Source organism: Pristiophorus japonicus, chromosome 21, assembly GCF_044704955.1.
Source record: "Pristiophorus japonicus isolate sPriJap1 chromosome 21, sPriJap1.hap1, whole genome shotgun sequence".
In the NCBI taxonomy this organism is placed as follows: Eukaryota; Metazoa; Chordata; class Chondrichthyes; family Pristiophoridae; genus Pristiophorus; species Pristiophorus japonicus.
In genome coordinates this window covers 35,953,804-36,097,982 of record NC_091997.1, presented here as the reverse complement: position 1 = coordinate 36,097,982, position 144,179 = coordinate 35,953,804, and the positions used below count along the sequence as shown (strand labels likewise).

Here is a 144,179-nt window from a genome sequence, read left to right as displayed (position 1 = left end):
CCCATCACTCCTGTGCTCGCTGACCTAGTCCGGCAGTACCTCAAATTTAAAACTCTCGTCCTTGTGTTCAAATTCCTCCATGGCCTCGCCCCTCTCTACCTCTGTAACCCCCTCTAGCCTAACAACCCTCCACTCCTCCAATTCTGGCCTCTTGTGCATCCCCCCATTCCCCTTGCTCCACCATTGGCGGCCGTATCTTCGGCTGCCTGGGCCCTAAGCTCTGGAATTTCCTCCCTGAACCTGTTAACCTCATTCTCCTGCTTTTAAATCGCCCCATAAAACCTACCCAAGCATTTGATCATCTGTGTTACTATCTTTATGTAGCACAGTGTCAAATTTTGTTTGATAGCACTCCTGTGAAGTATTTTGCGATGTTTTACTATGTTAAAGGTGCTATATAAATGTATGCTACTGTTGTACTTGTGAACTACAAGAATTTGTTCTTGCGGAAATGTGGGCACAAATATAAAGCTAAACTGCGAAGGCTGCCGTCACTGACAGTAACGCCTTTCTGTCGGGCTTGCCTTGTAGGCTTCTCAAGCTGTGCTGCTTGCTCCCTCTCTTACAGATCATGGATGCAATCCAGAAAGCCTCTGCGGGGGAGGAAGTGCAAAAGGTTGACAAAAGCCGCCCGCCTTGTGCTGTTCTGTAGTCCTGCCTCGAAGGTGCCTTCTCTTCACCAGCTGCAAACCTGGCACACTTACAGCGCTTGAAAATCTGCCTCCAAGTGTGTTCTTGTCCAGGTCCTGGAAACACACAAAGCCCAAGACAGTGTGATGTATTTATTTTCAGTGTAGTATTGTGATTTCAGACACTAGCTGCTGCTAGCACATTCTTTATTCTTTAAGGCTGCGGTTTAGATTTCTCTGCTCGCACATTGTGCTTCAGATATAACGTGTGATTCCTGCCTCTCTGAGCACGTCCAATTTCTTTGCCCATCCAAAGTAGCTTGCAAATCCCCGGTTTGCTGATCCTCCATTATGCCACATTTGTTTTCTCCCTGTAACAACCTCTGGGGCGGACACGGAGGCTGCCGTGCTCCCACTCGCTGTCCAGCCCTCGCAGCCAGCCACTGTTGCTGTAACCAGAGGACAATGCTGGCTACTCGTCCCACGCACCCGCTCACCAAACATTTGATCTCGCGTGGCATCTCCCTGCATAATGTGGCTGAGATTGAGAGGGGCACAGGGCAGTGGACCTATAGCCCTCTGCTCTGTTCCTGCAATGAGTTCCTGTTGATTGGAAGAACAGGAAATGCTAGATTAGACCCTGCTTTGCTCAGAGGGGCAGGCTTCTCCCCACTCCTGCCCTTCCATCTCTATTATTCTAAGTTTCAATTAGTGGAGTAAGAGGGATAAAGATTGCTGTGGAATGCGTGTGTTGTGGATCCATTGCCATCGTAGCTGTGTGGGGCAGCAAGGTAGTGTGACTCCTTCCCTCGCACGGTCTGTGACCATCCCCTGTCTGCCCCTTCGCCCCCTGTCTGCCCCTTTGCCCCCACCGCCTGCCCATTCTTCTCCCTTCCCTCCTCCCCCCGCCCCCGCCGTCTGCCCATTCCCCGCTGTCCATCACAGTGCATTGGGCTTTTCTCGAACAGCAGCTGCCGATTTACTGAAGTTGTTGACTTGCTGCAGGTTTAGAATCTGACTCTGTAAATGACTGTTTTAACTGACAATTAATGGTTAAAATATGAAGGGAAAGAGATGCCTTTTCTAACAGGACAGCAGGTTCACAATTTCAGTTTATTTTTAAATAAAGAATTATATAGTTTGCACTTGGCTGTGATAGAATCTAATATAATTAAACATTCTCACTATCCAAAGCATTGTTGTCAATTGTTTGTAAGAACAGAGATTAGTTCATGCTGATAATTGAAACCAGCTCTTGTCAGCCGTGGCTCAGTGGGCAGCGCTCTCACTTGAATCAGAAGGTTGTGAGATCAAGTCCCACTCCAGAGATATGAGCACCAAATCCAGGCTGACATTCCAGTGCAATACTGAGGGAGTGCTGCACTGTCGGAGGGGCGGTACTGAGGGAGCGCCGCACTGTCGGGGGAGCAGCACTGAGGGAGTGCCACGCTGTCGGAGGGGCATTACTGAGGGAGTGCCGCGCTGTCGAAGGGGCAGTACTAAGGGAGTGCCGCGCTGTCGGAGAGGCAGTACTGAGGGAGTGCCGCGCTGTCAGAGGGGTAGTATTGAGGGAGCGCAGCACTGTCGGAGGGGCAGTACTGAGGGAGCGCTGCACTGTCGTGGGGGCAGTACTGAGGGAGCTCCGCTGCATATGGCTCTCGGTCCCCGCCACAAACTCCGTTCTCTAGCTACTGACTCCATCCCTCTCCCTAACTCCTGCCTGAAGCGGAACCAGACTGTTTGCAACTTTGGTGTTGTATTTGATCCTGAAATGAGCTTTCAACCATATATCTGCAGCATAATTAAGACCACCTATTTCCACCTCCGTAACATCGCCCGTCTCCACTCTTGCCTTAGCTCATCCGCTGCTGAAGCCCTCATCCATGCCTTTGTTACCTCCAGACTTGACTATTCCAATGCACTCCTGGCTGGCCTCCCACATTCTACCCTATGTAAACTAGAGGTGATCCTAAACTTGGCTGCCGTTTCCTAACTTGCACCAAGTTCCACTCGCCCATCATCATTATCAATATACAGTCCCTCGAAATCAAGGAAGATTTGCTTCCACTCTAAAAGTGAGTTATCAGGTGGCTGTATAGTCCAATACGTGAATTACAGACTCTTAACAGATGGGACAGACAGTCGTTGAAGGAAAGGGTGGGTGGGGAACCTGGTTTGCCGCACGCTCCTTCTGCTGCCCACGCTTGGTTTCTGCATGCTCTTGGCAACGAGACTTGAGGTGCTCGGCGTCCTCCTGGATACTATTCCTCCACTTTGGGTGGTCATGGGCCAGGGACTCCCAGGTGCCGGCTTTATCAAGGAGGCTTTGAGGGTGTCCTTGAAGCATTTCCTCTGCCCACCTGGGGCTTGCTTGCCGTGTAGGAGTTCAGAGCAGAGCACTTGCTTAGGGAGTCTTATGTCGGGCATGCATACGATGTGGACCGCCCAACGGAGCGTACCCATCACCCCCTGTGCTCGCTGACCTACATTGGCTTCCAGTTAAGCAATGCCTTGTTTTCAAAATTCTCATCCATGTTTACAAATCCCTCCATGGCCTCGCCCCTCCCTATCTCTGTAATCTCCTCCAGCCCCACAACCCCCGAGATGTCTGCGCTCCTCTAATTCTGCCCTCTTGAGCATCCCTGATTATAATTACTCAACCATCAGTGGCCGTGCCTTCTGTTGCCTTGGCCCCAAGCTCTGGAACTCCCTGCCTAAACATCTCCGCCTCTCTACCTCTCTTTCCTCCTTCAAGGTGCTCCTTAAAGCCTACCTCTTTGACCAAGCTTTTGGTCATCTGCGCTAATTTCTACTTATGCGACTCGGTGTCAAATATCGCATAATACTCAAACGGCTTGGAACATTTCACTACGTTAAAGGCACTATATAAATACAAGTTGTTATACAGTGACAGACCTGTCCCCACCAGTACTGTACCCCTGTTATACAGTGACTGACCTGTACCCACCAGTACTGTACCCCTGTTATACAGTGACAGACCTGTCCCCACCAGTACTGTATCCCAGTGTTATACAGTGACCGACCTGTACCCACCAGTACTGTACCCCTGTTATAGTGACAGACCTGTACCCACCAGTACTGTACCCCTGTTATACAGCGACAGACCTATTAACCCGACCATCCTCTCCCCAGACAGACCCTGCCTTACCTGCTGAGTGTTTGCTGCATTCTCTGTTTCTATGAAAAGTACGAATCCTGCTTCTGATGAAGGCCTTTTCCTGGAGTGAAAAATGTTCCTATGCCCCCCAGCCCCAAATAAAACCTCTCCAGTTCAATATCTCACCGATTTCCCACTTTCCCCAGCAGCCCCCAATTTCCGTTGACGTGTTGTAAAATGGGGCAGTGTATTGATCACCTCCGCATGATGTCACTCACGCCAGATTCTCAGCGGGTACTCGGGGTCCTGAGCATCAGCGGGAACCCTGGCTATTCCCCCGGCCCCCAGCCTCTGCCGTTGCAGTGGTCAATGAGAAACACTGATGGCTGCAGTGTGCACCATCTGCAAGATGCATTGCAGCAACTCCCAAACCCGCGACCTCCACCACCTAGAAGGACAAGGGCAACAGGCGCATGGGAACACCACCACCTCCACGTTCCCCTCCGAGTCACACATCATCCCGACTTGGAAATATATCGGCCGTTCCTTCACCGTCACTGGGTCACAATCCTGGAACTCCCTCCCTAACAGTACTGTGGGAGCACCTTCACCACACGGACTGCAGCGGTTCAAGGCGGCGGCTCACCACCACCTTCCCGAGGGCAATTAGGGATGGGCAATAAATGCAGGCCTTGCCAGCGACGCACACATCCCGGAGCACTTTTTTTAAAGTCGCAATTACCGGCGATCAGCTCACAGAGCGGGCAGTAGGGAAAGGAAAACACTGCAAGTGCTGGAAATCGAATACAAGACCGAAGATGTTGCACACAGCAGGTCATTCAATATGTCTGAAGAGAACAGACAGGTTATTGCTTCAAGTCTAAGCTCCTTCCTCAGGATACATTCCCGCGAGCTCTGTTTCTGTTTCCAGAATCAAACCTTCTGTGTTGCCTGCCGAATCTCACTGTGGCCACCAGGGAGTGCTGAATGCCAGCGTTACTGAATATCAGTGGGTCCTGGGAAATTGGATTTTGTCTCACTAGTTTGCTGCCTGTTTACCCCATGGTCTCTGCGATCTGCGAGGTCTGCAGATACATCGTTCTCCGGCCATATATCCGCAACACCGCCTGTTTCTGCCTCCGTAACATCGTCCACCCTTTGCCTCAGCTCATCCACTGCTGAAGCCTAATCTATACCTTTGTTACCTCAAGACTTGATTTCCAATGCACTCCTGGCTGGCCTCCCACATTCTACCCTATGTAAACTAGAGGTGATCTAAAACTCGGCTGGCCTTGTCCTAACACGCACCAAGTCCCACTCACGCATCACCCCCTGTGCTCGCTGACCTACATTGGCTCCCGGTTAAGCAACGCCTCGATTTCAAAATTCTTATCCTTGTTTTCAAATCCCTCCATGGCCTCGCCCCTCCCTATCTCTGTAATCTCCTCCAGCTCCACAACCCCCCGAGATGTCTGCGCTCCTCTAAATCTGCTCTCCTGAGCATCCCTGATTATAATCGCTCCACCATCGGTGGCTGTGCCTTCTGTTGCCTGGGCCCCAAGCTCTGGAACTCCCTGCCTAAACCTCTCCAACTCTCTACCTCTCTTTCCTCCTTCAACACATTCCTTAAAACCTACCTCTTTGACTTAGCTTTTGGTCACTTGCACTAATTTCTACTTATGTGGCTCAGTGTCAAATTGTTTTATCTCCTAATACTCCTGTTAAGTGCCTTGGGACGTTTCACTATGTTAAAGGCGCTATATAAATAAGTTGTTGTTGGTCTGTGCTGATTTGACTGATCGCAGCCAGGGTGCTGGCGGAGAGGGCTCGAAGGGCCATATGGCCTACTCCTGCTCTTAATTCCTACGTGATGCCGGGGGTTTCACCACTGAGCTCGGAGCCCCTGGGTCAGTCAGGATTCCCTCTGCAGCTGATGACTCCGCTCTAGGGCCCCCACCGTCACTTAGGCTGAGAACTCTCACTGTCACGGCTTAAAGCTGGAGAGTGAGGCACTTGTCGGCCACTCCAGAGGAGCCAGAGCCTGAGTCTGGTGCCAGCTTGGGTCCGCTGCAAATGCTCCTGTCGCTGGGTCAAAGGTTATTGGTTCAAGCCCTGTACCAGGACACGGCCAATAACCACAGCTGGTACTAAAGGCCAGTCATGGGGGAGACTTTGTAAAACCAGATCTCGGTGTTTCACAGAATGACACAGCACAGAAGGAGGCCATTCGGCCCATCTTACCTGTGCCAGCTCTTTGAAAGAGCTGTCCGATTAGTCCCTCTCTCCTGCTCATTCCTTAGAGTTCTGTTGTAATCTATTTGCTTCATGGGCTCTTTGCTTAAGAATTCATAGCAACACATTGCTAGTAAGAACGAGTTGGTTTATTAACAAAGGTTTAACAATCACACTACACATTACCAGTTCATCCACCAGGCTCACAACTGTATACCTCATCGTGGATGACCCAGACCCAACTGGCTGGGGTTTTATTGAGTCTTGTGAACATCATCGTCATAGGCAGTCCCTCGAAATTGACTTGCTTCCACTCTAAAAGTGAGTTCTCAGGTGACTGAACAGTCCAATACGGGAATTACAGTCTTTGTCACAGGTGGGACAGACAGTGGTTGAGGGAAAGGGTGGGTGGGGAGTCTGGTTTGCCGCACGCTCCTTCCGCTGCCTGCGCTTGATTTCTGCATGCTCTCAGCGATGAGACTCGAGGTGCTCAGCGCCCTCCTATATGCTCTTCCTCCACTTAGGGTGGTCTTTGGCCAGGGACTCCCAGGTGTCAGTGGGGATGTTGCACTTTATCAGGGAGGCTTTGAGGGTGTCCTTGTAACGTTTCCTCTGCCCACTTGGGGCTCGCTTGCCGTGTAGGAGTTCCAAATAGAGCGCTTGCTTTGGGAGTCTTGTGTCAGGCATGCGAACAGTGTGGCCCGCCCAACGGAGCTGGTCGAGTGTAGTCAGTGCTTCAATGCTGGGGATGTTGGCCTGATTGAGGACACTAACGTTGGTGCGTCTGTCCTCCCAGGGGATTTGCAGGATCTTGCGGAGACATCGTTGGTGGTATTTCTCCAGCGATTTGAGGTGTCTACTGTACATGGTCCACGTCTCTGAGCTATACAGGAGGGCGGGTATCACTGCAGCCCTGTAGATCATAAGCTTGGGGCCAGATTTGAGGGCCAAATCCCGAGGGCCTCTCTTGTGAACATCACGTGATTGGCTAAGCCACTCACAATGAATGCAACATCACTACAACTATTTTGTTTTGAGCATACTCACAGGTGCATACATTGGAGCTATAAATGTTTCCTTTTTAATATACATGTAATTCCCTTCGAAAGGGATTCCGCTAGAGGTTGAAGAGCCTGTGATTTTATTCAAAGAGCAGGGAGCTGTCGCTGGGCCCTGCTCAAATTATCTCCCTCGGCCTACACGGATCGGCCATTCATCTCACTGCTTTTGGTGAAGAGAGCCTTGGGCTCCGTGTTAGCCAATCCCACAGCTCGAATCCCACTCCAGACAGTCCCGGGGAGACGGGAGCACAAGACTGTCCCGGGGAGACTGTCCCGGGAAGACGGGAGCCCCAGACAGTCCCGGGGAGGGGAAACGGGAGCCCCAGACAGTCCCGGGGAGATGGGAGCACCAGCTTTGAATTCTGGGTTGACATCCAGCCCCCCGCCACCAGTTACTCGGAGAAAGATGGCGATGGCGTGTTCTAGTCACGGCCTGCCAGGCCGTTAATCTCTCCGTTACTGTTGGAATGTTGCTGTGCAAATCATGATGGCCATGTTTGTTTAACAATGTCAGAGTGTTTCACTGTATGGGAAGCGAGCTGTTTCTGAGCTGTGACAAGCTGCTACGTAAATGCAACTCTTTCACATCAGTGACTTGTGAATAGGAAGAGCAGAGTGTGAGGTGGGGTTCAGCTGTGGCTGACCTGTGGGTGAGAGTGTCGGGGCGGATCGATGAGCAAATCGCTCCCCTTTGCCAGGTGCCGTGACAGGAAGGGGTGACGATACAGTGACATGTTTCTTCGTGTTCATTCCAAACAAGCGCAGTCACGTCTGCTTCTGAGCAACCGCTTAACTGGGAGCAGCGGCGGGGAGAGGAGTTCCTTTCCATTTCATTTGTGCTGGAGAGGACAGCTTTTTAAAAAATAATCGCAATATTTTCAGTGTCTCCTCCATGAGAGAAGGTATCCGTGTCTGGCTTCAGTAAACGTGACACTCCGGCTATTGCAGAGACAAAAACCCACCTGAACGATGTTTGTAGTGGTGTTTGTCACCGTCGGGTCCTGCTGACGCTCTCCCCCTCACTCCCCGTACCCTTTAATACCCCACCCAGTCTAATCCCACTCTCCCCTCACTCCCCATACCCTTTAATACCCCACCCAGTCTAATCCCATTCTCCCCTCACTCCCCGTACCCTTTAATACCCCACCCAGTCTAATCCCACTCTCCCCTCACTCCCCGTACCCTTTAATACGCCACCCAGTCTAATCCCACTCTCCCCTCACTCCCCGTACCCTTTAATACCCCACCCAGTCTAATCCCATTCTCCCCTCACTTCCCGTACCCTTTAATACCCCACCCAGTCTAATCCCACTCTCCCCTCACTCCCCGTACCCTTTAATACGCCACCCAGTCTAATCCCACTCTCCCCTCACTCCCCGTACCCTTTAATACCCCACCCAGTCTAATCCCACTCTCCCCTCACTCCCCGTACCCTTTAATACCCCACCCAGTCTAATCCCACTCTCCCCTCACTCCCCGTACCCTTTAATACGCCACCCAGTCTAATCCCACTTTCCCCCTCACTCCCCGTACTCTTTAATACCCCACCCAGTCTAATCCCACACTCCCCCTCGCTCCCCGTACCCATTAATACCCCACCCAGTCTAATCCCACTCTCCCCTCACTCTCCGTACCCTTTAATATACCACCCAGTCTAATCCCACTCTCCCCTCACTCCCCGTATGCTTTAATACCCCACCCAGTCTAATCCCACTCTCCCCTCACTCCCCGTACCCTTTAATACCCCACCCAGTCTAATCCCACTCTCCCCCTCACTCCCTGTACCCTTTAATACCCCACCCAGTCTAATCCCACTCTCCCCTCACTCCCCATATCCTTTAATACCCCACCCAGTCTAATCCCACTCTCTCCTCACTCCCCGTACCCTTTAATATCCCACCCAATCTAATCCCACTCTCCCCTCACTCCTACACACTTTAATACCCCACCCAGTCTAATCCCACTCTTCCCTCACTCCTACACACTTTAATATCCCACCCAGTCTAATCCTACTCTCCCCTCACTCCCTGCATGCTTTAATATCCCACCCAGTCTAATCCCACTCTCCCCCTCACTCCCCGCACACTTTAATACCCCACCCAGTCTAATCCGACTCTCCCCTCACTCCTGTACCTTTTAATATCCCACCTTTATATCCTCGCCTTTAATTCCATTCCATTATCGTTAATTTGTGCCCCCCTTGTTACCATCTCACCGCCCAACAAAAGCAATCTCTCATTATTCTCCTTACCGTAACCTTGGAGACCTTGATCCATTTGCCCCTTCGCCAGCTTGACTCTGGTGAACAAAGCCCTAACCTCTTGTCTCTGTTCATAGCTATTTTCATATACATCTTTCGGATGAGATGTTAAACCGAGGCCCCGCCTGCCCCCTCAGGTGGACGTAAAAGATCTCACGGCCACTATTTTGAAGAAAAGCAGGGGAGTTCTCCCTGGTGTCCTGGAGAAAATATTTATCCCTTGACCAACATCACTAAAGCAGATTATCTGGTCATTATCACATTGCTGTTTGTGGGAGCTTGCTGTGCACAAATTGCCTGCATTACAACAGTGACTACACTCCAAAGTCCTATGGTTGTGAAAGGCGTTGTATAACCTTACGGTCTACATGGTTGTAGTGATACCCACCCTCCTGTATGGCTCAGAGATGTGGACCATATACAGTAGACACCTCAAATCGCTGGAGAAATACCCCCAACGATGTCTTAGCAAGATCCTGCAAATCCCCTGGGAGGACAGATGCACCAACGTTCGCGTCCTCGACCAGGCCAACATCCCCAGCATTGAAGCACTGACCACAATCGACCAGCTCTGTTAGGCGGGCCACATTGTTCGCATGCCTGACACAAGACTCCCAAAGCAAACACTCCTACACAGCAAGCGAGCCCCAGGTGGGCAGAGGAAATGTTTCAAGGACACCCTCAAAGCCTCCTTGATAAAGTGCTACATCCCCACCGACACCTGGGAGTCCCTGGCCAAAGACCGCCCTAAGTGGAGGAAGAGCATCCGGGAGGGCGCTGAGCACCTCGAGTCTCGTCGCCGAGAGCATGCAGAAATCAAGCGCAGGCAGCGGAAGGAGCGTGCGGCAAACCAGTCCCACCCACCCTTACCCTCAACCACTGTCTGTCCCACCTGTGACAGAGACTGTAATTCCCATATTGGACTGTTCAGTCACCTGGGAACTCACTTTTAGAGTGGAAGCAAGTCTTCCTCGATTCCGAGGGACTGCCTATGATGATGATGATAAATACAAGTCGTTTTTTTTCTTTAACCTTTCATCCCTGGTACCACCTCAGTGCATCTACTCTTTTCCTTTTCCTATCCTTCCTACAATGCGGTGATTAAAACCGTCCCCAATCCTCTGACTGCCGTTAGACACGCACGTTCCACATTACCTTCTTGCTTTTGAATTCTATGCCTCCAGGTACAAAACCAAGGATTCGTTGTGCCCTGACACCTGTCGTGACCTTCTGCCTTATGTTTGATTAATAGATAAGTTTCATGGAAGCAAGTCTTCCTCGATTTCGAGGGACTGCCGATGATGATGAGATGAGTTTAGATGGAGGTGGCCTTTCAGCTCAGTCCCGAATCCCAACCCTAGCGTCTCCTCCTTACAGCTTCAGCTGAAGGATGGCCCTCCGACAATGCAGCACTCCCGCAGTACCACACTGGGTTGTCAGCCACGATCTCACTGAATGGCGGAACAGACTCGAGGGGCTGAACGGCCTCCTCCTGTTCCTAAATTTTCTGCCCACAACTTCCTGTCTCAGAGAGGAGAGTGAGACCCACGGAACCATGAGTAGGAGAAAATGATTTACAAGGTTCAGCGGAGGCAAACGAGACCAGAAATGTGAACGTTTAATTAGATTAATACTGCTATGTTTAGAATAACTCCACAAGACTGAGTACTGTGAGCTTAAACTGATGTGACCTTAGTCTCTTTAATAAAACTCCAGAGTGCCTAAGCAGCATGGCAGACAACCTTTTATAATCCCTTGCACGAGGTGTGCAGGTGACCCTTGGGCCTCCAACAGGTGCGCCCTCTGGTGGCAAGACTTACACCATTATAATGTTTACATACACAACAAATACAATCTACTTTGTTTAAAAAAATGGTTAGAAGTACGATCCTAGGAATTCAAAGTATGTTCCTTCAAAACAGGCAAGTCCTGGAGTCGGGTATAAAGTATGGGACTCAGGAGCATGGAGTGTGTGCAAAGGCAAGAAACACAAAGCATCATAGCTTCAAGAAAGTTGGTGGTCCCAAGCAGATTCATGGAAGCATGGGTTGCTGGACGTTAGATAACCAGGTAACTGAAGAGAAAGTTAACTGGGATTAGGGTGGTTACCAACTGGATTATTACATTTAATATTAGGGTCATCAACGGTCCGACTTCAAATTGGAGATTGCAAAGAGGCAGAACAGTCAGCAATATCGGCCCTAAACCCTCTGAGGGAGATTGCCAACCAGTCAGATAGGCAGCAAAGAGACATATAGACTGAAACTTATCGAAATATGTAAGATTCTGAGGGGGCTTGACAGGGTAGATGCAGAGAGCTTTTTTTCCCCATGTGGAGGAATCTAGAATTAGAGGGCATAGTTTCAGAATAAGGGACCGCCCATTTAAGACTGAGATGAGGAGGAATTTCTTCTCTCAGAGGGTCGTGAATCTTTGAAATTCTCTGCCCCAGAGAGCTGTGGAGGCTGGGTCATTGAATATATTTAAGGTGGAGATAGACAGATTCTTGACGTATAGGGGAGTCGAGGGTTATGGGGAGCGGGCAGGGAAGTGGAGTTGAGGCCAAGATCAGATCAGCCATGATATTGAATGGTGGAGCAGGCTCGAGGGGCCAAATGGCCGATTCCTGCTCCTAATTCTCATGTTCTTGTGTAAACTGTTGAGCCATTGAGCAAAGTAGAGCTACAAATGGTCAGGCAGCGTCCTCCACAGGGATAGGCAGTCTGGGATCCGAATATCATTGCTGATTGGTGGGTACCCATTGTTCCTCCCTAACCCTCGCCGCCTCTCCACCTCTCTCCCTTCCTTTATGACTTTCCTTACAACCGACCTCATTGACCACTGTCCTAATATCTCCTTATGTGGCTCGGTGTCAAATGTTGTCTGATAACGCTCCTGTGAGGCACCCTGGGATGTTTTGCTGCCTAAAGCCGCTATATAAATGCAGGTTGTTGTTGCTGCCCCATTCATAGAATTCATGTTCTTATTCAGCAGAGACTTGAAAAATGGTTAAGTTTCGAGGGGCTGCATAAGGAGAGCTACACTCGTCCACCATTCCCTGGGGCAGTGAGGGGCCCTATGAGCAGTACCTGAGATGTGATGCACTTACCACCTGACCTTGCTCATCAGCTGTTAGATTTTACACACCCTGAGGTACTGATCGTGTACAGGCACGTTAAGCACACAGCGCTGGCGTGTGTCCGTTTGCCCACGCACGCACGCACAGTAATGCTTGCTCTGGGCTGAGGCGGAGGTCACAGAGCTGGCAGTGATTGAATGACAGCTACACACAATGCACGTCAAAATCAAACCAGGGCTCTGAAAGGATTGATGGAAATTCAAATTAAAAATACCACAGCAGTGATTAATCTTTCCAAACCTGGCTTTATGAGATATGAGGATTATGTCAGAGGCACAAGGAAGAGGCTGAATATTTCTCTGGATCGAGGTGAAGGTGGGTGGGGCGGAACCTGGATCCGGTGATAAAGCCCGCACTGATAAACTCAATGCACAGCCACAGATTCCTCACACTATCAGGGAGTCCCGGACTTCTGCTGGAGCGAGGCATTTGAATCCTGCTTCGATGCAGATTCCAACCTCAATGTTATCTTCAGTCATCTGCCCTCCACACATAGACACACACACACATAGACACATGCACACACACAGACACATGCAGTCACAGGCATACTCAACACAGACATACACACACAGGCACACACAGACATACGCACACTCAAAGCAGTCATTGGATAGCAATCAGGCAGGAACCTAAACTGAGATTTCCCCTCCCCAGCTCAGGGACTCAACGGCTAATTACGATGCCATGGAACTATTCAAAGAGCGAAAGCAGCATGCTATAGACAGAGCTAAGTGATCCCACAATCAATGGATCAGATCAAAGCTCTGCAGTCCTGCCACGTCCAGTTGTGAATGGTGGTGGACAATTGAAAAACTAACGGGAGGAGGCGGCTCCATGAATATCCCCATCCTCAATGATGGCGGAGCCCAGCACGCGAGTGCAAAAGACAAGGTTGAAGCATTTGCAACCATCTTCAGCCAGAAGTGCCAAGTGGATGATCCATAGCGGCCTCCTCCTGAGGTCACCACTATCACAGAAGCCAGACTTCAGCCAATTCGATTCACTCCACGTGATATCAAGAAACGGCTGAGCACACTGGATACAGCAAAGGCTATGGGCCCCGACAACATCTCGGCTGTCGAGCTGAAGACTTGTGCTCCAGAACTAGCCACACCTCTAGCCAAGCTGTTCCAGTACAGCTACAACACTGGCATCTATCCGACAATGTGTAAAACTGCCCAGGTATGTCCTGTCCTCAAAAAGCAGGACAAATCCAATACGGCCGATGACTGCCCCATCAGTCTATTCTCAATCAGCATAGTCATTGAAGGTGTCATCGACAATGCTATCACATGGCACTTACCAATAACCTGCTCACTGATGGCCAGTTTAGGTTCTGCCAGGACCACTCAGCTCCAGACAGCATTACAGCCTTGGTCCAAACATGGACAAAAGAGCTGAATTCCAGAGATGAGGTGAGAGTGACTGCCCTCGACATCAAGGCAGCATTTGACCGAGTGTGGCATCAAGGAGCCCGAGTAAAACTGAAGTCAATGGGAATCAGGGGGAAAACTTCACTGGCTGGAGTCATACCTAGCACAAAGGAAGATGGTTGTGATGATTGGAGGTCAATCATCTCAGCCCCAGGACATTGCTGCAGCAGCTCCTCAGGGCAGTGTCCTCGGCCCAACCATCTTCAGCTGCTTCAGCAATGACCTTCCCTCCATCATAAGGTCAGAAGTGGGGATGATCGCTGATAATTGAACAGTGTTCAGTTCCATTCACAGCTCCTCAGATAATGAAGCAGTCCATACCGCATGCAGCAAGACCTGGACAACATTCAGGTTCAGCTGATAAGTGGCAAGTAACATTCGTGCCACAGAAGTGCCAGGCAATGACTATCTTCAACAAGTGAATCTAACTACCGCCCCTTGACATTCAACGGCATTACATCGCCGAATCCCCCACCATCAACATCCTGGGGGCCACCATTGACCAGAAACTTAACTGGACCAGCCACATAAATACTGTGGCAACAAGATCAGGTCAGAGGCTGGGTATTCTGCGGCGAGAGTCTCAACTCCTGAATCCCAAAGCCTTTCCACCATCTAAAAGGCACAAGTCAGGAGTGTGATGGAATATTCTCCACTTGCCTGGATGAGTGCAACTCCAACAACACTCAAGAAGCTCGACACCATCCAGGACAAAGCAGCCTTAATCCACCACCTTAAACATTCACTCCCTCCACCACTGGCACACCGTGGCTGCAGTGTGTACCATCTACAAGATGCACTGCAGCAACTCGCCAAGGCTTCTTCAGCAGCACCTCCCAAACCCGCGACCTCTACCATCTAGAAGGACAAGGGCAGCAGGTGCATGGGAACACCACCACCTCCACGTTCCCCTCCAAGTCACACACCATCCTGACTTAGAAATATATCGGCCGTTCCTTTATCGTCGCTGGATCAAAATCCAGGAACTCCCTCCCTAACAGCACTGTGGGAGCACCTTCACCACACGGACTGCAGCGATTCAAGAAGGCGGCTCACCGTCACCTTCTCAAGGGGCAATTAGGGATGGTCAATAAATGCCGGCCTTGCCAGGAACGGATAAAACAAACGGAGAATTATCCTGGTCAATAGACTCCCACCCTGCGCCCCCAGCCCCCCCACCCCCCTGCCTTCCCCCCAGCCAATACCAGCAAAAACAGCTTAACGGATCATTCACCTCACTGCTGCTTGTGGGATCTTGCTGTGTGCAAACACGCTGCAAAACTACAGTCACTAAGAACAGGAGTGGGGCTGTTTGTTGACAGTGTTACAGTAAGACCCAAAACAAATTGCAGGCTTGAACTGGCAAGTGGCAGGTACCATTAGCACCACATGAGTGCTGGGCACTGACTATCAAATCACAGAGAGTCCAGCCTTCCCCTGATCTTCAGTAGCACCAATAATGCCAAACTCTCACCAATGTCCTGGGATCACCACTGACCCACCTAACCGGACCAGCCAACACTGTGACTCCAGGAGTAGGGCAGAAGCTCGCTACTCTCCAATCAATGGCCAACCTCTGCAGTTTCTTCCTTTTCTTTTAACCTCCTCAGTGTGCAGCGCTCTCACCTCGGAGTCAGGAGGTTATGGGTTCAAGTCCCACTCCAGAGAATGGGCACAAAAATCCAGGCTGACACTCCAGTGTCAGTACTGAGGGAGTGCCGCACTGTCGGAGGGGCAGTACTGAGGGAGTGCTGCACTGTCGGAGGGGCAGTACTGAGGGAGTGCTGCACTGTCGGAGGGGCAGTATTGAGGGAGCACTGCACTGTCGGAGGAGCAGCACTGAGAGAGCGTCGCACAGTCGGAGGGGCAGTACTGAGGGAGTGCAGCCTCAATACTGCAAAAGCTTCTATAGATATGTGAAGAGAAAAAGATTAGTGAAGACAAATGTAGGTCTCTTGCAGTTGGATTCAGGTGAATTTATAATGGGGAACAAAGAAATGGCAGACCAATTGAACAAATATTTTGGTTCTGTTTTCATGAAGGAAGACACAAATAACCTTCCGGAAGTACTAGGAGACCGAGGGTCTAGTAAGAAGGAGGAACTGAAGGATATCTTTATTAGGCGGGAAATTGTGTTAGGGAAATTGATGGGATAGAAGGCCGATAAATCCCCGGGGCCTGATGGTCTGCATCCCAGAGTACTTAAGGAAGTGGCCCTAGAAATAGTGGATGCATTGGTGATCATTTTCCAACAGTCTATCGACTCTGGATCCGTTCCTATGGACTGGAGGGTAGCTAATGTAACACCACTTTTTAAAAAGTGAGGGAGAGAGAAAACGAGTAATTATGGACCGGTTAGCCTGACATCAGTAGTGGGGAAAATGTTGGAATCAATTATTAAGGCAGAAATAGCAGCGCATTTGGAAAGCAGTGACAGGATCAGTCCAAGTCAGCATGGATTTATGAAAGGGAAATCATGCTTGACAAATCTTCTGGAATTTTTGGAGGATGTAATTAGTAGAGTGGATAAGGAAGAACCAGTGGATGTGGTGTATTTGAATTTTCAAAAGGTTTTTGACAAGGTCCCATACAAGAGATTGGTGTGCAAGATCAAAGCACATGGTATTGGGGGTAATGTACTGACATGGATAGAGAACTGGTTGGCAGACAGGAAGCATAAAGTCAGGATAAACAAGTCCTTTTCAGAATGGCGGGCAGTGACTAGTGGAGTGCCGCAGGGCTCAGTGCTGGGACCCCAGCTCTTTACAATATACATCAATGATTTAGATGAAGGAATTGAGTATAATATCTCCAAGTTTGCAGATGACACTAAACTGGGTGGTGGCGTGAGCTGTGAGGGGGACGCTAAGAGGCTGCAGGGTGACTTGGACAGGTTAGGTGAGTGGGCAAATGCATGGCAGATGCAGTATAATGTGGATAAATGTGAGGTTATCCACTTTGGGGGCAAAAACACGAAGGCAGAATATTATTTGAATTGCGGCAGATTAGGAAAAGGGGAGGTGCAACGAGACCTGGGTGTCATGGTTCATCAGTCATTGAAAGTTGGCATGCAGGTACAGCAGGCGGTGAAGAAAGCAAATGGTATGTTGGCCTTCATAGCTAGGGGATTTGAGTATAGGAGCAGGGAGGTCTTACTACAGTTGTACGGGGCCTTGGTGAGGCCTCACCTGGAATATTGTGTTCAGTTTTGGTCTCCTAATCTGAGGAAGGAGTTCTTGCTATTGAGGGAGTGCAGCGAAGGTTCACCAGACTGATTCCCGGGATGGCTGAACTGACATTAAAGGAGAGACTGGATCAACTGGGCCTTTATACACTGGAGTTTAGAAGGATGAGAGGGGATCTCATAGAAACATGTAAGATTCTGACGGGACTGGACAGGTTAGATGCAGGAAGAATGTTCCCGATGCTGGGGAAGTCCAGAACCAGGGGACACAGTTTTAGGATAAGGGGTAGGCCATTTAGGACTTAGATCAGGAGAAACTTCTTCACTCAGAGAGTTGTTAACCTGTGGAATTCCCTACCACAGAGAGTTGTTGATGCCAGTCCATATATTCAAGAGGGAGTTAGATATGGCCCTTACGACGAAAGGGATCAAGGGGTATGGAGAGAAAGCAGGAAAGGGGTACTGAGGGAATGATCAGCCTTGATCTTATTGAATGGTGGTTGTGATATCTTCGCAGAGCACAGCACACGCAGCTTCCTAAGATGGCAGGCTGCTCTCTCGGAACTCTCCGGAAAGCTGCCTGTTGTTTAATGATTAACTCTGCAGCTGCAGTACACAACATGTCCACATCCACAGTGTGGAGCTACAAACATTACAAGCTTACAGACATTACACTTCTCCCTCCTTAATGAAAAAGCCATCATAACAAACATCATAAATAACTTTCATTTTTATATTTACAAATTTAACTTTACCACTTGTTTTCTGTTTCGAAGAGGATACCTTCGCTCTCGAACAGAACCTTCCGAACATGGTGTTGATTTCACACTCATTTGAGGCTCATCCTGAGGAACATTTTCCTCCCTATCGGGTGTAACCTGTGATGGGGAAGGCAATCTAGACATTGCATCAGCATTACTGTGATCAGCTGATTATCTGTATTCAATATCATATGTATATGCTGACAAAATCAAAGCCCATCTCTGCATTCGGTCTGCAGCTAATGTTAGAACTGGGGACTTTGGATGAAGGATTGCTGTTAGGGGCTTATGGTCCGTAACGATGGTAAATTTACGACCATACAAGTACTTGTGAAACATCTTGACCCCAAAAATTAATGCCAAAGCTTCCCTTTCAATTTGCGCATAATTTTTCTCACTGGCACTGAAAGTGCGTGAAGCAAAAGCAATTGGTCTCTCCTCCCCACTACTTAATACATGAGAGATTACTGCCCCAACTCCATATGGAGAGGCATTACATGCTAGCTTAATCTCCTTAGATATGTCATAGTGAACTAACATGGTGCTATCTACCAATTTGCTTTTACACACCTTGAATGCTGTATCGCATTCTTTTGACCACTTCCACTGGACCTGTTTTTTCAAAAGTTCTTTCAGTGGATGTAATACTGTAGCCAAATTTTGTAGAAACTTCCCATAATAGTTCAAAAGACCCAAGAATGGATGAAGTTCAGTCACATTCCTGGGAGTGGGTGCATTTCTAATTACATCCAATTTTTCCTTGATTGGATGTAAACCATCTTTGTCTACTCTGTACCATAAGTACTCCACTGAGTTTTTAAATAAATCACACTTACGAGCAGATACTCGTACTCTGTGCTTCTCTAGCCGTTTGAGGACTTAATTCAAAATTTTATTATGAATTTGCCTATTTGCTGCTGAAATTAGTATGTCATCCAAATAACATACTACCCCTTCAATACCTTTCAAAATTTGGTTCATCACCCCTTGGAATATGGCAGGGGCGGAAGACACTCCAAACGGTAGCCTATTAAATTGATATAGGCCTAGATGAGTATTTATAGTCAAACATGACTTGGACTCCTCATCTAGTTCAAGCTGTAAATAGGCATTCATAAGATCCAGTTTTGAGAAGATCTGACCACCTGTCAGTGTTGTGAACAAATCTTCTATATTCGGCAATGTATTGGGGACATTACCCTCTAGAACCTGGTTTACGATTACCTTATAATCACAACACAATCTTACCTTACCATCAGACTTACGTACAACAACAATGGGTGTAGCCCAATTACATCGATCTATCTTACAAATAATGTTCTCAGTCTCTAGTCTTTTGAGTTCTTGCTCAACTTTCTCCTTGAGTGCATATGGTACAGAACGTGGCTTGTCGTAAACCGATCTAGCGTCCTTCTGTACCCTGACACTCGCCTTGAAACCTTGGATCAAACTGCCCATTTCGCAGAACACCTTCAGATACTGCTTGATAACCTCTTCCGTTGATGAAAATCTCGCTTCCACACAGAAAATCTTACTCCAATCCAACTTCAGTGAGCTCAACCAATTTCTTCCTAGTAAGGCAGACTTGTCTCTTTTCACTACTATTAGAGGCAAGTTCTGAAATTGATCTTTATATTTCACCGGTACGGTGATACGGCCTACTACAGGAATTTTCTCTCCCGAGTAGCCTCACAGCTCTATATTGGATTTCTCCAGTTGGAAATCACGCAATTTGTCGCGGTACAGTGACTCCGGTACTACAGTCACGGAGGCACCCGTGTCAATTTCCATTGGTATCTTGAATCCCGCAACATCTATGTGGATTTTGATGCTTTCCGAATTGCTGTCCGTTAACCTCGTGCTCCTGATGACGTGTAACTCTAACATCTCCTCGTTCTGTTGTTCTTCCAAGCTATGTAGTCACTTTGGATTACTACCCATAGCTTTGAATGCTGGACTCATAGCTTTAAAAACTGGTTTACTCTTCAGTTGGCATGCCTTCGCAAGATACCCAGTCTTTCTGCAGAAGAAACACTCTGCCTTCACGTATGGACAACTTTGAGCAATGTATTGTCCCAGGCACCTATAGCACGAATTCGACACTCTGTTAGAATTTCCAGTTTCTGAGACTTTTGGCCCCCACCGTCTTTTACTTTGAACCTGCAGGTGATTTACCTTGGTTGACTGACGACCGTAATCATTATTTAATATTTAATATGGGAATATTGTTCAGCTATGCTCATTGACCTCACTGTCTGACAAGCAATCTCAAAAGTTAAGTCATCTGTCGTCAATAACTTCCTTCTGATCACATCATTTTTCACCCCACAAACAAAACGATCCTGTAATGCTCGGTTTTGAAAGTTTCCAAAATTACAGTGCATCGCTAGCTTTTTTAATGCTATGATGTAATCAGCGCTACTTTCATCCGCCTTTTGATTCCGAATTCCGAAACGATAGCTTTCAGCAATTTCTAATGGTTTGGGGTTATAGTGCTGCTCCAGCTTCGTTAAAATCTCTTTAAGCGTTGTGTCCTTTGGCTCGTCAGGCACAAGCAGATTTACAAGGGTTTTGTATAATGCCGGACCTGCCACTGATAAGAAGATCGCTTTCTTACGTTCTAACACAGCCTGGTTCTGGACTGCATTGTCTGGAACTTTGATTATGTTATTTGCAGTGAAAAACATTTCTAGCCGATCCACATACACTAAAACATTCCTGATCATGTCTATATTCACCCAAATATCCGATTACACCTGCCATTTTTAATCTCTAGCTGTTCACACCGTGTGCTATTTTTTTTTACCTCGGATTTTGTAGCTTTTTTTTCAAAGACAGAAACTTTTAAAGTCTTCTGTCGGCTGGCTGAATCCTTCACCAACAAAATTTAAGCTTTAAACATCCGAAAAATCTCCCATCTCACCGCCAACTGTGATATCTTCACAAAGCACAGCACACACAGCTTCCTAAGATGGCAGGCTGCTCTCTCAGAACTCTCCGGAAAGCTGCCTGTTGTTTAATGATTAACTCTGCAGCTGCAGTATACAATACGTCCACATCCACAGTGTGGAGCTACAAGCATTACAAGCTTACAGACATTACAGTGGTGCAGGCTCGAAGGGACGAATGGCCTACTCCTGCACCTATTTTTCTATGTTACTATGTTTTTATGTTTCTATGTCAGAGGGGCAGTACTGAGGGAGTGTCGCACTGTCGGAGGGGCAGTACTGAGGGAGCGCTGCACTGTCGGAGAGGCAGTACTGAGGGAGCCCGCACTGTTGGAGGGGCAGTACTGAGGGAGTGGTGCACTGTCAGAGGGGCAGTACTGAGGGAGTGGTGCACTATTGGAGGGTAAGTACTGAGGGAGTACCGCACTGTCAGAGGGTAAGTACTGAGGGAGCACCGCACTTTTGGGAGGGGCAGTACTGAAGGAGGACCGCAATGTCGGAGGGGCAGTACTGAAGGAGTGATGCACTGTCGGAGGGGCAGTACTGAGGGAACGCTGCACTGTCGGAGGCACTGTCTTTCAGATGAGATATTAAACCGAGGCCCCGTCTGCTCTCCCATGTGGATGTAAAAGATCCCATGCCACTATTTCAAGGAAGAGCAGGGTGAGTTCTTCTCTGTGTTCTAGCCAATATTTATCCCTCAACCAATATCACTAAAATAGATTATCTGGGTCATTATCGCATTGCTGTTTATGGGAGCTTGCTGTGCGCAAATTGGCTGCCGCGTTTCCCACATTACAACGGTAACCACACTTCAAAAGTACTTCATTGGCTGTAAAGCGTTTTGGGACATCCGGTGGTCGTGAAAGGCGCTACATAAATGCAAGTCTATTTTTTCTCATTACCCTCACTGCCTCGCCAGCATCTACAAGCCTCAAGTCTGCAGTTTGATGACATTCACTCCACGCCCCTGGATGGTGAAACCGCAACAACATTCAAGAAGCTCACCAACATTCAGTGACAGAGCAGTTTGCTTGATCAGTGCCCCTGAATTAGTATCCAACCACTCCAACATCGGCTCACCGTGACTGCAGTGTGTGGGATCTATAGGATGCACTGCATCAACCCCCAAGGCCAGTTCAACAGAACCTCCCTCCCTCGTGGCCTCTACCATTGATGGAGCCAAAAGCACCACGTCAGGGAACATCACCACCTCCACGTTCCCCTCCAAGTCACACACCATCCTGACTTGGAAATATATCGGCCGTTCCTTCATCGTCGCTGGGTCAAAATCCTGGAACTCCCTCCCTAACAGCACTGTGAGAGCACCTTCACCACACGGACTGCAGTGGTTCAAGAAGGCGGCTCACCAACTCCTTCTCAAGGGGCAATTAGGGATGGGCAATAAATGTCAGCCATGCCAGCGATGCGCACATTCCAAGAACCAAAATAAAATTGCTTGGTTAGCCTTCAGAGCAGGAAGATGCCAAACTCCATACCTGGTCGAGGTGGAGGCAGCAAAATTAATGAAAAGGGCCTCGGTTTAACCTCTCATCCGAAAGTCGGCACCTCCGACAGTGCGCCACTCCCTCAGTACTGCCCCTCCGACAGTGTAGCGCTCCCTCAGTACTACCCCTCCAACAGTGCGCCACTCCCTCAGTACTGCCCCTCCGACAGTGCGCCACTCCCTCAGTACTGCCCCTCCGACAATGCGGCGCTCCCTCAGTACTGCCCCTCCGACAGTGCAGTGCTCCCTCAGTACTGCCCCTCCGACATTACGGCATCCCTCAGTACTGCCCCTCCGACAGTGTAGCGCTCCCTCAGTACTGCCCTTCCGACAGTGCGGCGCTCCCTCACTACTGCCCCTCCAACAGTGCGCCACTCCCTCAGTACTGCGCCTCCGACAGTGCAGTGCTCCCTCAGTACTGCCCCTCCAACAGTGCGGCATCCCTCAGTACTGCCCCTCCGACAGTGCAGTGCTCCCTCCGTACTGCCCCTCCGACAGTGCGGCGCTCCCTCAGTACTGCCCCTCCGACAGTGCAGCGCTCCTTCAGTACTGCCCCTCCGATAGTGCGGCGCTCCCTCAGTACTGCCTCTCCGACAGTGCAGTGCTCCCTCAGTACTGCCCCTCCGACAGTGCGGCGCTCCCTCAGTACTGCACTGATGTGTCAGCCTAGATTATGCTCAAGCCTTGCAGTAGGATTTGAACTCCCGACCTTCTAACAGACACTTGGATCGTAAATGGCCTGTGTGTGAGGTTGCAGAGTCGGCCTGGCCAGTGGAAGGTACCCCAGCGATGTCCAGACAGGGCGGCAAGCAACCACACACACCTGCACCCATCACCATTGCAGCAAGTGAAGAGCAGACGAACGGGCTGCTGTGTAACCGGCAGGGACAGTAAACTTGCTGTGCTGGCAAACTGCTTAGAGCCATTCTGAAGAATGAAGTTGGCTTTCTCCAACGGATGCTCCAGCATTCACCCCGCGATCGAATCACTGTTTAGTTGCATAATTTTAAATCGCGAATTATTACAATAAGCAACAAATCCCAGGATGTTGAGAGCAGCAGATCACACATTCTCTGCAGCAACACACAAAGATGTGATGTGTAAAACAATCAGAAGGTGGTGAGTATATTCAAGACTGAGATCGATGGAGAGGAACCACTAACTGCCCTATGTGATTGTACGCAGAGGGGCAGTGACGGGCACCAGCGGGACTATACCCAGTGGGGCTGTACCCAGTGGGACTATACCCAGTGGAACTGTACCCAGTGGAACTAGACCCAGTGGAACTGTATCCAGTGGAACTATACCTAGTGGGGCTGTAACTGGCTTCACAAGAGCCGAGCATTGTAAGAAGAAAGGTTTAAAACGAGTGCAATGCATGAAGTGCAGCTGCTTCTTATTAAATCTAACGGATCACCTTCACGGTGCCAAATATGTGGGTGGGAACTAATTGGTTTTGGCCCTCCTTCATCGGTCCTGGTAGCAGCTACCTTTGGTGTCAGCGGTAACTCCAAGCTCCAGGTCTCCACTGTATCTGAGAGAAAAACACAAGATCATTTCCACTCTTCAAATCGCAGCACAGGGCTTCAGGTGCAACGTGACACCTGTACCTTACTCACATCCTGTGCAGTAATGAGGCAGCAAGGGTGGGGTATGAAGGGCGAGCCTGACCCCGGGGTGACCCGCCAGTGCAGCACAGCTCAGTTCTTCACAGCAAATGTTTAAACTGAGGCCCCGTCCCTGACTGTTGCGGTGGTCTGAGTGGCTGTTAAAGATCCAGATGCATTATTGGAAAAGCAGGTTGTCCTGACCAACATTCCTGCTTCAACCAACACAATCAGAGCAGATTAACAGTTGGTGCTTCTCATTGCTGTGTGTGGGATCTTGCTGTAAATAACATGGCTGCTGCATTTGCCTACATAATAACAGTCACTGCTTCTCAACGTGCACCAAAACTTTGAGCAGTTTCTGAGATATGGATAAGTCTTTGTATAAACACAAGTCCTTCTATTCAACAGCAAATGCCATTCAATTCGTCCATGGTCTCACCAGGAGTTGACCTTCCCAAATGTCATGTGGTGCAGTATCGGGTACACTGTATGAAAAACTATTTTAAAACATACCTGAGGTTGTACAGGTGAGTTTGTTTTTTTAAATGAGTCATAAATGGTTATCTACAACTCAACAATAACCTGTATTTCTATCGTGCCTTTAACGTGGTAAAACGTCCCAGGGTGCTACACAGTATTATCAGACTAAATTTGACACCGATCCATGTAAGCAAATGTTAGGGCAGGTGAGCAAAAGTTTCCCGTTCAGCATCGCCGTCCCCTTTGCCAGCAGTCGAAGCGATGCAGAGGGCCTGCCGATTTAGTCAATGCAACTGATAACTGAGCAGGAGGGCCTGCAGACCGATCCTTGCTCCAGCAGGCTGCAATGGGCCTCCTGCTGGGCTATCATAGAATCACAGAATGGTGACAGCACAGAGGGAGGCCAGTCGGCCCGTCGAGCCCGTGCCGGCTCTCTGCAAGAGCACCTCAGCCAGTCCCACTCCCCCGCCCTTTCCCCGTAGCCCTGCACATTTTTTCCTTCAAGTAATGATCCAATTCCCTTTTGAAAGCCACGATTGAGTCTGCTTCCACCACCCTCTCAGGCAGCGCATTCCAGATCCTAACCACTCGCTGCGTAAAAATGTTTTTCCTCATGTTGCCTTTGGTTCTTCTGCCAATCGCCTTAAATCTGTGTCCTCTGGTTCTCGACCCTTCCACCAATGGGAACAGTTTCTCTCTATCTACTCTGTCCAGACCCCTCATGATTTTGAACACCTCGATCAAATCTCCTCTCAACCTTCTCTGCTCCAAGGAGAACAACCCCAGCTTCTCCAGTCTAGCCACGTAACTGAAGTCCCTCATCCCTGGAACCATTCTGGTAAATCTATTCTGCACCCTCTCCAAGGCCTTCACATCCTTCCTAAAGTGCGGTGCCCAGAATTGAACACAATACTCCAGTTGTGGCCGAACCAGTTTTTTATACAGGCTCATCATAACTTCCTTGTTTTTGTACTCTATGGCTGAGAAATTCGGGTGGTTTTCGCCTCTCGTTAGAGCCCCCAGTGTTGGGGAGACTAGGACTCGGGGGACATAGTCTAAAAATTAGAGCCAGACCTTTCAGGAGTGAAATTAGGAAACACTTCTACACACAAAGGGTGGTAGAGGTTTGGAAATCTCTTCCACAAACGGCAATTGATGCTAGATCGATAGTTAATTTTAAATCGGAGATTGATAGCTAACCAAAGGCGTTAAGAGATATAGGCCAAAGGCGGGCGTATGGAGTTAGGTCACAGATCAGCCATGATCTCATTGAATGGCGGAACAGGCTCGAGGGGCTGAATGGCCTATTCCTGTTCTTATGCTCCTATGCCGAGAGGTTGTTTCCCCGGGCTGGAGAGTCTAGAACCAGGGGTCACAGTCTCAGGATAAGGGATCGGCCATTGAGGACTGAGATGAGGAGGAATTTCTTCACTCAGAGGGTGGAATTCTTTGGAATTCTCTGCCCCAGAGGGCTGTGGATGCTCAGCCGTTGAGTGTATTCAAGGCTGAGATTGATAGATTTTTGGACTTTCAGGGAATCAAGGGCTGGAAAGTGGAGTTGAGGTAGATCAGCCATGATCTTATTGATGCGGAGCAGGCTCGAGGGGCCGTATGGCCTACTCCTGTTTCTAATTCTTATGTTCTTATCCACGCTTACAATGTAAACTTCCTATGTCAACTTGTCACATTGTAATTACACCTGATGGCCACTAGCAGCACCACAGTGCCTCCACTGGCAGGAGAGTGTCATTACAGCAGTTTACACAGAAAGCTTCTTTTCCAAGTCCGGATGTAGACATTAATAATCGGAAAAGTGGATGGGAAGCTTTCACGGATGCAGGATTTTGAATATATACACGGATATTCTGCAGCTGTTAAGGGTCATTACCTCTTCTCCAAAAAGGTTTTTCCATCGATGTAAATGTTGCCCATGGCAGTTGCTTTCTATGGAGAGTGAGCATCCTGCGGGGAGAGGAGGGGCACGAGGAACACAACGGGTAACAGTTACCAGCAAGGCCGCGAATACCCAGCGAATGCAACCTACGGACTGTCTACAACAATTCACCTACTTTTTGTGTGTCAGCCGTGTCTCAGTGAGTAGCACCCCCACCTCTGAGTCAGAAGGTTGTGGGTTCAGGTCCCACTCCAAAAAAAAGTGCAGTGCTGAGGGAGTGCCGCACTGTCGGAGGGGCAGTACTGAGCGAGTGCCGCACTGTCGGAGGGGCAGTGCTGAGGGAGTGCTACACTGTTGGAGGGGCAATACTGAGGGAGTGCCGTGCTGTCGGAGGGGCAGTACTGAGGGAGTTGCAGTCTTTTGAATGTGACTTTAAACCGAGGCCCCATCTGCCCTCTCAGGTGGATGTAAAAGATCCCATGGCGTTATTTCAAAGAAGAGTAGGGGAGTTATCCCCGGTGTCCTGATTGAATATTTATCCCTCAATCAACATGACAAAAAAGAACAGATTGTCTGGTCATTATCACATTGCTGTGTGTGGGAGCTTGCTGTGCGCAAATCGGCTGCCACATTTCCCACATTACAACAGTGACTACACTCCAAAGTACTTCATTGGCTGTAAAGCGCCTTGAAACGTTCGGTGGTCGTGAAAGGTGCTATATAAATCCAAGTCTTTCTTTCTTTTGCATTCCAATGAAGATGGATGAGAAACCCATATTGGACTGACTGCTCTGTCCTGGTTTGGAGATTGTGGAGAGGGGGGAAAAGAGGGAAACTTTATACTGATTTTAAAGCCAGTTGACCCCACATTGCTGTGACAGGTCTGTGCACACACAGGTGTGTAAACACCGTGCTCACTCCGCACCCTGCCCTTGTTACAAATAATCCTCACTGGCTCACAAACTTCTCAAATAAAAGATTGCAAACAATGGAAAAGTTCCCTGGGTATTTTGGCAGCTGCTGAACATTAACCCCTTGCGGTGAGGATCACAGCCATTGGAGCGACACAGCTGGAGGGGTGTGTGACTGACCTACCTCCGCGGCAGGGCAGGGAAACTCAGCACAGGCTTTAAACATTATTTCATTTTGTTCAGAAATGATCAAAAGATTATGTGTGTATATTAAAACCTTTCAAAGGTTAATTGGATATATATCTGAAAAGGAAAACTGTGCTGGGCTGTGGGGAAAGAGTGGGGGGAGTGGGACTGATTGGATCCCTCTGTCACAGAGGCAGCACAGGCACGATGGGCCAAACTTTATTTATTTATTCGTTCCTGGGATGTGACCATCGCTGGCAAGGCCAGCATTTATTGCCCATCCCTAATTGCCCCTTGAGAAGGTGGTGAGCCACGTGCTTGAACCGCTGCAGTCTGTGTGGTGAAGGGGCTCTCACAGTGCTGACTTTGTCATAGAGGTTTGGTACAACTGAGTGTCTCGCTGGGCCATTTCAGAGTCAACCACATTGCTGTGGGTCTGGAGTCACATATCGGCCAGACCGGGTAAGGGCGGCAGATTTCCCTCCCGAAAGGGCATTAGTGAAACCGTTGAGTTTTTACAAAAATTTGGTAGTTCCATGATCACCATTACTGATACTAGCGTTTTTAATTCCAGATTTATTTAATTAACAGAATTTAAATTCCCCAGTTGGTGTGATGGGATTTGAAACATAGAAACATAGAAACATAGAAAATAGGTGCAGGAGTAGGCCATTCGACCCTTCTAGCCTGCACGCCATTCAATGAGTTCATGGCTGAACATGCAACTTCAGTACCCCATTCCTGCTTTCTCGCCATACCCCTTGATCCCCCTAGTAGTAAGGACTACATCTAACTCCTTTTTGAATATATTTAGTGAATTGGCCTCAACAACTTTCTATGGTAGAGAATTCCACAGGTTCACCACTCTCTGGGTGAAGAAGTTTCTCCTCATCTCGGTCCTACATGGCTTACCCCTTATCCTTAGACTTTGACCTCTGGTTCTGGACTTCTCCAACATTGGGAACATTCTTCCTGCATCTATCCTGTCTAAACCCATCAGAATTTTAAACGTTTCTATGAGGTCCCCTCTCATTCTTCTGAACTCCAGTGAATACAAGCCCAGTTGATCCAGTCTTTCTTGATAGGTCAGTCCCGCCATCCCAGGAATCAGTCTGGTGAACCTTCGCTGCACTCCCTCAATAGCAAGAATGTCCTTCCTCAGGTTAGGAGACCAAAACTGTACACAATACTCCAGGTGTGGCCTCAACAAGGCCCTGTACAACTGTAGCAACACCTCCCTGCCCCTGTACTCAAATCCCCTCACTATGAAGGCCAACATGCCATTTGCTTTCTTAACCGCCTGCTGTACCTGCATGCCAACCTTCAATGACTGATGTACCATGACACCCAGGTCTCGTTGCACCTCCCCTTTTCCTAATCTGTCACCATTCAGATAATAGTCTGTCTCTCTGTTTTTACCACCAAAGTGAATAACCTCACATTTTCCACATTATACTTCATCTGCCATGCATTTGCCCACTCACCTAACCTATCCAAGTCGCTCTGCAGCCTCATAGCTTCCTCCTCACAGCTCACACTGCCACCAAACTTAGTGTCATCCGCAAATTTGGAGATACTACATTTAATCCCCTCGTCCAAATCATTAATGTGCAATGTAAACAGCTGGGGCCCCAGCACAGAATCTTGCGGTACCCCACTAGTCACCGCCTGCCATTCTGAAAAGTACCCATTTACTCCTACTCTTTGCTTCCTGTCTGACAACCAGTTCTCAATCCATGTCAGCACACTACCCCCAATCCCATGTGCTTTAACTTTGCACATTAATCTCTTGTGTGGGACCTTGTCGAAAGCCTTCTGAAAATCCAAATATACCACATCAACTGGTTCTCCCTTGTCCATTCTACTGGAAACATCCTCAAAAAATTCCAGAAGATTTGTCAAGCATGATTTCCCTTTCACAAATCCATGCTGACTTGGACCTATCATGTCACCTCTTTCCAAATGCGCTGCTATGACATCCTTAATAATTGATTCCATCATTTTACCCACTACCGATGTCAGGCTGACCGGTCTATAATTCCCTGTTTTCTCTCTCCCTCCTTTTCTAAAAAGTGGGGTTACATTGGCTACCCTCCACTCGATAGGAACTGATCCAGAGTCAATGGAACGTTGGAAAATGATAGTCAATGCATCCACTATTTCCAAGGCCACCTCCTTCAGTACTCTGGGATGCAGTCCATCAGGCCCTGGGGATTTATCGGCCTTCAATCCCATCAATTTTCCCAACACAATTTCCCGACTAATAAGGATTTCCCTCAGTTCCTCCCCCTTACTAGACCCTCTGACCCCTTTTATATCCGGAAGGTTGTTCGTGTCCTCCTTAGTGAATACCGAACCAAAGTACTTATTCAATTGGTCTGCCATTTCTTTGTTCCCCGTTATGACTTCCCCTGATTCTGACTGCAGAGGACCTACATTTGTATTTACTAACCTTTTTCTCTTTACATATCTATAGAAACATTTGCAATCCGTCTTAATGTTCCCTGCAAGCTTCTTCTCGTACTCCATTTTCCCTGCCCTAATCAAACCCTTTGTCCTCCTCTGCTGAGTTCTAAATTTCTCCCAGTCTCCGGGTTCGCTGCTATTTCTGGCCAATTTGTATGCCACTTCCTTGGCTTTAATACTATCCCTGATTTCCCTTGATAGCCACGGTTGAGCCACCTTCCCTTTTTTATTTTTATGCCAGACAGAAATGTACAATTGTTGTAGTTCATCCATGCGGTCTCTAAATGTCTGCCATTGCCCATCCACAGTCAACCCCCCCCTTAAGTATCATTCGCCAATCTATCCTAGCCAATTCACGCCTCATACCTTCAAAGTTACCCTTCTTTAAGTTCTGGACCATGGTCTCTGAATTAACTGTTTCATTCTCCATCCTAATGCAGAATTCCACCATATTATGGTCACTCTTCCCCAAAGGGCCTCGCACAATGAGATTGCTAATTAATCCTCTCTCGTTACACAACACCCAGTCTAAGATGGCCTCCCCCCTAGTTGGTTCCTCGACATATTGGTCCAGAAAACCATCCCTTATGCACTCCAGGAAATCCTCCTCCACCGTATTGCTTCCAGTTTGGTTAGCCCAATCTATGTGCATATTAAAGTCACCTATTATAACTGCTGCACCCTTATTGCATTCACCCTTAATTTCCTGTTTGATACCCTCCCCAACATCACTACTACTGTTTGGAGGTCTGTACACAACTCCCACTAACGTTTTTTGCCCTTTGGTGTTCTGCAGCTCTACCCATATAGATTCCACATCATCCAAGCTAATGTCCTTCCTAACTATTGCATTAATCTCCTCTTTAACCAGCAATGCTACCCCACCTCCTTTTCCTTTTATTCTATCCTTCCTGAATGTTAAATACCCCTGGATGTTGAGTTCCCAGCCCTAATCATCCTGGAGCCACGTCTTCGTAATCCCAATCACATCATATTTGTTAACATCTATTTGCACAGTTAATTCATCCACCTTATTACGGATACTCCTTGCATTAAGACACAAAGCCTTCAGGCTTGTTTTTTTAACACCCTTTGTCCTTTTAGAATTTTGCTGTACAGTGGCCCTTTTTGTTCTTCTCCTTGGGTTTCTCTGCCCTCCACTTTTCTTCATCTCCTTTCTGTCTTTTGCTTTTGTCTCCTTTTTGTTTCCCTCTGTCTCCCTGCATTGGTTCCCATCCCCCTGCCATATTAGTTTAACTCCTCCCCAACAGCACTAGCAAACACTCCCCCTCGGACATTGGTTCCGGTCCTGCCCAGGTGCAGACCGTCCGGCTGAGCTCGTGTCTGTAGATCATTAGCCCAGTAACATAACCACTATGCTACCGTTCCCATGGCCTCATTCTATGCAGTTACTGTTCCACACGATGATAACCCCAGCGAGAATCTCTCCTCCTTTTGTGATCGTGTTTGAGGGGAGTCAGGCGTGGGGACTGAACCTGCGCTGAACAGACCCTATTTTTTCCCTTCTGTGACCTGTGCTCACAGCCAGCCCAGACTGATGGACTGACTTCCCCTCCGCCACCTGCTCGGTCTGGTCCTCGGGGGCTCCGGCCCACAGCACAAAACTGTCCTCATCCATCGCAAGATTGGCTCATGTAGGGACCAGTGTCATTGATGCAGTCAGTGAGTGGCCCTCTGTAGTCTGGGCTCAAGCACATTGTTGGGGCAGAGTGGAGAGATTTACTCTAACACCCTGCTGCACATCGACACTGAATGTGTTTCACTGTGCTGCACCAACACCCCTTAGCTCAGAACAGTAACACACACACACACACACACATACAAGTCCTTCAAAAAGGCAAGACTGCCCATTCCACATTCACACACAGATAGAGGAAGCAGTGCTGGCCCTCTGTCACTGCCACAGCCCTGCAATACTCACTCAGCGATCTGCTGTGAAGAGGTGGGTTTGCTCTTGTCCCAGCCTGCAGTCAGTAACCACTGAGAAACAAGCAAACGCATTAAGCACAGAGCTCAAAGAAACAGCAATGCAGCAGGAAAGCTCCTTCGGATACTCCAAGCCATCGTGCAAGCGCACGCCACACATACTCGTGGGAAGGTGCGCTCAGGACAGGCTCCGCCATCTCTCATTCATGTTGCTGCCGTCAAAATAAATAAATAAAAAGACTTGCATTTCTATAGCGCATTTCACGACAGGACGTCCCAAAGCGCTTTACAGCCAATGAAGTACTTTTTGAAGTGTGGTCACTGTTGTAACGTGGGAAACGCAGCAGCCAATTTGCGCACAGCAAACTCCCACAATTGGCAATGAAATAGTTGGCCAGATAATCTGTTTTAGGTGCTGGTTGTGGGATAAATGTTGGCCATGACGCCGGGGAGAACTCCCTGCTCTGGCTGAGAATGCGTGAATGCCCCCCCGAACCCCACCCTCACTCCAGTGAGCCAAACCTGTGGCAAGCCACTCCCCGGTTCCCCACCGCTCGCCTGAGCCTCCCAGTCAAACACATCTGCTGGGAAACTCCCCTTCTCCACAGTCCATGTCGCCGCCTCTCCCGATCGCTCCATAAAGCGCAGACTGACCAGCAATGCAGCACCGTCGGGGGGAAAGAAAATGAAAGCTGGACTATTGGGAGCACCGTGACACCTGACTGCTGGACTTCGGCGTCGTTATGTTTGAATACAATTGCGGTTTGGATGGCTGGGAGACGGTGAAGCTCACAGGAACATACGAATCAGGAGCAGGAGTCGGCCATTCTCCTACTCAATAAGATCATGGCTGATCTTCAACCTCAACTCCATTTTCCCGCCCGATCACCATATCCCTCGATTCCCCTAGAGTCCATAAATCTATCGATCTCAGCCTTGAATATACTCAACGACTGAGCCTCCAGTGGGATTGAGATATAGGCCACAGTCTAACAGTAAAAGCATCGCTGCCTGCAGCCTGCCATGTGCACAGGAAGCGACAGGAAGAACTGAGAGCCTGGGCCGTGTGAATAAGGTTACAGCACGGGGGTGTAAATCTGGGAAAGGAGACTCCCAGACAGGCAGCTTCACTGGGTTTCCTGTGACCTCAGATATGCTCGTTCATTTTGATTCCTGTGAAATTATGTAAACTGTGAATGAGCAGAATATCCTGCTTCCTGACTGGTTACGCCCTTAGTTCCACTTCTGGCTGCTCAGCGTGGCCGATGTGACACTTGCAGGTGATGTTCCCTCGCTCCCCGCCAGTTATTCCATCTTCAGCATCGGAACCAACGTAAAGAACATGACTCAGGCTTTGATATCCAAAGCCAAGGAACCGACCGTGTGTTCTCAGTATCAGAGAGGCATTAAAGTCCAGCCTGTTCGCCGTGCCCTGCTGGCCCGTTATTTGATCCATTACAGACTTTCCTTTTGCACAATGCTTTCAGGTTTGGCCTTTCGCCGTCTCTGTTTCTCTGGAAAAGTTTCACCGCCCCCAACCCCTCCTCCCCTCTCCCTGTGGGATCGATCCCCTCCCCTCTACCCAATCACAACTCATTTATCTCAGTCACCTCCAGCCCAATAAACGATATTTGAGAGCGTGCAAAAGAGTGCAGGCTGGAATATAAAATACCGAATGCTAGAAATACTCAGCGGGTCAGCCAGCCTCTGTGGGGAGAGTAACAGCTAACGGTTCAGGTCGGTGACCCCTCGTCACAACTGTAAGTCAGAGATGTAACAGTTTATGCCAGCCCAGAGGCAGGGAAAATGATGAGGTAAGAGGGGGTAGGGGTGAGGAGAGTAAAGAGGAAGATCTGTGATAAGGTGCATCATCATCATAGGCGATCCCTCGAACGAGGATGACTTGCTTCCACTAGTGTTCACTGATGTTTCAATGAAGGACCCGATGTTCCAGTCCTGAACTCCAATTGAGGGGGTGGAAGATGCCTGTGCGTGGATTTTTTTAACGTGTGGTGACCGTTGCACATCAGCCACTGCACGGGCTTGACAGAGCTAGGCCTTGGTCCAGTGGCGAGGGTTGAACCAGGACGACTGGAGACCTGCTCTGCTGCACGGACCTAGTGCGCACACATATCGCAGTGTGAGCTGGCCCCTGCTGCCCCTGGGCCTTCGCCTCGTCTGTGCCCCGTACCCTCATTCGCCGCACCTTCGCCCACGATGTTCCAGGGCCCGGCGCCCGGGGGCAGGAGCGATTACATGACAAAAGGGAAGATGGTGTTTGTATAATCTCCCAGTGCACAAAATGCACAAGATACAGAAGTGAGAAATCATCCCCTGTCCCCTCACCTCATGAACTCTCCGGGGACCACAAGCCTGCCTCTGGTGGCAACTCAAAGCAAGAACATTTATATTGTTAGTTTAATGTAAAGTTAGTTTTAAGCATCAAGCGCAGCTTATATAGCAACAATCTAAGTGGAAAAGACATTTCCTCCCTGTCCATGCACCCAGCGCCTGTGTTAGTCATACTGCTGCCCCTGAGGTAGAAAGAAAGACTTGCACTATGTCCCAAAGCACTTTACAGCCAATGAAGTACTTTTTGGAGTGTAGTCACTGTTTTGATGTAGGAAACGCAGCAGCCAATTTGCGCACAGCAAGCTCCCACAAACAGCAGTGTAATAATGACCAGATAATCTGTTCTAGTGATGTTGATCGAGGGATAAATACTGGCCCCAGGACACCGGAGAGAACCCCCCTGCTCTTCTTCAAAACAGTGGCCATCACATCTTTTGCGTCCACCTGAGCGAGCAGACGGGCCTCGGTTTAACGTCTCATCCGAAAGACGGCGGGGCAGAAATTCCGCCCCATCTTGGGTGCCAGGCTGCTGACCCAGCCGAAACCCTCCCTGGTTGCCTCATGGCTGATCCTAAATATTCACCAATTCTCTCCACTTTAAAGCAGAGGAGATACGCGGTGAGGTAGACATGCAATGTCGTCACCACCGCTCCACCGTTGAACGACAGCGGCGGAGAATCCATCCCGACACTCACCAGCACTTACCGCCGCACGTCCGCCCCCATTATGACCAACTTCCAGTCCGCTCTGAGAAAAAACACAAACAGATGAAAATTGATCGGGAGCCCATCTCATCGGACCTGATGGTAAAAACTTCTTAAAAATAGAATGTGCGCCATCTTTCTGGTGGGCATGAATTTCGGCCCCAGCATCTCTACTACCCCTCGAACAGTGTGGCGCTCCCTCAGTACTGCCCCTCCGACAGTGCAGCGCTTCCTCAGTACTGCCCCTCCAACAGTGCGGCGCTCCCTCAGTACTGCCCCTCCGACAGTGCGGCGCTCCCTCAGTACTGCCCCTCTGACAGTGCAGCACTCGCTCAGTACTGCCCCTCCGACAGTGCAGCGCTCCCTCAGTACTGCCCCTCCAACAGTGCAGCACTCGCTCAGTACTGCCCCTCCGACAGTGCGGTGCTCCCTCAGTACTGTCCCTCTGACAGTGCAGCTCTCCCTCAGTACTGCCCCTCTGACAGTGCAGCACCCCCTCAGTACTGCCCCTCCGACAGTGCAGCGCTCCCTCAGTACTGCCCCTCTGACAGTGCAACGCTCCCTCAGTACTGCCCCTCTGACAGTGCAGCACTCCCTCAGTACTGCCCCTCTGACAGTGCAACGCTCCCTCAGTACTGTCCCTCTGACAGTGCAGCTCTCCCTCAGTACTGCCCCTCTGACAGTGCAGCTCTCCCTCAGTACTGCCCCTCCGACAGTGCAGCGCTCCCTCAGTACTGCCCCTCTGACAGTGCAGCACTCCCTCAGTACTGCCCCTCTGACAGTGCAATGCTCCCTCAGTACTGCCCCTCTGACATTGCGGTGCTCCCTCAGTACTGCCCCTCTGACAGTGCGGCGCTCCCTCAGTACTGCCCCTCCGACAGTGCAGCGCTCCCTCAGTACTGCCCCTTCGACAATGTGGCGCTCCCTCTGTACTGCCTCTCTGACAGTGTGGTGCTCCCTCAATACTGCCCCTCTGACAGTGCTCACTCAGCACTGCACTGAAGGGTCAGCCTGGATTCTGTGTTCAAGTCTCTCGAATGGGACTTGAACCCACAACTTTGTGTCTCAGAGGCGAGGATGCTACCAACTGAGTCAAAGCTGACACACTTCTAAGTAGCTACCAAGTGGGTTTATAATACGAAGAGCAAGCAGTGAAGAAGACACCCACCAGCTTACTGCCGAAGTTTGTTGGAAAACAATGGCAACACTCGGCGCTCCTGCTGCCAGGGCTTCCCAGAGGGACTGCATGGAAGCACACAGATCCGTCCATTCTATCGGCCATGTACTCCATAGCTGCATGCTCTGGTTACCATCCCCCGCCCAGGACACAGTAATGCTCTGATACCAGCTGCTGCAGGGGATTCAAGAGAGACATCTCCCTCCCTCCAAACTGCCAGCCCCTTTCACAGTAGGACATAAGAACCTGAGAAATAGGAGCAGGAGTCGGCCATTTGGCCCCCCGAGCCTGCTCCGCCATTCAATACCATGTCTGATCTGATCCTGGCCTCAGCTCCACTTCCCTGCCCGCTCCCCATAACCCTTTGACCCTGGCATAAACCACAATGGTGTGTCTTTCTCGAAGATCTCCTCACATGGGTGAATTTATCAGTCGGGAAGCGATCAGTGAGCAAAAATTGAAGGCACGGATTAAGAAAATAGGTTGAAACAAAAGCAGATGTTGAAGGAAGAGGGTAGGGTAACAGGGCAGCGTGGATTTGTGAGGGGCAGTGAATGAAAGCTTGTCCTGCAAAGGACGGAGCGGGGAGGTGGGCGGTGATCCGGGCCCAGGCTGGGACTGGAGACGATTCGGGAGATGAGGATGTTGAAAGTGATGCGCTACTCCCAGCCACCCTCCGCTCAGCACCGCTCCCAGCCCCCCACAGGACCATTCCCAGACCCCCTGCCTCAGTACCATTCCCAGCACCCTCCCCTCAGCACCATTCTCAGTCCCCCCTCAGCACCATTCCCAGCCCCCTCCCCTCAGCACCATTCCCAGCGCCCCCCTCAGCACCATTCCCAGCCCCCCCCCTCAGCACCGCCCCCAGCACCCCCCCTTCAGCACCGCTCCCAGCCCCCCCAGCACCGCTTCCAGCCCCCCCTCCCCTCAGCACCGCTCCCAGCCCCCCCCCCCTCAGCACCACTCCCAGAACCTCACCCCCTCAGCACTGCTCCCAGCCCCCCCTCCCCTCAGCACCACTCCCAGCCCCCCCCAGCACCGCTCCCAGCCCCCCCTCCCCTCAGCACCGCTCCCAGACCCCCCTCAGCACCATCCCCAGCCCCCCCCCCCTCAGCACCACTCCCAGAACCTCACCCCCTCAGCACTGCTCCCAGCCCCCCCCTCCCCTCAGCACCGTTCCCAGCCCCCCCCTCAGCACCATCCCCAGCCCCCCCCCCTCAGCACCACTCCCAGAACCTCACCCCCTCAGCACTGCTCCCAGCCCCCCCTCCCCTCAGCACTGCTCCCAGCCCCCCCCTCCCCTCAGCACCACTCCCAGCCCCCCCCAGCACCGCTCCCAGCACCCTCCCCAAGCAACGCTCCCAGCCACTCCCTCCCGTCAGCACCGGTCCCAGCCCCCCACAGCACCGCTCCCAGCCCCCCCCCCCGCAGCACCGCTCCAAGCCCCTCCCCCCCCTCCCCCCCAGCAGCACTCCCACTAGTTTCTGCTCCCAGGATTCAATACCACTGCACACTGTGGGAGCGAGTTCTCTGAATTGATTTGCAAGACCAGGAATTCTTGCCCACAGCGCGAAGCATTCAATCCCCCGGAGTATCTGCGGGAAATACGATCCCAGAGCAGTGCAGGGGGGGAGCCAGGAACAGTGAGAAACACGGGAACCAGAACATTATTCCTCTTCACAGCTGCAATTGTTTCTTCACCAATATTGAGACCCCCTCCTTTTTATCCCTCTCGCTATCTCATCTGAAAAACCCTGTAACCAGCAATGTTGAGCTGCCATTCCTGCCCTTCTTTCAGCCATGTTTCAGTAATAGCTATATCATACTTCCACATGCCTATCTGTGCCCTCAGCTCATCTGCCTTATTCCCTGGACTCCTTGCATTGAAATATATACCATTTAGCACGGCCAAATCCCTTTGTTGTCTATTTTCTAACCTTTGCTTCCTCTGCCTTACAAACTCACTTAGTATTTACTGCCTTCCATTTCCAGCGTGGCTTCTCTCCCTTTGAATCTGTTCTCAGGTTTCCATCCCCCAGGGTGACTCAAGGACACGGGAGGAAAAAAAAGACTGGGGTTTATATTGCACCTTCAACGATCACCGGACGTCCCAAAGCTTTACAGCCAATGAAGTACTTTTTGGAGTGTAGTCACTGTTGTAATGTGGGAAACGCGACAGCCAATTTGCGCACAGCAAGCTCCCACAAACAGCAATGTGATAATGACCCAGATAATCTGTTTTTGTTATGTTGATTGAGGGATAAATATTGGCCCCAGGATAATTCCCTGCTCTTCTTCGAAATAGTGGCCATGGGATCTGTTTCGTCCACCTGAGAGAGCAGACGGGGCCTCGGTTTAACACCTCATCCAAAAGATGGCACCTCTGACAGTGCAGTGCTCCCTCAGCACTGCACTGGAGTGTCAGCCTAGATTTATGTGCTCAAGCCTCTGGAGTGGGACTTGAACCCACAACCTGCTGATTCAGAAGCAGGAGTGCTGCCCACTGAGCCACGGATGACACATGTGGAAGTAGATCAATTGCTAGTACCATGGACATCTAGGCAGACAGTCCGTGATTTGGGCCACAAGCACCTAGTCGAAAGTCACCTGAGATCGAAGAAGACTGGAGCGGCTGTTGAGATGATTCCTCTGGCCAGGGGAGTATGAAGACATCAGTCTGTACCTCCTGTCCAGTGCCAGCTGAGTGGACTCAGGCCTCACTATCCAATAGTCCCTCTCCCAATAATTGAGGTTCCCTTCAAAAGGATTGCTCTATGGGACTGCTGGAGAGGTTAGCACGAGGACACCAATATATTTTAGTAGTCGTTGGCGATTCCATGAAGGAACACAACCTCTGAGATCTTAGCGGGTGAATTGGTGATGATGTTCTCCAGGGTGGGGATCTCAACGGACCAAGGGAGTTGCTTTGTGTGTAAACTGATGAAAGAACTTTGTACCCTGCTCCATGTACCATCCTCAAACCATAAAGTGCAACATCCCCACTGACACCTGGGAGTCCCTGGCCAAAGACCGCCCTAAGTGGAGGAAGAGCATCCGGGAGGACGCTGAGCAACTCGAGTCTCGTCCCTGAGAGCATGCAGAAAACAAGCGCAGGCAGCAGAAGGAACGTGTGGCAAACCAGACGCCCCATCCACCCTTTCCCTCAACCACTGTCTGTCCCACCTGTGACAGAGACTGTAATTCCCGTATTGGACTGTACAGTCAGCCGTGAACTCACTTAGAATGGAAGCAAGTCCTCCGCGATTTCAAGGGACTGCTTATGATGATGATGATGACAGCATGTTAGGGGGAGGAGTCACACCCTCTGCTCAGCTGGGAAGATTTTGTGGCTTTGGGGAGACCGACAAATGGGAGAAAATGTTTGTTTTTTCAAAGCTGGGAAGAGAAGTAACGGAGCGGTCCCACCGAAGCTGTGCTGTGATCCTGAGCCGGCTGTTTTGGTCACACCTGGCCTTAATGGGCACTGCCCAGTCGGCAGAGGAGTGTCCGGCCCTGACCACCACTTGTATTCACTCCTCCCTCTGGCTGTGTCCAGGGAAAGGTGGACAGTGGAAGCTGGGCTCAGACACCACAGGCGGGTTTAAACACAGTGAGCCGAATCCTCTGCTTGACCTTCCGATTTGGGGGCTGGCCACCAATGAATGTCCAGCGTGTCGGACCCTTCCAGGGGGGTTGCTGACTAACTGAACCCTCTCATTGCCTCCAGCTGCTGCTCAGTTCCAGCTACCCCAACATTCCACAAAGGTAACCCAAAACCAACATGTGGGACCAGTGGGCCATGGAGCAGAATGATCAGCCACTCAATCTAGTAAAATAACACAACCAGCGTTCCTCATCCATATTCCCCGTTAATTACACCTACCGGTAACATACGCTGCGTGATATTGACCCCGATGGGGGAGGTAAGGGCGGCAGGGGTGGGGGGGGGGGGGGGAGGGGCGTGGGAGAGGTGGGGTGGGGTGAGAGGGTAGGGGTCGGTGGGGGCGGGGGGGAGAAGGGAGGCAGGGTGGGGGGAGGGCGGAAGAGTGAGGTGTGACGTGACTTGACAGGGTAGATGCAGGGAGGATGTTTTCCTCTGGCTGGGGAGTCTAGAACCAGAGGTCACAGTCTCAAGATAAGGGGTCGGCCATTTAGGACTGAGATGAGGAGAAACGTCTTCACTCAGAGGGTGGTGAATCTTTGGAATTCTCGGCCCCAGAGGGCTGTGGAGGCTCAGTCGTTGAGTATAGTCAAGACCGAGATTGATAGATATTTCAATACTAAGGGATTGAGGGATATGGAGACATGGCAAGAAAGTGATGTTCAGGCAGAAGATCAGCCATGATCGTATTGAATGGCGGAGCGGGCTCGAGGGGCTGAATGGTCGACTCTTGCTCCTAATTCTTATGTTCTTGACCTTCTCTGCTCTAAGCAGAAAAATCCCAGCTTCTCCAGTCTTTGCACATAACTGAAGTCCCTCATCCCTGGGACCATTCTAGTAAATGAGGCCCAAGCAGTGTTTATAAAGGTTCAGCATAACATCCTTGCTTTTGTACACCCTTCCTTCATTAATAAAGCTAAGGATCCTATATCCTTTTTAGCAGACTTTGATCAATACTGCCACCTCCCTCCTTTTCTCTTTCTTTACCAGTCCTTTGTGCACCTTGTTTCTCCTCCCCAATGCTTCATCCTGGTGCCCACCCCCTAATAAATTAGTTATAACCCACCTCCCGGTGAGGACTTTGATTCAAGATTTACTGAGGTGCCTGTCCATCTTGTACAGGTCCCTCCTGCCCCAGAACTGGTCCCAATACCCAAGGATTCTGAAGCCCTCCCTTCTGCACCATTTCACCAGCCACGTGTTAACCTGTTTTACAATACTATTCCTATAGTCACTGGTGTGTAGCACTGGGAGCAATCCAGAGATTACCACCATTTGAGGTCCAGCCTTTTAACTTCCTCCATAGCTCCTAAAACTCTGACTGCATGACCTCAACCTTTTCCTTCCTATGTCATTGGTCCCACATGGACCACGACTTCTGACTGTTACCCTTCACACCCCCACCCCCACCCTCAAAATGTTCTGCATCCTCTCAGTGATGTCGTTGATCCTGGCACCATGTGGGACTCCCATCGGCAGTGACAGAAATTCCTGACCTCCCCACCAACTATCCATTCCCCTATGACCACTGCATTTCTACACGTTTCAGTGCCCCCCCCCCACTCTCCTCCTGCAGTCCTTTGCCCCACCATGCTGTGGATGTGCTCCAGACTGCACTCCCCCGAGGTGTCGACACCCTCACTGTTATTCAGAGCTGAAACCCGGTTTGCGAGTGCCCCACTCACGGATCATTGCTCCTCCTCCCCTGCCAGATGGCCACCCACTTACCATCCTCCTCAACTCTCCGTAACCGCGGAGTGACCACCTCCTGGAACGGGCAGTCCAGGAAATTCTCAGAGAAATATATGTCTGCCTGCTCTATTTGATAAGAATCCTGTCAAGGAACATATTTATCTATTCGTTCATATACTCAATTATAGCATTGTCAACTCTATGTGAATATAATGCTAAATTAATTTGAAAACCTGACTTCAAAAGAATTGAGAAGTTAAGAGTCTTAAGAAGCTTAGTAGTTCTTCCAAAATTCTGATGATTGATTGATTGAAATTAAAAATCTTTTTGCATTTCCTTCCTGAGGTTTTGGCATGAGACATTGCACTAAAACATTTCGTGAGAAAGTGAGACTAACTAAATTCATCGTTTTATCTCTCCAAATCAGAGACATTTATTTTCAAACTGAACAAGTTCTTACAAAGGGTAATCCACCCATTCCAAGCATTTCTTGCATGTTGCTCACATGATGGTAATTGTTCTGATTTGGTGCCTGTGGGATGTGTGTATTGGCGATCTCATACTGGCAACCAATGATGACCCATCCACTCATTTTAATGGTGGGTCGCAATTTCTTCTAATGTAAGCTTTACACTAGGAGTGTGCAGTTGGAAAATGTATCCAGCATCATATTTTGGTTTTGAGATATTTAGGAGTAAATAAACACAATTAGTTGCCTTAGCCTGTAGGTGTGAGGTGTTCGGGAGGTAAATTCGGTGCCCCTGCACTCGCACACTGGAAGGAGTGAAGCTGCCTGTTACAAACCCGCCAGACTTCCCTTTCTAATGACATCGATGGAAAGATAAATCGGCAAGGGTAGATATTCACGATCGCCTGTTTTGTGCTCCCACCATGGGTTGATCCTCTTATTGGAACACAAGGGACACAGGGCACGTGTGCTGGACAGGGACACTGGAAGCTCAGGATGGAGAGGAGGGGAAATTCAGAGGAACGATACCCACAAGCAGTGCAGATAAACCAGAGATTGGGAGGAGAGGGAGGGAGAGCGAGACTGGAGGCTGCAGCTCAGAGTGGGACAGTCTAAATAGGCGGTTATTGCATCCTGTCCAGGGCTGGGCGGGTCTCCCCAGGGGCTCACAGAGATGGAGAGCCCTGCCCCGGGCGTCATTGAATACTGGTGAAGGTGTAGGTGTCACCCCTACCCCCGGGTCTGGGAACTCCCAAACGCTTCACTGGGGTTTTCTGTGGTCCCCGCGGGCTAGTTGGTTGTGCCCGCCCCCCCAGGGGTAAATGTGCCCCCTCAAGGGTTAATCTACCCCCTCCTGGGTTAATGCCCCCCCCCCGGGTTAATACCCCCCCCCAGGGTTAATGCCCCCCCCCGGGGTTAATGCACCCCCGGGTCCGTGCCCCCTCCGGGGTTAATGCCCCCCCGGGTTAATGCCCCCCCCGGGTTAATGCCCCCCTGGGTTAATGCCCTCCCTCCGGGTCAGTGCCCCCCCCCCCCGGGTTAATGCTCCCCCCGGTTAATGCCCACCCCGGGTTAATGCCCCCCCCAGGTTAATGCCCCCCCCTAGGGTTAATGACCCCCCCCCGGGTCAGTGCCCCCCCACCTGATTAATGACCCCCCCCGGGTCAGTGCCCCCCCCGGGTTAATGCCCCCCCCAAGTCAGTGCCCCCCCCCCGGGTTTATGCCGCCCCCCCCCCCGAGTTTATGCCCCCCCTGGGGTTAATGCCCCCCCCCCCCGGGTTAATGCCCCCCTCGGGTCAGTGTCCACCCACCCCCCCCAGGGTTAATGCCCCCCTCCCCCCGGGTCAGTGCCTCCCTCCCGAGTTAGTGCTCCCCCCCCCACCCCGGGGTCAGTGCCTCCCCCCGGGGTTAATGCACCCCCCGGGTCAGTACCCCCCCCCCCCCCTGCCTGCGCCCAGTGCCGGGGGGAGGAGAGTCCCCGCCCCGCTATAAAACTCGGGCTCCGGCCCCGGGGCCGCTCACTCGGCTCCTGCCGCCGCTGCGCTGCGCTCTCCGCCCGCCCGCTCTCCGCCGCTCTCCGCTCCGCCGATGCCGCCGGGGCTTGCGCTGTCGGTGCTGGCCGCCCTCTGGGCGCTGCTGGCCGCCGCCGCCGGGCTATCGCTGCCCGGGGAGCCGCTGCGCTGCCCGCCCTGCTCGGAGGAGAAGCGTGCCCGCTGCCCGGTGCCGCGGGGCTGCGAGGAGCTGGTGCGGGAGCCGGGCTGCGGCTGCTGCGGGACCTGCGCCCTGCCCAAGGGCCGTCTGTGCGGCGTCTACACCGCCCGCTGCGGCTCCGGGCTCCGCTGCTTCCCCCGCCGCGGAGCCCCCCGCCCGCTGCACTCGCTCATGCACGGCCAGGGGTTGTGCATGGAACCCGCCGAGATCGAGCTGCTGCAGGGCACCCTGCCCGGGACAGGTAGGCTTTGGAGGGGGAGATCTGGCGGGGTGGGGGGGAGAGGGGAGATCTGAGGGGGAGGGGTGGGGGGAGCTCTCGGGGGGGGGAGGGAGATATTGGCGGGGGGGAGATCTGAGGGGGAGGGGTGGGGGGGAGCTCTAGGGGGGGCGGGGGGAGAGGGGAAGATCTGGGGGGAGAGAGGGGGGAAAGGGTGAGATCTGGGGTGGGTGGGCGAGAGGGAGATTTGGGGGGGACGAGGGGGAGATTTGGGGGGAGAGGGGGAGTTTTGGGGGGGAGAGGGAGAGATCTGGGGCTGGGAGAGGGGAGATGGGGGGGAACTGCGGGGGGGGAGATGGGGGAGTGGGAGATCTGGGGGTGGGGAAGATCTGGGTTTGGGGAGATCTGGGGTATGGGAAGAGGGGGACCGGGGGGGTGGAGAGGGGAGATGGGGGAGATCTTGGGGGGGGGGTGGAGAGGGGAAGATCTGGGGGGAGAGAGGGGGGAAAGGGTGAGATCTGGGGTGGGGAGGTGAGAGGGGGAGATTTGGGGGGGACGAGGGGGAGATTTGGGGGGGACGAGGGGGAGATTTGGAGGGGAGAGTTGGAGGGGAGAGGGACATTTGGAGGGGAGAGGGGGAGATCTGGGGGGAGAGGGGAGAGATGGGGGAGAGGGGAGAGATGGGGGAGAGGGGGAGATCTGGGGGGGGGAGAGGGCGAGATCGTGGTGGGAGAGGGGGGAGATCTGGGGTGGGGGAGAGGCGAGATGGGGGAGATCTGGTGGGGGAGAGGAATCTGGGTTTGCGGGGGGGAGATGGATCTCTGGGTGGGGGGAGATATTTCTGGGGGTAGGAGAGGTTGCAGGGTGTGGGGGAGTTTCGTTTGGATGTGTGTGTGGAGATGGATCGATGTGGGGGGGGGGGCGGTGTGGGAGTTGTTTCTGGGGGGAGAGATGGATTTGCGGGGGGGAAGGTAGATGGTGGGGGGACAGGAGATGGATGAGGTGGGGGGGGGATGGATGGATGGGGGGGTGATGGATCTGAGGGTGGGAGAGGTTGCAGGGTCTGGGGGAGTTGGGTTTGGGGGTGTGGGAGAGGAAGGTGGGGAGATGGGGATAGTGCATTGTAAAATAGAAGTGAAACAAATCTCCTTAAAATGAGAGAAATTGAGTGAACGAGTTTTGTTTGATAGTGAGGCGTGATTGTGAATCGTGTTCCGTGTATTGTTTGCCGCCAGGAATTTTCATTTTCACAGTTTGCTAATCGCTTGAAGCGGTAGGATGAGTAGAGGAAGGAGACGGGGGTAGGATTTACACCGGGGAAGGTCCATCGGTGGGGGTTTTAGCAGTGAGTTGGAGAGCTGTGTTTAATGTCTGTCATTCGGAGCGAGGCTGGGCCCCAGGGTCCCAGTCATGACATTAATGGAACTCATTAGTATCCAATTCCTCTGATAATAATTAACTGAATGCTTAATCCATTGAAACCGGTTTACAGCTTTGTTAAACTAGTGGCAAAATAAATCTTAATCATCGAAATTGCAGTGCAGGAGGCCATTCAGCCCATCGCTGTTGTGCTGGTGGTGCCTCCAAACCACAGCTGACCACTCCAATCCTTTCATGCCCCCTCTGAACTTTAAAAAATTATTTTTGCTCTTCAAAAGTATATCTAATTCCCTCTGCAAGGTCCAGACTAACTCGACTTCACAGCGGCTCACAGTTCATTTCCAACCGATCACCCCCGGTGCAGCGTTTGGCAGTGTTCAGGAATTTGGGTTTGAAGGGAGAATCACGAGGTGAGCTGATCCCCTCGCCCACATTGCCAACCCCACTCACACCACGCGTAACATCCCAGACATTTCACAGAGCTCAGTGATGGTGCAAATATAACCCATCGCTTCGTGATCAAAGCTAAAAGGCAATGTGACTGTGGGGGGCGTGGGGAGCTGGGGAGGGGGCAGAGCCTCAGACCCCAGCACTGAGCTCGGGGCTGGTTTGGGGGTCTGGGGGCGGAAAGGAGAAGGTTAAGAAATTTAAAAATGTGAAAATGAAACTCTTGCCTCTTGTCTGCTGAAGTGCAGCCCGAGGTAACTGTGCTCGGTGTGGGGCAGGGACTGGGCGAGAATGTGTGGGGACGGGGACTGGGTGAGAATGTGTGGGGACGGGGACTGAGTGAGAATGTGTGGGGACGTGGACTGATCCTCGGTGTGAATGTGTGGAGCAGGGACTCAGTGCTTGGTGTTCCGGCAGGTTTGCGTGCAGTCGCCAAGCACACACGCCTATCTTCCCATTCCGCTCCAGCTGCACCTTGTTGCTATGTCAACAAACACAGAAATAATACACTAACCCCCGCAGGTTAGGGATGATTTGAAATGAATAGTTTCTACTTGTGAAAGTTTTAAAGCTTTCTTTTTGATTTGTATTATAAGCGGAGGAAACTGGGGTCCTTGGGAAAGCAGGTCAAGGTATCATTTGGGGTGCAATTGGGCTGTGTGGTATTAGTACTGAGCTATCAGTGTCATCCGTGGCTCAGTGAGCAGCACTCTTGCCTCTGGGTCAGAAGGTTGTGGGTTCAAGTCCCACTACAGGGACTTGAGCACAAAAATCTAGGCTGACACTCCAGTGCAGTACTGAGAGAGCGCTGCACTGTCGAAGGGGCAGTACTGAGGGTGTGCCGCACTGTCGGAGGGGCAGTACTGAGGGAGCGCTGCGCTGTCGGAGGGGTGGTGCTGAGGGAGTGCTGCACTGTCGGAGGGGCCGTGCTGAGGGAGTGCCGTACTGAGGGAGTGCTGCACTGTCGGAGGTGCCGTACTGAGGGAGTGCTGCACTGTCGGAGGTGCCGTACTGAGGGAGTGCTGCACTGTCGGGAGTGCCGTACTGAGGGAGTGCTGCACTGGCGGAGGTGCTGTCTTTCAGATGAGATGTTAAATCGAGGCCCGTCTACCCTCTCAAAAAACAGATTATCTGGTCATTATCACATTGCTATTTGTGGGAGCTTGCTGTGTGCAAATTGGCTGCTGTGCTTCCTACACTCCAAAAGTACTTCATTGGCTATAAAGTGCTTTGAGATGTTCAGTGGTCGTGAAAGGCGCTATATAAATGCAAGTCTTTTTATGGGATAATATTGAGCATAGTTAATACTGAGCTGTGCAGCATATGATAACGAGTTGTATTGTATTCGTAACGATCTGAATCGATTGTAACAAGCTGTATTCGATTAATAACAAGCTGTGGTACTGGTAACAATCTATGCTTCATGAGTAACAATGTTCATATGAAACGACTTGGCTGTTGAGCAGAAGGTGTCCGGTCTCTGTATAAAAAAGCTGACGGATCTTTGTCGGAGCGTGTTAACCCATCACTGCCTGCTGATGGCAGGCACGGGGATTACAGCCTCCTGTTGCTGTCACTTTAACATACAACAATGCCATGTTTAAACGCTCAGGGCCAACACAGCCTCTTTTACTGGGTAACTTGTTGACAGCTTGCAGAACGCTATAAAAATTCCACGAAAGTTTAGAATCTATAAACGAGTAACCCTGTAGCAGGGCTGTTCCACCCCTGTCCCTCTGCTTGCATTCCTTGTGGAACTATTGTTGCCAAGTATTGAATGGATACTTCATCAAGATGCGAAACTGCTGACCGCCCAACTTCCCTTCCTGGCCCCCGCGTTAGCTGACTTGTTAACGGTTGCCTCTCCTCAGGTACTGTCCTCCTCCCTTTTCAAATCTGCCATCGTCACCCCTCCCCTCCTCGAAATGGAAATCACCCTCGATCCATCTGTGCGTGCAAACTACCACCCCATCTCTAACCTCCCATTTTCTCTGAAATCCATGACCGTGATGTCGCCTCCCAAATCCGTGCCCATCTTTTCCGAACTCTACACTTGAACCCCTCCCCTCTGTGCGAATCGAAAGTTTCTGCCCCGGCCACAACACTGAAACAGCCCTAATCAAAGTCACACATGACCTCCTCCGTGACTGTGATCGGGGTAAACTCTCCTTCCTCGTCCTCCTGGACCTGTCTGCAGCCTTTGACATGGTTGACCACTCTATCCTCCTCCATCGCCTCTCCACCACCGTCCAATTGGGTGGGACTGCACGCGCCTGGTTCCATTCTTATCCATCTAATCGTAGCCAGAGAATCACCTGCAACGGCTTCTCTTCCCACTCCCGCATCGTTACCTCTGGTGTCCTCCCAGGATCTATCCTTGGCCCCCTCCTATTTCTCATCTACATGTTGTCCCTTGGTGACATCATCCGGAAACACAGCGTCAGTTTCCACATGTACGCGGATGACACCCAGCCCTACCTCACCACCGCTTCTCTCAACCCCTCCACAGCCTCTGTGATGTCAGACAGCACGTCCAGTCCTGGATTAGCAGAAATTTCCTCCAATTAAATATTGGGAAGACCGAAGTCATTGCCTTCGATCCCCGCCACAAACTCCGTTCTCTGGCCACCGACTCCATCCCTCTCCCTGGACACTGTCTCAGGCTGCACCAGACAGCTCTAACTCCAGTGGCCTATTTGACCCTGAGCTGAGCTTCTGGCCCTATCTCCTCTCCATCACCGAGACCTCCAACCTCCCCCTCCGTAACATCGCCCGCCTCCACCCTTGCCTCAGCTCATCCGCTGCTGAAAGCCTCATACATGCCTTTGTTACTGTAGACTTGACTATTCCACACACTCCTGGCTGGCCTCCCATCTTCAACCCTCCATAAACTGAAGGCCATCCAAAACTCGCACCAAGTCCCGTTTACCCGTCACCCCTGTGCTCGCTGGCCTACTTTGGCTCCCAGTCCGGCAACCCCTCAATTTCTAAATTCTCACCTTTGTTTTCACTACCCTCCATGGCCTCGCCCCTCCCAATCTCCTCCAGCCCTTCAACCCTCCGAGATCTCTGCGCTCTTCCAGTTGTGGCCTCTTGCACATTCCCCGATTTTAATCACTCCACCCTTGGCAGCTGTGCCTTCAGCTGCCTGGGCCCTAGGCTCTGGAATTCCTTCCCTAAACCTCTCTGCCTCGCTCTCCTCCTTTAAAATGCTCCTAAAAATCTACCCCTTTGACCAAAATATCTCCTTATGTGTTTTGGTGTCAGATTTTGTCTTATAACGTTCCTGTGACGCGGCTTGGGAAGTTTTTACTATGTTAAAGGCACTTTATAAGTTGTTGTTGCACTATCACATTTAAAATCATTGCTTTTTTCATTGGGATGTTTAATTCTGAGCCCTGTGTGGAGATGTTGTTTCATTACTGCGCTTTTTATTAATTTTCTGCATGTAATGAACTACTAGCAACGAACCGTTAGGTCCTGGCTACCTGACACCGCATCCTTTGACAGTGACATCGACAGTGTTAGCCATGGTTCACTGCGCAGCACTCTCTCCTCCGAGCCATCAGATCATTGGGTTCATGCCCCATTCCAAGGACTTGAGCACAAAATCCAGGCTGACAATCAGTGTACCCTGTCATTTTGTTTGGCCCCGCACGGCCCCTTTAAGAGGCTGCGTGCGCCATTCAAAATACCGTGAATGCATAGTTAGTCTCATTGAAAAGCCAGCTGAGTGCGGTCCCTTATTGCTGACAATCCCGGTGCAGTACTGAGGGAGCGCTGCACTGTTGGAGGGGCAGTGTCGAGGGAGTGCCGGACTGTCAGAGGGGAGTACTGAGGGAGTGCTGCACTGTCGGAGGGGCAGTACTGAGGGAGCGCCGCACTGTCGGAGGGGCAGTGTCGAGGGAGTGCCGCACTGTCGGAGGGGAGTACTGAGGGAATGCCGCACTGTCGGAGGGGCAGTACTGAGGAAACGCTGCACTGTCGGAGGGGCAGTACTAAGGGAGCTCTGCACTGTCGGAGGGGCAGTACTGAGGGAGCTCTGCACTGTCGGAGGGGCAGTACTGAGGGAATGCTGCATTGTTCGAGGGGCAATAAATGGTAATAACAAAATCATTACCAGAACCTGTTGTCTGAACAAATATGGGCAGTGATTATGGTCTGAAATTGTTGAACTCGATGTTGAGTCCAGAAGGCTATAAAGTGCCAAATCAGAAGATGAGGAGCTGTTCCTCGAGCTTACGTTGAGCTTCATTGGGACAGTACAGAAGGCCGAGGACAGAGGTCAAAGTGGGAATGGGGTGGAGAATTAAAGTGACAGGTGACCGGAAGCTCGGGGTTACGCTTGCAGACTGACTGGAGGTGTTCCGTAAAGTTGAAAAAGATAGACTATCTGGTCATTGTCACCAAAGTTAAAATACTGCTGTTGTTGGAATCCGAAATAAGAACATAAATTATGGGAACTCTGCAGATCACGCTGCCGTCAGAACAGAATGCTCATTATCGCATTGCTGTTTGTGGGAGCTTGCTGTGCACAAATTGGCTGCCGTGTTTCCCACATTATAACAGTGACTACACTCCGAAAGCAATCGATTGGCTGTGAAGTACTGTGGGAGGTTCTGTGGTTGTGAAAGGCGCTATAGAAACGGGAGTCCGTCTGCTCATAGCTGAGACAAGGGGAATGAATGCGTTAGCAAGGCCGTGACATGTGGGGGTGTGGGGGGGCGGGAATTGGAGCAGATTGTCGGCTGGGATTTTGTGTGGAGCTAGCGAACAGCTGGCCAAGTGACTATCCTGGGCTGGGACATGTACCCTGGTGGGGTTTAGGGATGGTGGTTAAGTAGATTGGCCGATACTCTGTAGAGTTTAGGAGAATGAGAGGTGATCACATTGAAGCAGACAAGATTCTGAGGGGGATTGACAGGGTAGATGCTGAGAGGTTGTTTCCCCCGAGCTGGGGAGTCCAGAACCGGGGGTCACAGTCTCAGGATAAGAGGTCGGCCATTTAGGACTGAGATGAGGAGGAATTTCTTCACTCAGAGGGTGGTGAATCTTTGGAAGTCTCTACCCCAGAGGGCTGTGGATGCTCAGTCATTGAGTATATTCAAGACAGAGATCAATAGATTTTTGGACTCTCGGGGAATCGAGGGATATGGGGATCGCGCTGGAAAGTGGAGTTGAGGTCAAAGGTCAGCAGTGATCTTATCGAATGGCGGAGCAGGCCGAATGGCCGACTCCTGCTCCTTGTTCTTATGGGGTGGTGCTCTGGTGGTGTTGCCCTTGTGTGAGAGCTTCATTGGGTGTGATCGAAGGGATGGGCGCCATGTCAACTGATTTAGCCCAAACCCGAGCAGTCTAGTCTTAGCGTTCGATATCCCGACACGCAACTCCCACAACGATTCAAGGCTTCGTCTTGCGTTAATCTTGTCTTGTGTTTCAATTTATTTCCTGTTTTTATTGTGCAAACACTGGTGTACTTTAACTTTAGTGACATTCAGTGAGCACAATGCAGCGATGTTAGCACAGGGTGACCTTCAGCTTCCTCCCATCGCTCTCCTGCCCCCGCTCTCCTGCCCCCCTCTCCTGCCCCGCTCTCCTGCCCCCCATCTCCTGTCCCCCATCTCCTGCCCCCCATCTCCTGCCCCCCCTCTCCTGCCCCCCCGTCTCCTGCCCCCCCCGTCTCATGCCCCCCGCTCTCCTGCCTCCACCGTCTCCTGCCCCCCGCTCTCCTGCCCCCCGTCTCCTGCCCCCCGCTCTCCTGCCCCTCCCTCTTCTGCCCCCCCCGTCTCCTGCCCCCCTCTCTCCTGCCCCCCTCTCTCCTGCCCCCCTCTCTCCTGCCCCCCCTCTCCTGCCCCCCTCTCCTGCCCCCGCTCTCCTGTCCCTCCCTCTCCTGTCCCTCCCTCTCCTGTCCCTCCCTCTCCTGTCCCTCCCTCTCCTGTCCCTCCCTCTCCTGCCCCCCCTGTCTCCTGCCCCCCTCTCTCCTGCCCCTCGTCTCCTGCTCCCCGCTCTCCTGCCTCCCGCTCTCCTGCCCCCCGCTCTCCTGCCCCCCGTCTCCTGCCCCCCACTCTCCTGCCCCTCCCTCTTCTGCCCCCCCCCGTCTCCTGCCCCCCCCCTCTCCTGCCCCCCGTCTCCTGCCCCCCCTCTCCTGCCCCCCTCTCCTGCCCCCGCTCTCCTGTTCCTCCCTCTCCTGTCCCTCCCTCTCCTGTCCCTCCCTCTCCTGTCCCTCCCTCTCCTGTTCCTCCCTCTCCTGCCCCCTGCTCTCTTCCCCCCCTCTCCTGCCCCCCCTCTCTCGCCCCCCCTCTCCTGCCCCCCACTCTCTTGCTCCCCCCTCTCCTTCCCCCCCTCTCCTGCCCCCCGCTCTCCTGACCCCGCTCTCCTGACCCCGCTCTCCTGCCCCCCTCTCTTTCCCCCCCTCTCCTGCCCCCCGCTCTCCTGCCTCCCCTGCCCCCCGCTGTCCTGCCCCTCCCTCTCTGCCCTTCCCTCTCCTGCCCCTCCCTCTCCTGCCCCCCCTGTCTCCTGCCCCCCTCTCCTGCCCCCCTCGTCTCCTGCCCCTCGTCTCCTGCCCCTGCTCTCCTGCCCCCGCTCTCCTGCCCCTCATCTCCTGCCCCCCCTCCTGCCCCTCCTCTCCTGCCCCCCCTCTTCTGCCCCCCCTCTCCTGTCCCCCTCTCTTCTGTCCCTCCCTCTCCTGCCCCCCGCTCTCTTCCCTCCCCTCTCCTGCCCCCCCTCTCTTGCCCCCCCCTCTCCTTCCCCCCTCTCCTGCCCCCCGCTCTCCTGCCCCCGCTCTTCTTCCCCCCCTCTCCTGCCCCCCTCTCTTTCCCCCCCTCTCCTGCCCCCGCTCTCCTGCCACCCCCCTCATGCACCCCGCCTCTCCTGCCCACACCTCCCCCCCCACCTCTCCTGCCTCCACTTGTAGCACGGAGCTGCCGCCCAATTGTCTCTGTGAACGAGGAAACTATTGCTCGCAATCCCGGCGGCTCACCGGGCCAGGCTCTGCTGGGTAGACAGCTGTTTAAAGTAGTTAATGATTGGCCGAGCTAACAGACACTGGGTGTGTCCAGCGAACTCCAGGTGAGTTATTTATCCTGCGCTGCTGAGATTTAATTTTCTATTTTTTTTGTGAAAACAAAGTTCCAAAGTGGGTCCCTGGTGAGGCATTGTTTGAGATTGGAATGATGGTCTTGTTTTTACTGAAGTGGTTTCCGACACGCCTTTCTGCCAACAGTGAATGTGTTGTGAACCCCGGCTCAAGCCCAGTCTGTCCGGCCCAGTGCTGGCGGTCAGGTCCACAATCATCACATCAACAACCTGTATTTATATAGCGCCTTTAACCCAGTGAAACGTCCCAAGGCGCTTCACAGTAGTGTATGAAATAAAAATTTGACACCGAGCCGCATTAGTGCAGGTTGCCAGAAGCTGGGTCAAAGAGGGAGGTTTTAAGGAGTGTCATGAAGGAGGAGAGAGAGGTGGAGAGGTTTAGGGAGGGAGTTCCAGAACTTGGGGCCCAGGCAACAGAAGGTACGGCCACCAATGGTGGAGCGATTATAATCAGGGATGGTCAGGAGGGCAGAATTAGAGGAGCGCAGACATCTCGGGGGGGGGTGGGGGGGGGTTGTGGGGCTGGGTTCAGAGTTCAGAGTCGCTGCGTGATCCCACTTCCTAGGTCAATACAGCAAGTGGGACTGACCTGCAAACAGTACTCGGATTGGGGAACCTGATTCTTGTCCAAGTTTGGAACTTGCACGTTTCCACAGACCTCCGCAGACCTGCTTGTGTAGTTTGAGCAGTGCCTGGGGGGGGTTGGGGGTGACGGTGCGGGGGGGGGGTGGTGGGGACGGGGCGGGGTGGGGGGGTGGTGGGGACGGTGCGGGGCGGGGGGCGGGGTGACGGTGCAGATGAGGAGTGTGGTGCGAGGGACGATGTGACGGGAGGGAGAGCTGAGCATGGCTGGTGGCAGCAGGTACGGCGATGTGTGAGTGTGTTTGAGCCCAGCCCCGGGCACTGGCTTTCTCTGCTTGTCCGGTCTCCAGTGACACTGGGCTGGAGCGACACACAGTTCAGGGTTCACACTCTGCGGCCAGTGACAGTGTTGTGCTTGTCCTCCTGATCGAAGCGGGGGATTCAGCACGGGCTCCAACTCCATTCTGGCTTCCTCCCTCACTCGAGCATCCAGTCTCTGTGAGCCCAGTCACTGTGTGTCGGCAGGCCCCGTGACCCGTGGCCTCACGGCTGAGCCTGCCTCTGACCCAACTGAGGTACAACACACAGGGGCTTCAGGGGAGGAGGACAAGGGCATTGTTGGAGGGGGCAACAAGTGGCTGCAATAAACAGCTTGTCTCTCCCTCTCTCCCTCTCTCCCTCTCTCCGTCTCTCCCTCTCCCTCTCCATCTCTCCCTCTCCATCTCTGTATCTGCCTCTGTCTCTCCCTCTCCCTCTCCCTCTCCCTCTCCCTCTCTGTCTCTCTCTCCCTCTCTGTCTCTCCCCCCCTCTCTGTCTTTCCCTCTCTCGCTCGCTCTCATTACAGTGTCAGCCGAGGCTCAGTGGGCAGCACTCTCGCCTCGGAGTCACAAGGTTGTGGGGTCAAGTCCCACTCCAGGGACTTGGCACAAAAAAATCTAGGCTGAAGGACAATACTGAGGGAGTGCCACACTGTCGGAGGGGCAGTACTGAGGGAGTGCCGCACTGTCGGAGGGGCAGTACTGAGGGAGTGCCGCACTGTCGGAGGGGCAGTACTGAGGGAGTGCCGCACTGTCGGAGGGGCAGTACTGAGGGAGTGCCGCACTGTCGGAGGGGCAGTACTGAGGGAGTGCCGTACTATCGGAGGGGCAATACTGAGGGAGCGCCGCACTGTTGGAGGGGCAGTACTGAGGCAGTGCTGCACTGTCGGAGGGGCAGTACTGAGGGAGCGGTGCACTGTCAGAGGGGCAGTACTGAGGGAGCGCTGCACTGTTGGAGGGGCAGTACTGAGGGAGCGCTGCACTGTCGGAGGGGCAGTACTGAGGGAGCGCTGCACTGGCGGAGTGGCAGTACTGAGGGAGCGCTGCAGTGTCGGAGTGGCAGTACTGAGGGAGCGCTGCAGTGTCGGAGGTGCCGCTTTTCGGATGAGAAGTTAAACCGAGGCCCCGTCTGCTCTGTCAGGTGGACATAAAAGATCCCAGGGCACTATTTCATAGAAGAGCAGGGGGAGTTCTCCCCGGTGTCCTGGCCAATATTTATCCCTCAATCAATATAACAAAACAGATTCAAAAGCAAAATACTGCGGATGCTGGAATTTGGAATAAAAACAGAGAATGCTGGAAATCTCAGCGGGTCAGGCAGTGTCTGTGGAGAGAAAGTGAGTTAACGCTTCACATCGATGACGGAGTTCTGATGAAGGGTCATCGACCTGAAACGTTAACTCTCTTTCTCTCCACAGATGCTTCCTGACCCGCTGAGATTTCCAGCAGTTTCTGTTTTTATAACAAAACAGATTATCTGCTGATTATCACATTGTTTGTGGGAGCTTGCTGTGTGCAAATTGGCTGCTGCCTTGCCCACATTACAACAATGACTACACTTCAAAAGTACTTCATTGGCTGTAAAGGACCTCCAGTGGTCGTGAAAGGTGCTATATAAATGCAAGTGTCTTTCTGTCTCTGTCTCTCTCTCGGTGTTGTGTTTTATGTTGGACGGTAGAGGAATCGATTGTTAGCCACACACTGAGAACAATGGAGTGAGGAGCAGACCAAGGCCCAAGCACATCCTGGGAATCCACTACTCACTGATGGTGATCAGGAGCAGGAACACGGGCTGATTCTTCCTCCTCCCCCCCCACCCACTGCCGAGGTTCCGAGGCCAATTTTAGCCCAAACTAACACCTCCATCAATCAGGGACTGAGGCTGGGATCGTGCTGTGTGTCTCAGTACCTTTTGCGGCGTGCAGTTACCCATTGAGCTTCATTCTGAAGATAAAATCCCACTCTTTACGAACAATGATGGGCAGGTACAGAGCCTTTGCTCCCCACGATGCTGATACCTTGTGGCCTTCCCAGCGACGGCCACATCCTGGGAATGAATAAATAACAAACAAGGTCTTGTCCAAGGACATAATAATGTGCTTTGTCTGCTGGTCAATTGCGTTGTTTTGTGCACTGGGAACCGTGTCAAGCTTGGTGTGACACTGCTTTCACTTTCACACTGCTTTGCCGAGTGGACGCAGCGCATCAGGAGCAGGTGCTGATTACTGATATCATCTCTGACTTCACCCAACATGTCAACGCAAGGGGATAAAGTGTAGCTTTCGGAGAAAGACTCCCAGATTGAGGAGATGATTTGTCGCTTTGCAAAGCCATCTATTTATAAGCAGGGAAAGGATGGTGAGTTAACCCAGCACTGAGTCAGGGCCTGTGACAGGATTGCCATGCGGTGCCAGGAAGCCAATTGCAGTTGGGCAGAGAGACAATGGAATTTGATGGAAAGTGCGTGTGTGGACACGCTGCATCCACGGGAATCACAAGCAGCACCAGCTGCTCCGGCTGACAACCCTACAGCCCAGATGCCAGGAAAGCTAATAGGATGTGAGTGGATGTGGCCTGTGTGTGTGCTGTGAGCCAAGCTTGGATGGAGGGGTCTGTTTATTCAGTGCGTGGATGGTTCACTGAACACTCTCAGTGCTCTCTGCTGATGTGAGGTGTTCGGCTCGAAGCCAGACCCACCCTTGTGCTGCCGACTTGCTCCAATCTTCTTCACAAAATAAACTCATTCTCTCTGACTTTGCGTTGCATGTCAGCCTCTGTATTTCTGGGACCATTTATTTCACTAATGGACAACTACATCGAGTGTACAGCACACAAATATTTGGCCCCACCAGTCCGTGCTGGGGTTTAGGCCCCACACAACCCTCCCACCCCTCTCCATCTCCCCCCATCGACATATCCTTCTCCTTTCTCCCCCATGTGTTTATCCAACCTCCCCTTAAATACATCGATACTATTCACCTCACCCCAACCCCTCCCTGTGGCAGCAAGTTCCACATTCTCACCGCTCTCTGGGGAAAGAAGTTTCTCCTGAATTCCCCATTGGATTTATTAGTGACTATCTGTCTTATATTTATGGGCCCTAGTTTTGCTCTTCCCCCCCCACCGCCACCACAATCGAACCCCTTCATCATTTTACACATCTCAATCAGGTCACCCCTCGAGAGAAAAGAGCCCTGGCCTGTTCAATATTTCATGATGGGTTTAACCTCTCAGTTCTGGTATCACCCTTCCTATATTTTTCTCCTCCAAGATAGAATCATCTCTCTCGTTCACCCCACCACCCCTCTCCCAATCCCACTCCCCCTCACCCCACCGTGGGGAGCAGGTTTGTGTACCAGAAGCCCAAATGGAGGTCTCCATGTGGTGGGGCGATCTCATTTTGCAACTGGGACTTTGCATGGCCAAAGGCACTGGACAGGGACCTGCTGGACTGGCCGTCGGGTGGGGTGGGGTGGTGCTTGAAGTGGAGCAGCTCGAGGCAGCGCAGGACACGATGCCTCATGGCCCTGTTGGATGGTGCTGTCATAGAATCACTAGATGATTGGGTTAACGCGTGATGGCCACATGGGTGCTGACCACCCATGGGTGCTGACCACCCAGAGGTGCTGACCACCCATGGATGCTGACCACCCAAGGGTGCTGACCACCCAGAGGTGCTGACCACCCGAGGGTGCTGACCACCATGCCTGGCTCTACCACCCTCTGAGAGCCTCAGGATGTGTCTTCCCCTGGAGCGAACCAGCTACCCCAGGGACCAGGGGATGTTGACAGGCAGCCAGCAAACCAGGAAGACCACCTCAACTTCTTGCCTCGTGTAGTGCGGGCATGGGCCAGGTAGGCAAAGGAGGTGTTTGGGTTGATTGAGCCTCGTTCTTCAATGTAGCCGGACACGCTACCATGGTCCAAACCACGATGGTTCTGTACTGATCCAGCTTCCCCTTAAATCCATCTCTCTCTCTCTTAGCCGGTCTCTATTCACCTCAACCACTCCCTGTGGCAGCGAGTTCCACATTCTCACCACTCTCTGGATAAAGAGGTTTATCCTGAATTCCCCATTGGATTTATTAATGACTGTCTTATATTGATGGCCTCTGGTTCTGGTCTTTCCCACAGTAGAAACATCTTCTCTACACCTACCCTATCGAACCTCTTCCATAATTTTAAAGACCTGTTTTCTAAAGAAAAGAGCCCCGGCCTGTTCAATCTCTCCTGACAGTTATAAGCTCTCAGTTCTGGTATCATTCTTGTAAATCTTGTGTGCCCCTTGTCTAGTGCCTCGGGGTGGAGTGAAGTGACCAGAATGGGGAAGACAGCACTTTAACAATGTGAGAATGGGGACTGTTGCTGCGATACACAGGAAGGCACAGCACCTCGGGGGTTAATACAAGGTTTCCTAATGAGCTCTTGGTTTCCAATAACATTTCCACATCTGCTTCCCATTTCTGTTTATATTTGGATTCTCTGTGCTGCTGAAGGTCAGGGTGGATCCTGCTAATGAACAATGGAACATTGCAGTGTTCGGAGAGCCAGCAATCACAGCTCTCCCAGATATACCGGCATTCCTGTATATTAATGGGATACACATCCCGCAGGAAGACTGGCCCCTGACCTCCCCACGATTGCGACTCAGCTCATTCTTGCCAGTTTTATAACATTCTCTGAGACCCGACTACAATAGAATAATCGCATACTTTCAATATCACCCTGTTTATCTCTACTGATGTTAATCCAGTTCCCTCACACTGTCACTCAGTAACTCCTGTACCCCAGTGCCCTGTGTTACTGACTGTATCTGTACTGATGTTAATCCAGCTCCCTTACACTGTCACTCAGTAACTGCTCTCCCCCAGCACCCTGTGTTACTGACTGTATCTCTACTGATGTTAATCCAGCTCACTCACACTGTCACTAAGTATCCCCTCTCCCCCAGCACCCTGTGTTACTGACTGTATTTCTACTGATAATCCAGCTCCTTCACACTGTCACTCTGTAACCCCTCTCCCCCAGCACCCTATGTTACTGACTGTATATGTACTGATGTTAATCCAGCTCCCTCACACAGTCACTCAGTAACCCCTCTCCCCCAGCACCGTGTGTCACTGACTGTATCTGTACTGATGTTAATCCAGCTCCCTCACACTGTCACTTGGGAAAAATAGAAAAGCAGAGTATTTTTTAAATGGTGAGAGATTGGGAAATGTTGGTGTTCAGAGGGACCTGTGTGTCCTTGTACACGAATCACTGAAAGTAAACATGCAGGTACAACAAGCAATTAGGAAAGCAAATGGAATGTTGGCCTTTATTACAGGAGGATTTGAGTATAGGAGTAAAGATATCTTGCTGCAATTATATCAGGCCCTGGTGAGACCACACCTGGAGTATTGTGCACAGTTTTGGTCTCCTTACCTAAGGAAGGATATACTTGCCATAGAGAGAGAGTGCAACGCAGGTTCACCAGACCGATTCCTGGGCTGGGGGGATTGTCCTCTGAGCAGACTAGGCCTATATTCTCTAGAGTTTAGAAGAATGCGAGGGGATCTCATTGAAACACATGACAGGGTAGATGCAGGGAGGATGTTTCCCCGGGCTGGGGAGTCTAGAACCAGGGGTCACAGTCTCAGGATAAGGGGTCGGCCATTCAGGACTGAGATGAGGAGAAATTTCTTCACTCAGAGGGGAGTGAATCTTTGGAATTCTCTACCCCAGATGGCTGTGGATGCTCAGTCATTGAGTATATTCAAGACAGAGATCGATAGATTTTTGGATATTAAGGGAATCAAGGGATATGGGGATAGTGCAGGAAAGTGGAGTTGAGGTCGAAAATCAGCCGTGATCTCATTGAATGGTGGAGCAGGCTCGAAGGGCTGACTCCTGCTCCCAATTCTTGTGTTCTTATATAACCCAAGGCTGAAACGTACATCTGCGAGCAGTCTATCTGCGGCTGGGGTTTAATTGAGCAAATTCTAAGCACTTTGCCAAACAAAACGAAATCCATGGTGCGGTTCAGGGAGGGGACAGGGTACAGCAAGGGTATTTTAGTCATTTCAATCCTGACCTCTGAAGCAGCTAGGGCAGCGAAAGTCATTGTTACACAATGGGATCAAAGCGCTGGGACTCAGACCGGTGGGCTAGTCAGCTGTAACCCCGCACAGGCTCTGCTTCGCTCCCAACCTCACTGCACTGCGTCACTCCAATTCTTCAACTCTTGTCAATCGGTGCATCTCAACTCCTTGTGGTAGAGGGTGGGGGGTGGGAGCTGCACAGGGGCTGTAAACCATATATCGCCGCGACACAGGGGACTGTAAACCATACACCGCCGCGACTCACCGCCAGGACACATCGCGGCAAAACACCGCCGCCACACTTCACCGCAACCGCTCAGAATGCAACTCCCCCCGTCCTCCCCCACACCCTCCTCCCCCTCGCACTCCCCCGTCCCTCCTGCACCCCTCCCCGCTCCTTCTCCTCCCCCCCACACCATCTCCTCCCTCCCCCTCCCCCCACATCCTCCTCCCTCCCCCACACCCTCCTTCCCACGTACTCCCCCGTCCCGCCTGCACCCCTCCCCCCCACACCATCCCCTCCCCCTCCTCCCCACGTACTCCTCTGTCCCTCCTGCACTCCTCCCCCATACCATCTCCAACCCCGCCCCTCCCAGGCACTCCCCCCTCCCCACGGGACTTCACTTGGCAGCTGCAGGAGGTGGAATTTGGCCTTGCGCCGGTTCCATTGCAATAGACATTGGGGTCGGCCCACAGATCAGCCATGATCTCAGTGAATGGCGGAACGGGCTCGAGGGCTGCCTCCTGATCCCATGCTCCTTTATTTAGCGCCTGTCACAAACGCAGGACGTTCCAAAGCGCGTTACAGCAAAGAAGCATTTTGTGACGTGTAGTCACTGTTGTATTCTAGGAAATGTGGCAGGCAATCTGCGCACAGCAAGCTCCCACAAACAGCAGTGTGATACTGAGCAGATAATCTGTTTTAGTAATGTTAATTGAGGGATAAATATTGGCCCCAGGACACTGGGGAGAACTCTCCTGCTCTCCCAATAGTTCCAAAGACTTTGATGGAACCAAGTATCTAATGGCACGTTTATCGGGCGTCCGATACGATGCCGCCCCATGACGAATATCGCAAGTTGCGTTTGGATCCGGGGGATGCTGATCCTCGGGAATGATTGTGGGGCAGCCCTGACCCATGGAAGAGGAGCTGACCTCTGACCAGAGCAGATCCACAGACCAGAAACACAGGAGCGCTGAGGATTGAGTGGCCAGGACAGTCGGGGTGACACCCTCACCACCCGTTTACAGCAGGCAGGATCACAGGGCCACCTCCGGGCGCTTTGTCAGCGTTCTGCAGGGGCCCAAAGGCGCAGTCCCATTAAATATGTATTCCCAAACGCTAATCTCACTATAAAACCACATGGCCCTTTATAGGACAGAGTTCCCCCCGGCAGCAGCTCAGTCTGTGAGCCACCCCCCCAAAATACCAGCACCTCCCTTTTTATATCAGATTTGCCCTTTTCAGAAATAAATTCTACCAGCTGTCCTACAGAGCGAGAGAGACAAAGAGAGAGAAAGAGCGAGAGGAGCAGCTGAGCCAGTGAGCTCCCGACATTGGGAGTAAGGGATACAACCTCCCCCCGACCTGCCGGGCCGGTTGAACGTGTTGGCTGTGCGCTCCTGCTCTCAGCCTGTGCCCGGTTCCCGAGTTGCCGCTGCCTGTAGCGATCGATCACGAGCCCAGAGAAACCCAATCCCATCCTGTGACTCAACACACAATGGCAGCTGTCAGCAACTCTGAAATTCGGTCAAAATCAGCCCAGGAATGTTCAAACTATACAGAGCATGCTCAGGGAAAAAGACTGATAAAATAAAAAGGCACACAGTAAAATTACAGCAAAGTCTTGGCTCGGGCCCGAGGCGGATTTACTCATTTAATAGGTTCCAGGTGGGCTTGTGGACTGTTGTTGATTACCTGAGCAGCAAAGCCTGGGATTAGCTCCTTGAGTAAAGGACACTGCCCCGGGCTCCCGCTAACGCAGTTAGCCCATTTACAACAGGTCTTATCCCAACACCAGTACCCAGCCCCGAGGAACAGCGGAGTGGGGCCCAGCGTGGGACTGAGCCCCGGGGAGCGGGGCCCGGCGTGGGACTGAGCCCCGGGGAGCGGGGCCCGGCGTGGGACTGAGCCCTGGGGAGCGGGGCCCGGCGTGGGACTGAGCCCCGGGGAGCGGGGCCCGGCGTGGGACTGAGCCCCGGGGAGTGGGCCCCGCCGTGGGACTGAGCCCCGGGGAATGGGGCCTGGCGTGGGACTGAGCCCCGGGAGGGAGGCCTGGTGTGGGACTAAGCCCCGGGGAGCAGGGCCCGGCGTGGGACTGAGCCCCGGGGAGTGGGGCCTGGCGTGGGACTGAGCCCCGGGAGGGAGGCCCGGTGTGGGACTGAGCCCAGAGGAGCATCTTCCAACCTCCATAAATTTGAGGACCTCCAAATCTTGGCAGCCCTGTGTCCTAACTCACACCGAGTCCCACTCATCCATCACCCACTGTGCTTGCTGACCTACATTGGCTCCCAATCCGGCAACGCCTTGATTTTAAGATTCTCATCCTTGTTTTCAAATCCACCATGGCCCTCGCCCCTCCCTATCTCTGTAACCTCTTCCAGCCCCACAAACCTCCAATTCTGCCCTCTTGAGTATCCCTGATTTTAATCGCTCCACCATAGGTGGCCGTGCCTTCTGTTGCCTGGGCCCCAACCTCTCCGCCTCTCTACCTCTCTTTCCTCCTTTAAGACGTTCCTTAAAACCTACCTCTTTGACCAAGTGTTTGGTCACCTGCCCTAATATCTCCTTATGTGTCTCGGTGTCACATTTCCTTTGCTAACACTTATGTGAAGCGCCCGGGACGCTTCACTATGTTAGAGGCGCTATATATACACAAGTTATTGTTGAACACAGATTAAATACTTGAGTCGGCCTTTCCTCATGGTTCCTGCCCTAATCTAGAATCCATGGACAGTGACAGACCATCACCTCCCTCAGTCTATCCGTGTGTGACCCAGGGACCTCCCATCACTGTTTGCTCTTCTCAAAGGTGAGCAATTGACTGTCATTACAAAGAGTTTAGAATTAATCCTGTTTTGTTGAGTTCACTGATTGAGAGCAGGCCCTCCCCACTCACCGCCGGGGTCCCAATTGGCAGGCTGTAGCTCGGAGTCCTGGGGTAGTAGTTTCACTGCTTCTTACTGAGCGAAGGGACCACCATGAGGGCAGTAGACCCCCCATCTCAGGGGAGTAACCGAGCCCAATCATGTCTGCCCACCCACCTCAGACCCTGCCTCCCCTCACGGAAAGCAGCAAGGACTGACCAATGGCCATGAGACCCACCGTCAGATGTCTCCCTCTCCCCAGCTTGACCACGACTGCACGCAGTGCCCTGGTCAAGCCCCCCCACCCCCACACCGGCTAGAGCACCATGTGATGCTGAGACTGTGGGCCAAGCTGGCAGTGAATAAATGGACTAGTACTTGTCCACAAGGACACAGGTCTGGTCATCAATCTACCTCCACTCTCCCTCACTCCACCCTACTGTCCAACATAACACTTTGGGATGGAGCCTATGAGTGATGTGAGACGTGACGTGTGGTGAGTGTGGTGACCCTGGGAAGAACAGGTGACCTTGGACCTCAGGTTCCCAAAGCTCTTCCTCGTCTCATTTTCATCCAGCAACTTTTATTCCTTGTGCAACATCAGTGAGACCATTTTACTGTCTATTTGTCTCCCTCAGCTGTGGCTCAGTGGGTAACTCCCTCACCTCTGAGTCAGAAGGTTGTGGGTCCCACTCCAGAGACTTGAGCACAAAAATCTAGGCTGACCCTCCCAGTGCAGTACTGAGAGAGCGCCGCACTGTTGGAGGGGCAGTACTGAGAGAGCGCCGCACTGTCGGAGGGGCAGTACTGAGGGAGCGCCGCATTGTCGGAGGGACAGTACTGAGGAAGCGCCGCACTGTCGGAGGGGCAGTACTGAGGGAGCGCTGCACTGTCGGAATTGCCGTCTTTCGGATGAAACATTAAACCGAGGTCCTGTCTGCTCTCAGGTGGACGTAAAAGATCGCACGGCACTATTTCGAAGAAGAGCAGGGGAGTTCTCCCCGGTGTCCTGGGGCCAATATTTATCCCTCACTCAAAATAACAAAAACATATTATCTGGCCATTATCATATTGCTGTTTGTGGGAGCTTGCTGTGCGAAAATTAGCTGCCGTGTTTCCCATATTACAACAGCGACTACACTCCAAAAGTACTTCATTGGCTGTAAAGTGCTTTGAGACGCCCGGTGGTGGTGAAAGGCGCCAGGTGTGGGGAGAAGGCATGCCGCAGTGCGAGAGCAGCAACTGAGCCCAGCACTCGGCCGGAGCGGCTCCTGACCAATACCAGGCCCGCTGCCCGCAGTCTGCCATCGGTCCAGGGAACCATGGTAATGGCGGACACACGGGGGCTATATAGTCATCGCTCCAGGACTAAGGGCAGAGTTTGTGGTTCAATTTCATTCTGTGAATGTTTACGACAAGGATATTCCCGTCGCAGTTGTAACTTCGTCTTTCGAACAATGTGTCGCGAACGTTTCACCAAAATTGCTGATCTGGCACTTGCCGTTTGGGGTTGGCCGGTTCGTGGTCCTGTTTGATCCAATCTTGGGCCTAGAAACTCGCAGTCTCACCACTGGCCGTCAAGGCCTGATTCAAGGTAAAAATGGCAGCCGCCGCACTTCCGCCCGCTGCTGGCGAGTCCTGCTGTGGCCGCCATTTTTCCCAGACAGACTGCGCTGCCCTTGCCTGCGCTCGCTGGAAGGATTGTAATTAGTTGGGCACGACGGCAATCGGCATGCAGCGCCCACCGCCCAGCATCATAGGCAGTCCCTCAGACTTGCTTTCACTTTAAAAGTGAGTTCTCAGGTGACTGTACAGTCCAATACGGGAATTACAGTCTCTGTCACAGGTGGGACAGACAGTGGTTGGAGGAAAGGGTGGGTGGGGAGCCTGGTTTGCCACACGCTCCTTCCGCTGCCTCTGCAAGATACTCATCTTGTGTCTCGCCACTCCTCTGGCTGCCCGCCCGAGCAGTCGCTGAATGTGTTTCAGCGACATAAACCGCCACGAGGGCGCTTCAACTGACCAGTGTAAGGCAGCTGGGCACTCCGCCTGGCACCGTCTCTGTTCCTCGCAAACCTCGGCCTTGAGCGCTGCCCCTTGAGACCTGTGGATGCACTCATTGTTCAGTGGTTTGCTGATCTGAAGCTGCCCTGTCTGGGATTGTGTGCAACACACTGGAAGGTGCAGAATATTGCCGGTGATTACGTCTGAGTGACTGGCACAGTGAGCTGGAGGTTTGGATTAGGAATCGCCCGGGGATGCTGAGTGCTTCGCTCTCCGAAATCTCAGTGTGAATTCAAAGGGTTGAAGTTATCAGCGATGAGTTGGTTCTCTGTCCTCGTTGTGGATCAGTAACGAGCCCTGAGTTGCCAGAGCCTCCGAAGCCAGTGACTAAAGTCACCTCCGCACATCCGTGAAATGATGACTACAGTGTGATGGTTTCAAAAGCTATAGCGTGCTAGAGGTGACCATTGGCGCCCTACACCTTGTACTTCCTGCTCCATGACCGTTGCAACAAGCAAATAAAGAGCTTGGCTTGGTCCCTATGCCTTTAGAATGTGATGTGCGGGTAAAGTGATCAGGGAGAGTCCTGGAAAACATTACATGGGCTATTTTGGCTCTGTGTTCCCTTTTAACAACACGGAATGTTGCGTGCCTTCAGCGCAATGAGAGGTACAGACTGAGAGAATTAACGTCCTGCTGTACAGCCACACCCTCCCACTTCTCCCATCCCACAAAGTTCAAGAAAGATTGGATTTATATAGCGCCTTTCATGACCGCTGGCTGTCTCAAAGCACTTTACAGCCAATGAAGTACTTTTGGAGTGTAGTCACTGTTGTAATGTGGGTAATGCACACAGCAAGCTCCCACACATCTCCCGCAATGTGATGATGACCAGATAATCTGTTCTTATTATGTTGATTGAGGGATAAATATTGGCCCCAAGACACCGGGGATAACTCCCCTGCTCTTCGAAATACTGCCCTGGGATCTTTTACATCCACCTTAGAGAGCAGACGGAGCTTCGGTTTAATGTCTCATCTGAAAGACGCCCCTCTGACAGTGCAGCGCTCCCTCAGTACTGCCCCTCTGACAGAGCAGTGCTCCCTCAGTACTGGCCCTCCGACAGTGCAGTGCTCCCTCAGTACTGGCCCTCCGACAGTGCAGTGCTCCCTCAGTACTGGCCCTCCGACAGTGCGGCGCTCCCTCAGTACTGCCCTTGCGGAAGAGTTGGAGATGGACCATGTGAAGGTGAGGGAAGGGTGGAAATTGGATGCAAAATGAATGAAATTCTAAAGTTCAGGGCGAGAGCAGGAAACGGCACCGAGACAGATATCAACGTACCGGAAAAAGAGGTGAGGGAGGGGACCCGAGTCGGACTGTAACAAAGAATGTTCCACATATCCCACGAAAAGGCAAGCATAGCTAGAACCCATGAGGGTTCCCATAGCAACACCTTTAATTTGGAGGAAGTGAGTTGAGTTAAAGGAGAAGTTGTTCAATGTGAGAACAAGGTGGAGGAGGGTGGTGATGGATGGGGACAGGTTGGGCCTCTGCTCGAGGAAGAAGTGGAGCGCCCTCAGGCCATCCTGGAGGGGGATGGAAGTTAGAGAGATTAGAGGTCCATGGTGAAAAGGAGACGGTTGGGGCCAGGAAACTGGAAACTGTTAAGTGACGGAGGGCGACAGAGGAGTCGCGGATGTAGGTGGGAAGAGAGTGGACAAGGGGAGAAAAAATAGAGTCGAGATAGGAAGAAATAAGTTCTTGGGGCAAGAACAGGCTGAAACGATGGGTCTACCGGGGCAGTCCTGTTTGTGGATCTTGGGAAGGAGGTAGAGGCGGGCTGTGTGGGGTTGGGGAACTATGAGGTTGGTGGCTGTGGAGGGAAGATCTCCAGAGGAGATAAGGGCAGTGACGGTCTGAGCAATGATGGCTTGATGTTCAGTGGTGGTCCTCACTACTCCTTCTCCCCCTCACTCCCCCGACCCCTTCTCTCACTCCCTCTCCCCCCTTGCTCCTCACCCCCGCTGTCCTCACTCGTCTCTCTCCCCCTCCCTCCCTCACTCCCCCGACCCCTTCTCTTACTCCCTCTCCCCCCTCGCTCCTCACCCACGCTGTCCTCGCTCGTCTCTCTCCCTCTCACCCTCAATCCTTCTCCCCTCGCTCCTCACCGCCGCTCTCCTCACTCGTCCCTCCCCCTCCTTCGCCCCTCGCCCCTCGCTCCTCACCCCCCACTCTCCTCGCTTGTCCCTCTCCCCCTCCCCCCCCCACCCCGCCTCGCCCCTCCTCCGCTCTCGCTCTGAAAGTGATCTTACCCCGGGTTTCCAGCTGTTATTTGTAGCAGATTTAAACAGCGAGGAAACGCCCTGTAACGGGTTTGACTCCAGTTCAGCTCCGTGATGTCTGACCACAAACTCAGAACAGATTTATCTTTAATAAAAGCTGAACTGAAGACACAGAAGGCATGTTTGAAGTGCCCCTCACTGAGGCCGAAGCCCCGGGGCTGAGTGTCCTCTGGCAAGGAGATGTGATTGATCTTGGTCAGATTACTGTAATCACTGCAGCCCGGCCTCAACAACCAAAGAATGGCTTCACATGCCCGTGGAGTTTATGGTGACCCCTTTGCCCCATCGTATTCACTGCAATCTCGCTCTGCAAACACCTGGCAACGTTTAACTCCACACCAATCTGCAGGGGCAGGATAATGGACTCTCCACTCCATTCAATCGGCTCGACTCAATCGTGCATTTGAGCTCATTTCCTATTCCGCCGAGATAAAGATAAAGTCGTTGGTGAGGACTGGGAGCCAGGGATAGAACTGAGCTAGAAACCAGTGCAGTCTATCCGGGCACGCAACCCCCCCACCCCCACCTCCCCGCCCCACACCGGTGTCCGTGTGTGTAACACTGTCACTGAGCCCCGCACGCAACCCCCCCCCCCCCCCCATCCCCACCCCTGCATGGTTCCCCCCCCCAAACACACCGACTCCCCCCCCCCCCGGCCCACACACCGCCCCTATCCCCCCGCACGGCACCCCCCTCCCAACACACCGCTCTCCCCCACACCGACCCCTGCTCCCTCCCACACACACCGACCCCTGCTCCCCCCCCACATTGACCTCTGCTCCCCCCCACTGACCCCGCTCCCCCCCCACACACCGACACCACCGCTCCTCCCCCCCCATACTGACCCCTGCTACCCCCCCATACCGATCCCTGCTCCCCCCCACACACCGACCCCCCTGCTCCCCGCACCCCCACACCCGACCCCCGAACCCCCCTCGCCCCGCCCACACCCCCACCTTCCCTGCAGTTGTGGGGTGAGGGAGACGGGAATATCTCCGCGCTCTGCGCTCCGTATTACACAAAGGATATCGAGATCCTGGAGAAGGTGCAGAACAGATTTACGAGGACGATAGCAGAACTGAGCGGTTATATGTCTCAGGAGAGGCTGAACAGGCCGGGGCTCTTTTCTCTCGAACAGAGAGGGCTGAGAGGTGACCAGATAGAGGGCTTTACATTTATGAAGCGATTTGATAGGATAGACTTAGAGAAGGTGTTTCCACTTGTGGGCGAGACCTGAACTAGGGCCATCAATATGAGACAGTCACTAATAAATCCAATGGGGAATTCAGGAGAAACCTCTTTACCCAGAGAGTGGTGAGAATGTGGAACTCGCTGCCACAGGGAGGGGTTGAGGCGAATAGTATTGATGCATTTAAGGGGAAACTGGATAAACACATGAGGGAGGAAGGAATAGAAGGATATGGTGATGGGGTGAGATGGCGAGGGATGGGAGGGGGCCCAGTTTGGGCCGAGTGGCCTGTTTCTGTGTTGGACAGTCTCTCTAACTCTGTGTAAAGTTATGCTGCCCAGCACAAGGTACAATTAAGGGGGAGCCCGAGGGCAGAACTGAGTGTGACTGGCAAAGGAACGAGGCAGTGATTCTCTTGTGCCACACACTTTATTTTATTACTTTATAAAGTTTTTTGTGTTCGTCAAGGCGACGCACTGGGGAATGGAACACTTTCCATTCCAAGCCCATGGGGTCTGCATCAGGCACTCATTATCCTTGGCAGCATCAACCCAGCATCCAAGTGTCTGCATTTGCCCAAGTGTGGGCCCGAACTCGGTCAAAGCCAAGGCTTGCCCAAGTGTCGCCCAAAGGCCCGCCGATGGCCGCCAAGAGACCGGGCGGTACTTTGCCCGGAAACTTCCTCTAAAAGAGGTGGCGATATCAACCGGCGACCAAATAATGGCTAACGCCATCAATCTGAGCGGCAGCTCCCAATCTCGGCGCCAAATGCGATCCTCGCCAAAGTGCCGGTGAGGATTGAGTCGGGCCCAGGGAGGGGGAACACCGAAAAATAAAAATCTTCTCAAAAAAAACACCAGAACACCTTCAGGGGCCCTGTGCAGGTAAAACACTGTAAAGAAAAAAATGAAAAGATGATCACTAATCTTTTTTTCAGGTCTGCTCACTTACCATCGGGGTTAGACCTGCCTGCCTCCTGCGTCCTTCCCCCTGCTGCCACCGACTCCCACCTGCACCAATATGGCAGCTCGGTGGGCGGGAGGTCACTCACGCGACTTGCCGGCCAGCGGGCGGTTCCCAGCGGTCCCCCCCCTCCCATCGGCGGCAGACCAAGAGGAAGCTGTCACCGAGGGGAGACTGCCGGAAAAACTCGGCGGCAGTAGGTGGTCGTGGGCGGTAAGGCCACCAATTCCGGGCCCATAGAAACATAGAGAAAGAGAGAGAGTGTGCGAGGGAGAGAGTGAGTGAGAGTGAGTGTGCGAGGGAGAGAGTGAGTGAGAGTGAGTGTGCGAGGGAGAGAGAGAGTGCGAGGGAGTGTGCGAGGGAGAGGGAGAGTGTGCGAGGGAGGGAGATAGCGTGCGAGGGAGAGAGTGAGTGAGAGTGAGTATGCGAGGGAGAGAGTGAGAGTGAGTGTGCGAGGGAGAGAGAGAGTGTGCGAGGGAGAGAGAGTTTGCGAGGGAGGGAGATAGTGTGCGAGGGAGAGGGAGGGAGAGAGTGAGTGTGCGAGGGAGAGAGAGAGTGAGTGTGCAAGGGAGGGAGAGTGAGTGTGCGAGGACGAGTATCTGTGAGTGACCCTGGTGTAGCTGTGAGTGACCCTGTGAGTGACCCTGGTGACCCTGGTGTATCTGTGAGTGACCCTGGTGTACCTGTGAGTGACCCTGTGAGTGACCCTGGTGTATCTGTGAGTGACCCTGGTGTACCGGCTCAGGGCTGAGTTTGGATTGGCCACTAACACCAGAAACTGTAAATCAGCCGTGGTGACTCTGTCGCAGATTTAAACAGTCCAGAAGAGAATGTGTGTGACTGACTTGGAGCCTGAAACCTACAGTCACACTCCGACCCCAGCCGAAAACTGTGTGAGCGCCCTGTTCCCGGCAGTGGCCTTAAAGGGTTCTGGTTTTCAACTAAACAGCAGTCCAGCTTTCCAGACCCAGGGCAGCCCATAGTCAACACTCTGACAGATCCGCTCACATCTATCCCAGACCGCTCACCCTGCACTTCAGCCTCAGCCTGATATTGGCAGCAGTGTAGCTCTTCACAAAGTTTAATTCACTTCCTCCGGGTTTTGCTGCTGTCACCAACGTCGCACTCCAAGAAAACCCAGACTGACGGCCTACACAAACACGGTACGGTCACTCTCAGACACAGACACAGTGTACGGTCACTCTCGGACACAGACACCGAGTACAGTCACTGTCAGACACAGACACCGAGTACAGTCACTCTCGGACACGGACACAGGGTACAGTCACTCTCGGACACAGGGTACAGTCTCTCTTGGACACAGACACCGAGTACAGTCACTCTCGGACACCGACACAGGGTACAGTCATTCTCAGACACAGGGTACAGTCTCTCTTGGACACAGACACTGAGTACAGTCACTCTCAGACACAGACACAGGGTACAGTCACTCTCAGACACAGGGTACAGTCACTCTTGGACACGGTACTGTCACTCTTGGACACAGACACATACAGTCACTCTCGGACACAGAGTACAGTCACCCTTGGACACAGTGTACAGTCACTCTCGGACACAGACACAGTACAGTCACTCTCGGACACAGACACAGGGTACAGTCACTCTCAGACACCGACACCGAGTACAATCACTCTCGGACACAGACACAGGGTATAATCACTCTCAGACACAGGTTACAGTCACTCTCGGACACCGACACCGAGTACAATCACTCTCGGACACAGACACAGGGTATAATCACTCTCAGACACCGAGTACAGTCACTCTTGGACACAGACACCGAGTACAATCACTCTCGGACACAGACACGAGTACAGTCACCCTTGGACACAGTGTACAGTCACTCTCGGACACAGACACAGTACAGTCACTCTCGGACACAGACACAGGGTATAATCACTCTCAGACACAGGTTACAGTCACTCTCGGACACCGACACCGAGTACAATCACTCTCGGACACAGACACAGGGTATAATCACTCTCAGACACCGAGTACAGTCACTCTTGGACACAGACACCGAGTACAATCACTCTCGGACACAGACACGAGTACAGTCACTCTTGGACACGGTACAGTCACTCGTGAACACAGACACATACGGTCACTCTCGGACACAGAGTACAGTCACTCTTGGACACAGGGTACAGTCACTCTCGGACACAGGGTACAGTCACTCTCAGACACAGGGTACGGTCACTCTCGGACACAGACACAGGGTACGGTCACTCTCGGACACAGACACAGGGTACAGTCACTCTCAGACACGGTACAGTCACTCTCGGAGACAGAGTACAGTCACTCTTGGACACGGGGTACAATCACTCTCGGACACAGACACAGGGTACAGTCACTCTCGGACACAGACACCGGGTACAGTCACTCTCGGACACAGACACAGTGTACAGTCACTCTCGGACACAGACACAGAGTACAGTCACTGTCGGACACAGACACAGGGTACAGTCACTGTCGGACACAGACATGGGGTACAGTCACTCTCGGACACAGACACAGGGTACATTAACTCTCAGACACAGAGTACAGTCACTCTCGGACACAGACACAGACACCGTCCACCCCCAGCCAAAAGTGCTGCTCCCATTGGTCGTTGCTCTGTAGATGGGTAGTTCGTTGATGTTTGCGGCCCTTTCTAATGCAGAGTGAACTGTGTGAAAATACAAACCTTGAGCAATCCCCCGATTTCCCTCGCTCCACCATTGGCGGTCTGGACTCCAAGCTCTGGAACTCCCTGCTTAAACCTCCCCGCCTCTCTCTCCTCCTTTAAAATGCTCCTTAAAACCGAACTCTTTGACCCAGCTTTTGTTCATCAGCCCTAATATCTCCTGATGTGGCTCGGGGTCAGATTCTGTGCTACGACACTCCTGTGAAGAGCCTTGGAACGTTTGACTATGTTAAAGGTGCTATATAAATACAAGTTCTTTTAGAGGCAGTGAGATCTGGAGAAACTGTTAAACGAACGAACTAGTATGAGTAAGGTCACCTGGCTCTGTGCCATAAGAGCATCTTAAACACGGCCTGGGCCAACATGGTCATGGTTAGCTAATTAGCCCCTTGTGTCGGCTGATGAGAACCTTGTGTTTGAAGAGTTTCATCATTATTTCAGTCTTGTGCAGCAATACTAGAGTATTACAGCCCTCGTAAAAGTGCTTTCTTTAACTATCTATTCTGTGCAAATTCTTGAGTCTGGCGTTGAATCATCACACTGGGCACAAGCTGAGTTTTTAAGAAAAGAAAGTTAAGCAAGCTGGCCATTTCCTGATGTTCATCTCTGACTTTGTCAACCTGACCTCTCCCCAGGGTCAGGGGTCAGGGGTGTAGATGGTGCTAATTGACCTTGATGGTTCATAGGTCACTGTACTTGGACAGGCCGAGTTAGCCCACCTCTGCACCGGAGCGGGAGTGCCGTACCGGGGGAGGTGGGGGGGAGTGCCGCACCAGGGGAAGGGGGTGGGGAGTGCCGCACCAGGGGAAGGGGGTGGGGAGTGCCGCACCAGGGGAAGGGGGTGGGGAGTGCCGCACCAGGGGAAGGGGGTGGGGAGTGCCGTACCGGGGGAGGTGGGGGGGAGTGCCGCACCAGGGGAAGGGGGTGGGGAGTGCCGCACCGGGGCTTTACAGGGACAGTTGTGGCTCAGTGGCTAACGACACACCCGAGCTGTGGATACGAGATCTCTCATCTGAACCGCCACAGGAGACGCAGCCGTTTTCAAACAACAAAGCAATTTAAGCCGCAGGAAATGTCCCGAGGCGACATGAGGAAACAATTCTTTACGCGGCGATTTGGTGTGCTCGGGAACGCGCTGCCTGACAGGGCGGTGGGAGCAGATTCAATAGTAACTTTCAAACAGGAATTGGGTGAATAAAAAATCACAGGGCTGTGGGGGGGGGGGGAAGCGGTATTAATGGGATCGCTCTACCTGAGAGCCGGCATATGCACGATGGGCCGAATGGCCTCCTCCTGCGCTGTATCATTCAACCCCTCGAGCCTGTTCCATCAGACCATGGTTGATCTATAGTGCAACTCCATCTTGCTTCTGTAACCCTTAATACCCTTGACTAACAAAAATCCATCCATCTCAGCTTTGCACTTTTCAGTTGACACCCCCCACCCCCGGCCTCAACAGCTTTTGGGGGAGAGAGTTCCAGATTCCCACGTCCCTTTGTGTGAAGAAGCGTTTCCCGACATAACCCCTGGGCCGGGCTCTAATTTTAAGGTGCTGCCCCTTTGTGGAAGAAGTTGGGTGGCAGTGTGAGTTGCGAGGAGGATGCGAGGAGGATGCTATGAGGCTGCAGAGTGACTTGGATAGGTTAGGTGAGTGGCAAATGCATGGCAGATGAAGTATAATGTGGCTAAATGTGAGGTTATGCACTTTGCTGGTAAAAACAGAGAGACAGACTATTATCTGAATGGTGACAGATTAGGAAAAGGGGAGGTGCAATGAGACTTGGGTGTCATGGTACATCAGTCATTGAAGGTTGGCATGCAGGTACAGCAGGCGGTTAAGAAAGCAAATGGCATGTTGGCCTTCATAGCGAGGGGATTTGAGTTCCGGGGCAGGGAGGTGTTACTACAGTTGTACAGGGCCTTGGTGAGGCCACACCTGGAGTATTGTGTAAAGTTTTGGTCTCCTAACTTGAGGAAGGTCATTCTTGCTATTGAGGGAGTGCAGCGAAGGTTCACCAGACTGATTCCCGGGATGGTGGGACTGACATATCAAGAAAGACTGGATCAACTGGGCTTGTATTCACTAGAGTTCAGAAGAATGAGAGATGATCTCATGGAAACATTTAAAATTCTGATGGGTTTAGACAGGTTAGACGCAGGAAGAATGTTCCCAATGTTGGGGAAGTCCAGAACCAGGGGTCACAGTCTAAGGATAAGGGGTAAGCCATTTAGGACCGAGATGAGGAGAAACATCTTCACCCAGAGAGTGGTAAACCTGTGGAATTCTCGACCACAGAAAGTTGTTGAGGCCAATTCACTAAATATATTCAAAAAGGAGTTAGATGTAGTCCTTACTACTAGGGGGATCAAGGGGTATGGTGAGAAAGCAGGAATGGGGTACTGATGTTGCATGTTCAGCCATGAACTTATTGAATGGTGGTGCAGGCTCGAAGGGCCGAATAGCCTACTCCTGCACCTATTTTCTATGTTTCTATGTTCTGGACTCCCCCCACCAGAGGGAACAGTTTACCGAGGACGCGAGGGTTTTGGGGCCAGAGGATGCGAGGTTTGAGTGATCAAAGAGTTAATGTTGTGAAAGGACAGGGAGCTGTAAAATGTGTACACTTGGACAAGAACAAGACTCGCTTTAATGATGCAGCTCTTGAAAGAATGTCCTGGCGAGTGTTGCAATACATGACTGATTCCATCGCCGCTCGTTAACTCCGTGTATTTGTGGAGTTGTGATCCGATTGGCTGCAGTTGCTGCCTTGAGCTGCCACCAAGCAAACTCTTTCACCAAACACATCCGCTGTGTGTGTGGCGGGGGGGGGTGTCTGTGAGAGAGAGAGCGAGAGAGAGGGGGGGCAGTGTGAGAGAGAGAGAGACAAAGAGTGGGGGGTTCTGTGAGAGAGAGAGAGAAAGGGGGGGCATAGTGAGAGAGAGAGAGGGGGTGGTCTGTGAGAGAGAGAGGGAGGGTCTGTGAGAGAGAGAGGGGCCAGTGTGAGAGAGAGAGAGGGGCAGTGTGTGAGAGAGAGAGTGAGGGAGGGGGGTTGTCTGTGAGAGAGAGAGAGAGGGGGGAGTGTGTGAGAGAGAGAGAGGCGGGGAGTGTGTGAGAGAGAGAGAGAGAGAGAGAGGGGCAGTGTGTGAGAGAGAGAGAGAGAGGCGGGGAGTGTGTGTGAGAGAGAGAGAGAGAGAGGGGTGCAGTGTGAGAGAGGGGGGGCATAGTGAGAGAGAGAGAGGGGGGCAGTGTGTGTGAGAGAGAGAGACGGGCAGTGTGTGAGAAAGAGAGAGAGAAAGAGAGAAGGGGGTCTGTGTGAGAGAGAGAGATAGGGGGGTGTGAGAGAGAGAGAGGGGGGGGGTGTGTGTGAGAGAGAGAGAGGGGAGTGTGTGAGAGAGAGAGAGAGAGGGGCGGGGAGTGTGTGTGTGAGAGAGAGTGAGAGAGAGCGAGGGAGGGTCAGTGTGAGAGAGAGAGAGAGAGGGAAGAGGGGGGCAGTGTGAGAGAGAGAGAGGGGGCGGTGTGTGAGAGTGAGAGAGAGAGGAGGGTGTGAGAGAGAGAGGGGAGGCAGTGTGTGTGAGAGAGAGCGGGGGTGGCGCTGTGTGTGAGAGAGAGGGAGAGAGAGAGAGAGGAGGGGAGTGTGTGTGTGTGAGAGAGAGAGAGGGAGGCAGTGTGTGAGAGAGAGAGGGCGGAGTGTGTGTGTGTGAGAGAGAGAGAGAGGGGGGAGGCAGTGTGTGAGAGAGAGGGCGGAGTGTGTGTGTGTGAGAGAGAGAGAGAGAGAGGGAGGCAGTGTGTGAGAGAGAGAGGGCGGAGTGTGTGTGTGTGAGAGAGAGAGAGGGGGTGGCGCTGTGTGTGTGAGAGAGAGAGAGAGAGAGAGGGCGGATTGTGTGTGTGTGAGAGAGAGAGAGGAGGGGCAGTGTGTGAGAGAGAGAGAGGGGGTAGTGTGTGAGAGAGAGAGAGGGGTCTGTGAGAGAGAGAGAGAGGGGGTCTGTGAGAGAGGGAGGGGGGGCAGTCTGTGTGAGAGAGAGAGAGAGAGTGGGGGGTCCTATCAGAGAGAGAGAGAGAGAGAGAGAGGGGCAGTGTGTGTGTGTGAGAGAGAGCGAGGAGGGGGCAGTGTGTGTGAGAGAGAGAGAGGGGGCAGTGTGAGAGAGAGAGCGAGAGAGGGGCAGTGTGAGAGAGAGCAAGAGGGGGGGGCAGTGTGTGTGAGAGAGAGAGAGAGGGGCAGTGTGTGAGAGAGAGAGAGAGAGAGAGAGAAGGGGGTCTGTGTGAGAGAGAGAGAGGGGTTTGTGAGAGAGAGAGGGGGGATATGTGTGTGAGAGAGAGGGGGGTGTTTGAGAGAGAGAGAGAGGGGGGTGTGAGAGAGAGAGAGAGAGGGTGTGTGTGTGAGAGAGTGCGAGAGGGGAGGTGTGTGTGAGAGAGAGAGAGGGGGGGGCAGTGTGAGAGGGAGAGAGAGGGGGAGGTCTGTGAGAGAGAGAGAAAGGGGGGCATAGTGAGAGAGAGAGAGAAAGGGTGGCATAGTGAGAGAGAGAGAGAGGGGGGCAGTGTGTGTGAGAGAGAGAGAGGTCTGTGAGAGAGAGAGAGGAGGGGAGTGTGTGTGTGTGTGTGTGTGAGAGAGAGAGAGAGAGAGAGAGAGGGGGGGAGTGTGTGTGAGAGAGAGGGGGGGGCAGTGTGTGAGAGAGAGAGAGGGGCAGTGTGTGAGAGAGAGAGAGCGAGGGGGCAGTGAGAGAGAGAGGGGCAGTGTGAGAGAGAGAGAGAGAGCGAGGGGGCAGTGTGAGAGAGAGAGAGAGAGAGAGCAAGGGGGCAGTGTGTGTGAGAGAGGGAGAGGGGGAGCAGTGTGAGAGAGAGAGCGAGAGGGAGGGGCAGTGTGTGAGAGAGAGAGAGCGGGGGGGACAGTTTCAGAGAAAGAGGGGGGACAGTGTGAGAGAGAGAGATCTGTGAGACAGAGAGAGAGGGGGCAGTGTGTGAGAGAGAGAAAGACTTGCATTTATATAGCGCCTTTCACGACCACCGGACGTCTCAAAGCGCTTCACAGCCAATGAAGTACTTTTTGGCGTGTAGTCACTGTTGTAATGTGGGAAACACGACAGCCAACTTGCACACAGCAAATTGAAAATGAATGTAATTTATTTTGTTGTTATGTTGATTGAGGGATAAATATTGGCCCCAGGACACTGTGGATAACTCGAAATAGTGCCCATGGGATCTTTTATGTTCACCTGAGAGCAGACGGGTCCTCGGTTTCGCCCCTTAGACAGTGCGGCGCTTCTTCAATACTGCCCCTCCGACAGTGCAGCACTCCCTCAGTACTGCCCCCCCGACAGTGCGGCGCTCCCTCAGTACTGCCCCTCCGACAGTGCAGCACTCCCTCAGTACTGCCCCTCCGACAGTGCAGCACTCCCTCAGTGCTGCCCCTCCAACAGTGCAGTACTCCCTCAGTACTGCCCCTCCGACAGGGCGGCACTCCCTCAGTACTGCCCCCCCCAACAGTGCGCCGTTCCCTCAGTACTGCCCCTCCGACAGTGCGGCGCTCCTTCAGTACTGCCCCTCCGACAGTGCAACGCTCCCTCAGTACTGTACTGATTTTTGTGCTCACATGCCTGGAGTGGGGCTTGAACCCACAACCTTCTGACTCCGAGGCGAGTGTGCTACCCTCTGAGCCACAGTTGACACTCTCTGTAGAGCAGGTCTGTCTGTGAGAGAGGGAATGGGGATGAAAGAGAGAGCTGGGGGAGGTGGTGGAAGAAAGAGAGAGAGAAAGAGAGAAAGGGGGAGGGAGTGTGAATTAAATGAGTGACGGGGAAGGGAGGTAAGTTAGGGGAAAGGGAGAAGGGAGTGAGTGAGTGAATAAAAGGGGAGGTGTGAAAGACAGACTTGCATTTCTATAGCGCCTTTCACGACCACCAGATGTCCCAAAGCGCTTTGCGGGCAATGATTATTGTGTGATGCAGTCACTGTTGTGGTCGGGCAGATCAAAGGGTCTCTGTGGGTTGTAATCAGGAGCTTTGTAGCAAGGCTGAGTGACCTTAGGTGGGGCTGTCACAGCCCGCTCGCCTGTTCTCAGTTTGAAGTGTTGGTTCAGAGTTGATGCAATGGCGATCAGTCCCAGCTCGTGTTTCTATCCAATCTGGGCGGCTGTGATTGAGGATCCCGCAGTTCCCAGCCTGCGGTAGAATTGAACCATCAGTTCAATGACTGGGCTCGCGGGGCTGCAGAAAGAGAGAAATCCTGCTCTGTAATCTTTCTCCCAGCTCCTGAGACCCTGCCTGAAGGGCCCAAACCCTTTACATACCTTCCCCATCCCCATCCCACCATCCCTCACCCTCACCATCCCCCATCCCCCACCTTCAACATTCACTCCCTCCACCACCGGCGCCCCCTGGCTGCAGTGTGCACCATCTACAAGATGCACTGCAGCAACTCGCCAAGGCTTCTTCGGCAACACCTCCCAAACCCGCAACCTCTACCGCCTAGAAGGACAAGGGCAGCAGGCGCATGGGAACACCGCCACCTCCACGTTCCCCTCCAAGTCACACACCATCCTGACTTGGAAATATAACGGCCGTTTCTTCATCGTCGCTGGGTCACAATCCTGGAACTCCCTCCCTAACAGCACTGTGGGAGCACCTTCACCACACGGACTGCAGCGGTTCAAGAAGGCGGCTCACCACCACCTTCTCAAGGAGCAATTAGGGGGTAGGCAATAAATGCCGGCCTTGCCAGCGACGCCCACATCCCAGAACGAATTTTAAAAAGACTATCGACTCCCCGACAACGTGCCCCCTGTGCAGCCAAGTCTGCCACAGTGCCGCGGATTGACCCTGCCTGTACCCTTCGAGGTGTCAGCATTCTCACTGTGACTCAGTGCCGTGTTGTGCAGGGACTCAGCAAACCGTGCATTGCCGGTAAGGTCACGGTGACGGTGCGAGAGACTTTAACGTCATTGAACCGATGTGAGCAGGGCTGAGCCATGTGGCCGTGTCTTCAGCAGCCTGGACTCTGGGGACTGGAAATTGGTGCCCGGGCGTGGCGCTGACATCGCTCCCCGCCATATTGGACAGGAGTTTAGCAGCTGTGCTGTGGCTTTGTGCTTCAATCTTCTGCACCCGGAGATCATGACATCATCGTTGGGACGATGATTAAAGGCCGGTTGGCTGAGGCGAGTTTGAAAACTACTTACCTTTGTTGCTGTTTCCTTCACGGGTTCCTGCATGCGATCGTTGAGCTGGTACTCTGCGTGAGTGCTGGGCCGAACAGGCGGGTCCCCGCTCCTTGGTGGTGTGGTTAGGTCCGTTTAAATGGCAGAGCCTCCAGCGATGGTCTTTCCCTTTAAGGGAGGGAAGGACCCGTTGTCCGCGGCAACGCTGCTAAGATCTCCGCGTCTTTTAGTGCTCCAAGAAGGAAGTGGAGCGTTGATTTAGCACTCCACCTCCTTCCCGGAGCGCTAAAGCCAATTTGGTGTGTACAGCTCAGGACACAGCACTGCCGGCTTTCAAACGTTACCGCCACCAAACGGGGCGAACATCAATTTCTCCCCCGAAGCTCTAGAATTCCCTCCCTAATCCTCTCCGCCTCTCGCTCTTCGTTTAAGACGCTCCTTAAAACCTTCCTCTTTGACCAAGCTTCTGGTCACCTGTCCTAATATCGCCTTATGTGGCTTGGTGTTAAATTTTGTTTGATAATCACTCCTGTGAAGCACCTTGGGACATTTTACTACATTAAAGGCGCTATATAAATACAAGCTGTTGTTGTTCTCCCCCATCCTTTAAGAAAGGATATACTTGCTTTGGAGGCAGTACAGAGAAGGTTCACTAGGTTGATTCCAGGGATGAGGGGGTTGACTTATGAGGAAAGGTTGAGTAGGTTGGGCCTATACTCATTGGAATTCAGAAGAATGAGAGGTGATCTTATCGAAACGTATAAGATTATGAGGGGGCTTGACAAGGTAGATGCAGAGAGGATGTTTCCACTGATAGGGGAGACTAGAACTAGAGGGCATGGTCTTAGAATACGGGGTGGCCCATTTAAAACTGAGATGAGGAGAAATTTCTTCTCTCAGAGGGTTGTAAATCTGTGGAATTCGCTGCCTCAGAGCTGTGGAAGCTGGGACATTGAATAAATTTAAGACAGAGATAGACAATTTCTTAAACGAAAAGGGGTTATGGGGAGCGGGCGGGGAAGTGGAGCTGAGCCCAGGGTCAGATTAGCCATGATCGTATTGAATGGCGGAGCAGGCTCGAGGGACTGTATGGCCGACTCCTGCTCCTATTTCTTATGTTCTTATTGTTTGGAGGGCGAATTGTAATATAGTGTGTTGGTGGGAATGGATTTTAAGGGATCAAGGCTGGGTTTTGTCCACTGATGGTGCAGAATCATTCTTTCAAAAGCGTATTTTTCTAAGTCCCCAAATGGCACGGAGGTTCCAATGCATGCCTCGGGGGAACAGCGATTCACTGATCACCATTGCTCAGTAATGGTCCTGCTCTCCCACTAACCTCAAACACTCACCAGAAGCTCCCCAGACATCCGCTGCTGAGCGTGGGCGGGCGGGCGATACTCTCACCCAGAAAGCCCATGCCAAAGCACGGCCCCAAACCGCCTGTGACTGAGGGGCCGGTTCTGTAACATTGGCAGTGCCACACCCTCAGTTATATTCCACTCAACCCATTGCAATCACTTGCTCACACTCCAAAAATCAATCCATCATTTTCTTGCCAAATCAAAGCCTTGGATCTTAAATATGCTGCTTTACGAGAAAGACTTGCATTTATATAGTGCCTTTTACAACTTCAGGACATTTTTGGAGTGTAGTCACTGTTGAAATGTGGGAAATGCAGCAGCCAATTTGCGCACAGCAAGCTCCCACAAACAGCAATGTGATAATGACCAGATCGTCTGTCTTAGTGATGTTGGTTGAGGGATAAATATTGGCCCAGAACACCGGGGAGAACTCCCCTGCTCTTCTTCCAATAGTGGCCGTGGGATCTTTATGTCCATCTGCAAGCAGACAGGGACCTCGGTTTAACGTCTCATTCGAATGACGGCACCTCCAATAGTGCGGCACTCCCTCAGTACTACCCCTCCGACAGTGCAGCACTCCCTCAGCACTGCGCCTCCGACAGTGTAGCACTCCCTCAGTACTGCCCCTCCGACAGTGCAGTGCTCCCTCAGTACTACCCCTTCGAAAGTGCGGCACTCCCTTGGTACTGCCCCTGCGACAGTGTGGCGCTCCCTCAGTACTGCCCCTCCGACAGTGTGGCGCTCCCTCAGTACTGCCCCTCCGACAGTGTGGCGCTCCCTCAGTACTGCCCCTCCGACAGTGCGGCACTCCCTCAGTACTGCCCCTCCGACAGTGCGGCGCTCCCTCAGTACTGCCCCTCCGACAGTGCGGTGCTCCCTCAGTACTGCCCCTCCGACAGTGCGGTGCTCCCTCAGTACTACCCCTCCGAAAGTGCGGCACTCCCTCAGTACTGCCCCTCTGACAGTGCGGCGCTCCCTCAGTACTGCCCCTGCGACACTGTGGCGTTCCCTCAGTACTGCCCCTCCGACAGTGCAGCGCTCCCTCAGTACTGCCCCTCCGACAGTGCGGCGCTCCCTCAGTACTGCCCCTCCGACAGTGCAGTGCGAGGCTCCCTCAGTACTGCCCCTCCGACAGTGCAGCACTCCCTCAGTAGTGCTCCTCCGACAGTGCAGCACTCCCTCAGTACCGCACTGGGAGTGTCAGCCTGGATTATGGGCTTGAGTCTCTGGAGTGGGATTTGAACCCACGGCCTTTATGACTTTGAGGCGAGAGAGGGAGCCATTGAGTTTGGGCTGGCACCTTCCATTCAATTCCAGATACTCCGGTGTGATTCCTTCCTGGATTCTACAATGTTCAAAGGTGCAAAGTATCATGTTCGGAACAGAATTTATATAAATTATTATAAAAATCTAATATATTTACACTGCGAGTACTGGCGTGCTGAGTTTGCTGGGACCCTGGCTGGCGGTTGTGGGTTGACGGGTGAAATACGGAACAGTGGGTCAGTGAGCTTGGCTCTGGGATGTCGCAAATAGTGATGGTGTATTTACCACCCCCTCCTCCTCCCCTCCGCGTCCCCTCCACCTCCCCTCCCCTCTCTTCCTCTTCCGCTCCCTCCTCCTCTCCCCCGTCCCTCTCCTCTCCCCTCCCCCTCCCTCCTCCCCATCCTCTCCCCCTCCCCCTCTCTCATCCCCCCTCCTGCCTCCCCTCCCCCTCCCTCCCCGCCTCCCCCCCCCACACCCGGGGGTTCTGGGTGTGAGCCGTCCATGCCCTTGTTTGGGGTGCTGTGCGCTGTCCTGTGCCGCTGGAGGCTGACGCTGACTGTCCCCACCCCCCCCCCACCCCCGGGCTATGTTCTCCCCACCTCCCCCCCCCGCCCCCAGGGCCATGCTCCCTCTTCTCCCCCCAGGGCCATTGCCCCCCTGCCGCCCCCCTGGGCCATGCTACCTCCCTCCCTGCCCCCCCAGGGCTATGCCCCCCCGCACCCAAACCCCCCCCAGGGCCATGCGCCCCCCCCCTCCAGGGCCCAGAGCCGTGCCCGTGTTCGGTGCGCTGCGCGCTGGCCCGTGCCACTGGAGGCTAATGCTGACTGTTCCCCGCCCGCAGAGACCGAGGATTACTGGGAGCTGGAGCACCCGGAGAGCAGTCACATCCCGTGTCACTCTTACGACAAGAAATGCATCGCCAAGCACCTGGCCCGGATTCGGGAGAAAACTCACAATAATGGCAGGTCTAAGAACAACCACATCCGTGATGACCCACGCATAATGGTGAGTTTGGCAAAAAAAATACTTGCATTTCAACAGCGCCTGTCACGACCTAAGGACATCCCAAAGCGTTTTACAGCCAATGAAGTACGATTGAAGTGTAGCTTTGAGCTGGGAGGGTTTAGCGGTGAGATTATCGCCACACTAGTACTCCGCCGTGTGGGAGCTTGCTGTGCACAAAGTGCCTGCCACATTTCCCACATTACAACAGTATTTCATTGGTTGTAAAGCGGTATGTAACGTCCTGTATAAATACAAGACCTTTCTCTTCTTTGTTAATGAGCTCAGTAGATGAGGACTGGTGTCTATGCGGCCATGTCTGGATTATCCCCAGTATGACAATGTCTGGATTATCCCCAGTGTGACCATGTCTGGATTGCCCCCAGTCTGACCCGTATCTGGATTACCCCCAGTCTGACAGTGTCTGGGTTACCCCCAGTGTGACCGTATCTGTATTACCCCCAGTGTGACAGTGTCTGGATTACCCCCAGTGTGACAGTGTCTGGATTACCCCCAGTGTGACCGTATCTGGATTACCCCCAGTGTGACAGTGTCTGGATTACCCCAGTGTGACCGTATCTGGATTACCCCCAGTCTGACCATGTCTGGATTACTCCCAGTGTGACCATGTCTGGATTACCACCAGTGTGACCGTATCTGGATTACCCCCAGTGTGACCGTATCTGGATTACCCCCAGTGTGACCGTATCTGGATTACCCCCAGTGTGACCGTATCTGGATTACCCCCAGTGTGACCGTATCTGGATTACCCCAGTGTGACCATGTCTGGATTACCACCAGTGTGACCGTATCTGGATTACCCCCAGTGTGACCGTATCTGGATTACCCCAGTGTGACCGTGTCTGGATTACCCCCAGTGTGACCATGTCTGGATTACCCCCAGTGAGACCGTATCTGTATTACACCCAGTGTGACCGTATCTGGATTACCCCAGTGTGACCATGTCTGGATTACCCCCAGTGTGACCATATCTGGATTACCCCCAGTGTGACCGTATCTGGATTACCCCAGTGTGACCGTGTCTGGATTATGCCCAGTGTGACCATGTCTGGATTATCCCCAGTGTGACCGTATCTGGATTACCCCAGTGTGACCATGTCTGGATTACCACCAGTGTGACCGTATCTGGATTACCCCCAGTGTGACCATATCTGGATTACCCCCAGTGTGAGCATATCTGGATTACCCCCAGTGTGACCATATCTGGATTCCCCCCAGTGTGACCGTATCTGGATTACCCCCAGTGTGACCATGTCTGGTTTACCCCTAGTATGACCATATCTGGATTACCCCCAGTGTGACCGTATCTTGATTACCCCCAGTGTGACCGTATCTGGATTACCCCCAGTGTGATCATGTCTGGATTACCCCCAGTGTGACCATATCTGGATTACCCCCAGTGTGACCATATCTGGATTACCCCCAGTGTGACCGTATCTGGATTACCCCCAGTGTGACCATGTCTGGATTACCCCCAGTGTGACCGTATCTGGATTACCCCCAGTGTGACCGTATCTGGAGTACCCCAGTGTGACCATATCTGGATTACCCCCAGTGTGACCGTATCTGGATTACCCCCAGTGTGACCATGTCTGGATTACCACCAGTGTGACCGTATCTGGATTACCCCCAGTGTGATCATGTCTGGATTACCCCCAGTGTGACCATATCTGGATTACCCCCAGTGTGACCATATCTGGATTACCCTCAGTGTGACCGTATCTGGATTACCCCCAGTGTGACAGTGTCTGGATCACCCCCAGTCTGACCATGTCTGGATTACCCCCAGTGTGACCATGCCTGGATTACCCCCAGTGTGACCGTATCTGGATTACCCCCAGCGTGACAGTGTCTGGATTACCCCAGTCTGACCATGTCTGGATTACCCCCAGTCTGACCATGTCTGGATTACACCCAGTGTGACCATATCTGGATTACCCCCAGTGTGACCGTATCTGGATTACCCCAGTGTGACCATGTCTTGATTACCATTAGTGTGACCATATCTGGATTACCCCCAGTGTGACCGTATCTGGATTACCCCAGTGTGACCATGTCTGGATTACCACCAGTGTGACCGTATCTGGATTACCCCAGTATGACCATGTCTTGATTACCACCAGTGTGACCATATCTGGATTACCCCAGTGTGACCCTTTCTGGATTACCCCCAGTGTGACCGTATCTGTATTACCCCCAGTGTGACCGTATCTGGATTACCCCAGTGTGACCATGTCTGGAATACCACCAGTGTGACCGTATCTGGATTACCCCCAGTGTGACCATATCTGGATTACCCCAGTGTGACCATATCTGGATTACCCCCAGTGTGACCATATCTGGATTCCCCCCAGTGTGACCGTATCTGGATTACCCCCAGTGTGACCATGTCTGGATTACCCCCAGTGTGACCATATCTGGATTACCTCCAGTGTGACCGTATCTTGATTACCCCCAGTGTGACTATGTCTGGATTACCCCCAGTGTGACCATATCTGGATCACCCCCAGTGTGACCATATCTGGATTACCCCCAGTGTGACCGTATCTGGATTACCCCCAGTGTGACCATGTCTGGATTACCCCCAGTGTGACCGTATCTGGATTACCCCCAGTGTGACCGTATCTGGAGTACCCCAGTGTGACCATATCTGGATTACCCCCAGTGTGACCGTATCTGGATTACCCCCAGTGTGACCATGTCTGGATTACCACCAGTGTGACCGTATCTGGATTACCCCCAGTGTGATCATGTCTGGATTACCCCCAGTGTGACCATATCTGGATTACCCCCAGTGTGACCATATCTGGATTACCCCCAGTGTGACCGTATCTGGATTACCCCCAGTGTGACCATGTCTGGATTACCCCCAGTGTGACCGTATCTGGATTACCCCCAGTGTGACCATATCTGGAGTACCCCAGTGTGACCGTATCTGGATTACGCCCAGTGTGACCGTATCTGGATTAACCCCAGTGTGACCATGTCTGGATTACCAATAGTGTGACCGTATCTGGATTACCCCCAGTGTGACCATGTCTGGATTACCACCAGTGTGACCGTATCTGGATCACCCCCAGTGTGACCGTATATGGATTACCCCCAGTGTGACCGTATCTGCATTACCCCCAGTGTGACCGTATCTGGATTACCCCCAGTGTGACCATATCTGGATTGCCCCCAGTGTGACCATATCTGGATCACCCCCAGTGTGACCATATCTGGATTACCCCCAGTGTGACCGTTTCTGGATTACCCCCAGTGTGACAGTGTCTGGAACACCCCCAGTCTGACCATGTCTGGATTACCCCCAGTGTGACCGTATCTGGATTACCCCAGTGTGACCGTGTCTGGATTACCCCCAGTGTGACCATGTCTGGATTACCCCCAGTGTGACCGTATCTGTATTACCCGCAGTGTGACCGTATCTGGATTACTCCAGTGTGACCATGTCTGGATTACCACCAGTGTGACCATATCTGGATTACCCCCAGTGTGACCGTATCTGGATTACCCCAGTGTGACCATGTCTGGATTACCACCAGTGTGACCGTATCTGGATTACCCCCAGTGTGACCATATCTGGATTACCCTCAGTGTGACCGTATCTGGATTACCCCCAGTGTGACAGTGTCTGGATCACCCCCAGTCTGACCATGTCTGGATTACCCCCAGTGTGACCATGCCTGGATTACCCCCAGTGTGACCGTATCTGGATTACCCCCAGCGTGACAGTGTCTGGATTACCCCAGTCTGACCATGTCTGGATTACCCCCAGTCTGACCATGTCTGGATTACACCCAGTGTGACCATATCTGGATTACCCCCAGTGTGACCGTATCTGGATTACCCCAGTGTGACCATGTCTTGATTACCATTAGTGTGACCATATCTGGATTACCCCCAGTGTGACCGTATCTGGATTACCCCAGTGTGACCATGTCTGGATTACCACCAGTGTGACCGTATCTGGATTACCCCAGTATGACCATGTCTTGATTACCACCAGTGTGACCATATCTGGATTACCCCAGTGTGACCCTTTCTGGATTACCCCCAGTGTGACCGTATCTGTATTACCCCCAGTGTGACCGTATCTGGATTACCCCAGTGTGACCATGTCTGGAATACCACCAGTGTGACCGTATCTGGATTACCCCCAGTGTGACCATATCTGGATTACCCCAGTGTGACCATATCTGGATTACCCCCAGTGTGACCATATCTGGATTCCCCCCAGTGTGACCGTATCTGGATTACCCCCAGTGTGACCATGTCTGGATTACCCCCAGTGTGACCATATCTGGATTACCCCCAGTGTGACCGTATCTTGATTACCCCCAGTGTGACTATGTCTGGATTACCCCCAGTGTGACCATATCTGGATCACCCCCAGTGTGACCATATCTGGATTACCCCCAGTGTGACCGTATCTGGATTACCCCCAGTGTGACCGTATCTGGATTACCCCCAGTGTGACCATGTCTGGATTACCCCCAGTGTGACCGTATCTGGATTACCCCCAGTGTGACCATATCTGGAGTACCCCAGTGTGACCGTATCTGGATTACGCCCAGTGTGACCGTATCTGGATTAACCCCAGTGTGACCATGTCTGGATTACCAATAGTGTGACCGTATCTGGATTACCCCCAGTGTGACCATGTCTGGATTACCACCAGTGTGACCGTATCTGGATTACCCCCAGTGTGACCGTATATGGATTACCCCCAGTGTGACCGTATCTGCATTACCCCCAGTGTGACCATGTCTGGATTACCCCCAGTGAGACCGTATCTGTATTACACCCAGTGTGACCGTATCTGGATTACCCCAGTGTGACCATGTCTGGATTACCCCCAGTGTGACCATATCTGGATTACCCCCAGTGTGACCGTATCTGGATTACCCCAGTGTGACCGTGTCTGGATTATGCCCAGTGTGACCATGTCTGGATTATCCCCAGTGTGACCGTATCTGGATTACCCCAGTGTGACCATGTCTGGATTACCACCAGTATGACCATGTCTTGATTACCCCCAGTGTGACCGTATCTGGATTACCCCAGTGTGACCGTGTCTGGATTATGCCCAGTGTGACCATGTCTGGATTATCCCCAGTGTGACCGTATCTGGATTACCCCAGTGTGACCATGTCTGGATTACCACCAGTGTGACCGTATCTGGATTACCCCCAGTGTGACCATATCTGGATTACCCCCAGTGTGAGCATATCTGGATTACCCCCAGTGTGACCATATCTGGATTCCCCCCAGTGTGACCGTATCTGGATTACCCCCAGTGTGACCATGTCTGGTTTACCCCTAGTATGACCATATCTGGATTACCCCCAGTGTGACCGTATCTTGATTACCCCCAGTGTGACCGTATCTGGATTACCCCCAGTGTGATCATGTCTGGATTACCCCCAGTGTGACCATATCTGGATTACCCCCAGTGTGACCATATCTGGATTACCCCCAGTGTGACCGTATCTGGATTACCCCCAGTGTGACCATGTCTGGATTACCCCCAGTGTGACCGTATCTGGATTACCCCCAGTGTGACCGTATCTGGAGTACCCCAGTGTGACCATATCTGGATTACCCCCAGTGTGACCGTATCTGGATTACCCCCAGTGTGACCATGTCTGGATTACCACCAGTGTGACCGTATCTGGATTACCCCCAGTGTGATCATGTCTGGATTACCCCCAGTGTGACCATATCTGGATTACCCCCAGTGTGACCATATCTGGATTACCCTCAGTGTGACCGTATCTGGATTACCCCCAGTGTGACAGTGTCTGGATCACCCCCAGTCTGACCATGTCTGGATTACCCCCAGTGTGACCATGCCTGGATTACCCCCAGTGTGACCGTATCTGGATTACCCCCAGCGTGACAGTGTCTGGATTACCCCAGTCTGACCATGTCTGGATTACCCCCAGTCTGACCATGTCTGGATTACACCCAGTGTGACCATATCTGGATTACCCCCAGTGTGACCGTATCTGGATTACCCCAGTGTGACCATGTCTTGATTACCATTAGTGTGACCATATCTGGATTACCCCCAGTGTGACCGTATCTGGATTACCCCAGTGTGACCATGTCTGGATTACCACCAGTGTGACCGTATCTGGATTACCCCAGTATGACCATGTCTTGATTACCACCAGTGTGACCATATCTGGATTACCCCAGTGTGACCCTTTCTGGATTACCCCCAGTGTGACCGTATCTGTATTACCCCCAGTGTGACCGTATCTGGATTACCCCAGTGTGACCATGTCTGGAATACCACCAGTGTGACCGTATCTGGATTACCCCCAGTGTGACCATATCTGGATTACCCCAGTGTGACCATATCTGGATTACCCCCAGTGTGACCATATCTGGATTCCCCCCAGTGTGACCGTATCTGGATTACCCCCAGTGTGACCATGTCTGGATTACCCCCAGTGTGACCATATCTGGATTACCTCCAGTGTGACCGTATCTTGATTACCCCCAGTGTGACTATGTCTGGATTACCCCCAGTGTGACCATATCTGGATCACCCCCAGTGTGACCATATCTGGATTACCCCCAGTGTGACCGTATCTGGATTACCCCCAGTGTGACCATGTCTGGATTACCCCCAGTGTGACCGTATCTGGATTACCCCCAGTGTGACCGTATCTGGAGTACCCCAGTGTGACCATATCTGGATTACCCCCAGTGTGACCGTATCTGGATTACCCCCAGTGTGACCATGTCTGGATTACCACCAGTGTGACCGTATCTGGATTACCCCCAGTGTGATCATGTCTGGATTACCCCCAGTGTGACCATATCTGGATTACCCCCAGTGTGACCATATCTGGATTACCCCCAGTGTGACCGTATCTGGATTACCCCCAGTGTGACCATGTCTGGATTACCCCCAGTGTGACCGTATCTGGATTACCCCCAGTGTGACCATATCTGGAGTACCCCAGTGTGACCGTATCTGGATTACGCCCAGTGTGACCGTATCTGGATTAACCCCAGTGTGACCATGTCTGGATTACCAATAGTGTGACCGTATCTGGATTACCCCCAGTGTGACCATGTCTGGATTACCACCAGTGTGACCGTATCTGGATCACCCCCAGTGTGACCGTATATGGATTACCCCCAGTGTGACCGTATCTGCATTACCCCCAGTGTGACCGTATCTGGATTACCCCCAGTGTGACCATATCTGGATTGCCCCCAGTGTGACCATATCTGGATCACCCCCAGTGTGACCATATCTGGATTACCCCCAGTGTGACCGTTTCTGGATTACCCCCAGTGTGACAGTGTCTGGAACACCCCCAGTCTGACCATGTCTGGATTACCCCCAGTGTGACCGTATCTGGATTACCCCAGTGTGACCGTGTCTGGATTACCCCCAGTGTGACCATGTCTGGATTACCCCCAGTGTGACCGTATCTGTATTACCCGCAGTGTGACCGTATCTGGATTACTCCAGTGTGACCATGTCTGGATTACCACCAGTGTGACCATATCTGGATTACCCCCAGTGTGACCGTATCTGGATTACCCCAGTGTGACCATGTCTGGATTACCACCAGTGTGACCGTATCTGGATTACCCCCAGTGTGACCATATCTGGATTACCCTCAGTGTGACCGTATCTGGATTACCCCCAGTGTGACAGTGTCTGGATCACCCCCAGTCTGACCATGTCTGGATTACCCCCAGTGTGACCATGCCTGGATTACCCCCAGTGTGACCGTATCTGGATTACCCCCAGCGTGACAGTGTCTGGATTACCCCAGTCTGACCATGTCTGGATTACCCCCAGTCTGACCATGTCTGGATTACACCCAGTGTGACCATATCTGGATTACCCCCAGTGTGACCGTATCTGGATTACCCCAGTGTGACCATGTCTTGATTACCATTAGTGTGACCATATCTGGATTACCCCCAGTGTGACCGTATCTGGATTACCCCAGTGTGACCATGTCTGGATTACCACCAGTGTGACCGTATCTGGATTACCCCAGTATGACCATGTCTTGATTACCACCAGTGTGACCATATCTGGATTACCCCAGTGTGACCCTTTCTGGATTACCCCCAGTGTGACCGTATCTGTATTACCCCCAGTGTGACCGTATCTGGATTACCCCAGTGTGACCATGTCTGGAATACCACCAGTGTGACCGTATCTGGATTACCCCCAGTGTGACCATATCTGGATTACCCCAGTGTGACCATATCTGGATTACCCCCAGTGTGACCATATCTGGATTCCCCCCAGTGTGACCGTATCTGGATTACCCCCAGTGTGACCATGTCTGGATTACCCCCAGTGTGACCATATCTGGATTACCCCCAGTGTGACCGTATCTTGATTACCCCCAGTGTGACTATGTCTGGATTACCCCCAGTGTGACCATATCTGGATCACCCCCAGTGTGACCATATCTGGATTACCCCCAGTGTGACCGTATCTGGATTACCCCCAGTGTGACCGTATCTGGATTACCCCCAGTGTGACCATGTCTGGATTACCCCCAGTGTGACCGTATCTGGATTACCCCCAGTGTGACCATATCTGGAGTACCCCAGTGTGACCGTATCTGGATTACGCCCAGTGTGACCGTATCTGGATTAACCCCAGTGTGACCATGTCTGGATTACCAATAGTGTGACCGTATCTGGATTACCCCCAGTGTGACCATGTCTGGATTACCACCAGTGTGACCGTATCTGGATTACCCCCAGTGTGACCGTATATGGATTACCCCCAGTGTGACCGTATCTGCATTACCCCCAGTGTGACCGTATCTGGATTACCCCCAGTGTGACCATATCTGGATTGCCCCCAGTGTGACCATATCTGGATCACCCCCAGTGTGACCATATCTGGATTACCCCCAGTGTGACCGTTTCTGGATTACCCCCAGTGTGACAGTGTCTGGAACACCCCCAGTCTGACCATGTCTGGATTACCCCCAGTGTGACCGTATCTGGATTACCCCAGTGTGACCGTGTCTGGATTACCCCCAGTGTGACCATGTCTGGATTACCCCCAGTGTGACCGTATCTGTATTACCCGCAGTGTGACCGTATCTGGATTACTCCAGTGTGACCATATCTGGATTACCCCCAGTGTGACCATATCTGGATTACCCCCAGTGTGACCGTATCTGGATTACCCCAGTGTGACCATGTCTGGATTACCACCAGTGTGACCGTATCTGGATTACCCCCAGTGTGACCATATCTGGATTACCCCCAGTGTGACCGTATCTGGATTACCCCCAGTGTGACCGTATCTGGATTACCCCCAGTGTGACCATGTCTGGATTACCCCCAGTGTGACCATATCTGGATTACCACCAGTGTGACCGTATCTGGATTACCCCCAGTGTGACTATGTCTGGATTACCCCCAGTGTGACCGTATCTGGATTACCCCCAGTGTGATCATGTCTGGATTACCCCCAGTGTGACCATATCTGGATTACCCCCAGTGTGACCATATCTGGATTACCCCCAGTGTGACCGTATCTGGATTACCCCCAGTGTGACCATGTCTGGATTACCCCAGTGTGACCGTATCTGGATTACCCCCAGTGTGACCGTATCTGGAGTACCCCAGTGTGACCGTATCTGGATTACCCCCAGTGTGACCGTATCTGTATTACCCGCAGTGTGACCGTATCTGGATTACTCCAGTGTGACCATGTCTGGATTACCACCAGTGTGACCATATCTGGATTACCCCCAGTGTGACCGTATCTGGATTACCCCAGTGTGACCATGTCTGGATTACCACCAGTGTGACCGTATCTGGATTACCCCCAGTGTGACCATATCTGGATTACCCTCAGTGTGACCGTATCTGGATTACCCCCAGTGTGACAGTGTCTGGATCACCCCCAGTCTGACCATGTCTGGATTACCCCCAGTGTGACCATGCCTGGATTACCCCCAGTGTGACCGTATCTGGATTACCCCCAGCGTGACAGTGTCTGGATTACCCCAGTCTGACCATGTCTGGATTACCCCCAGTCTGACCATGTCTGGATTACACCCAGTGTGACCATATCTGGATTACCCCCAGTGTGACCGTATCTGGATTACCCCAGTGTGACCATGTCTTGATTACCATTAGTGTGACCATATCTGGATTACCCCCAGTGTGACCGTATCTGGATTACCCCAGTGTGACCATGTCTGGATTACCACCAGTGTGACCGTATCTGGATTACCCCAGTATGACCATGTCTTGATTACCACCAGTGTGACCATATCTGGATTACCCCAGTGTGACCCTTTCTGGATTACCCCCAGTGTGACCGTATCTGTATTACCCCCAGTGTGACCGTATCTGGATTACCCCAGTGTGACCATGTCTGGAATACCACCAGTGTGACCGTATCTGGATTACCCCCAGTGTGACCATATCTGGATTACCCCAGTGTGACCATATCTGGATTACCCCCAGTGTGACCATATCTGGATTCCCCCCAGTGTGACCGTATCTGGATTACCCCCAGTGTGACCATGTCTGGATTACCCCCAGTGTGACCATATCTGGATTACCCCCAGTGTGACCGTATCTTGATTACCCCCAGTGTGACTATGTCTGGATTACCCCCAGTGTGACCATATCTGGATCACCCCCAGTGTGACCATATCTGGATTACCCCCAGTGTGACCGTATCTGGATTACCCCCAGTGTGACCATGTCTGGATTACCCCCAGTGTGACCGTATCTGGATTACCCCCAGTGTGACCGTATCTGGAGTACCCCAGTGTGACCATATCTGGATTACCCCCAGTGTGACCGTATCTGGATTACCCCCAGTGTAACCATGTCTGGATTACCACCAGTGTGACCGTATCTGGATTACCCCCAGTGTGATCATGTCTGGATTACCCCCAGTGTGACCATATCTGGATTACCCCCAGTGTGACCATATCTGGATTACCCCCAGTGTGACCGTATCTGGATTACCCCCAGTGTGACCATGTCTGGATTACCCGCAGTGTGACCGTATCTGGATTACCCCCAGTGTGACCATATCTGGAGTACCCCAGTGTGACCGTATCTGGATTACGCCCAGTGTGACCGTATCTGGATTAACCCCAGTGTGACCATGTCTGGATTACCAATAGTGTGACCGTATCTGGATTACCCCCAGTGTGACCATGTCTGGATTACCACCAGTGTGACCGTATCTGGATTACCCCCAGTGTGACCGTATATGGATTACCCCCAGTGTGACCGTATCTGCATTACCCCCAGTGTGACCGTATCTGGATTACCCCCAGTGTGACCATATCTGGATTGCCCCCAGTGTGACCATATCTGGATCACCCCCAGTGTGACCATATCTGGATTACCCCCAGTGTGACCGTTTCTGGATTACCCCCAGTGTGACAGTGTCTGGAACACCCCCAGTCTGACCATGTCTGGATTACCCCCAGTGTGACCGTATCTGGATTACCCCAGTGTGACCGTGTCTGGATTACCCCCAGTGTGACCATGTCTGGATTACCCCCAGTGTGACCGTATCTGTATTACCCGCAGTGTGACCGTATCTGGATTACTCCAGTGTGACCATGTCTGGATTACCACCAGTGTGACCATATCTGGATTACCCCCAGTGTGACCGTATCTGGATTACCCCAGTGTGACCATGTCTGGATTACCACCAGTGTGACCGTATCTGGATTACCCCCAGTGTGACCATATCTGGATTACCCCCAGTGTGACCGTATCTGGATTACCCCCAGTGTGACCGTATCTGGATTACCCCCAGTGTGACCATGTCTGGATTACCCCCAGTGTGACCATATCTGGATTACCACCAGTGTGACCGTATCTGGATTACCCCCAGTGTGACTATGTCTGGATTACCCCCAGTGTGACCGTATCTGGATTACCCCCAGTGTGATCATGTCTGGATTACCCCCAGTGTGACCATATCTGGATTACCCCCAGTGTGACCATATCTGGATTACCCCCAGTGTGACCGTATCTGGATTACCCCCAGTGTGACCATGTCTGGATTACCCCAGTGTGACCGTATCTGGATTACCCCCAGTGTGACCGTATCTGGAGTACCCCAGTGTGACCGTATCTGGATTACCCCCAGTGTGACCGTATCTGGATTACCCCCAGTGTGACCATGTGTGGATTACCACCAGTGTGACCGTATCTGGATTACCCCCAGTGTGACCATGTCTGGATTACCCCCAGTGTGACCATGTCTGGATTACCCCCAGTGTGACCGTATCTGGATTACCCCCAGTGTGACCGTATCTGGAGTACCCCAGTGTGACCGTATCTGGATTACCCCCAGTGTGACAGTATCTGGATTACCCCCAGTGTGACCATATCTGGATTACCCCCAGTGTGACCTTAGCTGGATTACCCCCAGTGTGACCATATCTGGATTACCCCCAGTGTGACCGTATCTGGATTACCCGCAATGTGACCGTATCTGGATTACCCCCAGTGTGACCGTATCTGGATTACCCCCGTGTGACAGTGTCTGGATCAACCCCAGTCTGACCATGTCTGGATTACCCCCAGTGTGACCATGTCTGGATTACCCCCAGTGTGACCATATCTGGATGATCCCCAGTGTGACCGTATCTGGATTACCCCCAGTGTGACAGTGTCTGGATTACCCCAGTGTGACCATGTCTGGATTACCCCCAGTCTGACCATGTCTGGATTACACCCAGTGTGACCATATCTGGATTACCCCCAGTGCGACCATGTCTGGATTACCCCCAGTGTGACCGTATCTAGATTACCCCCAGTGTGACCGTATCTGGAGTACCCCAATGTGACCGTATCTGGATTACTCCCAGTGTGACTGTATCTGGATTACCCCCAGTGTGACCGTATCTGGATTGCCCCCAGTGTGACCATATCTGTATTACCCCCAGTGTGACTGTATCTGGATTACCCCCAGTGTGACCGTATCTGGATTACCCCAGTGTGACCATGTCAGGATTACCACCAGTGTGACCATATCTGGATTACCCCCAGTGTGACCATGTCTGGATTACCCCCAGTGTGACCGTATATGGATTACCCCCAGTGTGCCCGTATCTGGAGTACCCCAGTGTGACCGTATCTGTATTACCCCCAGTGTGACCGTATCTGGATTACCCCCAGTGTGACCATATCTGGATTACCCCCAGTGTGACCGTATCTGGATTACCCCCAGTGTGACCATGTCTGGATTACCACCAGTGTGACCGTATCTGGATTACCCCCAGTGTGACTGTATGTGGATTACCCCCAGTGTGACCATATCTGGATTATCCCCAGTGTGACCGTAACTGGATTACCCCCAGTGTGACCATATCTGGATTACCCCCAGTGTGACCGTATCTGGATTACCCCCAGTGTGACAGTGTCTGGATTACCCCAGTCTGACCATGTCTGGATTACCCCCACTCTGACCATGTCTGGATTACACCCAGTGTGACCATATCTGGATTACCCCCAGTGTGACCGTATCTGGATTACCCCAGTGTGACCATGTCTTGATTACCACCAGTGTGACCATATCTGGATTACCCCCAGTGTGACCGTATCTGGATTACTCCCAGTGTGACCATATCTGGATTACCCGCAGTGTGACCCTTTCTGGATTACCCCCAGTGTGACCGTATCTGTATTACCCCCAGTGTGACCGTATCTGGATTACCCCAGTGTGACCATGTCTGGATTACCACCAGTGTGACCGTATCTGGAATTACCCCCAGTGTGACCATATCTGGATTACCCCCAGTGTGACCATATCTGGATTCCCCCCAGTGTGACCGTATCTGGATTACCCCCAGTGTGACCATGTCTGGATTACCCCCAGTGTGACCATATCTGGATTACCCCCAGTGTGACCGTATCTTGATTACCCCCAGTGTGACTATGTCTGGATTACCCCCAGTGTGACCGTATCTGGATTACCCCCAGTGTGACCATATCTGGAGTACCCCAGTGTGACCGTATCTGGATTACCCCCAGTGTGACCGTATCTGGATTACCCCCAGTGTGACCATGTCTGGATTACCACCAGTGTGACCGTATCTGGATTACCCCCAGTGTGACTATGTCTGGATTACCCCCAGTGTGACCGTATCTGGATTACCCCCAGTGTGATCATGTCTGGATTACCCCCAGTGTGACCATATCTGGATTACCCCCAGTGTGACCATATCTGGATTACCCCCAGTGTGACCGTATCTGGATTACCCCCAGTGTGACCATGTCTGGATTACCCCCAGTGTGACCGTATCTGGATTACCCCCAGTGTGACCATATCTGGAGTACCCCAGTGTGACCGTATCTGGATTACCCCCAGTGTGACCGTATCTGGATTACCCCCAGTGTGACCATGTCTGGATTACCACCAGTGTGACCGTATCTGGATTACACCCAGTGTGACCATGTCTGGATTACCACCAGTGTGACCGTATCTGGATTACCCCCAGTGTGCCCATGTCTGGATTACCACCAGTGTGACCGTATCTGGATTACCCCCAGTGTGACTGTATATGGATTACCCCCAGTGTGACCATATCTGGATTACCCCCAGTGTGACCGTATCTGGATTACCCCCAGTGTGACAGTGTCTGGATCACCCCCAGTCTGACCATGTCTGGATTACCCCCAGTGTGACCATGCCTGGATAACCCCCAGTGTGACCATGTCTTGATTACCCCTAGTGTGTCCGTATCTGGATTACCCCAGTGTGACCATGTCTGGATTACCACCAGTGTGACCGTATCTGGATTACCCCCAGTGTGACCATATCTGGATTACCCCCAGTGTGACCGTATCTGGATTACCCCCAGTGTGACCATATCTGGAGTACCCCAGTGTGACCATATCTGGATTACCCCCAGTGTGACCGTATCTGGATTACTCCCAGTGTGACCATATCTGCATTACTCGAAGTGTGACCCTTTCTGGATTACCCCCAGTGTGACCGTATCTGTATTACCCCTAGTGTGTCCGTATCTGGATTACCCCAGTGTGACCATGTCTGGATTACCACCAGTGTGACCGTATCTGGATTACCCCCAGTGTGACCATATCTGGATTACCCCCAGTGTGACCATATCTGGATTCCCCCCAGTGTGACCATATCTGGATTCCCCCCAGTGTGACCGTATCTGGATTACCCCCAGTGTGACCATATCTGGATTACCCCCAGTGTGACCATATCTGGATTACCCCCAGTGTGACCGTATCTGTATTACCCCTAGTGTGACCGTATCTGGATTACCCCAGTGTGACCATGTCTGGATTACCACCAGTGTGACCGTATCTGGATTACCCCCAGTGTGACCATGTCTGGATTACCACCAGTGTGACCGTATCTGGATTACCCCCAGTGTGACCATGTCTGGATTACCACCAGTGTGACCGTATCTGGATTACACCCAGTGTGACTGTATATGGATTACCCCCAGTGTGACCATATCTGGATTACCCCCAGTGTGACCGTATCTGGATTACCCCCAGTGTGACCATATCTGGATTACCCTCAGTGTGACCGTATCTGGATTACCCCCAGTGTGACAGTGTCTGGATCACCCCCAGTCTGACCATGTCTGGATTACCCCCAGTGTGACCATGCCTGGATTACCCCCAGTGTGACCATATCTGGATTACGCCCAGTGTGACCGTATCTAGATTACCCCCAGTGTGACCATGTCTGGATTACCCCAGTGTGACCGTATCTGGATTATCCCCAGTGTGACCGTATCTGGAGTACCCCAGTGTGACCGTATCTGGATTACCCCCAGTGTGACCGTATCTGGATTACCCCCAGTGTGACCATGTGTGGATTACCACCAGTGTGACCGTATCTGGATTACCCCCAGTGTGACCATGTCTGGATTACCCCCAGTGTGACCATGTCTGGATTACCCCCAGTGTGACCGTATCTGGATTACCCCCAGTGTGACCGTATCTGGAGTACCCCAGTGTGACCGTATCTGGATTACCCCCAGTGTGACAGTATCTGGATTACCCCCAGTGTGACCATATCTGGATTACCCCCAGTGTGACCTTAGCTGGATTACCCCCAGTGTGACCATATCTGGATTACCCCCAGTGTGACCGTATCTGGATTACCCGCAATGTGACCGTATCTGGATTACCCCCAGTGTGACCGTATCTGGATTACCCCCGTGTGACAGTGTCTGGATCAACCCCAGTCTGACCATGTCTGGATTACCCCCAGTGTGACCATGTCTGGATTACCCCCAGTGTGACCATATCTGGATGATCCCCAGTGTGACCGTATCTGGATTACCCCCAGTGTGACAGTGTCTGGATTACCCCAGTGTGACCATGTCTGGATTACCCCCAGTCTGACCATGTCTGGATTACACCCAGTGTGACCATATCTGGATTACCCCCAGTGCGACCATGTCTGGATTACCCCCAGTGTGACCGTATCTAGATTACCCCCAGTGTGACCGTATCTGGAGTACCCCAATGTGACCGTATCTGGATTACTCCCAGTGTGACTGTATCTGGATTACCCCCAGTGTGACCGTATCTGGATTGCCCCCAGTGTGACCATATCTGTATTACCCCCAGTGTGACTGTATCTGGATTACCCCCAGTGTGACCGTATCTGGATTACCCCAGTGTGACCATGTCAGGATTACCACCAGTGTGACCATATCTGGATTACCCCCAGTGTGACCATGTCTGGATTACCCCCAGTGTGACCGTATATGGATTACCCCCAGTGTGCCCGTATCTGGAGTACCCCAGTGTGACCGTATCTGTATTACCCCCAGTGTGACCGTATCTGGATTACCCCCAGTGTGACCATATCTGGATTACCCCCAGTGTGACCGTATCTGGATTACCCCCAGTGTGACCATGTCTGGATTACCACCAGTGTGACCGTATCTGGATTACCCCCAGTGTGACTGTATGTGGATTACCCCCAGTGTGACCATATCTGGATTATCCCCAGTGTGACCGTAACTGGATTACCCCCAGTGTGACCATATCTGGATTACCCCCAGTGTGACCGTATCTGGATTACCCCCAGTGTGACAGTGTCTGGATTACCCCAGTCTGACCATGTCTGGATTACCCCCACTCTGACCATGTCTGGATTACACCCAGTGTGACCATATCTGGATTACCCCCAGTGTGACCGTATCTGGATTACCCCAGTGTGACCATGTCTTGATTACCACCAGTGTGACCATATCTGGATTACCCCCAGTGTGACCGTATCTGGATTACTCCCAGTGTGACCATATCTGGATTACCCGCAGTGTGACCCTTTCTGGATTACCCCCAGTGTGACCGTATCTGTATTACCCCCAGTGTGACCGTATCTGGATTACCCCAGTGTGACCATGTCTGGATTACCACCAGTGTGACCGTATCTGGAATTACCCCCAGTGTGACCATATCTGGATTACCCCCAGTGTGACCATATCTGGATTCCCCCCAGTGTGACCGTATCTGGATTACCCCCAGTGTGACCATGTCTGGATTACCCCCAGTGTGACCATATCTGGATTACCCCCAGTGTGACCGTATCTTGATTACCCCCAGTGTGACTATGTCTGGATTACCCCCAGTGTGACCGTATCTGGATTACCCCCAGTGTGACCATATCTGGAGTACCCCAGTGTGACCGTATCTGGATTACCCCCAGTGTGACCGTATCTGGATTACCCCCAGTGTGACCATGTCTGGATTACCACCAGTGTGACCGTATCTGGATTACCCCCAGTGTGACTATGTCTGGATTACCCCCAGTGTGACCGTATCTGGATTACCCCCAGTGTGACCATGTCTGGATTACCCCCAGTGTGACCATATCTGGATTACCCCCAGTGTGACCATATCTGGATTACCCCCAGTGTGACCGTATCTGGATTACCCCCAGTGTGACCATGTCTGGATTACCCCCAGTGTGACCGTATCTGGATTACCCCCAGTGTGACCATATCTGGAGTACCCCAGTGTGACCGTATCTGGATTACCCCCAGTGTGACCGTATCTGGATTACCCCCAGTGTGACCATGTCTGGATTACCACCAGTGTGACCGTATCTGGATTACACCCAGTGTGACCATGTCTGGATTACCACCAGTGTGACCGTATCTGGATTACCCCCCAGTGTGCCCATGTCTGGATTACCACCAGTGTGACCGTATCTGGATTACCCCCAGTGTGACTGTATATGGATTACCCCCAGTGTGACCATATCTGGATTACCCCCAGTGTGACCGTATCTGGATTACCCCCAGTGTGACCATATCTGGATTACCCTCAGTGTGACCGTATCTGGATTACCCCCAGTGTGACAGTGTCTGGATCACCCCCAGTCTGACCATGTCTGGATTACCCCCAGTGTGACCATGCCTGGATAACCCCCAGTGTGACCATGTCTTGATTACCATCAGTGTGACCATATCTGGATTACCCCCAGTGTGACCGTATCTGGATTACTCCCAGTGTGACCATATCTGCATTACTCGAAGTGTGACCCTTTCTGGATTACCCCCAGTGTGACCGTATCTGTATTACCCCTAGTGTGTCCGTATCTGGATTACCCCAGTGTGACCATGTCTGGATTACCACCAGTGTGACCGTATCTGGATTACCCCCAGTGTGACCATATCTGGATTACCCCCAGTGTGACCATATCTGGATTCCCCCCAGTGTGACCATATCTGGATTCCCCCCAGTGTGACCGTATCTGGATTACCCCCAGTGTGACCATATCTGGATTACCCCCAGTGTGACCATATCTGGATTACCCCCAGTGTGACCGTATCTGTATTACCCCTAGTGTGACCGTATCTGGATTACCCCAGTGTGACCATGTCTGGATTACCACCAGTGTGACCGTATCTGGATTACCCCCAGTGTGACCATGTCTGGATTACCACCAGTGTGACCGTATCTGGATTACCCCCAGTGTGACCATGTCTGGATTACCACCAGTGTGACCGTATCTGGATTACACCCAGTGTGACTGTATATGGATTACCCCCAGTGTGACCATATCTGGATTACCCCCAGTGTGACCGTATCTGGATTACCCCCAGTGTGACCATATCTGGATTACCCTCAGTGTGACCGTATCTGGATTACCCCCAGTGTGACAGTGTCTGGATCACCCCCAGTCTGACCATGTCTGGATTACCCCCAGTGTGACCATGCCTGGATTACCCCCAGTGTGACCATATCTGGATTACGCCCAGTGTGACCGTATCTAGATTACCCCCAGTGTGACAGTGTCTGGATTACCCCAGTCTGACCATGTCTGGATTACCCCCAGTCTGACCATGTCTTGATTACCATCAGTGTGACCATATCTGGATTACCCCCAGTGTGACCGTATCTGGATTACTCCCAGTGTGACCATATCTGGATTACTCGCAGTGTGACCCTTTCTGGATTACCCCAAGTGTGACCGTATCTGGATTACCCCCAGTGTGACAGTGTCTGGATCACCCCCAGTCTGACCATGTCTGGATTACACCCAGTGTGACCATATCTGGATTACCCCCAGTGTGACCATATCTGGATTACCCCCAGTGTGACCGTATCTGGATTACCCCCAGTGTGACCTTATCTGGAGTACCCCAGTGTGACCGTATCTGTATTACTCCCAGTGTGACCGTATCTGGATTACCCCCAGTGTGACCTTATCTGGATTACCCTCAGTGTGACCGTATCTGGATTACCCCCAGTGTGACCGTATCTGGATTACCCCCAGTGTGACCGTATCTGTATTACCCCTAGTGTGACCGTATCTGGATTACCCCAGTGTGACCATGTCAGGACTACCACCAGTGTGACCATATCTGGATTACCCCCAGTGTGACCGTATCTGGATTACCCCCAGTGTGACCATATCTGGATTACACCCAGTGTGACCATATCTGGATTACCCCCAGTGTGACCGTATCTGGATTACCCCCAGTGTGACCGTATCTGGATTACCCCAGTGTGACCATGTCTGGATTACCACCAGTGTGACCATATCTGAATTACCTCCAGTGTGACCATGTCTGGATTACCACCAGTGTGACCGTATCTGGATTACCCCCAGTGTGACCATATCTGGATTACCCCCAGTGGGACCGTATCTGGATTAGCCCCAGTGTGACCGTATCTGTATTACCCCCAGTGTGACCATGTCTGGATTACCCCCAGTATGACCATATCTGGATTACCCTCAGTGTGACCGTATCTGGATTACCCCGTGTGACCATGTCTTGATTACCCTCAGTGTGACCGTATCTGGATTACCCCCAGTGTGACCATGTCTGGATTACCCCCAGTATGACCATATCTGGATTACCCCCAGTGTGACCATATCTGGATTACCTCCAGTGTGACCGTATCTGGATTACCCCCAGTGTGACAGTGTCTGGATTATCCCCAGTGTGACCGTATCTGGATTACCCCCAGTGTGACCGTATCTGGATTACCCCCAGTGTGACCGTATCTGGATTACCACCAGTGTGACCGTATGTGGATTACCCCCAGTGTGACCGTATCTGGATTACCACCAGTGTGACCGTATCTGGAATACCCCCAGTGTGACCGTGTCTGGATTACCACCAGTGTGACCGTATGTGGATTACCCCCAGTGTGACCGTATCTGGATTACCCCCAGTGTGACCGTATCTGGATTACCCCCAGTGTGACCATATCTGGAGTACCCCAGTGTGACCGTATCTGGATTACCCCCAGTGTGACCGTATCTGGATTACCCCCAGTGTGACCATGTCTGGATTACCACCAGTGTGACCGTATCTGGATTACCCCCAGTGTGACTATGTCTGGATTACCCCCAGTGTGACCGTATCTGGATTACCCCCAGTGTGATCATGTCTGGATTACCCCCAGTGTGACCATATCTGGATTACCCCCAGTGTGACCATATCTGGATTACCCCCAGTGTGACCGTATCTGGATTACCCCCAGTGTGACCATGTCTGGATTACCCCCAGTGTGACCGTATCTGGATTACCCCCAGTGTGACCATATCTGGAGTACCCCAGTGTGACCGTATCTGGATTACCCCCAGTGTGACCGTATCTGGATTACCCCCAGTGTGACCATGTCTGGATTACCACCAGTGTGACCGTATCTGGATTACACCCAGTGTGACCATGTCTGGATTACCACCAGTGTGACCGTATCTGGATTACCCCCCAGTGTGCCCATGTCTGGATTACCACCAGTGTGACCGTATCTGGATTACCCCCAGTGTGACTGTATATGGATTACCCCCAGTGTGACCATATCTGGATTACCCCCAGTGTGACCGTATCTGGATTACCCCCAGTGTGACCATATCTGGATTACCCTCAGTGTGACCGTATCTGGATTACCCCCAGTGTGACAGTGTCTGGATCACCCCCAGTCTGACCATGTCTGGATTACCCCCAGTGTGACCATGCCTGGATAACCCCCAGTGTGACCATGTCTTGATTACCATCAGTGTGACCATATCTGGATTACCCCCAGTGTGACCGTATCTGGATTACTCCCAGTGTGACCATATCTGCATTACTCGCAGTGTGACCCTTTCTGGATTACCCCCAGTGTGACCGTATCTGTATTACCCCTAGTGTGTCCGTATCTGGATTACCCCAGTGTGACCATGTCTGGATTACCACCAGTGTGACCGTATCTGGATTACCCCCAGTGTGACCATATCTGGATTACCCCCAGTGTGACCATATCTGGATTACCCCCAGTGTGACCATATCAGGATTCCCCCCAGTGTGACCGTATCTGGATTACCCCCAGTGTGACCATGTCTGGATTACCCCCAGTGTTTCCATATCTGGATTACCCCCAGTGTGACCGTATCTTGATTACCCCAGTGTGACTATGTCTGGATTACCCCCAGTGTGACCATATCTGGATTACCCCCAGTGTGACCATATCTGGATTACCCCCAGTGTGACCGTATCTGTATTACCCCTAGTGTGACCGTATCTGGATTACCCCAGTGTGACCATGTCTGGATTACCACCAGTGTGACCGTATCTGGATTACCCCCAGTGTGACCATGTCTGGATTACCACCAGTGTGACCGTATCTGGATTACCCCCAGTGTGACCATGTCTGGATTACCACCAGTGTGACCGTATCTGGATTACACCCAGTGTGACTGTATATGGATTACCCCCAGTGTGACCATATCTGGATTACCCCCAGTGTGACCGTATCTGGATTACCCCCAGTGTGACCATATCTGGATTACCCTCAGTGTGACCGTATCTGGATTACCCCCAGTGTGACAGTGTCTGGATCACCCCCAGTCTGACCATGTCTGGATTACCCCCAGTGTGACCGTACCTGGATTACCCCCAGTGTGACCATATCTGGATTACGCCCAGTGTGACCGTATCTAGATTACCCCCAGTGTGACAGTGTCTGGATTACCCCAGTCTGACCATGTCTGGATTACCCCCAGTCTGACCATGTCTTGATTACCATCAGTGTGACCATATCTGGATTACCCCCAGTGTGACCGTATCTGGATTACTCCCAGTGTGACCATATCTGGATTACTCGCAGTGTGACCCTTTCTGGATTACCCCAAGTGTGACCGTATCTGGATTACCCCCAGTGTGACAGTGTCTGGATCACCCCCAGTCTGACCATGTCTGGATTACACCCAGTGTGACCATATCTGGATTACCCCCAGTGTGACCATATCTGGATTACCCCCAGTGTGACCGTATCTGGATTACCCCCAGTGTGACCTTATCTGGAGTACCCCAGTGTGACCGTATCTGTATTACTCCCAGTGTGACCGTATCTGGATTACCCCCAGTGTGACCTTATCTGGATTACCCTCAGTGTGACCGTATCTGGATTACCCCCAGTGTGACCGTATCTGGATTACCCGCAGTGTGACCGTATCTGTATTACCCCTAGTGTGACCGTATCTGGATTACCCCAGTGTGACCATGTCAGGATTACCACCAGTGTGACCATATCTGGATTACCCCCAGTGTGACCGTATCTGGATTACCCCCAGTGTGACCATATCTGGATTACACCCAGTGTGACCATATCTGGATTACCCCCAGTGTGACCGTATCTGGATTACCCCCAGTGTGACCGTATCTGGATTACCCCAGTGTGACCATGTCTGGATTACCACCAGTGTGACCATATCTGAATTACCTCCAGTGTGACCATGTCTGGATTACCACCAGTGTGACCGTATCTGGATTACCCCCAGTGTGACCATATCTGGATTACCCCCAGTGGGACCGTATCTGGATTAGCCCCAGTGTGACCGTATCTGTATTACCCCCAGTGTGACCATGTCTGGATTACCCCCAGTATGACCATATCTGGATTACCCTCAGTGTGACCGTATCTGGATTACCCCGTGTGACCATGTCTTGATTACCCTCAGTGTGACCGTATCTGGATTACCCCCAGTGTGACCATGTCTGGATTACCCCCAGTATGACCATATCTGGATTACCCCCAGTGTGACCATATCTGGATTACCTCCAGTGTGACCGTATCTGGATTACCCCCAGTGTGACAGTGTCTGGATTATCCCCAGTGTGACCGTATCTGGATTACCCCCAGTGTGACCGTATCTGGATTACCCCCAGTGTGACCGTATCTGGATTACCACCAGTGTGACCGTATGTGGATTACCCCCAGTGTGACCGTATCTGGATTACCACCAGTGTGACCGTATCTGGAATACCCCCAGTGTGACCGTTTCTGGATTACCACCAGTGTGACCGTATGTGGATTACCCCCAGTGTGACCGTATCTGGATTACCCCCAGTGTGACCGTATCTGGATTACCCCCAGTGTGACCATATCTGGATTACCCCCTGTGTGACCGTATCTGGATTACCCCCAGTGTGACAGTGTCTGGATTACCCCCAGTGTGACCGTATCTGGATTACCCCCAGTGTGACAGTGTCTCGATTACCTCAGTCTGACCGTATCTGGATTACCCCAGTGTGACCGTATCTGGATTACCCCCAGTGTGACCATGTCTGGATTACCCCCAGTCTGACCGTATCTGGATTACCCCAGTGTGACCGTATCTGGATTACCCCCAGTGTGACCATGTCTGGATTACCACCATTGTGACCGTATCTGGATTACCCCCAATGTGACAGTGTCTAGATTACCCCCAGTGTGACAGTGTCTGGATTACCACCAGTGTGACAGTGTCTGGATTACCCCCAGTCTGACCGTGTCTGGATTACTCCCAGTGTGACAGTGTCTGGATTACCCCCAGTGTGACAGTGTCTGGATGGAGCCCCTCAGTTGTGTCTGCACCTGAAATCTCGATCAACCTTCCTCTTTTCCCAGTGGCTGACGGACGTCCTCTGTATCTGTAGCATTTTATGTAACTGTGTGAAGCATGTTTCAATCAATACCCTCCCATTGAAGGTTCTCACTTTAATACAGAAACCCTCCCGCACCCTTACACTCTATATCCCGCTGAATGCTGATTGGCTGTTGGCCTCCACTGCCAAACTGCTCCATCATTACAAATTGTTCTCCTGTTGTAAATGACTTTTCACCAGTTTGAATTTCTGGCTTCGGGTTCCACTTTCCTGGATTATAAGACGATAATGTTTTATCCGTCACCTTTTTAACATTGGATATCCCGATTTGGGTACTGCTGGGGGGATGACTCATCAGGGGAGGGCAGCAGCAGCCAAGTTCCTGGCAGCATGGTTGGCTCTGCTGCACAGGAGGGCAGGAAAAAGAGTGGGAGAGCAATAGTGATAGGGGATTCTATTGTAAGGCGAATAGATAGACATTTCTGCGGCCGCAACCGAGACTCCAGGATGGTATGTTGCCTCCCTGGTGCAAGGGTCAAGGATGTCTCAGAGTGGCTACAGTGCATTCTGGAGGGGGAGGATGAACAGCCAGTTGTCGTGGTGCATAGAGGTACCAACGATATAGGTAAAAAATGGGATGAGGTCCTACAAGGTGAATTTAGGCAGCTAGGAGTTAAATTAAAAAGTAGGACCTCATAAGTAGTAATCTCGGGATTGCTCCCAGTGCCACGTGCTAGTCAGAGTAGGAATTGCAGGATAGCTCAGCTGAATACGTGGCTTAAAGAGTGGTGCAGAAGGAAGGAATTCAAATTCTTGGGACATTGGAACCGGTTCTGGGGGAGGTGGGACCAGTACAAACCGGACGGTCTGCACCTGGGCAGGACCGGAACCAATGCCCTAGGGGGGGTGTTTGCTAGTACTGTTGGGGAGGGATTAAACTAATATGGCAGGGGGATGGGAACCTATGCAGGGAGACAGAGGGAAGTAGAATGAGGGCAGAAGCAAAAGATAGAAAGAAGAAAAGTAAAAGTGGAGGACAGAGAAACCCAAGGCAAAAAGCAAAAAGGGCCACATTACAGCCAAATTTTAAAGGGGCAAAGTGTGTTAAAAAGACAAGCCTGAAGGCTCTGTGCCTCAATGCGAGGAGTATTCGTAATAAGGTGGACGAATTAACTGCACAGGCAGCAATTAATGAATATGATATAATTGGCATCACGGAGACATGGCTCCAGGGTGACCAAGGCTGGGAACTCAACATCCAGGGGTATTCAACATTTAGGAAGGATAGACAGAAAGGAAAAGGAGGTGAGGTAGCGTTGCTGGTTAAAGAGGAAATGAACGCAATAGTAAGGAAGGACATTAGCTTGGAGGATGTGAAATCTGTATGGGTGGAGCTGCGGAATACCAAAGGGCAGAAAACGCTAGTGGGAGTTGTGTACAGACCACCAAACAGTAGTAGTGAGGTTGGGGACAGCATCAAACAAGAAATTAGGGATACGTGTAATAAAGGTACAGCAGTTATCATGGGCGACTTTAATCTACATTTCGATTGGGCTAACCAAACTGGTAGCAATACGGTGAGGAGGATTTCCTGGAGTGTATTAGGGATGGTTTTCTAGACCAATCTGTCGAGGAACCAACGAGAGAGCTGGCCATCCTCGGTGATGTGTAATGAGAAAGGACTAATTAGCAATCATGTTGTGCGAGGCCCCTTGGGGAAGAGTGACCATAATATGGTAGAATTCTTTATTAAGATGGAGAGTGACACAGTTAATTCAGAGACTAGGGTCCTGAACTTAAGGAACGGTAACTTCGATGGTATGAGGCATGAATTGGATAGAATAGACTGGCAAATGATACTTAAAGGGTTGACGGTGGATAGGCAATGGCAAACATTTAAAGATCACATGGATGAACTTCAACAATTGTACATCCCTGTCTCAAGTAAAAATAAAATGGGGAAGGTGGCTCAACTGTGGCTAACAAGGAAAATTAAAGATAGTGTTAAATCCAAGGAAGAGGCATATAAATTGGCCAGAAAAGCAGCAAACCTGAGGATTGGGAAAAATTTAGAATTCAGCAGAGGAGGACAAAGGGTTTAATTAGGAGGGGGGATATAGAGTATGAGAGGAAGCTTGCCGGGAACATAAAAACTGACTGCAAAAGCTTCTATAGATATGTAAAGGGAAAAAGATTAGTGAAGACAAATTTAGGTCCCTTGCAGTCAGATTCAGGTGAATTTATAATGGGGAACAAAGAAATGGCAGATCAATTGAACAAATACTTTGGTTCTGTCTTCACGAAGTAAGGCACAAATAATCTTCCGGCAATACTAGGGGACCGAGGCTCTAGTGAGAAGGAGGAACTGAAGGAAATCCTTATTAGGCGGAAAATTGTGTTATGGAAATTGATGGGATTGAAGGCCGATAAATCCCCGGGGCCTGATAATCTGCATCCCAGAGTACTTAAGGAAGTGGCCCTAGAAATAGTGGATGCATTGGTGATCATTTTCCAACAGTCTATCGACTCTGGATCAGTTCCTATGGACTGGAGGGTAGCTAATGTAACACCACTTTTTAAGAAAGGAGGGAGAGAGAAAACGGTTAATTATAGACCGGTTAGCCTGACATCAGTAGTGGAGAAAATGTTGGAATCACTAATTAAAGATGAAATAGCAGCGCATTTGGAAAGCAGTGACAGGATCGGTTCAATTCAGCATGGATTTATGAAAGGGAAATCATGCTTGACAAATCTTCTGGAAATTTTGAGGATGCAACTACTAGCGTTGACAAGGGATGTGGTGTATTTGGACTTTCAAAGGGCTTTTGACAAGGTCCCACACAAGAGATTGGTGTGCAACATTAAAGCACATGTTATTGGGGTTAATGTCCTTATGACTAAAGGATCAAGGGGTATGGAGAGAAAGCAGGAAAGGGTACTGAGGTGAATGATCAGCCATGATCTTATTGAATGGTGGTGCAGGCTCGAAGGGCCGAATGGCCTACTGCTGCACCTATTTTCTATGTATCTATGTCGAGCTCTCCTGTGAACCGCCTTTGCTCCAGACTGCAGACTGTAAACGTCTCGAACCTTCGCTCCAGTTCCGTCCCGTCACACAGGAGCCAGTCCTGCTCCTCCCCGCGCCTTCCCAATGCACAGGCAGACGGGCCGATGAGGGAGGGACTGGGCCTCATGTTGAGAGACCCCGTGCCAGGCCTTGGGGAAGGACAGGACGGCATTGTGTGTGTGTGTCTTGTCACAGATTCTGTGTATTAGGGGCACTAAACACAGCGGGGGAGAAATCGGGAGCATTATTGTGGGAGATCATTCTTTCACCTCCTTCAGTAATGGCAGATTTTGAGATCCCTTTCTCTTGGGGCACCAAAGTCCACTTGTTTTGTCCGAGGGTCAGTAAGAGCGGGCGCATCATGTGTGTGTTGCTCCTGTTTCAGGGTCCGTGCTATGGGGAGCTGCAGCGAGCCCTGGAGAGGATTGCCATGTCCCTGCGACAGACGCACGAAAGTTTGTACCAGATTCCAATCCCCAACTGTGACAGGAAAGGATTCTTTCATCCAAAGCAGGTATTTATTTCATCGCCGATTATCATCAAATGCAACAGCTGAGGTTCAGCGTAACTCACCGGCTGAGAGCCTGAATTCATCCGCATCGGCCGGGAAAGTTCCCCAGGAATTGTCCCATCAAACACTTCCAGGGCAGGTATAGCACGGGGTTCGATACAGATTAAAGTTCCCTCTACACTACCCCATCAAACACTCCCAGGGCAGGTATAGCACAGGGTTAGATACAGAGTAAAGCTCCCTCTACACTGTCCCATCAAACACTCCCAGGGCAGGTACAGCACAGGGTTAGATACAGAGTAAAGCTCCCTCTACACTGTCCCATCAAACACTCCCAGGGCAGGTACAGCACGGGGTTAGATACAGAGTAAAGGTCCCTCTACACTGTCCCATCAAACACTCCCAGGGCAGGTACAGCACGGGTTAGGTACAGAGTAAAGCTCCCTCTACACTGTCCCATCAAACACTCCCAGGGCAGGTACAGCACGGGTTAGATACAGAGTAAAGCTCCCTCTGCACTGTCCCATCAAACACTCCCAGGGCAGGTACAGCACAGGTTAGATACAGAGTAAAGCTCCCTCTACACTGTCTCATCGAACAATAGTATTTTTGCACTATTGAGACATTCCCAACAGATATTGGGTTGAGTTTGTCCCAAACTAATCTCTGAGAGGAATGCTTTAATCAATCGAAGGGTCCAGATGTTGAGAACGTCACTCCTCGAGTTTCTAAATTTGGAAATGGCCTACTGAGCTACTGTGTTGTGGAATCCATGTGTCCGATCTGCTTAATGTTGGAACTCATTCTCTCTGTTGTTCTGCAGTGTCACCCGTCGCTGGATGGGCAGCGCGGAAAGTGTTGGTGTGTCGCCCCAAAGACGGGCGTGAAACTCATTGGGTCTCCCGAGGTGAAGGGAGACATCGACTGCCATCAGTTCCTCATGGAGCAGGCGCAGGATTGAGCGGGCGTGAGCAGGCGTGAGCAGGAGCCCCTGTGTCCGTGTGCTCTCCGTGAGCAGTGAGGAGGGGAATCGAGCACACGTTGGGTCAGTGCCTGGTGTCAGATGCAGGGGAGAACTGCCACAGCCCAGCCAACCCTCTCCAGTCGCTCTCATCGTCTGCCTTGCTGATCGAATGGCCTTCCTGAGCTTGTCTGCTCCTGACGGGGTGTTTCTGTTGTATAAAGTCTTCCACTTTCCATATCTTTCAGATGTCCCTGCCCATGATCCTCACGCTCCTTCCTGTGGGTTTGCTCTGTTCTGACCTCTTTGCTTATTGTGTGAATCTCACGCTCCAGCAAGCCAATATCTAATAGGTAGCCACAGCTCATCTGGGTGTAACACTGTCCGTGGCGTGCGGCCAAATGCTGTGCCAGACCATGGGTGCCAGTGCCGTGTGTGCCAGCAGGTGCCAGTGCCAGTGTGTGCCAATGGGTGCCAGTGCCATGGGTGCCATTGCCGTGGGTGTCAGTGCGGTGGGTGCCAGTGCGATGGGTGCCAGTGTGTGCCGGTGCCAGTGTGGCAGTGATGTGTGTGCCAGTGCCGTGTGAGTGGGTAGCAGTGCCACGCCAGTGGGTGCCAGTGCTGTGGGTGCCAGACTGTGCCAATGGATGCCAGTGTACAATGTAGGAGAAAGCCAAGAACCTGAGGGACTGGGCACCTTCCCCTCTTCCCCCTCCCCGAAGCAAACCCAGCTCCAAGAAAAATTAGCTTCAGTTTAACTCCATCAACAACCCAAAGAAAATAGTTTCATTTACAACAATCAAATACAAACTAGTTGGGTCCTCCCAGCCGCTGGTGTTCGAGTCTGACTCCTTCCCCCTGAAACACCGGCAGTGTGATCGCTCAAAGGGCACACGCAGGTACATGTAACATTCTCCACTATCAGGGGTGGGGTCAGCAGTATTAACTCCGCTGCCTGGCGGCATCACCCCAAAAATCACCAACTCACTTAACGCCTCGCTCCCTCTCCATTACTGTCATTTTGGCTGGGGCCTCCTGATGGGCGGCCCAGTCACCTGCCTGTTTCAGATGGGAACCTCTTTGTAACATACTAATCGTTCCTGGGACCCTGACACAATGTCGAGGTGCCAGTGGGTGTAGAGTGTGCTGTGCCCATTGGCACCTGGCGTTGAGTAGCCCAACCAGGGGTCCTTAAAATGCCCCTCCATTATTCTCTCAACGCTCCTCCTGGCCCCACAGAAATGGTCTGCCTCCGTGTCGCAGTCCTTGCAATTTCCGCCCTCCCTGATCGCGAGGCTGCCTGTGAATGTTGGAACGCGGCTCAGAGGGAATATGGAGAAAGAAGCTCAACCCTCAAAGTGACATGATCACACCCCTCACCCACACAATGTCCACTCGCTGTTAAAATCAACCCCATGGTCTCTCGTTGGAACATTTAGCAATTTCTTGGGAAGCTGCATTGTTCAACCTCTTAATTGTCCAGTGAGCCCTTCCCTCGCTGGAGTCCAGGATGTTTAAAATCAGTCTTCAATAGGTGTAACCCATCAGCAAATGACAAGCCCCCATTGACAGGACAACAAGGAGGAGATGGGAAGAAGCAGGTTCTAACGTATAGCCGGGATCAGCTGGGACAGAAAACATTGAGAGCAAACCAAAACCGGGAGCGTAAGCCCTTAAGAGGTGAGGGGCGCTTCACCCCTCTGCCCCATGGTCATGGACCTCGTGGAGCTTTAAGCTGCGAGAGAGAGAGGGTGACGCATCTCTCTGAGCTGCGGGGCGAGGGACAGGTTCCCTGGGTGTAGCACTGAGAATAAGCACTCCATCTAAGATCATCTTCATCCAGAGGGTGGTGAGCGAGCGGGATATCTGATGCAGGGAGGATGTTGACTGGTGTCGGAGGTAGTGAGGGGCAAGCAGTCTGTGACCTATGGGCCCAGGCCAGTGGACGGAGAAGGTTGGTTGTTTCTGGTGCTCTACAGTCCGTGGTCCCTGAGCAAACATGGGGAGAGGGCTAGGGGTAGTTTAATGTGTCTAATGAAGCATCGTGAGTATCCATGGTCTCCTGCTTTGAGGGTCGGTCCAGTCGCCATTTTCCTTTCTGGTTTCCTGGCTCAGCAGGAGTTCAGCATCTCTCGATGGAGCCCGAGGCATGGTCTGAGCCACAGATTGACCATGGAAGGTCCAACCGCCTCCTCGCTGCTTATCGTACGGTGGGAAGGATTCCCTAGTGCTGGTCAAGGTTTGCATCCTGTTGGTCCTGTTTAGAACAGCAGAAATGTGAAGGAAGGATTGTGAGCTGAGAGAGTTTATCGCAACCTCTCCAATAGACCGTTAGCCCACAGTGAATACTCAGTGTTGCATTGGTTCTACTGATACCCGTACATTTTAATGGAGGAAATACCAACCCAGCTCATGATGGGATTGTAAAGGAATACAATATGAGCTTTTTTCAGTTTTTCCCTACATTATCACTTTCTTTCTCTCTCACTGTGTGGCTCACAGTTACACACCTGATCTGAACTTGCAGGGCTGATGGGGACTGGGTGAAGCAGAGACATTGACCCACAGTGGGTGTGCAGGAGGGAGAAGGGGATGCAGGGATATGGGGGCACGATGGGGAGGCTCGACTACAGCATAAACACCAGCATGGACAAGTAGGGCCGAATGGCCTGTTTCTGTGCTGTGGATCCTCGCTCCGAGGGACTGCATAACACTCAGACATTCTATGTAACCGTCAGATTCATTGAATGATCAAATCCACCTCGTTCCCCCCAACTGGGAGATTGCCGAGCCCATCCTCCCCCAACTGGGTGATTGGACTGGCCCATCCTCCCCCAACTGGGTGATTGGACTGGCCCATCCTCCCCCAACTGGGAGATTGCCAAGCCCATCCTCCCCCAAATGGGAGATTGGACTGGCCCATCCTCCCCCAAATGGGAGATTGGACTGGCCCATCCTCCCCCAACTGCGTGATTGCCGAGCCCATGCTCTCCCAATTGGGAGATTGGACTGGCCCATCCTCCCCCAACTGGATTGGACTGGTCCATTGTCACCATCACGGGGGATTGAGCTGCAAACTCTGCAAAGAGGAAGGTGAATTAGGCCCTTGTATAAAAAATAAAAAATCAATTCTCTGGGAATGGTCGGGTCAAGGAACACAAGTGACATTTTGCTGGTTGCAGTGAGGTCACGATCCCGGTTCACCAGCCTCCAGTTGCACATCGAGTGTTTGCAGAACAAAAAACCTGCCCCAGGACTGCAACAGGCGATGGTGCAGAGCCTGGGATTAAACCGTGACAGGGTGGGCCCCACACACACTGAGCCTGGGATTAAACCGTGACAGGGTGGGCCCCACACACTGAGCCTGGGATTAAACCGTGACAGGGTGGACCCCACACTGAGCCTGAGATTAAACCGTGACAGGGTGGGCCCCACACACACTGAGCCTGGGATTAAACCGTGACAGGGTGGGCCCCACACACTGAGCCTGGGATTAAACCATGACAGGGTGGGCCCCACACACTGAGCCTGAGATTAAACCGTGACAGGGTGGGCCCCAAACTTAGCCTGGGATTAAACCACGACAGGGTGGGCCCCATACACTGAGTTTGGGATTAAACCGTGACAGGGTGAAACCTGATCCTGCTTCACACTGAGTCCCTCACTCAGGCAACAGGTACTCCACAGGATCAGTAACTCAAGCAGCGGAAAGGATTTGTGTTAGTGCCGAAGGGAGGGAGAATGGTCGAGACAGCTGCAAGTGGTGAATGTCCCCTTGTCCCCAGTTGCTGCAGTTTGTGTCGCACCGAGCAGCTCGGAGTGCCCCAGAAATGTTGATTCAGTGCAGCTGGGCTCAGTTGGTGGATCCCAGGAGAACAGAACACAAACACGGGGAGCCAGAGGCACATGGCTCTGCCCCTTCCCACACTACCCATAAGCGGCCAGACCATGTGTGAAACCCGTTCCTCGAGGGCCTAGCACCACAACTCAAACCTCCTCCCCAGGCAGCACCAATTTGGCAATTGTACTTTGAGGGGGCGGGGCAGGGCGCAGGCTGGCTGGTGTGGGAATAGAAAGATGCTATATTGGCACCTGGTGGTGGTATCTTCAGTGACACACATATTCCCGTCCTTGGGGTCTCTCCGCCCCTTTAACGCAGCTCCTGTCTCTTCCCATGTTGCAGGGAGTTGAGGGTTATGGGCAGTGGGCAGGGAAGTGGAGTTGAGGCCAAGATCAGATCAGCCATGATATTATTGCATGGCGGAGCAGGCTTGGGGGGGTGGGGGGGCAGGTGGCCTACTCCTGTTTCTTCTTAATTTCCCTCTTTGGTTGTCATGATCCTGCAAATGACCTTTGACCCAGGTTACAGTGAGGTCAGCAGTGGGTGGAGGTCCCACTCCATAAGACCACCAGGAGCAGATTCCCTACATAGGCCTGATGGGTGCTGGTGCACCTTGTTTCTGTCGCACCATTTTAAACCTTTAACCCTTCATACCCTGCCTTTGCTCTTGGCTTTAACGCACCAACCTTCCGTCTCCTCAATAACTTCCTGATGCTGAAACCCATTTCACACTTTGTAAGAGGAATAGGCAGCCAGCGTGCTAGCTGGAGACAGGGACCTTGGGCCTGGTTCTGTGAAGCTCTAGGCTTGTTCGTAGTCTGCACACTTGTGGCCATTAGCGTTCCCAGAGTGGGCCAATCACAGCTGTCTGGGTCAACCTTTCTGGGAACTCACAAAGCAGAGCAAGACCCTGGGCATTCTAGGAGATCAAGGAATGAGCGTGTGATTGGACCTCTAGAAAGGAGCGTGTGATTGGACCTCTCCACTCCAACCCATGCCCCCCCTCCACTCCAACCCATGCCCCCCCCAATCACTCCAACCATGCCCCCCCATCACTCCAACCCATGCCCCCCCATCACTCCAACCCATGCCCCCCCCCCCCCATCACTCCAACCCATGCCATCCATTCACCGAGTTGGTCTTTCCATCTCACCTCACGTTTGATGTGGGGCAAAATGTAAACAAAAAATTGGTGTGATTTTCTGCTGTTGAGTGGGGTGCAGGCTGGAACTTCAATCGTTGCGATTTTTGATGGGCAAAGACCTTCTCGGTGTTGTGAGAGAGTGTGAGGACTGGGCAGAGGAGGATTGTACAAATACTGGGATCATGTGACTAGCAGCACATCAGATCTATATCTTACACTTACTGGTTACTGGTGGCAATCTGTAATACCTGTGATATTCTCAGAACCTTTTTAAAAGTACAATGTTAGAGTGTTTTTGTAAAGTATTGGAATTGTAATAAAAGCTGACACAATGGATTCCGTTTCGTGCTGTGTCCTTTCCTGCGCATTGCCCAGGCTCTCCGCAGTACCTGCTCTTCCCTTTCTCATCACCACATTGGCTGCCGCATTTCCTACATTACAACAGCGACTTCAAATAAAAAGTACTTCATTGGCTGCAAAGCGCTTTGCGATGTCCTGCGGTGGTGAAGAGCACTCCAGTGTCAGCTGTGGCTCAGTGGGCAGCACACGTGCCTCGGAGTCAGAAGGTTGTGGGTTCAAGGCCCACTCCAGAGACTTGAGCACTGCAGCGCAGTGCTGAAGGAGTGCTTTCGGATGAGACGTAAAAGATTCCATGACACTATTTTGAAGAAGAGCAGGGGAGTTCTCTTCATGTCCTGGCCAATATTTATCCCTTAATCAACATAACAAAAAACAGATTATCTGGTCATTATCACATTGCTGTGTGTGGGAGTTTGCTATGCATAAATTGGCTGCCGTGTTTCCCACATTGCAACAGTGACTACACTCCAAAAGTACTTCATTGGCTGTAAAGCTCTTTCAGACGTCCAGTGGTTATGAAAGGTGCTATATAAATGCAAGTCTTTCTCCCTGTGTAGCTGTGACTCTGCTGATCAGCTCCATCAATGATTACTTTTCACGCCACTAATGGTCTGTGTTCAACTACACGCCGTTCCTGTGCCGCTTCCCACCTCTGTCGGGGTTGGGAAACCCCTCGAAATGGTCAATGAAATTCAGCTCAGGACGGTGGGCACTCAGCCGATGACTGAGTTAGTTGAAGGTGATTTGACTGTAAATCTGGCAACGCTTGGGTTTTGTGGTGTTTATGCTGATCAGTTGCTTCTATTTCTATGGAGAGCTACATAAGGACATGGGGTTAGGAGTCGGCCATTCAGCTCCTCGAGCCTGCCCCGCCATTTGGCCCCTGGAGCCTGCTCTGCCATTCAATGAGATCATGGCTGAACTTCTACCTCAACTCCACTTTCCTGCACTGTCCCCATATCCCTTAATATCCCTTCATTCCCTTAATATCCAAAAATCTATCGATCTCTGTCTTGAATATACTCAAAGACTGAGCCTCCACAGCCCTCTGGGGCAGAGAATTGCAAAGATTCACCATCCTCTGAGTGAAGACATTTCTCCTCATCTCGGTCCTAAATGGTCGACCCCTTATCCTGAGTCTCTGACCCCTGGTTCTAGACTCTCCAGCCCGGGGGAAACATCCTCTCTGCATCTACCCTGCAAGAATTTCATGTGTTTCAATTAGATCACCTCATTCTTCTAAACTCTAGGGAATATAGGCCTAGTCGACTCAATCTCTCCTCATAAGGCAATCCCCCCCATCCCAGGAATCAGTCTGGTGAACCTTCATTACACTCCCTCTATGGCAAGTATATCTTTCCTTAGGTAAGGAGACCAGAACTGCACAGTACTCTAAATAATTGCAGCAGGACTTTCTTACAATTATACTTTAAGCCCCTTGCAATAAAGGCTAACGCAACATTTGCCTTCCTAATTGCTTGCTGTACCTGTGTGTGAATGTTCCTGAGTTGCGAGCTGTCTGCCTGGAAAGTCCACTGCCCAGAAATGTTTGGGCTCCTGTCTCCCCATGGGGCAATCTCTCTGGTGGCCTCCTCTCCCACAACCATCGCCCATTTGTGTTGTGTATCTGCAAAGCATGCATTCCCATGTTCCGCCACCAGGGAGTGCATTCCCTGAAGTCCCCAGGGATCCCAGCATCCCTTGGGAGCACTGCATATAAGCCGGCCCCTAAGGCCTACTCCTCACTCTAGAGTGTCTTAATAAAGACTGAGGACACTGTTACTTTAAACTCCCTGTGTGCAGTCTCATCTGTGTTAGGAACACAATAACTGGCGACGAGTATTCGAATCCAACGCAAAGATGCAGCAAACTGTGGGCATCCTGGAGAAGTTCTCGGAGTGTGAGGGCTGGGAAGCCTATGTCGAATGGCTAGACCAGTACTTTGTAGCCAATGAGCTGGATGGAGAAGGAAGCGCTGCAAAAAGGAGAGCGGTCCTCCTCACGGTCTGCGGGACACCGACCTACAGCCTCATGAAGAATCTTCTGGCTCCGGCGAAACACACAGATAAGTCATTTGAGGAGCTGTGTACATTGGTTCGGGAGCATCTTAACCCGAAGGAGAGCATGCTGATGGCAAGGTATCGGTTCTACACGTGCCAGCGATCTGAAGGTCAGGAAGTGGCGAGCTACGTCGCCGAGCTAAGGCGACTTGCAGGACAATGTGAGTTTGATGGCTACCTGGAGCAAATGCTCAGAGACTTTTTTGTACTGGGCATTGGCCACAAGACCATCCTATGAAAACTTTTGACTGCAGAGACACCAACCCTCAGTAAGGCCATTGCGATAGCACAGGCATTTATGTCCACCAGTGATAACACAAAACAAATCTCTCAGCACACAAGTGCTAGCAATGTTCCTAAATTAACTGGAACTGTGTTTGTGAGCAAAAATGTACAGGGCAGAGATCACGAGTCTGCAACTGCCAGCAGGCCTCAGGTGACCCAGATGACTCAGAGTCCGCAACAAAGGATAAATGCAAGGCAATTCGCACCTTGTTGGCGTTGCGGAGGCTTCCGTTCAGCCTATTCATGTCGCTTCAAAGGGTATGTTTGCAAGAGCTGTGGAACAATGGGGCACCTCCAACGAGCTTGCAGATGAGCTGCTAGCTCTGCAAAACCTGCTAACCACCACGTGGCAGAGGAAGATCGGTCCATGGTGGATCAAAGCAATTTCGAGCCTCAGAGAGAGGAGGCAAATGCTGAAGTACACGGGGTGCACACATTTTCGATGAAATGTCCACCTGTAATGCTAAATGTAAAATTGAATGGCTTACCCATAGCCATTGAACTGGACACTGCCGCTAGCCAATCCATCATGAGTAAAAAGATGTTTGAGAGACTGTGATGCAACAAGGCACTCAGACCAGCCCTGAGCCCCATCCACACAAAACTGAGAACGTATACCAAAGAGCTTATCACTGTCCTGGGCAGCGCCATGGTCAAGGTCATCTACGAGGGCACAGTGCACGAACTGCCACTCTGGATTGTCCCGGGCGATGGCCCCACACTGCTTGGAAGGAGCTGGCTGGGCAAAATCCGCTGGAACTGGGATGACATCCGAGCGCTATCACATGTCGATGAGGTTCTTAACAAATTTCCTTTCCTTTTTGAGCCAGGCATTGGAAACTTTTCCGGAGCGAAGGTGCGGATCCACTTGGTCCCAGAAGCACGACCCATTCACCACAAGGCGCGAGCGGTACCTCACATGATGAGGGAGAGAGTGGAAAGCGAGCTGGACAGGCTGCAACACGAGGGCATCATCTCCCCAGTGGAATTCAGCGAGTGGGCCAGCCCGATTGTTCCAGTACTCAAAAGTGATGGCACGGTCAGGATTTGCGGCGATTATAAAGTAACTATTAATCATTTCTCGCTACAGGACCAATACCCGCTACCAAAAGAAGACAACCTATTTGCGACGCTGGCAGGAGACAAGACGTTCACCAAGCTCGACCTGACTTCGGTCTACATGACGCAAGAGCTGGAGGAGTCTTCGAAGGGCCTCACCTGCATCAACAGCACAAGGGACTGTTCATCTATAACAGATGCCCATTTGGAATTTGGTCGGCTACAGTGATTTTCCAGAGAAACATGGAGAGCCTACTCAAGTTGGTACCACGCATGGTGGTTTTTCAGGACGACATATTGGTCACGGGTCGGGACACCGTCGAGCACCTACAAAACCTGGTGGAGGTCCTCCAGCGACTGGATCATGTAGGGCTGCGGCTGAAGAGGTCGAAATGTGTCTTCATGGCAACAGAAGTGGAGTTTTTGGGGAGAAAGATCGCGGCGGACGGTATTCGGCCCACAGACGCCAAGACAGAGGCTATTAGGAACGCACCCAGCCCACAGAACATCACGGAGCTGTGGTCGTTCCTGGGACTCCTCAACTATTTTGGTAACTTCCTACCGGGGTTAAGCACCCTCTTAGAGCCCCTACATGTATTATTGCGTAAAGGTGAGAACTGGTTTTGGGGAAAAAACCAAGAAAATGCTTTTGAGAAAGCCGGAAACATTTTATGCTCCAACAAGCTGCTTGTATTGTATAACCCGTGTAAAAGACTTGTGTTAACATGTGATGCGTCATCATACGGAGTCTGGTGTGTATTACAACAAGCTAACGTTGCAGGGAAGTTGCAACCTGCTGCCTATGCTTCCAGGAGCTTGTCTAAGGCCAAGAGGGCCTACAGCATGATTGAGAAAGAGGCATTAGCATGTGTGTTCGGGGTAAAGAAAATGCATCAGTACCTGTTTGGCCTCAAATTTGAGCTAGAAACCGATCACAATCCCCTCATATTCCTGTTTGCTGAAAACAAGGGGATAAATACTAATGCCTCAGCCCGCATACAAAGGTGGGCACTTGCGCTATCAGCGTATAACTATACCATCCGCCACAGGCCAGGCACCGAGAACTGTGCGGATGCTCTCAGTTGGCTACCATTGCCCACCACAGGGGTGGAAATGGCGCAGCCTGCAAACTTGTGGATGGTGGCGCAGCCCGCAGACTTGTTGATGGTCATGGAAGCGTTTGAAAATGATAAATCACCTGTCACAGCCCACCAGATTAGGACTTGGACCAGCCAAGATCCTCTGCTGTCCCGAGTAAAAAACTGTGTAGTGCATGGGAGCTGGGCCAGTATCCCCATTGAAATGCAAGAGCTAATCAAGCCATTCCAGCGGCGAAAGGACGAGCTGTCCATTCAGGCAGACTGCCTGTTGTGGGGTAACTGCATACTGCTACCCAAAAAGGGCAGGGAGACGTTCATCTCGGATCTCCACAGAACACACCCAGGTATAGTAATGATGAAAGCGATAGCCAGATTCCATGTGTAGTGGCCCGTTATCAACTCTGACTTAGAGTCCTGCGTACAGCAATGCAGTGTGTGTGCTCAGTTGAGCAACTCGCCCAGAGAGGCACCAGTAAGTTTGTTGTCCTGGCCCTCCAGACCATGGTCAAGGATCCAGGTCGACTATGCAGGCCCGTTTCTCGGTAAAATGTTCCTGGTGGTGGTGGATGCTTTTTCAAAATGATTGTATGTGAAATAATGTCGGGAAGCACCGCCCCAGCCACCATTGAAGGCCTGAGGGCCATGTTTGCCACCCACCGCGTGCCTGACATACTGGTCAGTGACAACGGGCCATGTTTCACCAGTGCCGAATTTAAACAATTCATGACCCGCAATGTGATCAAACATGTCACCTTGGCTCCGTTTAAACCAGCCTCCAATGGGCAGGCAGAGCGGGCAGTACAAACAATCAAACAGAGCCTTAAATGAGTCACAGAAGGCTCACTCCAAACCCGCCTGACCCGAGTACTGCTCAGCTACCGCATGGGACCCCACTTGCTCACAGGGGTGCCCCCGGCTGAGCTACTCATGAAAAGGACACTTAAAACCAGACTATAGCTGGTTCACCCCAACCTGCATGATCAGGTAGAGAGCAGGCGGCAGCAACAAAATGTAAACGATGGTCGCACCACTGTGTCACGGGAAATTGATCTGAATGACCCTGTGTATGTGCTAAACTATGGACATGGTCCCAAATGGATCATGGGCACGGTGATAGCTAAAGAAGGGAGTAGGGTGTTTGTAGTCAAACTAGACAATAACAAATTTGCAGAAAGCACCTGGACCAAACGAGGCTGCAGTTCACAGACTTCCCTGAACAACCCACAGCAGACACCAATCCTTTTTCGAGCCCATAACACACACCCAAAGGACCAATGACACCTCCCCGGACCAGGAAATCGAACCCATCACACCAAACAGCCCAGCAAGGCCAGGTTTACCCAGCAGCCCTGCAGGGCCAACAACACGCCAGCCCAGCGAAGGCACAGCCAACACACCAGAACAGACATTTGTACCGAGGTCCACCAGGGAAAGAAAGGCTCCCGACTGCCTCACCTTGTAAATAGTTTTCACTTTGACTTTGGGGGGGGGGGTGGAGGAGTGATGTTGTGTATCTGTAAAGCATGCACTTCCATGTTCCGCCACCAGGGAGTGCATCCCCTGAAGTCCCAAGGCATCCCAGCATCCCTTGGGAGCACTGTCTCTAAGCCGGCCCCTCAGGCCTGTTCCTCACTCTGAAGTGTCTTAATAAAGACTGATGTCACAGATACTTTAACCTCCCTGTGTGCAGGCTCATCTGTGTTAGGAACACAATAATTTGAATTTGGTTGTATCATGCTGAAATGCACAAAAGTACTTCACACAATGGGTCATCTTGAACTGCACTGACGGTTATCTGGTTGCCATGGAAGCCATTGTGTAGCAACAGAAAACACGAGATGAACAACCAGTTAACGACGATCTAAGGGCATGGTGGAACAGGCTCAAGGGGCTGAATGGCCTCCTTCTGTTCCTATGTACCTAACCTGTTTTTGGTGATGCTGGTTAAGGGAGGGATACCAGGAGAGCTCTTTGCTCTTAGAATAGTTCCAGCGGAGGTTTTAGGCCCACTGGTACTTATCGGGAGAGGCTGAACAGGCCGTGGCTCATCTCAAGAAAAAGAAGGCCGAAGGATGACCTGATACAGGTCTTTAAAACTATGGAAGGGTTCGACAGGGTGACACAGAGAAGATGTTCCCCCTTGTGCGGGAGACCAGAACTAGGGCCCCATAACTTTTTTTTAAATGAATTCATGGGATGTAGGCATCACTGACAAGGACGGCATTTATTGCCCCTCCATGATTGCCCTCGAGAAGGTGGTGAGTCACTTTCTTGAACCACTGAGGGCAGTTAAGAGGCAACCACATTGCTGTGGGTCTGGAGTCACATATCGGCCTAGACCGGGTAAGGGCGGCAGATTTCCTTCCTTAAAGGACATTAGTGAACCCGATGGGTTTTTATGACAATGCAGTTGTTCCATGCTCACCATTACTGACACTAGTTTTTTATTCCAGATTTATTTAATTAAATTAATTTAAATTCCCCAGCTGCCGTGGTGGGATTTGGGCTCGTGTCTCGGGATCACTGGTCCAGTAACATAATCACTAGGCTACCACATTCCCCCAAATATCAGACAGTCACTATTAGATCCAATGATGAATTCAGGAGAAACTTCTTTACCCAGAGAGTGGTGAGAATGTGGAACTCGCTGCTACAGGGAGGGGTTGAGGTGAATAGTATCGATGTATTTAAGGGGAAGCTGGATAATCACACGAGGGAGAAAGGAATAGAAGGATATGGTGATGGGGTAAGATGGAGAGGGGTGGGAGGGGGCTGGTGTGGAGCATAAACCCCGGCACGGACCCGTGGGGCCCAATGGCCTGTGTCTGTGCCGTACACACGATGTAACTCGATGTAACTCGGCAATGCAGCAACCCTTCAGCACCGTGTCAGAGGATAGACATTGATCAGAACAGCAGATACTGATTTAGCATGGAATCCTGTACAAGAATTCTTAATCAGTGAATCTTTGCTAAATTTCCAGGATTGTTCAGCAATGTTGCCTTTGGAGTGTGGAGAGCAGATATACTCAACAACAGCAACAACATGTCATTAAATCCCAACTTTAACGTAGGATTGACACCGAGACAAAGAAGGAGTCATGAGGGCAGGTGACAGAGAGAGGTGGAGCAGTTCAGGGAGGGAGTTCCATAGCTTAGGACCCAGGCAGCTGAAGGCACGGCCACCAATGGTGGAGTGATGAGAATGGGAGATACACAAGAGGCCAGAGTTGGAGGAGAGCAGAGATCTCGGAGGGGTGTTGAGGCTGGAGGAGGTTACCGAGATAGAGAGGGGTGTAGGGGCTGGAGGAGGTTACAGAGATAGGGAGGGGTGTAGGAGCCGGAGGAAGGTACAGGGATAGGGAGGGGTTTGAACGCAAGGATGACAATTTTTAAATCAAGACATTGGTGAACTGGGAGCCAATGCAGGTCAGAAAATTTCGACATTTTTCAAACTATTGAGGCTGACCCGCACTTGTCACACAAAGCCACCCATAAATAGTGCCTGGGTCATATTCTGAGCACTTCCTCAGTCAATGATTCCTCTTCATTTCCATTGTCCACATTAACCAGCTTCTCTGCACCAGTTTCACACTCGGACAAAACGTCCTGTCACATGTGTGATGTGAGGAATAACATGGACGAAGATCATCACTGACTTGTTCAACATGAGGAACTGATGCCGACCGGACAATTCAATTTCATGCACTCGCAGGGTGTCTGAATACACGGATCAGACCCACCGATCCCGAAAACACCAGGACCTGCACTCACAGAGCTCTGATTCATTGATCACAATATTGGTAGAGCTCCTAGAGCCCAGTCCCAGCACAGCGGGAGCTGGAGATAGATCAGCCGTGATCTGATTCAATGTGAGGAGTATTCGTAATAAGGTAGACGAATTAATTGCACAGGCAGCTATTAACGATTATGATATAATTGGCATCACGGAGACATGGCTCCAGGGTGACCAAGGCTGGGAACTCAACATCCAGGGGTATTCAACATTCAGGAAGGATAGACAGAAAGGAAAAGGAGGTGAGGTAGCGTTGCTGGTTAAAGAGGAAATGAACGCAATAGTAAGGAAGGACATTAGCTTGGAGGATGTGAAATCTGTATGGGTGGAGCTGCGGAATACCAAAGGGCAGAAAATGCTAGTGGGAGTTGTGTACAGACCACCAAACAGTAGTAGTGAGGCTGGGGACAGCATCAAACAAGAAATTAGGGACGTGTGCAATAAAGGTACAGCAGTTATCATGGGCGACTTTAATGTACATATAGATTGGGCTAACCAAACTGGTAGCAATACGGTGGAGGAGGATTTCCTGAAGTGTATTAGGGATGTTTTTCTAGACCAATATGTCGAGGAACCAACTAAAGGGCTAGCCATCCTAGACGGGGTGATGTGTAATGAGAGAGGACTAATTAGCAATCTTGTGTGAGGCCCCTTGGGGAAGAGTGACCATAACATGGTAGAATTCTTTATTAAGATGGAGAGTGACACAGTTAATTCAGAGACTAGGGTCCTGAACTTAAGGAAAGGTAACTTCGATGGTATGAGACGTGAATTGGCTAGAATAGACTGGCAAATGATACTTAAAGGGTTGACGGTGGACAGGCAATGGCAAACATTTAAAGATCACATGGATTAACTTCAACAATAGTACATCCCTGTCTGGAGTAAAAATAAAACGGGGAAAGTGGCTCAACCATGGCTAACAAGATAAATCAAGGAGAGTGTTAAATCCAAGGAAGAGGCATATAAATTGGCCAGAAAAAGCAGCAAACCTGAGGACTGGGAGAAATTTAGAATACAGCAGAGGAGGGTTTAATTAGGAGGGGGAAAATAGAGTATGAGAGGAAGTTTGCTGGGAACATAAAAACTGACTGCAAAAGCTTCTATAGATAAGTGAAGAGAAAAAGCTTAGTGAAGACAAACGTAGGTCCCTTGCAGTCAGAATCAAGTGAATTTATAATGGGGAACAAAAAAATGGCAAACCAATTGAACAAATACTGTCTTCACGAAGGAAGACACAAATAGCTGTCAGAATGTACTAGGGGATCGAGGGTCTAGTGAGAAGGAGGAACTGAAGGATATCCTTATTAGGCGGGAAATTGTGTTAGGGAAATTGATGGGATTGAAGGCTGATCAATCCCTGGGGCCTGATACTCTGCATCCCAGAGTACTTAAGGAAGTGGCCCTATAAATAGTGGATGCATTGGTGATCATTTTCCAACAATCTATGGAGTAGCTAATGTAACACCACTTTTTAAGAAAGGAGGGAGAGAGAAAACGGGTAATTATAGACCGGTTAGCCTGACATCAGTAGTGGGGAAAATGTTGGAAGCAATTATTAAAGATGAAATAGCAGCGCATTTGGAAAGCAGTGATAGGATCGGTCCAAGTCAGCATGGATTTATGAAGGGGAAATCATGCTTGACAAATCTTCGAGAATTTTTTGAGGATGTAACTAGTGGAGTGGACAAGGGAGAACTAGTGGATGTCGTGTATGTGGACTTTCAAAAGGCTTTTGACAAGGTCCCACAAAAGAGATTGGTGTGCAAAATTAAAACACATGGTATTGGGGGTAATGTACTGATGTGGATAGAGAACTGGTTGGCAGACAAGAAGCAGAGAGTCAGGATAAACGGGTCCTTTTCAGAATGGCAGGCAGTGACTAGTGGAGTGCTGCAGGGCTCAGTGCTGGGACCCCAGCTATTTACAATATACATTCATGATTTAGATGAAGGAATTGAGTGTAATATCTCCAAGTTTGCAGATGGCACTAAGCTGGGTGGCGGTGTGAGCTGTGTGGAGGATGCTAAGAAACTGCAGGGTGACTTGGACAGGTTAGGTGAGTGGGCAAATGCATGGCAGATGCAGTATAATGTGGATAAATGTGAGGTTATCCACTTTGGTGGCAAAAACCCAAAGGCAGAATATTATCTGAATGGCGGCAGATTAGGAAAAGGGGAGGTGCAACGAGACCTGGGTGTCATGGTTCATCAGTCATTGAAAGTTGGCATGCAGGTACAGCAGGCGGTGAAGAAGGCAAATGGTATGTTGGCCTTCATAGCTAGGGGATTTGAGTATAGGAGCAGGGAGGTCTTACTGCAGTTGTACAGGGCCTTGGTGAGGCCTCACCTGAAATATTGTGATCAGTTTTGGTCTCCTAATCTAAGGAAGGATGTTCTTGCTATTGAGGGAGTGCAGCGAAGGTTCACCAGACTGATTCCCGGGATGGCAGGATTGACAAAAGACAAGAGACTGGATCGACTGGGCCTGTATTCACTGGAGTTTAGAAGGATGAGAGGAGGCGGGACTGGACAGGTTAGATGCAGGAAGAATGTTCCCGATGTTGGGGAAGTCCAGAACCAGGGGACACAGTCTAAGGATAAGGGGTAAGCCATTTAGGACTGAGATGAGGAGAAACTTCTTCACTCAGAGAGTTGTTAACCTGTGGAATTCCGTGCCGCAGGGAGTTGTTGATGCCAGTTCATTGGATATATTCAAGAGGGAGTTAGATATGGCCCTTACGGCTAAGGGGATCAAGGGGTATGGAGAGAAAGCAGGAAAGGTGTACTGTGGTGAATGATCAGCCATGATCTAATTGAATGGTGGTACATGCTCGAAGGGCCGAATGGCCTGCTCCTGCACCTATTTTCTATGTTTCTATGTTTCAATGGTGGAGCAGGCTCGAGGGGCTGAATGGCCGACCCCTGTTCCTGTTGGCCAGAGCTGTGACTCACAGAATACAATACAAATAGAGTTAAGAATGTCAGAGCAGAAAAATCCCAGCAGGTCTCAGACACGGAAGCCAGTACCAGCAAAGCATGGACTCTGAGGAACTGAGGCTGTCACAGAGCCTTGTTGACATGTTGAGGAGCCTGTGACTTGGCACTGATTCACAACGTCCCGGCAGCGACAAACCAAACGCTGCCTCGAGTTCCCATGCCCTCCCTTCAGCCTGGGTATATTTCCAGCCTGGATTCCTCTCCAGCGGCCCTTGTAAACTTTTACAATTATACACAGTGATGTTAGCACTTCATTTTTGCTATTTCATTTCAATAATATGATTTCTTAAAACGTAATTAATAAAAAGAACCTTTTCTCAGCAAACAAGGCACGCAGTGTTTTATTATGCACAGGGACGCAGCATTAGATTTACAAGCGAGAATTGTGCAATATCTTTCATTTTGTTTTAACAATCTAATCCCGAACTGTCCAGACAATTTTACAACAGCCCCGATTGATGGTGGAGGGGTTGTTGAGTAATTTACTCCAAATAAGGACCAGTTGCTGCCAATGGTTAGATGAGATGCTGCCAGCTCTGTGCTTTCTATCGCAGGTAGGTCAGGGGCCAGGTGAACATGACTCACCCAAAGGCAAGCAATTAGGAAAGCAAATGGAATGTTGGTCTTTATTACAGGAGGATTTGAGTATAAGAGTAAAGCTGCCTTACTGCAATTATATCGGGCCCTGGTGAGGCCACACCTGGAGTATTGTGTACAGTTTGGGTCTCCTTACCTAAGGAAGGATATATTTGCCATAGAGGGAGTGCAACGAAGGTTCACCAGACTGATCCCTGGGACGGGGGATTGTCCTATGAGGAGAGATTGAGCAGACTAGGTGTATATTCTCTGAAGTTTAGAAGAATGAGAGGTGATCTCATTGAAACATACACAATTCTTACAGGGCTTGACAGGAGATATGGAGAGGATGTTTCCCCTGGGCTGGAAAGTCTAGAACCAGGGGTCACAGTTTCAGAATAAGGGGTCAGCCATTTAGGACTGAGAGGAGGAGAAATTTCTTCACTCAGAGGGTGGTGAATCTTTGGAATTCTCTACCCCAGAGGGTTGTGGAGGCTCAGTCTTTGAATATATTCAAGGCTGAGATCGATAGATTTTTGGATATTAAGGGAATCAAGGGATATGGGGATAGTGCAGGCGTGGAGTTGAGGTAGAAGATCAGCCGTGATCTCACTGAATGGGGGAGCAGGCTCGAGAGGCCGAATGGCGGAGCAGGCTCGAGGGGCCGAATGGCCTCCTCCTGCTCCTATTGCTGATGTTCTTGTGCTGGGCTCAGGGTGTGGCAGGGTTCGGACTGCAGGAGTTGGCAGCAAGGGGAGAGACAGAGAAAGATAAACTCTCACAGCTGTCTTAGAAAAACAAAGTGACTGGCAATGCTGGAGAATAAAGACTCACTCTGAACATCACTAATAATAAACGTGGAGGCCAAGCTCTTGGCAGCAAAGCGTGCCGTCACACAGGGTTATCCTGAGGACATCTAAACATGCAATGGAAATGTTCCACCGCAGCTCACAATAATTTCCAGTGCTGGAACATGAAGGGCACGACGCACATGTACTGAAACTTTCCTGTGGAATATCGAACCTTCCCTCCCAAAATCACTGATGCTCCAGAGTACAGTCCCACATACATTGACTCTCACTGGGGTACAGTCCCACACACACTGACTCGCACTGGGGTACAGTCCCACACACACTGACTCTCACTGGGGTATGGGTCCCACACACACTGACTCTCACTGGGGTATGTCCCACACACACTGACTCTCACTGGGGTATGTCCCACACACACTGACTCTCACTGGGGTACAGTCCCACACACACTGACTCTCACTGGGGTACTGTTCCACAGACGGAGAATATCGGCCTAGTCTCTCAATCTCTCCTCATAGGACAATCCTCCCATCCCAGGAATCAGTCTGGCGAACCTTTGTTGCACTCCCTCTGTGGCAAGTATATCCTTCCTTAGGTAAGGTGACCAAAACTGTACACAATACTCGAGGTGCGGTCTCACCAGGGCCCAATATAATTGCAGTAAAAATTCTCTACTCTTGTACTCAAATCCTCTTTTAATAAAGATCAGCACACCATTTGCTTTCCTGATAGCTTGCTGTACCTGCATGTTAACTTTCAGTGATTGGTGTACAAGGACACCCAGGTCCCTCTGAACACCAACATTTTCCAATCTCTCACCGTTTTTAAAATGCTTGTTTTTTTTTTTCCTACCAAAGTGGATAACATTTCATCACATTATATTCCATATGCCCACTCACTCAGCCTGTCTGTATCCCCTTGAAGCCTCTTTACATCCTCCTCACAATTTACTTTCCGATCTAGCTTTGTATCTTCGGCAAACTTGGATATATTACACTCGGCCCTCCCATCCAAGTCATTGAAATAGATTGTGAATAGTTGGGGCCCAAGCACTGATCCTTGCGACACCCCACTAGTTACAGCCTGCCAACCCGAAAATGACCCGTTTATTGCTTCACTATGTTGTCTGTCCATTATCTAATCCTCAATCCATGCTAGTTATATTACCCCCAATCCCATGAGCCCTAATTTGTGTAATAATCACTTGTGAGGTACCTTATCAAATGCTTTTTGGAACACAAAATATACTACATCCACTGGTTCCCCTTTATCTACCCTGCTCATTACAACTATTTTGTAGGAAACAATTAAATCAAGTGCCCCCTGATTAAAGGCGGGGGTGGGGAACACATTAAACACTTTCAAACTGTACCCCCTTGTTTTTTTTTGGGGGGGGGGGTGTTTGAGGGCACTAAAACACAAATTATACAAGTGCCCCCTGGCTAAAAGGGAGGGGACGCTAAAACCCGGCACAATAAACCAATTAAACTTTAAAACATATAAAATCAAATTAAAATTTGGTTGCCGGGGGTGATGATGCACTCCAGTCCCTCCAGCGCCCTCCTCTCGCGGAAGGCTGCGAGCGTACTGGTAGAACCCTGCTCATTACAACCTCGAAAAACTCTAATACATTTGGTGAACACGACTTCCCTTTCATAAATCTGTGTTGACTCTGCCCAATCCTATTATTATTTCCTAAGTGCCCTGTTACCACGTCCCTAATGATAGATTTTAGCATTTTCCCAATGACTGATGTCAGGCTAACGGGCCAATCCCAACCAGATTCTGAATGAGAAGCATTTAGATTCTGTCAAATCAGAGTAATGCAATTCTGGGCAGTGAAACAGTTAATATTCAGCCCTTTAACTTTGGCAATTAAAATATCAAACTAGTTCTTTAAGTTTGAGATTTTAACACTGGCCTTTCGTCCAAAGTGTTAGACTGTAAAGCACCTTCTGGGTCTCCCTGGACCTAACACATGGGGAAGTGTCAGTGAGTCAGACACAGTCTGATTGTAATTATCCTCGCGCACTCAAACTGAACAGGGCAGCTGTGCGTCGACTGAAACCCAGCCCTGGCACACAGACGTTCGAGGCCCAGTTGAGCGAGCCGCCTGTAAGTGTACCAAAGTTCATGATTCTGATGACCAGGAATATTCTGTGCTGGATGTGCAACAATCCCAGGCTCCTTGCAGCAGGGATATTCATGGGTCTGTGTGGGGCTGGTAGCTGTGTTCTCAGGCCCCAGGGGCTGTTCCGAGGAGCTGTGGGGCTGTCCCCAGGCTGTGTGGGGCTGGTAGCTGTGTTCCCAGGCCCCGGGAGCAGTTCCCAGGATCTGTGGGGCTGTCCCCCAGGCTGTGCGGGGCTGTCCCCAGGATCTAATGATAGGGTGGACACAGAGACTATTTCTGCTGGTCAGGGAGTCTCGGACTAAGCCTAACAATGAGAACCAGGACTTTTAGGAGTGAAATTGGGAAACAGTTCTACACACACTGGGTGGTGGAAGTTTGTAACTCTCCTCCGCAAACAGCAATTGATGCTGGGGGTCAATTGTTAATTTTAAATCAGAGATTGAAAGATTTTTGTTAAACAAAGGAATTAAGGGATATGGGTCAAAGGCAAAAAAAAAAAATATGGAGTTGGGTTACAGATCAGCCATGAGCTCATTGAATGGTGGAACAGGCTCAAGGGGCTGAATGGCCTCCTCCTGTTCCTGTGTAACAGGCTCAAGGGGCTGAATGGCATCCTCCTGTTCCTGTGTAACAGGCTCGAGGGGCTGAATGGCCTCCTCCTGTTCCTGTGTAACAGGCTCAAGGGGCTGAATGGCCTCCTCCTGTTCCTGTGTAACAGGCTCGAGGGGCTGAATGGCCTCCTCCGGTTCCTGTATAACAGTCTCGAGGGGCTGAATGGCCTCCTCCGGTTCCTGTATAACAGGCTCGTGGGGCTGAATGGCCTCCTCCTGTTCCTGTGTAACAGGCTCGAGGGGCTGAATGGCCTCCTCCTGTTCCTGTGTAACAGGCTCGAGGGGCTGAATGGCCTCCTCCGGTTCCTGTATAACAGGCTCGTGGGGCTGAATGGCCTCCTCCTGTTCCTGTGTAACAGGCTCGAGGGGCTGAATGGCCTCCTCCTGTTCCTGTATAATGGGCTCGAGGGGCTGAATGGCCTCCTCCTGTTCCTCTGTAACAGGCTCAAGGGACTGAATGGCCTCCTCCTGTTCCTGTGTAACGGGCTCGAGGGGCTGAATGGCCTTGACCCCCAACCCCAATACCCACCCCCAATTAAAATCGGGGCTGTAGATGTGATATCTTCACAGAGCACCAGCGCATGCAGCTTCTAACATGGCAGGCAGCTCTCTCGGAAGCCTCCGGAACTGCTGCTTCTGTTTAATTATTAACTCTGTAGTTGCAGTACACAATATGTCCACATCCACAGTGTGGCGCTACAAACATTACAAACTCACAGACATTACACTAGAGCAGTGTTAGCCATGGAGGAGGTGCGTGAGATTCACCGAGGGTGAAAACTACCAACAGATGAAGGGCAGAGGGCCAGCCCATCAAAGGGGCAGAAACAGTGGGTTAGACCTGCATCGCACACTAACACTGTGAGGCTTTGAGGGATAAAGGGAACTGCGTTTCATTGTCCCATTGAAGGGCGATTGAATGCATCAGCTGTGGTACTGAGGGGCCGGGATCTGAAGGGGATTCCGCGCAGAGAGGGAATAGCGGATAATGGGTTGATGATGAATGAAGGAGGTTATTGATGTGGGCCAGGAACAGAGCCCTGGGAACTCCTGAATTAAGGAAAAGGTGTCACAGGATCAGACATGCGCTCCAGCACAGTTCGGGCAGAAAGTTGCAAAGGGGCATTGATGGATTGAGTGAGTGGGCAAAACTGTCAGCTGAAGGTCAATGTGGGCAGGCGTGAGGTCACCCACTCTGGTCCCCAGAAAGATCGATCGGAGCATTTTCTCAATGGTGAGACGCTGGGAACTGTGGGGGAGCCGAGAGATTTAGGGGTCTAAGTGCAGGAATCACTAAACGCTCGTGGCCAGGTACAAAAATAATCAAAAAGGCTGATGGAATGTTGGCCTTCATCGCGAGGGAGCGGGAATACAAAGCAGTTATAGGAAGCTCTGGTCAGACCCCACCCGGAGTAACTGTGCCCCTCAGGGAGGGTATATCGGGCTCGGAGAGGAACAGCCCAGATTCACCAGAATGGTACCGGGGCTAAAAGGGTTAAATTATGAGGCAGGTTACATAGACAGGCTTGTTTCCCTTCAATATAGAAGATTATTGGGTGATCTAATCAAGGTGTTAAAGATGATTAAAGGATTCGATGGGGTCGATCGAGAGAAACTGTTCCCTCTGGTGGGGGGAGTCCAGAACAAGGGGACAGAACCTTAAAATTAGAGCCAGGCCGTTCAGAGGTGAGGTCGGGAAGCGTTTCTTCACAGAAAGGGCAGTGGGAATCTGGAACTCTCTTCCCCCAAAAAGGCTGAGCTTCTGAGGGTCAATTGGAACTTTCAAGACTGAGATATATTTTGTTGGGTAAGGGTATCAAGAGATATGGAGCAAAGCTGGGTAAATTGAGTTAAGATACAGATCAGCCATGATCTAATTGAATGGCAGAACAGGCTCGAGGAGGTGAATAGTCTCCTATTCCTGTGCTCTAGGCTCGAGGGTTGAATGGCCTCCTCCTGTTCCTGTGTAACAGGCTCGAGGGTTGAATGGCCTCCTCCTGTTCCTGTGTAACAGGCTCGAGGGGCTGAATGGCCTCCTCCTGTTCCTGTGTAACAGGCTCGAGGGGCTGAATGGCCTCCTCCTGTTCCTGCGTAACAGGCTCGAGGGGCTGAATGGCCTCCTCCTGTTCCTGTGTAACAGGATTGAGAGGCTGAATGGCCTCCTCCTGTGCTGTATCATTCTATGATGCTGTCAGTAAACATTCAATGAAACCAGCCTGCATTTATATAGTGCCTTTAATACAGTACAACGCCCCAAGGCACGACACAGGAGCGATTATCAAACGAAAGTTGACGCCAAGCCACATAAGGAGAGATTGGGGGAAATTGCGCTCGGAGGCTTCCGTCGTACGAACGCCCCTGGCCCGAGAAAAAATCAACGAAAATAGCCGGTGGTCTCGGAGGAGGGTACGTTCCCGGTCGGAGGCCGAGATTCGCTGCGCAGCATTCGGGGACAGGACTTCCCCGTACGTTCCGACATGCAGGAGTCACGTGGGCCGGGACCACCAATCACTGGGCAGTATTCTCATTGATAAACATGGGAGCTGTGTGTGTACGGACTGCCATTACGATCAATGAGAATAACCCTAAAACACCCAAACACAGCACAATAAATAAATAAACACCTCACATATTTCAAATTCATTGAAATTAAATGTTTTAGAAAAAAAATATATTTTGGGAATTTAAAAAAAAATGTGCTTTAATCGTGTTAAAAAATAAACTTACCTTAATGGACAGGGTTTTAGTATAAAAATGAATTATTAAATTTAATTTTTCTATGTTTTAAAACTCATACGCTGGTAATAGTAAGCTGTGCGCCTGCCTTTATCCAGGTGTAAAAGTTTGAAGAACGTTCGCTGGGCATGAGTTGGGCAAACAGCCCGATCTCTCCCGCACGATGCCCTTCTCCCGGAGATGGGCAGGATCTGTACGGAGAAATCTTGACCGATCGGAAAAGCCGGTTTTCGGCGCATGCACATCACGCCCCGAGATCCGGCTTTTGCGAGGCCTCACCGGGACCACGCACACCCCGTGCCCACACAGAGAGGCCGGAATTTCCTGCCCATTAGGACAGGTGACCCAAAGCTCGGTCAAAGAGTTAGGTTTTATGGAGCGTCTTCAACGAGGAGAGGGAGGCGGAGAGGTTTAGGGAGGGAGTTCCAGAGCTTGGGGCCCAGGCAGCTGAAGGCACAGCCACCGATGGTGGAGTGACGGAAATCAGGGGATGTACAAGAGGGCAGAATTGGAGGAGCGCAGAGATCTTGGAGGGTTTTGGGGCTGGAGGAGTTTACAGTAGTAGGGAGAGGCGAGGGACACGGAGAGATTTGAAAACAAGGATGAGAATGTTAAAAAATTCAGCCTCATTCCTCTGTGATGATAAACCTCACGCAAAGTGAAATGGTTTCTACATGGCAGGGGCTGGGGCGGAGCGAGCGCAGGGGACGGGGGAGGGGCAGGGGACAGGAGAGGGATGGGGCGAGGGCAGGGGACTGGGGCGAGGGCAGGGGACTGGGGCGGGCGCCAGGGTGAGGGCAAGGGGCAGGAGCTAGGGCAGGGGTCTGGGGGAGGGGCAGGGGGCAGGAGCTAGGGCAGGGGGCTGGAGGCAGGGGGCTGGGGCTGGAGGCAGGGGGCTGGGACTGGGGGCAGGAGCTCGGGCAGGGGGCTGGGGGCAGGAGCTCGGGCAGGGGGCTGGGGCTGGGGGCAGGAGCTCGGGCAGGGGGCTGGGGATGGGGGCAGGGGGCGGGGGCTGGGGCAGGAGCTCGGGCTGGGGGCAGGAGCTGGGGGCAGGGGGCAGGGGGCTGGGGCAGGGGGCTGGGGGCTGCGGCGGGGACAGGGGCAGGGGCAGTCACAGTAGCCCCAGTGTTTTGACGATTGCAGCCAGTTGACGATAATTCTCCCGGGGCCTGCGATGAATTGACTGGGTTACGATTTCTTGACTCCCCAAATGTGGAATGGGCGAGAGGAAGAATCGCTGGTTGCTGTTCCCTGCCCAGAAAACGGGGCAGATCAACCGGGGTGTCAGCAATAGTTCCAACATCACTAATGTTCCGTGGGGGGGGGGGGGGGGGGGAGAGCTTCAAACCGAAGCTCAAAGAACAAACCATGGCCACATGGGGCTTGTGAGGGAGACTGTTCCTGGGACCCTAACGGGGAGGGACAAGCAGGTGCTGAGGGCTAGGAGCACCGCACTGATTGTGGTGCGGTGAGGTGTGGGGTGCGAGGGGGGGGGAGTGGGGTGTGAAGGGGGGGGAGTGATGTTGACACACAGCCCAGAGCGTGTTGGATCGGTTTGGTCACATGCTGCATCCCCTCCTCATGTCCCGCTCACAATAATAATTCTCTGAAACCTCCAGTAGACTAATGTTTAGAAACCGTATTAAATAAATTGTATTTCATTATATCCTGGGACGATTGCCTTGAATGGATGGGTTTTTGGAGCAAGGTCGAGGTGAGCGAAGGTGTGGAGTCTGTCTCCCTCTGGTGGTCACTGTATGTGTGAGCAGCCTGGTGGCTTTTTCATTCATTCTGCTTCAAGGCTGTGAAGGAACATGGGAACAGGAGGAGGCCATTCAGCCCCTCGAGCCTGTTACACAGGAACAGGAGGAGGCCATTCAGCCCCTCGAGCCTGTTACACAGGAACAGGAGGAAGCCATTCAGCCCCTCGAGCCTGTTACACAGGAACAGGAGGAGGCCATTCAGCCCCTCGAGCCTGTTACACAGGAACAGGAGGAGGCCATTCAGCCCCTCGAGCCTGTTACACAGGAACAGGAGGAAGCCATTCAGCCCCTCGAGCCTGTTACACAGGAACAGGAGGAGGCCCATTCAGCCCCTCGAGCCTGTTACACAGGAACAGGAGGAGGCCCATTCAGTCCCTCGATCTTGTTATACAGGAACAGGAGGAAGCCATTAAGCCCCTCGAGCTTGTTACACAGGAACAGGAGGAGACCATTCAGCCCCTCAAGCCTGTTACACAGGAACAGGAGGAGGCCATTCAGCCCTTCAAGCCTGTTTCACAGGAACACGAGGAGGCCCATTCAGCCCCTCGAGCCTGTTACACAGGAACAGGAGGAGGCCATTCAGCCCCTCGATCCTGTTACACAGGAACAGGAGGCCATTCAGCCCCTCGAGCCTGTTACATAGGAACAGGAGGAGGCCATTCAGCCCCTCGATCCTGTACCACCATTCAATGAGACCATGACTGGTCTGTATGTTAACTCTTATTTATCCACTCTTCATACCCTAACAAAAATCTACCTATCTCAGTGTTAAAATTTCCTTTGACCCTCGGCCTCCACAGCCTTTGGGGGAAGAGAGTTCCAGATTCCCGCCGCCCTTTGTGTGAAGAAGTGACATCACCCCTGTGCCTGGCTCTAATTTTAAGGTACTGCCCCTTGTTCTGGACTCCCCCCAGCAGAGGGAACAGTTTCTCTCTCTCGACCCCATCAACTCCTTTAATCATCTTAAATCCTACAGGACGATGGACCTGGAGCTGGGAAGTGGGATTAGGCTGGGTAGCTGTGTGTCGGCCGACACGGACACAATGGGCCGAATGGCCTTGTTCCACGCCGTAAATGTCTCTGATTATAAACACCTCAATTCGATCACCCGTTAATCTTCTAAACTCGAGGGAATTCAATCTTAGTCTCTGCAACCTTTCCTCATAATCTAACCCTTTCACCCCGTATATCTACAGCAGGAGGCTCCGAACGTGTTTAAACTGGGAATGGGTGTCAATCCACGGGACGGTTAATGACTCCTGTCTTTCTCCTGTCAGAGAGAGGCCCACAGGGTTGTGGTGTCGTGTATTGTGAGGTGGGGTTAATGAGAGAGCGAGGGGGTGGGAAATGAGACAGGGCGGCTCCCATCACACCTGCCTCCATTATTTCAATTATCTGAATTCCTTCTTGCAGTAAGTCCCATTGTGCAGCCACCTTAAGCAACCCCCAGGTTACAGATCCATGCCGCAATGGGCTGTTGTCAACATTATCCCAATATCCTTTCCCACATCTCGATCTCACCACCTCGCCACATAGAAACATAGAAAATAGGTGCAGGAGCAGGCCATTCGGCCCCTCGAGCCTGCACCACCATTCAATAAGACCATGGCTGATCATTCCCTCAGTACCCCTTTCCTGCTTTCTCTCCATACTCCTTGATCCCTTTAGCCATAAGGGCCATATCTAACTTCCTTTTGAATATATCCAATGAACTGGCATCAACAACTCTCTGCGGCAGGGAATTCCACAGGTTAACAACTCTGAGTGAAGAAGTTTCTCCTCATCTCAGTCCTAAATGGCCTACCCCTTATCTTAAGACTGTGTCCCCTGGTTCTGGACTTCCCCAACATCGGGAACATTCCTCCCGCATCTAACCTGTCCAGTCCCGTCAGAATTTTATATGTTTCTATGAGATCCCCTCTCATTCTTCTAAACTCCAGTGAATACAGGGCCAGTTGATCCAGTCTCTCCTCATATGTCAGTCCTGCCATCCCGGGAATCAGTCTGGTGAACCTTCGCTGCACTCCCTCCACGGTAACCAACCAGTGCCAGAACCAGAAACATTCCAGCAGTTTTTCTGACCTCTCTTCCTGATAACTCATCCCAAGGGAGGAAATAAAGAATGAATCTGTGGTTGAGAGGCAGTGCCCTGGGTGGGACTGGGATACTCAGAAGCGGGCAGCGTCTGTGCTAGTATTGGACTCGGTGCCTCCCACCCTGGCCAAGATCAACGATACTGTCGGCCATTGCTCAGTCTCTCCCCCCTGAGTCTGAAGGCTCAAGTCCCCACTCCAGAGAGCAGACAGAACAGGGGGACTGGGTTTTCTGGGGTTTATTTTAATTCATGCGCAGGATGTGGGCGTCGCTGGCAAGGTCGGCATTTATTGCCCATCCCCTAATCACCCTCGAAGGTGGTGGTGGGCCACCATTGCAGAGGGCAGATGAGAGTCAACCACATTGCTATCGGTCTGGAGTCACATATCGGCCAGACCGGGTAAGGGTGGCAGATTTCCTTCCCGAAAGGCCGTTAGTGAACCAGTTGGGTTTTTACAGCAATCCAGTAGTTTCATGGTCACCATTACTGATACTGGCTTTTAATTCCAGGTTTGTTTAGTGAACTGAATTTAAATTCCCCAGCTGCCGTGTTGGGATTTGACCTCGTGTCTCCGGATCATTGGTCCAGGCCCCGGGATTACTGGTCCAGTGACATAATCACTGTGCTACCATTCCCTGGTGAACGGTGTTACTCGGGGTGAGGGGTTACTCGGGGTGAGGGGTTACTCGGGGAGCAGAGACCAGCGAGTGTGAATTTAAAGAGAGTCCCACGTGTAACGTACGCTCACAGGTTTGTGGGGCTGTTGCTGTGCGGAGGTTTCCTGTACGGGCTGCTCCTGCACACTCTCCACTTTGCCATCCTTGTCTGCCATCCAGACACGCCATGACGCACTATCTTGCCATCCGGAGGAGGCGGGGGTCCCCAATGGGGGGCTCTCTTCGCGGGAGTAGCATGGGGCAGTCCTGTGCAATCGGTTTTTAAGTCGGTTCACGGACTCCCAGGCCGCCTGCAATTTCTGCGGTCTGGAGGAGTCCGTGCTCCACGTTTTCGTTGTATGTGTCAGGTTGCAGCCCCTCTTCCACTATCTGAAGAGGCTGCTCGTCAAATTCTGGTTACACTTCCGTCCAACGCTCCTGATCTTTGGGCACCCTGTGCAGAGGGAGCGGGCAGGTCAGAAGGCCTCCTCATAGGATTGTTCCTGGGCACGGCCAAGGTGGCCATCAGCCGGTCCAGGCAGCGGGCGGTCGAGGAGGTTGTTCAGCCCGACTGCTTGCCTCTCTCGAGCCAGGGTATCCCTGGAGATGGAGCACGCAGTGTCCACCAGTACGCTCGCGGCCTTCCGCGAGAGGTGGGTGCCGGAGAGACTGGAGTGCATCATCACCCCCGGCAACCAAATTTTAATTTAATTTGACAAAGTTCCCAGTTGAATTGGAAATTTATGGGTTCTAGTGCCCTTACCACAAGGGGGTACTTGATTTAAAGTTATATGAAAATATTTGTTGAGCTGTTGAATTGTGAATGGCTTAGCCAGTCAGGTGATGTTCACAAGACTCAATAAAACCCCAGCCAGTTGGGTTCGGGGGATCCACGATGAGGCAGGTGGTTGTGAGCCTGGTGGGTGAACTGGTAATGTGTAGTGTGATTGTTAAACCTTTGCTATTAAGAACTAGTTGGTTTATTAACAATGTGTTGCTGTGAATTTTTAAGCAAAGAACCCATGAAGCAAATACATTACACTGTGTTTAATCTCAGAGCGAAATCATTTATTTGTTTTTAATTAATTACAATACTTAAAATGATGAGGAACCAATATTAATTGCAGAGAAACACTTTAAACAATGTTGTAAACTCTTAGAAACAGGAGCAGTATGGAATGATCTAGAATAATGAGACCGTCGTTATCGAACACAATAACTAACTTGCAATGAATTAAAGATTAGGAACCTTTGTTAAAGGCAAATTGTGTCTGACTAACTTGATCGAGTTCTTTGATGAAGTAATGGAGAGGGTGAACAAGAGGCGTACAATCCACTTTCAAAATGCGTTTGATAAAGTGCCACATAATGGACGTGTTAGCAGAATTAAAGCCCGTGGGATTAAAGGGACATTGGCTGCATGGATACACATTGGCGAAGCGACAGAAAGCAGGGAGCAGCAGTGAACGGTTGTTACAGACCGGGAGGGAGGTGTACCGCGGTGTCCCAGGGGTCGGTGTTGGGACCCCTGCTCTTTCTGACCTAAATGGCCGACCCCTTATTCTGAGACTGTGACCCCTGGTTCTAGACTCCCCAGCCAGGGAAAACATCCTCCCTGCATCTACCCTGTCAAGCCCTACAAGAATTTCATGTGTTTCAGAGATCACCTCTCATTCTTCTAAACTCTAGAGAATATAGGCCTAGTCTACTCAATCTCTCCTCACAGGACAATCCCCCGTCCCAGGAATCAGTCTGGTGGCCCTGTATAATTGTAGTAAGACCTCTTTACTCCAATCCCTGTGTAATAAAGGCCAACATACCATTTGCTTTCCTGATAACTTGCTGTACCTGCATGTTAACTTTCAGTGATTGGTGTACAAGGACACCCAGGTCCCTCTCAACACCAACATTTCACAATCTTTCACCATTTTTTAACAATTCTGTTTTTCCATTTTTCCTACCAAAGTGGATCACTTCACATTATATTCCAGCTGCATGTTCTTGCCCACTCACTTAACCTGTCTATATGCCCTTGAAACCTTGTGTTCTCCTCAAAGCTTACTGTCCCACCGAGCTTTGTATCGTTAGCAAACATGGATACATTACACTCGGTCCCCTCATCTAGGTCATTGACTTCGGCAGCACCTCCCAAACCCGCGACCTCTACCACCTAGAAGGACAAGGGCAGCAGGCGCACGGGAACACCATCACCTCCACGTTCCCTTCCCAGTCACACACCATCCTGACTTGGAAATATATCGGCCGTTCCTTCATCGTCGCTGGGTCACAATCCTGGAACTCCCTCCCTAACAGCACTGTGGGAGCACCTTCAGCACACGGACTGCAGCGGTTCAAGGCGGCGGCTCACCACCTCCTTCTCGAGGGGCAATTAGGGGATGGGCAATAAATGTCGGTCTTGCCAGCGAGAATGAATAAAGATTAAGGCCAGGTTTTAGAGCTTGTTGACTGTGAGAGGAAGTGAACACTGAGGGGGAAGAGGGTAGAGTCTCGATATTCTCGCCGCGAGGGAATGTGTGTAGGACAGGGGATGAGAGGAAAGTTCAGAAGACCCACAAATGCAGCTGGGTCAATCGGAATATGAGAAAGGGTGGGATGGAGAGTGGGGCTGTCTATATTGCTAACATGTGATGGCGCAGTATCTGTAGACGACAGCACAGCTTCAGTGGGTGCATGTTACACAAATGATGCTACATGACAGGGAACTGCTGCTGTTTGGCTGGGACGCCGCTATTTAAAGAGAATTCATATAAAAGAGACATTGTAACACGGCGCCCGCATGCTGTGCACCGACAGAGCAGCAATGGCAGATAATTCGCTCACAGCCTGCTGCACAGAGAGGGGTGAGGTCTTGCCCACCGACGCATCCCTCACTGGCTCCCGTACTCCCTCAGTATTGGTCAGTGAAACCCTCCGTCTCGGACACGCTCAGTGCGGACACTGACCTGTGTCTCAGCCGCTCGATGCCCAGAGTATGGATTTGTCTTTCAGTTCCCGAAACAGACTCCGGGACTGAGCAACGCAGATTGGCAACAATTGCCACGGTCCCAGCGGGGGTTAAGGGTCCCAGCGGGGTTAAGGGTCCCAGCGGGGGTTAAGGGTCCCAGCGGGGGTTAAGGGTCCCAGCAGGAGATAAGGGTCCCAGTGGGAGATAAGGGTCCCAGCGGAGCTTAAGACACGTGAAGCTCTCGGACAATCTCCGCTGTCTCTCTGGCCACTCACATCCTCTGCGGCTCGAGCAAGGTCTTTGAGACGTGGTTGATGATGAGGTGGGCAGAATGGTCCTGCTCAAACTCGGCAAACAGGTGGCAGACATTTTCTGATGCACTTCCTTGCTTTTTTGCCACAAACGCAAAGATCCTGAAAATAAAATATTAAACATGAATCCACGGAACATTCGACATCTAAAAGAAATCAAATCAAAATCTTTAAAAACCAAGGGAACGCTGAGTGTCTGAGCTCCCTAACGCTTCTCAGCATTTAGTTACGGTAAAGACGGCATTCTCTTCAACAAAACCCAAAGTTACAGAATCTCCTGCATTTGTGGAATATATTAAAAGGGGCGACAAATTCCTCAGTCACTCTGTTTTCCCAACCTGCTCTCCGATAGCTTCTGCCCATCCCCCCCGTAGCTCCTACCCATCCCCCCGCCCCCCCCCCACCCCCCGCTCACCTCCCCTTACAGAGCCCACTGATTGGGACAGCTCGAGATTGGGGAGGAAACATTTGTCCCACTGTGTGAGCACAGTGTGTGTGTGTGTGTGTAAACAGTGTGTGTGTGTGTGTGTGTAAACAGTGTGTGTGTGTGTGTGTGTAAACAGTGTGAGTGTGTGTGTGTAAACAGTGTGTGTGTGTGTGTAAACAATGTGTGTGTGTGCGTGTGTGTAAACAATGTGTGTGTGTGTGTGTAAACAGTGTGTGTGTGTGTGTGTGTGTAAACAATGTGTGTGTGTGTAAACAGTGCGTGTGTGTGTGTGTAAACAGTGCGTGTGTGTGTGTGTAAAAAGTGTGTGTGTGTGTGTGCGTGTGTGTAAACAGTGTGTGTGTGTGTGTGTGTGTAAACAGTGTGTGTGTGTGTGTGTAAACAATGTGTGTGTGTGCGTGTGTGTAAACAATGTGTGTGTATGCGTGTGTGTAAACAATGTGTGTGCGTGTGTGTAAACAATGTGTGTGTGTGTAAACAGTGTGTGTGTGTGTGTGTAAACAATGTGTGTGTGTGTGTAAACAGTGTGTGTGTGTAAACAGTGTGTGTGTGTAAACAGTGTGTGTGTGTGTGTAAACTGTGTGTGTGTGTGTGTGTAAACAATGTGTGTGTGTGTGTGTGTGTGTGTAAACAGTGTGTGTGTGTAAACAATGTGTGTGTGTGTGTAAACAATGTGTGTGTGTGTGTAAACAATGTGTGCGTGTGTGTGTGTAAACAGTGTGTGTGTGTGTGTGTGTAAACAATGTGTGTGTGTGTGTGTAAACAGTGTGTGTG

General features: G+C 51.6%; 3 protein-coding genes across 3 annotated transcripts in view; 2 read left to right on the top strand and 1 right to left on the bottom strand.

The window, feature by feature from the left end:
- Positions 1-1,822, top strand: part of selenow2a (selenoprotein W, 2a) — an 11,440-nt gene extending 9,618 nt beyond the window's left edge. The window contains exon 4 of the mRNA XM_070864629.1: positions 569-1,822. Coding sequence (XP_070720730.1) covers positions 569-652 — 84 coding nt within the window. The 3' untranslated portion in view covers positions 653-1,822. The remainder of the gene's footprint in view (positions 1-568) is intronic.
- A 41,558-nt stretch (positions 1,823-43,380) lies between these two features.
- On the top strand, positions 43,381-116,980 carry LOC139233942 (insulin-like growth factor-binding protein 4). Its single transcript, XM_070864626.1, has 4 exons — positions 43,381-43,775; positions 82,567-82,730; positions 110,575-110,703; positions 111,524-116,980. The coding sequence occupies exons 1-4, from the start codon at positions 43,412-43,414 to the stop codon at positions 111,659-111,661; spliced, it is 795 nt and encodes a 264-aa protein (XP_070720727.1). The 5' UTR covers positions 43,381-43,411; the 3' UTR covers positions 111,662-116,980.
- A 23,736-nt stretch (positions 116,981-140,716) lies between these two features.
- LOC139233941 (tensin-4-like) overlaps positions 140,717-144,179 on the bottom strand; it is a 54,588-nt gene continuing 51,125 nt past the window's right edge. Inside the window, exon 15 of the mRNA XM_070864625.1 lies at positions 140,717-143,062. Within this exon, the coding sequence (XP_070720726.1) occupies positions 142,921-143,062 (142 nt within the window). The 3' untranslated portion in view covers positions 140,717-142,920. The remainder of the gene's footprint in view (positions 143,063-144,179) is intronic.

Excerpts from the sequence above, each read along its gene's own strand:
- LOC139233942 (XM_070864626.1), top strand. The coding sequence starts at position 43,412 with ATGCCGCCGGGGCTTGCGCTGTCGGTGCTGGCCGCCCTCTGGGCGCTG. Across the intron at positions 82,731-110,574 it reads GTGATGACCCACGCATAATG|GGTCCGTGCTATGGGGAGCT; the intron begins GTGAGTTTGGCA and ends CTCCTGTTTCAG. Across the intron at positions 110,704-111,523 it reads GATTCTTTCATCCAAAGCAG|TGTCACCCGTCGCTGGATGG; the intron begins GTATTTATTTCA and ends GTTGTTCTGCAG.